The sequence below is a fragment of the Leptosomus discolor genome, chromosome 1, assembly GCF_034619465.1.
Source record: "Leptosomus discolor isolate bLepDis1 chromosome 1, bLepDis1.hap2, whole genome shotgun sequence".
Lineage (NCBI taxonomy): Eukaryota > Metazoa > Chordata > Aves > Leptosomiformes > Leptosomidae > Leptosomus > Leptosomus discolor.
The window spans coordinates 71954396-72098574 of record NC_141391.1 but is presented as its reverse complement, the minus strand read 5'-3'; the positions used below and the strand labels follow the sequence as shown (position 1 = coordinate 72098574).

The 144179-nt window shown below is 44.0% G+C and overlaps 1 protein-coding gene across 1 annotated transcript; it reads left to right on the top strand.

Moving 5' to 3' along the window:
- Positions 1–37027: 37027 nt before the first annotated feature.
- On the top strand, positions 37028–143174 carry NPAS2 (neuronal PAS domain protein 2). The gene is made up of 21 exons (XM_086482179.1): positions 37028–37356; positions 87652–87705; positions 92871–93019; positions 96246–96337; positions 99574–99663; positions 105716–105836; positions 106849–106962; positions 115984–116102; positions 118194–118276; positions 119179–119285; positions 120505–120652; positions 121149–121230; positions 121929–122070; positions 122798–122904; positions 123075–123167; positions 129104–129250; positions 137146–137340; positions 138576–138760; positions 139242–139334; positions 141593–141779; positions 142980–143174. The coding sequence occupies exons 1-21, from the start codon at positions 37028–37030 to the stop codon at positions 143172–143174; spliced, it is 2832 nt and encodes a 943-aa protein (XP_086338305.1).
- Positions 143175–144179: the final 1005 nt, after the last annotated feature.

Genomic DNA, 144179 nt, shown 5'->3' with positions numbered 1-144179 from the left:
CAGCTTCATTGCCCTTCTCTGGACACGCTCCAGCACCTCAATGTCTTTCTTGTAATGAAGGGCCAAAAACTGCAAGTGGTATTTGAGATGTGGCCTCACAAGTGCTGAATACAGGGGCACGATCACCTCCCTGCTCCTGCTGGCCACAATTTTTCTGATACAGGCCAGGATGCTGTTGGCCTTCTTGGCCACCTGGGCACACTGCTGGCTCATGTTCAGCTGGCTGTTGACCAACATCGTAGAATCATAGAATGTATTGGGTTGGACGGGACCTCTAAAGGTCATCTAGTCCAACCCCCTACAATAAGCAGGGACATCTCTAACTAGGTCAGGTTGCTCAGAGCCCCATCAAGCCTGACCTTGAGTGTCTTCAGGGATGGGGCTTCCACTACCTCTCTGGGCAACCTGTTCCAGTGATCTACCACCCTCATATTAAAGAGCTTTTTCCTAATGTCCAACCTAAATCTACCCTTTTCTAGCTTAAAACCATTACCCCTCATCCAATCGCTACAAACCCTTGTGAACAGTTCTTCCCTTGCCTTCTTATAGGCCCCTTTCAGGTATTGGAAGGCCGCTATAAGGTCTCCCTGGAGCCTTCTCTTCTCCAGGCTGAACAACCCCAAGTCTCTCAGCCTGTCCTCATAAGAGAGGTGCTCCAGTCCCCTGATCGTTTTCATGGCCCTCCTCTGGACACGGTACAATAGGTCCATGTCCTTCTTGTGTTGGGGGCTCCAGAGCTGGACGTGGTACTTCAGGTGAAATCTCACCAGAGCAGAGCAGAGCAGAGGGGCAAAATCACCTCTCTCGATCTGCTGACTACACTCCTTTTGTTGCAGCTCAGGATGCGATTGGCCTTCTGGGCTGCAATTGCACATTGGTGGTTCATGTCCAGCTTTTCATCCACCAGCACCCCCAGGTCCTTTTCCACCAGGCAACTTTCCAGCCACACTTTCCTCCAGCCTGTATTGTTGCATGCGGGTGTTGTGACCCAAGTGCAGGATGCAGCACAAGTGGGTCAACAGAGGGCATAAGTTGAAAAAAGAGAGATTCATATTGGATATAAGGAGAAGATTTTGCCCATGAGGACAGTCAGGCAGTGGAGCTGGTTGCTCCAAGAGGCTGTACTGTCTCCTTGCTTGGAAGTTTTCAAAGCAAAGCCCTCAGAAGCCTGGTCTGACGTTAGAGCTGGCCCTGCTTTGAGCAGGAAATTGGACTGGACACCTCCTGGTGTCCCTTTCAACCTGAATTGTCCTATTATTCCTGCAATAAAATCACAATTTGTTTCTGCTCTATTGACCTCCATAGAGACTATCACAGAATCACAGTATGTGACTATGCTGATCTACAACCAGTAAGGATCTGGTCTTAAGTTTGTAGATAACTGTCCCAGAATCAACAACAAAATGGGGTTGTGTTTTGCATGAATTATTAGGTGATGTGAAGACATCCTGAAAGGCCACTTCGTGATATATTTCTACCAATGATAAATCAATAAAATATGCTGTATATATCCTGAGGCAACAGAATGATTTGAAAGGATGTTATCTTTGGTCAGTGTTCTGTGTATATACAGAACTGACTATATCTTTGGTACTAAACTTGGTTGCTTGGCACAGAACCTTACTAATATCTTTTCTGTACAGCACATGTATGTGTGTGCTTTTAATTTCAAAGTTTATAAAAAAGTCAAAAGAGGAAGACTGAAATTCCACCCCGGGACATCATATTGATTACAACATGGTTTGTCACCGCAGTTTGAACTGATACCCCACACGGACACTCAACATTTGAGATGGTAGAGAAAAAGATAGCAGGAGTGACCTGTCATCCAAACCAGGCCCTCTTTCACAGATTCGCTATATCCTTGGGGAAAGAATGACTTGTTGTTATCTTGTTACCTGAAATAGCTCTTAACTCAAACCAGGTTAAGCTAAAAGGCAAATACAGTAATTTATTCATAGCATCCAAAACAGGCAATGCAGTTAGAGATGACTATAGAAGAGGCAATGGATGAAATGAAATAGGAAGATACATGGCTGTATCGAGTATATGTCCCTCAGCCACCAGACCCAGCAAGTTCAGCTGGGGCTCCAGGCATTGTGTGTGGCACCATCAGGTGGATCTGCTGGGAGGCCCCTGAGGGATCTCACTCGGGGTGCACAGCTTCTCTGGGGGAACCCCACCAGAGAACAGCTCCTAGCACCTGCCTTCCCCATCTTCAACTCAGATCACCTCTCTTTTATGATCAACTCACCTCTCTTTCACAATCACGTTAGCTTTCATGTTCAGGCTTCACTTTGAGCTCTTCCAGGGGTCCAGACAGGTTTCATCTGTCATCCTGAAGCTTACACTATTCCTTCCTTTACCAGGAGGCATTCTGGCCTCTCTCTTAAGTAAAATAACAGGTTCTTTTACCTTCTTAGATATGGAAATGTCTCTCTGTTGGCTGAGAATCACCTCCTGCATTTATCTTGCTAGTGAGCAACTCAGCTTCAGCAGAGTCTCCTTCCTTGGCTGGCCACTTGGCATTTCTCTGGCCCTTATACCCTAGAGCACTGTACCAGGAGCACAGGACAGAAACCTCCAGACCAGATAACTGCATACAGCTCACTCCAGGCTCTTGCCTGAGATCGGACACAAACAGTAGTTAATCTTGCTGGGATACTGACAGGTTTCTTTGTGTTAGGCTGGGATGACAAGTGATGCGGGGCTTGATTCTCTCACTAGGCTCTGCCAGTGCTGGGGAAGGGTGACAAGAATACATAAAGTCTCTCAGTTGAGAAAAGAACAACAAAGGCTTTTCTTGAGGTGGAATTCAGGTGGCTGTCTCATGCTATCAAGCAGCCAAGAGACAGCCAAAACACAAAGGCTGGCAGGCAAGTCCAAAACAGAGAAATACAGTAGGACTGAAAATAGAATTACTTGTTAAATAATTGAATAGTTCTATTAAATGAGGTAGAAAAAATGTTGTAAGCATTTATCTTTCACATTACCAAAGAAAATAGTTCTTATTTTCTGTTAGGGCACAAGGCAAATATCAGTGGAAGCACTATAACATACCACATACAACTTTAGTTACGATGCAAAGCCCAGTAAACATATTCCAGGAGTGCAGCACAGGCTGGGATCTACCTGGCTGGGAAGCAGCTCTGTGGAAAGGGGCCTGGGGTTCCTGCTGGACGACAAGCTCCATATGAGTGAACAGTGTGCTGCAGTGGCAAAGCAAGCCAATAGGATGCTGGGTTGCATCAACAAGGGCATCACTAACAGAGATAAAGAACCCATGATCCCACTCTACTCAGTGCTTGTCAGGCCCACCTGGAATACTCTGTTCGGTTTTGGTCCCCACTATACAAAAAAGATGTGGACAGGCTCGAGAGGGTCCAGAGAAGGGCCACAAAGGTGAGCAAAGGACTGGGAAGCCTGCAGTGTGAGGAAAGGCTGGGAGAGCTGAGTTTGTCCAGCCTTGAGAAAAGAAGGCTTAGGGGAGACCTTATCACTCTGTTAAAGGTTAGATACAAAGAAGATAGAGACTCCCTCTTTACAAGGAGTCACATGGAAAAGATGAGGGTAATGGGTACAAGTTAGTCCTTGGGAGATTCTGATTAGATACAAAAGGAAAATTTTTTACAAGAACCATCAGCCATTAGAATAACCTCCCCAGGGAAGTGGTGGATTCCCCAACACTGGACACTTTTAAGATACAGTTGGACAGGGGGCTGGACCATCTTGTCTAGAATGCGGTTTTCCCAAGAAAGCTTGGACCAGACTATCCTTGAGGTCCCTTCCAACCTGGTATTCTATGATTCTATGGAATTCAAAACAGTTATGCAACTCAAATGTGTGTACTTGAAATGCTTGCCTACACTGTGAGAACTACTTTTTCAGGCTAACTCTCTACCTCCTTTTGTCTTGGTTTCTTGTTGGAACTGGGCTGAAAATAAAGAGGCAGGCAGCCATCTTGCTAGATAACCTTAACTAATTAACACAGTGAACAGAGTAATTTTGCCTTGTTTTCTTCTCGGAATGAATCTGCAGCATCCCCATAAAAGCTCTGCATTGCTGAAACTAATCAGACCTCAAAAAGTTTGGCATCCATTAGTCCCTCTGAAGTCTCACAGAGAACCAGGCAAATATCATACAATAAATTTGGCAAAAGAATTCACTCATATACATCTGGTGCATGTCACATATCTCATCTTTTTTACAGGAACCAGCCTAAAACATTCTACTTTGTAAATGGGTGTGAGTATTCTGCTGTTAACAGTATTAAGGAGAGGTTTCTGTTTAAGCATGGCGTCATCATGCTTAACTTGGGATATCTCAAAGACCTAAGACAGAGGTAGGTGCTCAGAGGTTATTTTATAATCATTGACGAGACACTGGCACTCCCCCAGGGCAGTTGGTCTGACCTTGCACTAGACTCCACCGTGGGGATGAGATGAAGTGCCCTCTGCAGGTGCCTGCCTCTCTCCTTTGACTATAAAGGGAGTTTGGGTGACTAAGTCAAACTTAGATGTTTGACTTTCAGATGCCTGAGTTACAACAGATGTATCCTGCCTAGACAGGGTACGATTGGAGTGAAACATATAAAATATGTTGGAAGCTTAATAAAGTTCAATGCATTTCCAAATTTGGAGCTTAAAAAGCTGCAATGGTGTGTGTCTCCCTCCCCCGGCAGCAAATCATCTTGAGGTAATGCAACTCTTTCTTTTCCATGTTTACATACCTTGTCATTCTATATTCAGGGAGGAGCATGTTTGTTTTCTTCCATAGTTAGAAGAATTTATGAGAAATAAGCAGATTTTTCCTGGTAGCTGAAGTAAAACGGGCTTCTTGGAAATAAAATGCCTGACTGATGGCAAATTCACCTTCTCTCCAAGAATTTCAAGGATCGTGTTCTATTTTATATAGAGATTGCTTGGTCACTCAGGGAACAGTGAGTATATTCTTCACTGTACCATTGATATAAATATTAACTGTCACATCATACATTCTAAATGCTGATTGTAATGATAAGTAAATATTGCCTGAGGGGCATAGGGGAGGCCTTGGAATAGGATTAAATGTTCTAAGTAAAAAATTGAGACAAATATTAATAATCTTCAAATTAGTATTATTTTTGTACCTCTGGCAATACGTTATTCAGCTGTAGCTGAAGAAAATAGCAATTTCTTTTTATTAAACTACATGATTTTTAAATATGAGTGTTGCAAATCTTATTTGAAGAGTTCTCCAGAAGAAAAATTTTGTGCTGCTGTGGGGCATTTTTAAACTATGTCATTTTTAAGCCAGACAATAACATGGTTTTATAACAGGTCACATGAGCCTGGTTCAGCTGCGGGAGAAATGCAGATGTGCAGTAGATGTGCAGGCGCTGACCACGGGCATCTTTGGGCAGGAGTGAGGCTCAGCGTGTGGCAATGTGGGAGAGAAAGAAGCAAGGCAGTGCAGGGATAGAGAAAAGTAAAATTGTGCTTCTCACATCCCACCACCAGCACCCTCCCCACAACTGAAAGCTGCCCCTTCAATGTCTGTCTGAACATCTTGGCCTGCAAGGTCCTCTTCCCTGTTCAGGGATGACTGGCGCTTGCATCTCTTCCATGCTACATTAATACACAACCCCGTAGCTTTAACAAAGTATGTACTTGGTGGTCCCTAGAAATAACAGTAGAGTCACAGGAAAGAAGAATTATAAGCACTTCCAGGGCCTTAAATCCAGGCTTACAATCAAAGTTTGATGGAACAGAAGTTCTGTAACGACCAGTCAGAGAGGTAAGCATTCCCCACAACTCAGAAATCGTTAATTCAGCCAAGAGTAAAGTTAGCACTGTCTTCCTTCATTATCCCCTAATTTAATTGTCACAGATTAAAGCCTGGCAAATCTGGGCACAGATTCCTGTTGTCAGACTTCAAAGAGAGCTCCTGAAGTCTTCTGCCAGAATCAATGATCATTGCTATATCCTTTTCTCACGCAGCATCTGTATCTTCCCTAACGTTAATGAACATTATTTTTGCATGCTTCTGAGCAGACTAAAAAACACACTCTTGAATCACATTTCCCATGCGAGGGGAAAAATGAACACTTCTGCATTTGTTATTCTCCTCTAACAAGGATTAAACCACGATATGGATACTAATGAGCGACTTGCAGTTGCCCGCCTCTCACTTTAGTTCAGTCCTCAGGAATATTGAAGATGAAATTTCTCAGCTGAAATCACAACACACTGTATGGATTAAATGTTCAGACTTGTTCTTATAACAAATAATCAAGCTGTCGAGATTGCTTGCCATGCAGACTTGCAGACCTCTTGGGTCATTGTTGCTAAGGAGTAATTTTCTTTAAAGTAGACTCACTTGTCCGTTTTATGAAAAAGTAAAACAGAAATAGTAGGTTTCAAGGAACTTGGTGTGAATGTTACACGTCCATTTCGTATCAATTTGCCTCCTTTATGTGCTTTTTTCAATATGCGCCATAATTGCTAATTACGAAGAGAATCAGGCTCCAGAGCTGAATAAAGGTATGAAACACCTGGAAGAATTTCTGATGGAGCTGTAACTGATGATAACCTTCCTTATTGAAGTATGTCCATTTTTGTTCTCATAACTACACAATAGCGAAAAGTCAATTACTACTATATTATCATTGTCAAGCAGAGGTCACAGAGATGATTTTCCTGTGTGCATACACATGTGCAAATCAGTGTCAGGGAAGCACAAGATAAATTAATATCTTGACTCTTTACTGCCTTGTTGATATTCCCCTCAGTACTACAGCAAAGCTCATGCATCTTTGTTCCTTTTCCATCCACTACAACTTTATATATGGGGTGACACATTTACTACAATGCAAAATGCTCAAGGCTGGCTGTAGGCAGATGCTACAAACTAAGAGATGTGGTGCATTAGACATGATATTACATACTTCTTTCCAAACAACCAATTTCCAAACTAGCATTTGGCTAGTTGAAGGACCCAATCATTCAATATGAATGAACCAGAAAGATCCATTGGATGCGAGTGACCCATTTCTCACCATTCAGCTCACTAAGTGGGGAGAACAGATTGTAACAACTGATACAGAGAAGTATAACTGGTGCCTGCACCTGGGGAGGAATAACCCCATGCACCAGTACAGTTTGCGGGTCGACCTGCTGGAGAGCAGCTCTGCAAAGAAGGACCTGGGAGTTCTGGTAGGCAATAAGTTGACCATGAGCCAGCGATGTACCCTTTGTGGCCAAGAAGGCAAATGATGTCCTGGGGTGCATTAAGAAGAGTGGCCAGCAGGTCGAGGGAGGTTCACCTCCCCCTCTACTCTGCCCTGGTGAGGCCACACCTGGAGTGCTGTGTCCAGTTCTGGGCCCCCCAGTTCAAGAGGGACAGGGAACTACTGGAGAAAGTCTAGTGGAGGGCTGCAAAGAATACGAGGGGACTGGAGCATCTCTCTTATGAGGAAAGGCTGAGAGACCTGGGGCTCTTTAGCCTGGAGAAGACTGAGAGGGGACCTTATCAATGCTTATAAATATCTAAAGGGCGGGTGTCAGGAGGATGGGGCCAGGCTCTTTTCAGTGGTGCCCAGTGACAGGACAAGAGGCAACGGGCACAAACTGGAGCACAGGAAGTTCCGCTTGAACATGAGAAAAAACTTCTTTACTCTGAGGGTGGCAGAGCACTGGAACAGGCTGCCCAGAGAGGTTGTAGAATCTCCTTCTCTGGAAATATTCAAAACCTGCCTGGAAGTGATCCTGTGCAACCTGCTCTAGGCGAATCTGCTTTAGCAGCAAGGTTGGACTAGATGATCTCCAGAGGTCCCCTCCAGCTCCTACCATTCTGTGATTCTGTGTGCCAGTTGTCCTCATTAGATCACTGTCTTTTTTGAGCTCCAAACAAGAGACAACCAAATTTCACTCCTTCAGCAATTAGCCAACAGAAGCTAGGAAAACTGTCTAAAAACTTTTTAAATTTTCCAGGAGGACATCTATAGCAGCAACAGTGAAGCTGGAGGAAATTTGCCACCATGTTCCCATCAGAACAGAAATCTCTGGGCTTCTTTAAAGTCATCCTTTCTGCGAAAAATTGTGAAGACCACCAGATGAGACAGTCTGCTCCCTGGAGTCTGCCAGAGTAGGTTTGCCTTCGGAGCATGGTCAAAGGACAACTGAGGTCAGATATGGTGGGGAAGGCATCCCTGGCAACTCTCTGGGAGGGACAGTTCTGGTACAAGGGCGTGCCATTTCCCATCAGATCTTGCTGAAAGCTGGAAAGACCTCTGATATAAACAGTTTCAGGAGTTGCTTTTTTCTTGTTTCAAACCCTTTAGACCACTTCGGAAGAAAGGACTTGGGACCAAACTGTAATTCAGGTTTCATTTGCTCTTCCCAGAAGGGTTATCAACCTGCTGGTTTATGACTTTGTAACAACTTGTTTGCAAGGATGCTGTTAAAGTTCAGCCAACCCATGAGTTTGTCATAAACTTACAGAGGTGCTGACAGGGAGACAGGGCTGTTGGGGCAGAAGAATTCGGGTAGAGCCTGCCTTTAAAAGAGGAGACACCCTGGTTAATTCATCATTAACTCGAGGAGCCCAGTACTGCAGGCACTGGGAGTCTAGCATGATGCAAAAAGAGCAGCAAATATAAACACGCATATTTCAAAAGGGATTTAAAGCACATGTAGACAATGTGGATGTCTGCAGTGAAATGAGAAGTGTTCCTACACAAGGAATAGAAATCCTCAAAGTTTACCATGTAAGATAAACACCCGTGCCCTGGAGTTAAAAAGAATTTCCCTATGGTAGGTCTTTCCATAGCAGTCTATCATGTGGCTGCTTATACTTCTGAGGTTCAGTTTACCATTAGCACAATCCTCTATCATTTTTACATATGATCAAGCAATAATGTACAGATTTCACATGCTCCCTACAGGAATAATCATTAAGCTTAGCATTCATCTTTAGTTCTCATTCTTCCTCAGGTGTTGATGGTTCTGCAAGAAATAGATAAAAATAAATAACAAACTCATAATACAAATTAAAAATGCTTACAGCCAGACAGAGTATTTGGAAGTGGTAAAAAAGCTGGATAATGGAAAGAAAAGAAACCAATAGATCCTCCCCATGTCTCAGCTTCTAAGGTCCACCTAACAATTCTTACCCTGACCTACATTTTCTACAAGTAAATACAGTCACTTGCATTTTTTCACCAAAATAGACATATTCAGAGATGACAGGAAGCCTGAGTATGATTCATTTAGATAAGGCAGTCAGTCAAAGCCATGGGAAAACAGATATTCACTAGAATTACTCATAAAACTGCTTGATAAGGTGGGAAGCACAAATAACCTATCCCCAGTAACCTACAGCAGCTGAACAGGATTTCTGCCCTCAGATCAAAATTATCACAATTAAAACACTTGTTTGTAAGAAAAAAAAATGCCTTTTTAAAATGAGGAGACTCTAGAGAGAGGATTCTTTCCTTCTTTCTGAAGGGAAAAAATGCAAGAAAAATTACAGATCCTTTTTTTTTCTCAAAACTTTCGTGCTTTCCCACTGCAGTCTGTTGAGATTGTGTGAGACCAAGCAGCTGGTTACCTCAAAATCAGTATTCAGCCCTGTGGAAGAGTGCACTATAAGACCTGCCTCATTCCTTGCCTCAGTGCAGTTTATTAGCTAAGACTATTTTCAAACACAGGTATGAGCATTGCCCTTAGGGCTGAGTTGTGTTACAAGGTTCTTGGGGAAAAAAAAAAAAGCAACAAACAAAATAAATAAAAGGCTGGCACAGGAGGGAGGCATTGCATGGAGTGGCTCAGGAAAGGAACTCTGGGTGCTCCATGAGCTGTTTTCTCTCCATGGCTCCCTGGCTTTCTTCTCCAACCATCCACTTCATAGTTAACTGGCTCAGTTAACAGTTCAGACCAGTGTATGTATTTGTGGGGATGATTCCCCACCCACTGATACTGGGATGTGCCTGACGACACTTGGTGTCTGTTGGTTTATGCAGGTATAACAGGGAGGAAATGACCTAATGCCATGACAGGGAATGATTAAGCTTTAGATATCAGTGGAAACAGCAAGAAAATCATAAGCTCCAGCGTTGCTTAATTATGGACTCATTGGAAAGAGCAGAGGGCTCAGACCTTCATGATGCTGAAGGTCTCCTCTGAGAAACTGAGAGCCCTTGACTTCCACTGCTTGACTGCTCCCAGCTCATCAGCAGAGTGATCAGCGTAGCACTTGGCTGAGCTCTGAGCCATATTATGGGAACAGTCGCCAGGAAAAGTTTTTTGTTCCTGTGGCTATCCTAAGGCTGAGTATATTTTGCCAAGGGACAGAGAGGATTTATCTCTGGGTGATCAGAAATACTCATGTTGCACTATAGACTTCACTCACTGGGATTTATACATGCAATGATCACTGCTCAGGGACCAGAGGTTGTGCCAACACACAGAGCAAAGGCTCCCCTGGGCTGGCCTGGGACTGCCACATCTGCTCTTGCAAACACTCATGAGGAAGAGGCTGGCGTGGAGCAAAGGACAGCCTCAGCAAAGACTCATTGAGAATGGGGTGGAGGAGAAGAGGTGCATTTTGCTTTCCGTGCTGCATGTTCATGTGAGCTGACAGCAGGTAACAGTCTGCTCATCCTGCGATGGCTGGCTGGGGCAGAACATGTATAGCGCAGCACTTCACTGAAGTACTTGATGGCAGCTGCGCTCTGTCTTGCCAGTGAGGGCGTTTGCAATTAGGATTCTAGTGACATGATTTCAGTGTCGGGATCTGACCCGCCTCCTCCTTCAGTTAATAATGCAATGTCCGTTGAGTTCAGTGGCTGCAATATCAAACCTCTGATCATATTGTTACTACACAAAAAAATCTTTGCCCAGCATGTAACAACTTTCCTTTCTGGATAATCACTGCAGTTAGTAAGGAGATGAAAATCAGTTTCATAAACATTTCTCTCTGTATTAGTATTTTTTCTTTTTCTTTTCTTTTTTTTTTTTTTTTATAAGTACAAGTGGAATCTTCAGGTCATGGTGATCGTTGAAACAAAAAACTTCCTTGAAAAGCAAAGGTGCAGATTTACAGAATGAGTGTGGTTTGGCTTGTGGGCTAGTACAGTGCCTGCCAGACTTACATTGTATGAGGTTGAAAACCTGCCTTCAATGTCTTTTCCAGAGTCCTTTAGGCAATTTCTGTAAGTGGTTTTAGTTGTTATCTAGATCTGAGGCTCAACAAAGTCATGTGTCTCATGCCTAGGTGCTAGAAGGGGTGAGTCCTGCTCTCTGAGGACCGATTACCTCCTCTCTCCTACCCAGAACTGCCTACCGATTTGGGGGAGGGACCAACTAGAAGACTGTGAGGTGAAGGTGACATCCAAAGCTGGCTGCTAAAAGGTGGAGAAAGAGGGAATTCATGTCATTGAAAACATTTGCTCTCCTGTTCCCATGGCATGTCTTTGGAGAGATTTGCATTTGGAAGCTGAGTCAACTCAGTTGACTCAGAGCAGCCCGTAGGGCAGACTGAGAGCAGTCGTGAGCACCAGAGAGCTAGAATGGCCTTCTTTATTGGTAGAGTTCTTATCGACCCAGAAAGAGGAGCAATTTCTGCTGCAGCATAACCCGATGAGCTCACTGTGCCTCCTTAAATCTGTTTTTCTGGGTAAAGTCCTGTGGGAAGAGCATGTAAGTTCCACAGTCTCAGCTCTTCAGTTTTATTACAGCTAAGTCAAAATGCTGTGGTGCCAATTCTCTTCCATTTTTGCTAATTGTTAAAGGAAATATCTTAATTGTGTAGAAGAATGTGCAAGTGTAACATATGACTTATTATCAAGAACCCAATTTTTTTCTCCACTGTAAAACTCCATCTGTCCCATCATCTGGAGTTGGCTACTACTCCTCTAACACACAAATGCAGATCAAGAATAATAAGTTTCAAATATCCAGTGTATTAACCAAAGCAGGGACTGATTTTATTTAACAGAAAATATTGGAATAGCAGAGTCATTGCTGTGCTGTGGGTATTAATAAGGGTATTATGTAGGAGTTTCTGTTCCTGACATCAGGTAACTTAATCCCAAAATTTATGAAACTGTGGCCCATTCTTATGGGTTGTGTAAGGAACTAGGTCCACAGGACTTTTTACTGCCTTTGGAATGCAAATGGCTTGTTTTTTCCTATCCGCTGCTGATAACGAAAGGGTGTTAGCACGTAGGACTGCTCTAGCGTACATTGGCAGGAGCTGTTTTCAGCAGCTCAAGGTTTCTGACCTAATAAGCACCGTGACTTTATGGCACTTGGAAAGCACGCTTTGTGAAGAGGCAGCCTGTCCTCTGCTTGCTGGCAGGGCAACCCAGCTCTGCACAGCTCCTACCTCAGCGCTTCTTGCTTCACGCAGCTGGAGCATGGACCTGGCCCATATTCTGGTGCATTAAAGACCGTGTTGACTATCACTCTCAGTGATTTCTAAAGTTACATTTTTAGCAACATGAACTCATTTATTACACTCAGATTTTGATCAGTCATTAAGCGTTAGAATGACTTAGATAAGCAAAGGAGCAAAGTGTATGCTGGATAATTTAGGCTCTGACTCAGCAAATCTGTGTAACTTTGCTCATCTCTGTTCACGGTTAAGGCCTAAAGATAAGTACATGCTTAAATGCTGCACTGAACAGCTGTATTCTTAGTCATGCACGTTGTATGAATTAGGCCTTTGCTAAGGAAAGCAAAACTCATCATTGAAAACCTGGCCTCTCCTGTTCTTTCCAGTAGACTTGTACTGTGGTGACAAGTGTGAGATAGTCAGTAGCTTCTGCAGAAGACAAGCAGGGTGATAACAGTGGCCCTTGAAGATATACGAAACATTTCACTTGTTAATTTTTTGATGTAAACCTGTAGAATAAAGCAATGGTGTTAAATAAATGATTTCTAGATCTGATAACCTCCCATAGAATTCAGATAATTTTTTTTTAAAGAATATGATCGATAACTTCAGGGAAAAATTAATTCAAAATTGGTTTTATGATAATTTCTACTCACTTTATACAGAGAAGATTCAGCTCTGTGGTAACAAAGACAGCAATAGAGATCTCTGAGAAGACCTGAGGGATAATAACAGGGCTAAATGCAACTATGTATTATATAAATCTTAGATATTCAGAGGGACTTTACATGAGCAGAGTAAAATGTACTTTGATGCTCCAATAGCAAAAAATAAAATAAAATAAAAAATCCCCTTATTTTTATTAAGACTGCCACAAAAATCACCAGAATAGTGCCCCCTCAAGGGAATTCTGCTGGAGGAAGAGGCCAGGCTGAGATTTCCTGCCAAATCCTGCTGGTTAAAAGGGCTCCGCTCCCTTTCCCAGTTCCCCCCCAGCCTGAGGAATTTGACCGTGATTCTCCCACCAGAGTCAGCTGAGGCAAGAAAACCCATGTAGGTTATGAATTCTGCTGCCTTGAGCATTGAACACCCTTATGCTGCAAAGAAAACAAGCGTGAGTGTCAGATCCGGTCCCTGAACTGTTCCCAGTGCATGGAAGACATGACTGGGGCTACTTTAGGACAGGCATAGGTGAGGAGACAGGGGGAATCTCTTGTCTCTGGATCCTCCTAATGCCACCTTGCTCTCACAGGGCAGGTCTGGGCAGCAGTGCTGGGGGGCTTTGAGGGGCAGAAATTACAGATGTAGGTAGTCCAGTCAGCTATGTGTGTTCCTATGTAGAAAACTACACACAGAACAACAAGCTATCAGGACAGAAGTGATGTAGGTGGTATAAATATTTTTTCCTTGGAGACCAAATATAAAAGATAAAGATTCCAAAGCTGGCAAAGAGAAATGCACCCATTTTCCCTCAAATGAAGTGAGAATGCATTGCACACAAGGGGTGTGAATGCCCAGACAGATCTAAAGAGAAAAAAGTATGAGGTCCCAGCTACCATCAGGTAATTCACTTCAGGGTAATTGTGCTGCTCTTTGAGATGGTTCCTCCACCACTGGGAGCTACCCTGGTGACCAGACATCCTGACTGCGGTAGGGGTGCCCCACTTCCCATTTTGCACCAGTTTGTATCAAAAGATGTAGGAAGGACCTTCTAAGGAAGGAGAAGAGGAAAGAACCATCAGCTTCCATTAGGATCCAAACACAGCAGCGTCTGGCCCATTCACCAACTCCTTGCCCTGCTGAGCTGTAGGGCTTCCTGGCACAATCCTAGCCACCTGCTTGAATTTAAAAACATCAGAATCAAACTGTCTCAAGTTTAATGGCAATTATATTATTGCCACACAACGATATAGTGAGGATTTGCAGGGATAAAAGAAAGGCAAAGGTAACTCAGGAAGACTGTATAAATAACCGCCTGGGTGCAGTGAAACCATGAATGCAGGCGGTTCCTGCTGCACCATTGGCCAAGTCAGTTGCGGCTGCCCCCGGGTTAAGAGCAGCTGGGATCTGTAATCCAGTGTGACTCTCACAGTCTCTCCCTGCCGGGGTCAGCTGAGGACTGCGGCTGCTGGGGAATCACAGGAGGGATCACCAGGGTAATTCCTCCTTCCTCCTCTCCTTGTTTGCTCTGGCTGGCGGTGTGCAGAGCAGGGGCAGGCCTGCATTCCTGCATGCTTCCAGCTCTGCTCCATGGTGCATGTTTGGGGAACTTAACGCAGGAATCGGAAATGCAGAAGGAATGTAACTAAGATATGAGCTGTTGCAGAAGTCCTTGCCTAGGTGTGAAAATGGTGACCTGCCACAATTCCTTCCTTCTCCTGCTGAGAGCTTAGCGAGAGCAGGCTGTTCCCTCAGCTGAACTGACACCATTCAGCCAGGTTTGGGGCTGTTTGATCATGTACACTGGTGTCCTTAGGATGTGCCTAAAGACTGCTCTTTACTTGTGACTCAGAGGAAGAAGTATGCAATTGATGGACTATAATGTTCTTGTTATTAAATCTGGGTTATTTTTGATGGAGTGAAAAGCTTGCTATAAATTTGAGCAGAAAATGGATTTGATCAGTTTGTCCACACCACAAACACATGTATGTGGAAGTTCCCAAATGCAACAGCAACCTTACAGAGGGAAATACAAACGGCAAAGAAGCAGTGGATGAAAAAAAAAACCAAAATGCAGCTTCCTAATTTTAAGGTATGTTCAGTGCTAGCCTTAATATAAGAGTTGGCCATAGCAGGCTGGGGTTTTATCTCTTATTGAGAATAACTGGAGCACTGTAGCACCAAATCCCATCTTTCGCCCTAGAGGAACCAAGAAGCCCTTATAGGACAACCATAATAGAGAGGGCAAGTTTGCAGTTCAAAACCTGCCTCGACTCGTGTGATATGCTTTTACGTTTTCTTCTTTCTGCCAATACCGCTGTGCTGCACTGCGCAGAATGAAAGAGGTAATTTAATATGGCGTTAAGCCGTGCACTGCCTGAGGAGCCTGTAGGGATGGTTTCAGAGGGGTACTTCCGTGGCGGTGAGCCAAAATTAAGGCAAAGTGCTATGCTGCAACATGGATCCTGCCTGGTACCCTGCCTCCAGCTGCCCCTTGTAGGGTGAATCTGCTGGAATTGCGCAGGTGAGGAGGACGGAGCTTTCTCTGATGTGCCGGAATAAATTTTCAAGTGTTATTTTTCCCAGTCTGCCCTTTCTCCCTTCCAAAAGAAATCAGCAAGCACCAGGGCTGCAGCTTGCCGCAACTGTGCTCAGCTGTCAGGAGTGGTTTTCCTATGGGCTCAGGATTGCAGGCAGCATTTTCATTTTGAGAAAAACAGAGGTGTTTCAGTTTTAGAGAGACCTTGGCACTGGCTGCCCAGCTCGACCCTTTGTGGAGAGATGATCCTGCTCTATTTGGAGAGAGGAAAAGTACAAATGCTTCATCCATTTTGAGCCTGCTACATGCATTCCAGTTTTGGTTTCCCCCCCGCGGCTGTCCCAAGTCTCATCTTGGGTAGGTCTTTTTTTTTTTGCAAAAGGAAAAAGCATCAGGACTGACTGTCAAAACAAGGCAGAGTTTTGCCTGCAGGAAGATGAGTGATGTTTCTGCAACCCACAGTCTGAACGCTATGTGAAATGCCAGTTAAAATAGAATTGTTTCGTAAAATAAAGCACAAAGTTTTTCTAAAGCCTGATGTTATTTACAAACAAGTATTCCCTGAACAATAAACCTTGGACACACATAATTTGTAAAATGACAAAAAAGTCAAATGATCATATGAGCTTATTTTCTACAGTGGATTTTTGGCTTGCTCACTGTCCCGACTATTAAATAGCACCTCTGTGTTTCTGAATGTTATCAACAACTACTGTTTCCTTGACAAAAGCATAAGAGAGAAATAAATCTCATAAAGAGATTGCTAGGCAGCTGTTCGCCAATGGCTAAATGCTTGCAAGAGTCACACAGTATTATCTCTTTGCTCGTGCAGCTCAGCACTTGACTAGGAATCAGGGGATCTCAGCTCAGCTTCTCCAGACCACCTGGCTGCCTAGCAAATTTTGGTGCATTTACCAGCATTAGATCCCTCCCTAAATGAGTTATAAAACCCAAATCAGTGCAGAAAAAGACCCAGGACTCCTAACTGTTAATATATAAGTGCTTTACTACATAATAAATGAATACATTTTATTTGGTAGAAAACTCTGTTTGCCTGTCGCAGAAAGCTGCTATACAGTTTCTGCTGTTGCGAAGCAGATCTTCCCTCCTACTATCCAGTAAATGCATGGCAACAAGTATAATAGGGCATCGGGGGTTTTTTTTGGTAGCACCCAAGAAAAATGCGGGCAGAGCTTTGGCGATGCCAGCGGTCCAGCAGCCAGCTGAACTGGGCAGCAGCGCAAGCGTGAATGCACCTGTGCTGCCCAGCTGAGGTGTCACACAAATGCAGGGACACAACAGGGTGCTCAGCCCACCTCCGACAGCCTTGCTGACACCAGGGATGCTAACAGCAGATCAACCTCGCTGCGTGACACGGAGCAGAACCATGCCTGAAGGGGATGGCTAATCTTTGGGTAAGCTGGGCAGCCCCTCCAGCCACAGCTACAGTCCCACCGTCACCTCGCTCAGCGTCACTGCTGACTCGTGTGAGCTGAATGTGTTTGTCAAACCACAGCCGGAGATACTGCATGACAGGGGCTCACCTGGGGCTCGTCTTCTCCGTCGCTCCACACTGACCCAAGCCCGTGCCACTGCCGGTGGGGCTGTGCATCCCTGCCCCATCCCTCGCGCCAGCACCAGCACTCAGGCAGCTGTTGGGGACCCCACTGCAGAAGCACACCCCGCTCACTGTGCAGCCGCCCCCGTCACTGGTGAGGAGGCCCAGGGAGGGCACGTGGCCAGCGAAAGCAGGACGGTTGCAGCATGTTTGTGTGTGGTCATGAAACTGCCCCTGCTAAATGAGAGTGGCAGCTCTCATTATAAATCCAGCAATGATTGTGAGAGGCCTGGATCTACAGTGGTAGATGGGCATGGTCTGTCCGGGGATGGTGTGAACCCCCATCTCCAACAAATTTAAAGAGCAGACCATACAAACCTCTATTAAAAAGGATTAGGGTGGAGCTGACCCTGTCTTGCGACTAGAAGTGAGACTGGCTGTCTCTCCCAGCCATGCCTTCTATGCTGGGGTCCACCAAAATGTTCATATATACAGGCAGTAAAATCACTGTACAAACAGCTGCGGTGTGTTACTGTTCCCTTAAAAGCAGAGCTGTAAGAGAAGACTTAAACAAAGCAGATTTGGGTTAATCAAGTGAAGCTATGCCAGTCTCATGCTTGACATATGCATGCACTCAGGCATGACTCACCCTTCAAACAATGATTCATCATTAGTTTTTCTTGTGGGTTTGTATGTCTTTTGTCCATCCTTGTTACAGTCTCTTGCCATCATCTCACAAGTGCAGTGACGATTGCAACAACATTAAAATTAGACTTTTAACTGGGGCCTCCTCTGTGGCACGTGTGGTAAAGGGCAGAGAGGTCGCGTGCCTTTTGTTCTGATGAGAAACGGGGGAAGCAGGCCGTAGGTGATGATTTTGAATGGGGGGAAGGAGGGAAGGAAAGAGGCTGAAGCGACTGTGAAAGTGTTGAACCTGGAAGGACAGTGTTGCCAAGCAATGTGATCATACATTTGGTTACTGCATAAGGAACTGCAGCAGTTTGGTGAGCTCGAGAGGAGTGATTAAAAACCACACGACCCGCATAAAGGCATTCTACATTTTGCCCTATATTTTCTTTGCATTAGCACGAGTTTGAAGAGCCGAGTTGTGCAGCTGACCTCCAGCCCCATGGCCCAGCACAGCGCTCGGCAGGGATGACATAGGCTGTTTTCCCAGGACATTTTCCCAGGTCAGGTCAGGATGCTGCTTAGACCATGGGCTTGGCTTCTGCTTTTGGGGTCGGCAACTCTCTCGCCCGCAGGAGCAAAGGCTCTGCGGTCTTTGCTCGCCAGGACTGTCACCGTCACATGCCCTTGCCCACCTCTTTTAACTGTGTATGTATGTAAGTCATGCGCTCTGCACACACAGGGCTCAGATGCATGCTGGATAAGACAGCACTGGGTGGCTTGAAGTGCTTGGCTTGTTCTTTCCCCTGTACAACATGGTGTACAGCTCCTACGCAAGGGAGGAGCAAGACGCCTTCCAGGAAGCTGGCTAGAGGCTGTGCTGGGAACAAGCAGCTCTTCCAGGCCACCTTGTCACTTGAAAAAGAAACTAGCCTCTGCCAAATTGTTCGCTAATCCTCCACATGCCATTCAGCGGTAGTAAACAGAATAGACTACTACATCTTCTAATAGTGGAGATATTGAATAAAACTATTTTCTTTTTAGACAGATCCTGCCGTCCAGCGCTTTAACCATTTGTCCTTCGGGAAGGGAAATTTGGCCAGCAGAGTGAAGGTCTTCACATGAAAAGGAAGAAAATAAGAGTCTCTTCTTATTTCAAGCATCCAGGTCTGTTTGTGTAAGCAGAGGGTAAGAGTTTACAGTGGATTACAGGTCATCATTCGTAATGGCATTTGCTCTTAAACGGTTACCAGCTTTATTATCTGTACCCATTAAAAGCGGATTTGAAGGAAGGGATATTAACAGCAATGCCAGACTGTACATATGTTTTGTTTCATACTGTACAGTTCTGAAGAGAGAAATGAGCTCAGTAATAGTTTGTTTTAATTCAACTTCTACTTTTAATAATATTTTAAAACTATCTTACATGCCCTGTTTCCTTTTGTTCCACCTGCTTCCTTTTTCCACTTCATTTTCTTTTGCTCTCTATTACAGTTTATGCCTCTGCTTTTGTGTGTTGAGCTTGTAATGTATTTCTTTAACGTGTTTCTTCAGATTCCAGTACTTTCCCCCCTTAGAATCAGCCTGCTCTCATCTTTCTCTCCAAGGAAGTCTCTTCTTTCTGATTGTGGCTTTCTTTAGTTCCTTGTTCCCCATTTCTTTCCTATTTAATACATTGCTAAGAGTTTCTTTTTCTTCCCTTTGTTATATGTCTCTCTTAAGGTACTGCTCCTCTTCTTTTACCCATCTCCACTCGCTCCCTCATTTACCTGCTCTTTCAAATGCTCAGGGCTTTTCCCCTTTGTTCTCTGCTTTCCATCCCTTCCACTCTTCACCTCTCCTTGTTCTCTCCTCACCATAGTCTCTCCTTTCCCTCTTCTCACCCTCCTCTTGTCTCTTCGGCATTGCACACACTTTTCTGCCCGTTCCTCTACTTTTTTTTTAATTAATCTTTAGCATATCGTGCTGAAAGTGCCAGGAGGGATTGAAGAGCAGGAGGGGTAGAAGATGAAACGAGGCCATGGAGAAGAGAGACAGCAGAGGAGATCAGAGGCACAGGGCACTGGCAGTAGGGTCTCATCATACCCTGCACTCCCTGTGAACTGCCGCCTAGGAGAGCATTCCCATTTAGCCAACGCATAGAAGTAAAGGCTGAGCAATTACTGCAGGACCGAGCCAAGCGTGCCATGAAATTTAATTAAGGTCAGCAGCCTCTGGTGTCTGATGGGGCCTGAAGAGAGCCCTTTCACTGCCTATGCAAACTGGCCTGTCATTATTGGTGTCCCAGCGCAAACAGCCCATTAAAAGTCGCTGGAAATGCTCCTGTCCCCTCAGTGGCTTTCTGTCAGGCCTGGTGTGAATATTACAAATTAAGCAGAAACTTGCAACAAGATTCCCTGCAGACTCTTAATTAGCCTTCACGTGGTGGCATTTCTCATCTGCGGATCTGCTAGTTGTGGTGGACGTGCCCATGAGGGGGAATGCCAAAAACAGCCTTTCACAGGCATCCTCCGCTGGCGTGGGGGCACAGCTCATGGCGAGCGCGGGACCCCAAGCGCCATGCCGGCTGCGTGTTTTATGGCCACGCAGCAAGGTGCTGAAAGGATGACGGGCAGCCACAGGGCACCATCCCCACCTCCAAAATAACTTTGGTGCTGCCACCTGGGAGCAGATCCCACGGCAGGGACAGGAGCATCGTGGAGGACTGGGCTGCCCTGCACCTGCAGCATCCTTTCTTCACAGGGAGAGCTGTAGTTGCTGCTCCCTGAGCCATCGGTGCTGCCCGAGGGGCAGGATCCTCTCCCTCGGCTCCTTCTTTCCCGTGCCCACCACCCCCTTCCAGACCAGGTGGGCAGCCTGAAGCCAGTCCAGCTCAGCACACAGAACCACGGAGGCAAGCAAAGAGCAAGACAGGTTAGACAGCTGAAGAAGGAGGTTCTTCAGAGTCTTTTTGACTTATAGGATAAATATTTGTGTAATATTCATGTCATAGGACTAAATATTTGCTATAGGATTACATATTTCTGCGCAGCTTTAGTGACTTCACTAGCCTCCAGCGCCTGGGGCTGCTGGTAATGAGCTGAAGACACATACCAAACTGAATTATTATTGCTAACACGTTTAGATGCAGCCTCATACCTGATGAATGACACCTGCTGTGAAAAATGAGTGATGCTATTTTTGGAAAGTATTTATCTGGCATTTGGAGGGTAGCTTTAGACGTATGCAATTCAAATGCATTTCTTTGGGTAGGATAACGATCCTTACATTATCATATTCAATGAAAGTATGTCTACAAGTACGTGTTCTGTATGTGCTGTATGTGTGCAAAATGTGTATCCTAGATACCTAATGGCAATGGCAGATGCAAGCTGTAAATAAACTGATAAGTCAAATGTGTATTCCTGGGTCCAGATCACTAAGATCAGTAGGAGCTCATTCTGGATGGGAGTGCAAGATTGGATCAACTGTAGTAAAGACAAGCATTATTATTTCATTTTTGGAGATTAAAGCAAATTACAGATTTAAAGTTGGATGACATTTTGCACACCATTCGGAAAATCACGTTACAGATTTGCCAAGGCACTTCCAGCTTAAAACTGCCTTATGGAAAAGTTCTTGATATTTCTTTTGAAAACGGCAGGTACATTCCCTCTCTCCCTCCCTCCTTCTTCTACTGCCCTTGCTCCTTCTAATCATGCTCCACAAATAAAACAAAACAAACTGATAAAATATTTACAAAAAATATTTATGAACAATATTTACACCAGCAGGGTTTTTTGTTCAGGTTTTTTGTTCAGGTTTTTTTTTTCCACTTTTCCTGACTTGCAGGTGAAAGTGGGAATTATTAGGGGGCACAAGTGTGTTTGCACAGTTGTCTCGCTTGATCTCTATTGATACAGACATTACCTGGACAGTATTTAGACTAGGCTTGAAGTGGGATTATAAATGTGGCTTTTGCGATTTCTTTTCTCTTGAGACACCATCTTGTTCCCAGTAGCATCACTTGCACATTCAGAACAGACCAGCGAAAACTCCTTCCTCTCTTTCTCCCAGGAAAAAACAACAAACACTTCCAAACAGCCAAGTTTGGGTTGTCCCAAGGTTTCGTGACATGCACATGCGTCGCTGTTTCTAGAAATGCCAACGGCGCTGCCATCAGCAGTGTCCTGCTCAAAGACGGATCCAGGAAACAAATCAGACCTGCAGTTTTCAATAGGCACTGTCAGGACTGCAGGCTGGCAGGTCTATGAATTAGAGCTAGAGCAAAACCAAAGACTAGCCTGATTCCTAAACCTCCCTTTCATTTGTTTTCTGTCTTTGTCCTGGTGAGGCTCCGAAGCAGAGTATTTCCCAGGTAGGTACTTGGGCCCTAGGCTGCCTCCTAGGAACAGCTGGAGCTGTGACAAAGTCTGGGTAAAGCACTTGGGCTCCTCTGTTGCTCTGCCACAAGGCACATCGGAGCCCCCAACACTGGGGACAGGAGGGAGGGACCCATACCTCGCCTCAGGGCTGTATGAGAGTGTCTCCCTGCCCTTCTGACTAGAGCTGTCTGTTGGCTGCTGTCCTGAGAGCAGGCAGAGTCCCTTTGTCTGTGATGCAGCGTGCGGGTGCATGCTTAGATCACCTGCCTGAGCCCAGAGTGCTCACATCCTGATCAGAGCCCAAATTTCTATGCCTCACAAACCATGGGTTAATTCCCAGTATCTTACTTGGTAGCCTACTTCATATGAGTTAGAGTTGTTCATGGGCTGACATTCATCAACGTGCTTTCGAGATGCACATGATACTCTTGCAAATGTGGTTTCATTTTCTCCCTCCAAAAGACATCTAGGCTTTTATTCCCCGTTTTTTTCGTCATCATAGCTCAAGACAATCACTTTCCTCTTCTTAATTGCCGAACTGCCTATCAGCAAAGCAAAAATGATTTTACCCAATTTTATTTCACAATTTCTTCTTCTTAACTTCCAAACCAAATATCTTGCTTCACAAAACTATTTTTCATGATACCTCAATGGTGTATTGTGGGATCTCAGATTTCTCTAAACAGCTTTAGACGCTTAACACATATATTCTTTATATAGTGTAATTTTACTCCTCACAGTGGGAAGCAGCCATCATTCATAAAGTTCCTGTTTCCTCAGGAGATCAGCACTGACAAATGTTCTGCACAATTAAGCGTTTTAATTTAATTGTATATATGAGATTTTGAACCAGGAGCTTTTTCCAGACCGGGTCCTGCTTTGAAAAACTGTAAGAAAGGCAGTTGCTTCAGTAAGCTAATTTCTTTAAAATGGTTCATTTCCCCATCCCACTCAAAATTTATCGTATAATACAGCATGTCCCAAAAGGAAGCGTTCAGTGAAAAGCTGTGATTCAGTGGTAGATTGAACATATGCACAGAGCCAGGAGTCATGTGGGAAAAATAGAGCTTTTATACCAGCACCCAGAATTTGAGATCCCTAGTTTTTCTTCAGACATCATGAAGAATCTGTGTTTTACAGGAAGTTGAGTTGTCTGTAATTTATTCTGTGTTTATTGGCACTAATTTCTCATGCTCATCTATCAGTTTCCAGTCTTCCTCTCAGTAATCTGCATACATTTTTTCAGTCCATATTCCTGTTGACTGTTGAAATTATCTAAGTACTGCTCAGCAGATCTATTAAATACATTAAAAGTATTTACTGTAAAATTCACTTGAAATTCTTCTAGTTAATTTTCCCAGGTTGCACTAAGTAACGTGCGAATAATAAAGCAACAGAAATAGTGTATCTTCTCCTTATTTTATCACTGCATAGCACATTTGCCTACGAAATTGACCTAAAATAAGCAGACCTTCCTCAGCATATGAACCAAGACATGTCCACCCTCTATCTAAAATTGCAAGTTAATGACAATTAGGGTTGTGCATTTTATTATGGCTGTATTAAAACTTGCTATTAAATACGATATCCTGTGATGGCTGAAACTTGTTAAGGCTTTAAGTTAATGTGAATTATATACAATTTTTATCTAAACTAGTGGTTTGCAGTACCCATTCACAAATATTTCTCGTTTCCTCATTCCTCAGAAATGAAAACTGAAGATATCACTAGTAATGCTTGAGGGGGTTTTGTGAATGGGTAAGGATTTCATACCTTGGATCTCAGGTGAGAACTAAAACAAATGGAGAAAGAGACTCTAGTCATCCTCCATCTCACAGGTTTCACAGGAACCAATAATTCTTGTACTAAAAATGTCTGACTAAATCAAAGGACTTCATTGGGGGGAAAATCCATGATTAAATTTCCAAAGGTAATTTGTTTTCCCTAGATATTTTATATGTATTCGGGATGTCTTTCTACAATGAGCCCTTGTTCAGGTTCCTAGAGCTGATTCTCATACAAACCAATGTCTCTTCAAACATTTGCAACTATTATAAACAACATTTGTTCTGGCAGAGACAGACTACAACAGACATCTATAAAATTTGAAAAGTGGTGGAGAAGGTGAGTGGGGAATGATAGTTCACATTTTCACCGGATGCTAGAACAAGGGGGCATCTCTGAGAAACACGTTAAGAAAACGAAGGGAATGCCAATTTTACACAGAGCACATTAAAATTGTGAAGCTGCCACAGCAGTAGGCCCTGAATTTCTCATCCTGAAGAAATGCATGTCAAGGGTGTCCAAGATATGAACAAATTTCAAAAGGCTTTGAATTTGTGGAGGAGAGAGCCCAAAGGGGCACTACACAAAGTTGCTTGGATGCATTCTCCAGCGTACAAAGTGCCCAAACTGTTGTTCATTGCTGAAGTTGCAATGGCACAGAAGGGGAAGGATCACTCCTTTTTGGACTGTCTCCTGACTGTCTGCATTGAAAACTGGGTATAAGGTTGGAAGGACCTTGACTCTGGTAAAATTCAGCCCCCATGGTAAGTGTCAGTGACAATCAGCCCTCCTGTTTAAAGATGACTATTCCAGGATCATAATCTTTGGATGGTGCACTCAGGTATTTTTTCAGATATTTAATTTTAGTTCTCAGGAATTTGGAAGTTCGAACACATTTCATCTATATAAAGCATATTCTGGAGCAATTTATTCTGTTTTGAGACCTGTCACTTCAATGTTCAGTCATGACAATATGAGATATTCTGCACTGAAGTAATGCACACAAAACAGAAGGCCACACACCTGCCCAGATGAGCTTGACCTAATAAGCCTTGTAGAGAGGGATTTAGCTGATGATATGGATGCCTAAATTTAGTTGAATGCAATATAGATATCAGTATGTGAGCTAGGTATCTAAGCTTCCATTAGAGTCAATGAAAATTTAGTCAATAGGGAATGGACTTCAGAGAGATAATTCATACTGTTGTAAGATAAACTCCATCATTTGCTTAGCTGAACTATCCCTGGCTCCATGGACTCTAGTCTTTAGATCTCCAGTGACTATTGCAGAAACTTAGACACCAAGCTGGCATGTAGACACCTAAATTTGGATGAATATGAATGGGGAGCCATTCATAATCCCAGTTAAACTCTATAGATTTATAAACAATTAATCTATGCTGGATGGATTTGATATGTTCAGGAGTCTCAGATCTCCCACTCACCAGTCCATGGCTTTTCTTTCCACGAAAGGAATCATTGCTTCAGGAGAGCTCGGTGCTCTAAGATGTATACAGTTCATTATATTTCCTTCATAACATCGGCTAGGAGCTCACTAGCTGTTCTTGCAGAGAGAGGGACTGTGCCTGGGCATCAGGAATCCTGACTAGTAGTTGACAACCAAGTGAGTTCCCGAGGTGGCATGTAAGTCTTTTTTTTTATTACTTTTTAGAAAATTTTTTAAATAGTGGATACTGCCTTTCTGAAAGGAGATACACTATGGGTATGTCTATACAAACAGCTTGCAGTTTCCAGATGTATTGGAATTATTGCCTCAAAGACTCTAAAACTGATTAAAACTTGAGTCCCAGCATTGACATCTGCCTCTGGGGGGACATGGGTGCAGCACACAGGACTGGAGTGCTAATTTGTGGGGCTATTTGAATGGAGAACGTGGTCAGGACCCAAGGCTCAGACTGCAGCGCTTCCTTGCTGCGCTGTGTTCATATGATGTTCAGCCTTTGAAGCCAAGCTTGTGTAAACAAACCAATCCACCAGCGTGTGATAAGGCACATTATCACATACATGAGAACCGAAGACAAACTTGAGTACATCCATGAGGACATAGCCTAGCTGATTTTGATTATTAAAACAAAAAATAAACACAAAGCAGCACTGGCACATGTTACTCCCTGAGTACTATTAAAGGAACAGTTTTGCTCATTGTGTTCTGCCCCGTCACACAGGAGAGGTTTCTGAATGTACTATACCTCTTTAGCAGCCAAAGACCAAGAGAGATGGGCTTTATGCAATTTGGCTGTCCTACATTTATCTCTACCTGGCAACGACTTTGTCGTGCTGGCTGCATGCTGCACGTTCTGTACCTCATCCTCAGCATCACTCTCTCCGCATTTAGAGCTGAGAACATAACGGTGTCAGATCTTCTGCTCAAGATCTAGCTGAAGGGAGCTAACATTGTCTCATCCCTTTCCCCTAAACCACACAGAATCATCTTGCCTTTTGACTCAGCCTCAGGGTCCTTATCTTTAAGTCCCAGCACAATTTATCTTTCTTTTCCAATCCCTTGACAATTTGGAGAGCAGGAAGAGATGGGGGGGGGGGGGGGGGCAGCAATCTGAGACACGGGGAGGTGAAGAGACTTGCCAGAGGCAATAAGACAGCTCACTGAACTTTAGACTTACACCAAAGTCTCCAGGGGCTCAGCAAAGTGCTCATATCACTAAATCACACCAAATCCCTGCCAGTCTTAGCCCATACCTCCAACCAAACCCCTGTGCACCTCATCCTGACTTCTTGTCTTCTCCTTCTCCCAATGCCCCACACGACCGCCGATGGCCTCTTCACCGTCGCTTCACACCTTGCCAATATATAGTCAATACCCTTCTCTCTACTTGCCTTTCCAAAAGCTTTCTTCTCTACCAGGCAGGAAGAAATGGTTCCATGCCATCTTTCTATGTCCATTTTGTATTGTTGCAATTGTACAACACACTCAGATTCCTGTTTGAATAGCAAACTGTTACTCAGCTTCCGCTGTGAATAGTGGCTGCCTGGGGCAGGCGTGCTCACAGAAAAGATCCTTGCTTTCTATCTTTCTAAAAATAAATAATCAAAAAAGCACAAAAGTCAGATGCTCATCGTGCCCCAAAGAAATGTCTGCATCTCCATGGAAAACTTCCAAATATCTAACCCAAGATAGAGTGGTAGGGGTAAGAAATCTGCAGATCAAAGGTTTCAAAAATATGAAGTTCTGTGTGTGATGCAGACCAGAGCTGTTTGCTCTTCTCAGAAGGAGGGGAACAGGCCAGCACACTCCTGACAATACAGTGTTACCATCAGCTTTTGAAAGCTGAATGCCACTGCTGACTGTTGCAAGTAGAGCTAGAGCAGAGATTGTTTTAATTGAAATGAAGCTTTCAGACCATTTCACTCACTCTCATAAAGCGCATGGAGATACTTAGGCACAACCTCGCCTTGAGGTTGTCAGACTAATCTCGGGGTGGCAGCAGGGAGTATGGGCCACTGCTGCAGGAGGAACCGGTGTAAATACCTGTGGGTGGATGTCAGCTGGGGGCTTTGGTGGCTTGCTTGGTGGAGTCAAGTGGAAAACAGGTATCAGTTACCCTGGAAGGCTGAAGCTTAGGTCATCGCTGCTGGTTTTCTATAGCACCATACCAATGTTACTTAATCATACCAGCACAGATTAGATTAGATTTGTAAAACACAAAATAATATACCTAGCAAGGATTGCAACATGGAAAAGGAACTGGGTAATTACGATATTTACAGCAGTTCTCAAGTAATACAAACATCTGACTACATCTTTAAGGGCAAGGAGGATATTTTTAAATAAACATACTTCCTTCCTGCAAGTAATAGATTGCAATAGCAACTGGCAGAAGGATTCATCTGTTATTTTAGTTGTTTTCATGGTTTCATGGGTTTTAGCTCTAACAAAAATATTTGAAAGAAGGTAATACATTCTATTGCAGGGAAATTGTCAAAGGGTTTTCTTATATTACTCTGTTCTATCCTATCATACCTTTATTTTCACAAGTTCAGAACATTTTGAAACATTTCCTTTCGCTCATCGAGTTTTCTGTGGTTGATCCCCCTTCCCCCTCCAGCACGGCTATTTTTTCTGTACATAACTTAAATATAGCCCCTGCAGAAATCTTGGAAGTTACAATGAGTAAGAATACATTTTCTCCTTAGCAATATTCTAGCCGTTCTTTTCTTTCAATAGACCTAAATCTGTAGATAATTTAAGACAAATTTCTGTTATTTTGGGCTGGATTCAGCAGGGCTATTAAAAAAAAAAGGTAAGTGGAAAAAACTGTTCTTGAGCTCAAGTAACTGAAATGTGCTATGAATCTCCGAAGACCTTAAAGATACAAGAGCCATTGCACCGTGTTAGTGGTTATTAGGGAAGGAAAAGCAGGAACACCATCGAGCACCTGTACAGATTTAGTCTATGCCCACTTGGATTGCCTGTTGAACACTTTGTGCAGTCCTGGTCCTCACCTTAAAGGAAATATAGTGGAAAACATTCAAAGAAGAGCCACAGGGATGATCAACACCACAGAGCAGTTTCCATACTTCGGCTCTTCAGCTTGGAAAAGTGATGACTGAGAGGGGATACGGCACATGTCTATAAAACCACGAGTATCGTAAAGAGGGTCGGGAGGGACTGATTGTTCCCCTTCTCTTCCAACACAAGAATGAAAGGGTGCCAAATAAAGCTAACAGGTTTAAAATGAGCGAAACCAGATGGCTCTTCATAAAGTATACAGTTAAGCTGTGGGGTTCCCTGCAGGAAGATGTTGCCCGTGGTGGTTACATGGGCATGCAGGGAGCTCCTGAGCATAAACTGCTGACGGCTGAGAGAGCACTCCAGGGAAGCACATGCTTGTGCTATTCTTACTCACTTCCTCAGACTTCTTTTTCTGGCCACAGTTAGAGGCAGCATACTTTGGTCTGGCCCTGCATTGATGTTCTTATTTTCATATTCGCTTCCTTATAAAACTGAATCCCTTTCTTTGCCCCAGCTACATCCCCAAACTCAGGTAGGAATAGGGCTGTTACTGTGGATATGTCTGTTTGTAAGGAGGTGCTAATGTCAATGATTTACTGAAATACACACAGCAAATCTAATCAGCAAACTGCTTTGGCATTAAGAACAGGAAAAGATGATAAGAGTGTCAAGAACGAGGGAGTAATTCAGTTATTTTAGGGTCTTGCAACACCTGGCACTGCAACAACACAGCCTGTGAAACTCTTGTTTTTAAAAGAAAAAGTGCTTTTCCATGTGAAGTTACAGCCATCGCAATACAGTCAATGGACCGCTGTCATCTTTAATCCATCCTGGCAGAAATATGTTCTTGACCAATGTCAGCATTAAGAAGGCTGAGACTCATTCCTCGCCCAAATCATAAAGGTGCAGACTTCCCCTCAGAGACTTGCTTCCCACGCAGAGCCTATAAATAGCCCATTGGAAAATATTTTGCTGTATTTAGCAGTTTATTAAAAGCATTGTGTAAAATGAATTCTTCATTACTCCATGCTGTTCATCTGCATGTAATACCAATGGTAATTGATTTTCTGACGGTGCATGAACTGATAATGTAAAACCTCTGCAGAAGACTTAAAGGTGAAATCTATTTTCCCCACAGAAAGCCTATATAATCTGGTTTTATACAGGACAAGTACGTCTTAAAGGAACCGAAGGGGACTGCAGTTCCTGCATCCTAGTTACTACTCCAACCTGTGGCGAGGAGGTAGGTACCAGCCCAGCCTCCCTATGCCCTCTGCAAAGGTGGCAGCATCAGCCAAGCACCTGTTATTCAGTATTAAATCCCAAACACAGTTTTGCACCACCAGCTCCATTAGATACATATCCTTCCACTTAGGCCCTGTGTTTGCATCCACACACACCGCTGTGTTTTTGTCTCTGTGCCTGCTCCTTCCACTCCCTGCAAACCTCCCGGCCGGACGCTGCTCCTACTTCCAGTGGAGAGGAGAGGGAGGACATCAGCTGCCGCACCAGGCTCACGTCTATGTGCAACCTGTGCCACTATGTCAGGATCAGGCCCTGCAGGTTGAAACAACTCGCCGCCTTCTCTGCAAACACAGCTGAGGACAAATATTGCCTACAATATCTGCTGATGCTGGAACACTGCAATTACTTCTGAAATCTAACCTAATTACAGTTGCTGAGGAATTTCTCTTCATCCTCTCTGGATCTTTTACAATTCTCCCACATTCTCCTTTACGTCTCCTTTCTTTGAGTCAATATTTACCTTTTTAACACTTTCTCTTCCTCCGCTTCCTTCCCTCCTGCAATGCCTCTGCTAGCAGCCACCTCTGCGCACAGCCTGCCCTAATGACAGAGGCCAAGTACACCTTCCATGTTTTTACAGCCAAAGCTCCGACTTTGCAACAGCAACAGAACACCTCACCTGATTTTGCATTAGCAAAATTGTTTTCAAGGATTTTGTTTGTATTTCGGCACTCTGTCCCGAGGTGCTCACAATGAAATCAGAACTGCATTTGCATCAGTATGAGGCAGAGGAGCCGACAGCCACAAAAAAGGAAGAGCAGCCCATGAAGCAGCCTGTTTTCTTTGACAAGACGGAAAGGAAATAATCTAGCTGAAAGGAAAAATGATTTTTGAACTTTTTTATTTTAACTGTATGGCTACGGTCAAACTAAGAGTTTAAAACAGCAAAGTAAATTTCTTTTAAATGCGTGATTTAGCTCAGTAGGGTTTGGGTTTTTTTTTACCATTACCAGGAATTCAGCATGTGTTCGGACAGGGATGAGCACATTGCAGAACACTTCTAGTGCCTCATTGACACCTAGCGCCTTCTGACTGCTGCGGTTCAGGCAACACCAGTCAGAACATCGAAAGAGACAGTGAAGAGATGAACTTGATTTGGATTTTTTTTTTTTTAAAGTCAATATCAATGTCTTTTAAAAACACAACAATGAGGTGGCCAGATGCACTAAGAGGAAATTTTGTGTCCTGGATTTGTTCAGGAGGTCAGAACTGATGGTCCTAATATCTCTTCTCACATGTAGGGGTTGTGTAAGAGAAGATATGAAGAAAGATCCGAGCATGTAAACTACAAAATCTTCTAAGCTGATTTTTTTAAGTCAAGCAGCTAAATTTGGACTTAAACATTGTCTTGATATCAATAGTTGCTTACTGCTTTGAAAATCATAGATGGCAGAGCTGTGTATGGGAGGGCAGATCCACATAAACCCAAGTTTGAAGATTTTTTTATATTTCTTCTGTTATTTACTTAACTTTCACATTTACATTTTCCATATTTCCATTAGTAATAATAACATATTGAGTCTAAGGTAGGTGCAAGAGTAGAGTGCTGCGCAGAATAAAAGCAGGCTGAGAAGAATTTGAAAGAGCGAATGTGTGGTGGTAAGTAGTGTAACTCCAAGGCTGTGAGCAAGAACAGTACTCAGGAAAAAAGAGAGGAGGGAGCAACTACCAAAGAATTTGGAAAACTGTGAAGAATCCTGAAACTGAAGATGAACTCCAGGCCTAATCCAGCTCCTGCTGAAGTCAGCGGAGAGGGGGTCAGGATGCCCGTTGTAAGGAGAGAGGCAACGATTCACTTCGCCTTCCTGCTGCTCATCCAGAGCTTCTAGAAGAGGTAGGAGGTCTCTGTGAAACCTGCCAGGAATTAAAATATTTGTACAGGTCCATAGGGATTGTGTCTTGCCAAAAAAATACTACCAGAGTCCAACATTAATGCAGTTGTTTTTCTTAGTCAAGGTAAAGCCGAAGATACTGTGTTTGCCTTCAGACTTCTCCCAGCCATTCTTAATTCAGTCACGGCACTACAAGCCCTTATTATCTTCCATTTCACCAGCACTTCCAGAGAAAAATAGCAGATCCTTTACTCCTGGGTTTAAATTTGAACTTCATTTTCTTGAACAGCTCTCAAGGCTGAATAAGCTTCGTCTGCCTGATTTCAGACGAGAGCCTTTCTCCCAGGTACAGCCACGCCATAATTCCTTATTTGCACTAACCAGCAGAGTCCAAGTGAAACTGGACTTTGCCATGAGATGTATTCCTGTCCTGCTGCAAGTGAACGAAAGGTCTTGTATGGGCCAAGAGGTACACTGGCACAAAGGCCACTGTCAATCAGAGGATAAGTGGATCATCTCTTTCCCATATGAGAAGGAATTATTTCCACAGCCTTGAGCTTTGGCTCACCAGACTGACAGGCACACGCAGAGTACACTCCACGGCAATTGAGTCCATACGTACCGCTCATGCTGCAGAACTGCTTTTCTTCACAGGAAGGCTGTAAATGCTCAGCCACAAGACTGCCAGGCAGAAAGCTTTAGGGCTTTCTGGGCACCCAGCAGCAGCTTCAGCCCTTCCAGACATCAAGTCTATTCAATGTTTAGTCACTGATTTTTCAACCTATGCCTCCTACCTCCCCACTCTGTGCATTAACCACTTAAAGAAAACCTGCAAACAGTTTTTCGAATAAGCTGGAAAAGTAAACCCCTCAGGTAGGTTGTATACATGACTAAGTTCTTCCATGATAACCCTGGCAATGGATTAACTTTTGCATCAAAATAGATCAGACTAAGGTGAGTTCAAATCAGTGAATTGACTCTTCTCTTGCATAACCATGCAGAAAACCAGGGAGCTTGGTTTTCTGGCTGAACAGATCCTGAAGACCCATCAGACATACTGCTCCAGCGCTTGGGTCAGCATAAATAGGATGCATCTGAAGTCCGTTACCTTGTGGCATCTCTCTGCCTTTCCTTGATTCGGAGGCTGTGCTGCTGGTTGATAGGTATGCACTACCTCTCCCTCCCTCAGGAAGCTGTAAGCCACAGAACAAAAAATAATGCTGATCCTCTGAAGACCATTCCTCTCTGTAGAAATTCCTGCCAAACTTGGTTACAGAAGTGTGCTACCCAAGGAAGGAGCTCCCCACAGCTGTCCTCGTGTTCCCATGCTCACCCTGCCCAGCCAGCCCAGCTGGAAAACAGCGCAGAGCTTCCAGAAGCCATGGGTGGTGTGACTCCTTCAACTGACAAGGACCACCAGATCTATTTGCCACCTAATTGTCCCTGTTGCTCTCTCTTTCAGCATGAAAGGCAAGGAGACAAGTGGCCCAAGGTCTGTCCTGCCGCTTAATTAATATTAATCAAATTAATCCTTGTCTATCTTCTTACTCACTTGAAAGCTTCAGAGAATAATTTCGTATTCAGTGCAATTTGGTCAGCTCTTTGAGGGTCCTTCATTCTTTCCTGTCATGCCCCTTTCTGCCACGGTAGTATCCCCGACTTTTGCACCACTGCTGCTTAGAGGACGATTATTTGGGGGACCCCTTTTTGCTTCCGCACAAACACTAATCCAAATGTAGGCTTCACATTTAAATTAAGGGCTGCAAATTGCACCTTATTTCCCCGCAACATTTACTTGCATCTGTTAAAGGTTAAAAGCATCAATATTGCACAAGTAATGCCTAAGCTTCCAAGCTGTGGCGGCCAAGCTCTGGCTCTGGAGTGAAATGATGCCCAAGGTAGCTCCTTTGCTGAGAGTTACATCATGCAGCGGTGGTGGCACCACATAATCCGAATCCCTGGCAGCAAGAGAAAGCAAGCCGGTAGGGTTAAAGCTAGTATGTTCAGGCTGAACTTGCACCCAAGCCCACATCCCTCCCACGGGCTTGCCACAATGGAGCAGCGGGGGTCCCGGGCGAGCCGCTGTCCTCTTCCGCTCTTCCTCTTGGCCCTCCACCCTGGGAGGCACCTAGCTTGTGGTTCACGGCCCATTGACAACCCTGCTGCATCATTTCTGGGCTGCGAAGGTTGGCCAGCCTATTCTAGTTGAAACAAAAGGGATTGCAGCTTTGGATCACAGGCTCCTGGTGCCTGAAAAGTTGCTTGCTGCTATTTCATGATTATAAAATGATTTAATTTTTTTAAATTGAGTGCTGGGCTCCCACCCTAAAGTTCTTACATACAGCATCTAGCGTAACCCTTTGGTTAACTTCCAAACCAAATGTAGTATTGATAGTATTGGGTTATTTTCCACATGGCACTGAATGGAGAGAGAGGCTGCATGTTTTGAATGGCTGCTGTTTCACAACAGGACTCAGGTATGCGCTGGGAAAAGCCTGCCTCACCCTCAGCCAATCTGCTGTTTGTCGCCCTAATGAAAGTTTACACTGGTAACCTAGGGAATGAATTAAGAACAAATCTTAACCAGTCTCACTTCTTCACTTGTGCAATGAAGTCCTTAGAAATTCACAGGGGAAAATGTTAAAACATGGTAGAGATGTAATTTTGCGCATATGCCCCTGTGTCTCTCTGATTGCCTTTCTCAACGTGGTATTTTCCTCAAGGTACTTGGTTTCCCAGCTTTTGAAAGCATAGGGTTGTTTTTGGGGCAGGGTTTTGGTAGGTTTTCAAAAGAACTGGAATATCAAATCATGTGGTGCATGTAATCATGGGAAGTTCCTTTGCTCTAACCTTACAAGGCTCGAAGATTTTATGTTATACTTTATTGTGCAACACAAGAAAAATACCTCAGGAACAGAAATGTCTTTTATTCCACTCCCCATGTATCTGATGCTTTATTCCCTCAGGCACTACTTGTTTGCCAAAGGATTGTTTAACCACTGTTTGACAATTTCCAAATGGGAAAAAAATGCTGGGTTTCATCCAAAGGAAGGGAGGAGCTTTTCAAAGTTTTGTGTTTAATCTTGGTTAAAAGTAAACAACTTTACCCTTTCAACATTAGTCACGCCTGTTGTATAAAGTATGGTGTAAAAGTGCTCAGCAGAAGACCACAATGTTTTTCCATACTTTGTAATTATTAACGTTTGCATTCGGGATTGAATCGTATCAACTAACTGGCTGGATGTGGCGTACAGGGGGGGAATCGGGCAGCATGGTGGGGTAACTGGGTGAGCCGGGTGGTGGGGGTAGTGAGAGAAGCAGCACAGCTCCTCGCTGGAGCCAGGTAGCTGCGGGAACCTTCAGCCCACACGCTGCGCCCACACACACACCCCTCGAGTGGGCAGAGAGGTCTCTGCCGGCTGCTATTTTGCAAGGATTAACGTGTCTTTAAAAAGGAGGCAAAATGGACCGGGGGAGGTGGGGAAACAGCCGTCAGCCCACCGCACAAACCAGGCGCAGGTATGGCAGCGCAGGCAGGCCCTTCTGGTGGGGACAGAGCTCGCACCAGCTAAAGGGGCTTTTCCCTCCCCAGCAAATCCCTTTTCTGAACCAAAAATGCAACTCTCCCCAAAAGCAAACACTGTATCCCAGGGGGACGCCCCTTCTGCGGCTGGAAGAGGTGCCTTCTCCCGGTGTTTCTTTGGCACAGAGATGGGGGGGGGGGGGGGGGCGGGGGAGGTGTGGCCGGGTGGACACAGCAGTGCCAGCAAACCCGGCCGCAGAGGCGGGGGGGGGGGGGGCAATAGCAGGCGGGTCCCGGGAGGGGCGCGCAGGAGGCGCAGGGGGGATAACCGCGGGCTGAGCCCAAGCCGTGCCCCGGCTCCCCGGCCATTTCTGCCCTCCTTGGGGGAAGAAGGGCAACCCCAGACCCCGCTCCCTGCCGCCGTCAGAAGTCGGCAAGAATGCCCAGCGAGGCGAAAGCAAGGCTCCGAATCAACAGCTCCTCCCAGGCTCCGGCACAGTTCCTTATCTCTCAGTGGCCACTTTGCAGGAGAAGTATTAGGCAAAGAAAAAAAAAAAAAAAAAAAAAAAAGCAAAGTGGGGAATAAAAAGAATGACCTACTTTGCAAGAAAGAAAAAAAAAAAAAAAAAGAGCTTTCTGTCAAGGTTTTGCTCTAATTGCCGGTGCGGCGTTGCATAACCAAATCGGGAGCTCCTGCCTGCGCCCGGGAAGGCCGGGAACCTGCCCCGGGGCAGCGCGGTGCTGTGCCCCGCTCCGGCTCGGCTCCCGCGGCCGCCGCCGCCGCCGGGGGAGCGGGCACGGGCAGGGTGGAGGGTCACCCCCCGGGCCAGGGGTCGGGCGGGGAGGGCGTCCCCAGCCCACCGAGCGAGACCGAGCCCAGCCGGGGCGCCCCGGGAAGCGGCGGCCGGGCACCTGGGCAGCTCTGCCCGGCGGGGACGACGGGCTGAGTGGCGGGGGGCTCCCGAGGTCGGGCTATAGGGGCGGCCGCCGGTGCAGCGCGGGGATGTTGCTGGAGACACATGTAAACTCCGGCACGGCGGGGTTGCTCCAGGCGTTGTGAAACCATCCTTGATGCGGGGCTGGCTTTTTGGTTGAGGTTTTTATTTTTTTATTTTTTTTTTCCCTGCTTCCCCTTTCGTTCTCTTTCCAGCTTCTCCTTTTCTTGGATCCTCGCCTGTCTCCTCCCACAGAACGAGAGAGAGAGAGAGAGAGAGGGAAAAAAAAAAAGGTCACGTATGTTTGGAAAAATATGTAGGTCAGTGGAACATTCCCTGCACTTGTGCACAGGGAGCCGGGGCGGGAGAGCTCCACCGCAGCCCTCTCGCTACCCACCGCCCCAGCCCGGCCCTCCCGGAGCCTACGGCGGGGAGTGGGGAGGCGAGCGCCGGGTTCCCTTTCCCCCTCCCTGACCCATTTTGCGCACCGACCTCGGGTTTGGGCTCCCCCCCACCCCCGCCTCCGCTCCCTGCCAGGGAAAGCGAGCGAGCGGCGGAGGAAGCCGGCGCGGGAGACCCGCCGGGGACGCCGCCGCCAGCCGCCGGGGCCGCGGCTGCCCATGGGCGCGGGGCGCGGGGCGCGTCCCCCCAGCGCCGCGGGCTGAGGGCGCGGGGCGGCGGCCCGGCGGCGGGGGCAGGCGAGGGGAGGCGGCGGCGGCGGCAAGCGGCGAGCGGCGATGAAGGGCCGGCGGAGAGGATGCCCCTGCGTCGCCCGCGGGGCTCCAACTTCGCGGAGAACTCTCGGCCCCGCAGCCCCCGCGCCCGCCCTGCCTCTCCCGGCCGCGCGTCCAACTTAATGCCCCAGCGGGAGCCCCAGCCAGCAGCCCCCCCGGCCCCCGGCCTCCTCCCCCCCCCGCAGCAGCCCGGGCTCCCGGCGGCCTCCCGCTGCCGGCGGAGCCCCTGGCCCCGGCGCGCGTGGGTCCCGCGGCGCCCGGGGCGGCGGCAGCGCGGCATGCGGCGGCCCCGCGCACCATGAGACACGGCACCGGCACCGGCACCGGCACTGGTACCGGCAGCGCGGCGAGCAGCGTCCCCGGCTCCTCGTCGGCGAGGAAGAGTTTACCGGCTCCCGAGGCCGGCCTCCTGCGCGGCTGGAACAGCGGCGGCCGCTGCCGCAGCGGCACCGGCAGGCACCGGAAAAGCGGCGGCATCCAGCCCGGCGGCACAGGCACCGGCACCGGCGGCACCGGCACCGGCGGCGGCTCCCGCGCCCAGGTGGCCACCGCGGACAGCAGCAGCAGCAGCAGCGGCGGCGGCGGCTGGGGCTTCCCCGCCGCGCTCCCGCAGCACCGGCACCCCAGGTAACGCGCGGCCCTGCGGCCCCGGCCCTCCCTCCGCCCCGCGGGGCGCCCACCCGCGACACCCGCGCGGGGCGGGGGGGGGGCACCCGCCGGCAGCACCTACGCGGGACGCCCGCCCACGCGTGACCCCCCGCGGCGGCGGTGGGGGTCACCTCCCCTCCGTCCCACCCACGGCGGGGGTGGCGGACGTGCCCGGCGGTGCGGGGTGGCATCGCCTCCGCCGCCAGAAAGTTTCCGTGGGGACTGCGGCGTGTCTGTCCCGGCCGGGCTGGTGGGGTCCGGCCAGGCTGTCCCCTCCCTTTGGAAAAATAAGTTGCCCCCCAACCTATCCCCCATCCCCATCTTCATTTTGGTGTGGTTGGCAGTTTCCTGAGGTTGCGGGTTCATTTAGGCTAGACTGGAACAGGGTCTGCGTTGCGACCGGGCGGTGTTTGGTCAAGGAAAACTTCCATTAAAACCAGTGGGACTTTTGAATGGGCGAAGGCTCCCCGGTGGGAGCAGAGGTTGTGTTGTGGGCTGGGAGAGCCCCGCCGCTGCTGCAGCCCTCCGCCAGGCCCCTGCGTGTTTCTCTTCAGTGTGCAGAACAGGGCGAAACATTAAATCCACGGCGGAGCAGCAAGACAGGGCTTCTTTCGTGAAGAGTTGTGCGGTGGTGTTCCTCTGCGGTCACCAGCCTGGTTTGTCAATTAACAAGCACGCTCGTCCAGAAACTTTCCTCTGCACTCCTTAACTGTCTACAGGATGGCAGTTTGCTTTCACTCAAGTGACTCAGGAGTAATTGGCGGTTATAAGCATTACAGCCAGCAGAGGAACTTCAATCTTTTCACGGTGCTAAATCTCCAGAAGGGCTGTAGGGTTCCCTCGGACGGGCACAGCTAACCTGAGCGTTCAGCTCAACAAGTGGCTGCCTCTTGAAGTGGAAAATTATCCCGGTGTGAAATGGTAATTTGTATCCCACCGTGGGTTTAGTTTGTTTGGTCATACTAAATAATTAGTGTTCACAGTTTCCAGACCTAGCCAGCTCATCTGCTGATCCGTGTCTGATTCTGAGAGCTGTCAGCTGGTGGAGGGCCCAATCCTGCACACATTTCTGTAGATGAATATGGACACGGAGTTGCTCTGCAGGGGTGGCCTGGAAACAGGAGTATTTGCAGAAGTTGATTGCCAAGCTGTGCACTGTCTCACTGAACATGTGAAAATGAAGGTTTTCCAGAACCGGGTATCCAACACCAGGGTGATTCCCAAAGCTGGCAGCACATCTCTGCCCTGCTTCGAAGCCTGGAGACAGTAGGCTTGCCTAAAATTGCTTTCCCTCCCAAATAAAGGTGCCGCCCTGTATGCCTGCAGGATTGAACCCACAGACTGTGCTTTGCAGAATCACGATTATTGCCCCATTTTCTAGCCTAGAGCATGCGAGAGCACTTGAAGGAGTTGTTATTTTATCATAGGCAGCAATGTTGTCTACAGTTAAAATTATCCAGTGCTTTCCGGTACAATGCTCTGCTTTCAGGTGCTTATGCATTTGCTAAGCTGAAACATAGGCTGTCATTTTCCAGGTTGAGTATTTGCTGAAGACAGACTGTCTTTGGGAAGTTCCAGATGAAATGGTTCAGCTATTTCTGAGAACGTGGTTAGAGAGAAATGTATTCTTTGGCCACGTATGTGAGGAAGATGGTTTAGATATACATCATCCTGCATTAGGAGACCTTGATCTTGCCTTTTCTGTGAATCTGTGTTTTTTGGCTATGTTGAGAAACACTTTCATTGAGACTGTTGAATTCTTGTGGCTTTGTGTTTTGGAGCAGGAAAAAGATATTTGGCTTGGGATCAATCTTGTGATGGGGGCGTGCCTTACATTAAGCCTATGAAAAGCTTCCAGAATTTGTCTCCGTTATCATTTTGACACAATGCTCAGCTTGCACGCTCTCAGTGGAGGGCTGTTGAGGTCTTGACCATTGCACTCACTCACTGAAGGCGCCCTCAGCACGGAGCACGCTGAACACCCCAGTGTTACTAGGAGCTGAGCAACTGCATATCTTCCTGGGAAGAATGAGAGCACTCCAGTTAGTGGCTGAAGGGATGAGTGGACGTTCCCCCCAGTTATTCTTCCCAGATGTTACTGCTACGGTGAGCACCATAAGGAGGGAGCATTGAAAACTGTCTCAGCTGTGTCTTCAGTGGCAGGGTGTGCCTGCTGATATGGAGACAGGGTTCAAGGAGGAGGAAACTGCTTAGTTCACGTTCATGGTGACAAGAAGTGGTGGGACTAGAATGGAGAGGAAATATTGGTGATGGAGGCATGGGGAAAGTGAAGAGCAGAGACCTCGAATTAAGTCAAAGGACTTGATGGGGTTGTAGATGACAAAGGTTGGGAACAAGATGCAGGGAACTGTAGGCAGAGGTGGAGAACCTAGACCAAGAGAAGGAATGGCGGGCAGAAAAAGGTCATGAGAGGCTTGTGGTGGACAGGGGCAGGAGGTCTGAGCCTGCAAAAGCAGTGGTTTCCAATCCTTCAATGATGGGGTCATGGTACTACTGCTTTTTCGTCCTTTTCATCTTCCTCCTCACACTGCCCGTTGTGTTCTTCAGCCCCTGCCCCTGCTGCTTTGTGACTCCCCTGGTCCCCTCACAGAAATTGTTGCTGTCTGCTAGTCATGAGGAGCAACTATTGTTGCTCCAGTCGTGGACCTTGGACCTGGCGAGGAGCTTTCTCCATTGTAGATCCCAGGCTCTGGAGTTGCACTGAGCCCATGTGTTTGTTCTCCTCCTTATTCTGTACCCCTCATCAGGCAGCACCCCAAGGAGCAGGACCTGGCACCAGGGTCAGTCTCAGGCCTCCGCTGTGGTGTCTGCTTACCTTTTTCCAGCACTAGGTTTACCATGGAGAGAATAGTAACTTTGTATGCCCCAGTTAAGTCTCACACTAGATTTTTATACTGCAGACCTAAAGGACTCAACCCAGTTGGTGGGTGCTACAGTAGGCTAGGGCGGGTTTTCCACTTTTTAAACTGGAAGAAGATTTTATAGCTCAATATGTTAACAATACATCAAAATAGCGAAGCCCTGTGGAAAAAAATAGCATGTAATCATGTAATTGATGTTGTATCGTAATACATTCTTTTAAGGTACGAAAATTAAGATCAACAGCTGATGGTTTCAATTTGTAGCTCTGGCATTAAGGATAGGACATTTTGCACAGCGAATTTAATGATTTAAATAATCATTGCCTGTGTTCAGCAGTAGGTTTTGAGCAATCGGATAGCTTACATCACTATACAACTGATGGTTGGCAAATATCATACTGTTGAAAATGACACTCAAATACGTATTTTATGTGTAGTTAGTTGCTTTTCTTTCTAAGCTGAATTGAAGTAACTTCCATTTGTGTTTATAGTTTTGCTTTCAGACTCAGGGCAGATGCACTTGAGTTGCAGATTTTGTAGAGGGATCATTATCTGTATAAAAAAGTAATTTTCCTAGATTTGGCGTAGCTTTCTGTTGATCCTTGGTCTTACTAAAACTTGTTCTTGAAAAGCTAGGCTGAGGCCATGCAAATATCTGTATTTTAGCTACTTTAGTTCAATCAGAAATCGGCATCGGCTGATAGACTGACTTTTTCTTTAGAAGACTGATTACTGAGGTTTGAAAGGGAAACACTATGTAATAGTATTAAAGCAGAATGCATAGCTGGTAGTGGATTTGTTGATGTAGTGCTGCTTTTGGTATTTCATAGTTTTTTGGGAGGGTCTAAAGTCATTACTCTTTGTTGTGACCTGCTATGAGCCACACAGAATATATATATATACCAGTATATCACCAGCTGAATTCAGAAATATGAGTTACAGGACAGGAAAGTCAAGGGGGTGAGAAGGGATGTGGACTTGTAGGCTTGTGCTCTGAGTAAGCAGCTGAGAAACTGTGGACGTGATTCACTCTCCACTCCTTGCATTTACCTTGCGGTAGCTCCGGGATGTCATCAGATTAGATTGAGGGATGTTGAGGCATGGCTTTCTTGGCCTTGTACACGTAAATTCGATGTACATTTTGGGGATAGAGGGGTAAGTACTGGTTTTCTATGCTTCTCTTCCTGTGTTTTTCCCCCCTGAAGGCAAACCATGAAGCACAGCTCAGTCCAACCAAAATGTTGTGTTCAATTACACTTTGGTAAAGACATTTCTGTTCCTTTATCCAAGGACTATGGCAGAGAGCAGTGTTTCTTGCATGCTGCCAGCCACGTTTGGAAGGAATAGTCTAATGCACCCCCAACGCTAGTTTTAATCCTGCTTCAATCTGAAAATTCACCTGTGGCTTCAGAAAAATAAAACTCCCACTAAAGTTAGGTCAGTGGTGAGCTTGGACCTTTGTTATTAGGAAATAGTGTTGCCACATGCTTTGCCTGTTACTCTGTGAGTACCTGCCTGCTGTTCCTTGCCCTCTCCTTTGCCTGCAAGCTCCCTGAGGCAACACCATCTCTTTCTCCTGTGCCTGTACAGCAGGTAGCATGCCCAGAGCTCCAAGGTACACCAAAAATGTGAATGGTGGGAACAGGGAGGTTATCTCACCTTATGCTGCTTGAGCACAAGTCTGTGTAAAACAGCTGGTTTTTTGCTGGACTGATTGTGACAGAAGGTGGTTTTCAGCTGTTTTACCACTGTTCTTAGGGATCTGTGCATAAAATAGAAGATTTCTAGCCAAGCGAAATGATGATATGGGAAAAAAATCTAAAGGATGTGCATGTGCGTTTGACATCAGAATGGAAATTTGGAAGTTCAGGTATGAAACCTCTTTGTCATTTCAAAACATACAAGAAGTGCTAGCATGACAGAGCATCATCTGCTGGGACATTTAAGTCACCCTTTTGTTTTGAGTATCAAATGATGTTACATTCATGTCAGATGAATGTAATATGCATGTCAAGTTGAAAGTTAATAGAAGAAAGTGTATATATAATCATATATAAGTGTATGTATAATCATAGAAATTAATTGCTACACGTCACAGCAGATGCAGAAGCTTAAATAAAATCTTCCCTGGACAACTCAGAAAAAAATATCAGTGCAATGCTCAGATGTGAGTTTAAAAAAAAAAAAAAAAGGCAAATAGAACATTAGGGATTATTTTAAAAAGGGTAGAAATTAATTAAAAAGAATTCCATTATTTCACTGTAGAAGCGTATGGTGTGCCCACATCTTCAGTATCATGTGTTGTTGATCCCCCACCTCAAAGGTGTATCATGGTGAGGTAGGAGATTCAGAGGGAGGCAGCAAAGGTGATCAGAGGAACAGAGCGGCTCCTGCCTGAGGAGTGACAACACTGATAAAGCGATGCAATGGAAATCCGTAAAATGATGTGAAGCATGGAGAAGGCATACTGGGAATGACTGTTCACAGCGACAGCAGTGGAGGGCACCGGGTGAAGCAGGCGGTTGTGGGGATGGAAGCAAAAGGAGGTGGCTCTTCACATGGTGTGGCCAGGCTGTCGAGCTCCTCACCACAGGATGTGGATGCTGAGAGGTTACATCAGCTAATGAGGTGACTGGATGAGTTCATGGAAGAGAAATCCATCAAGGGCTATTAAATACAAAACCACTGCCTCTGGCTTAGGAAGTTTTGAGCTGCAAATTCTTGGGAGTTCGGTGAGTATCCTGAGGAAATATCACCGTTGGTTTGCCTTGTTCTTGTACTCGCCCCTTGCCACCCGTGTCCAGCCACAGCTGAGAGGGCATGCTGAGCCAGGTGGTCCCCCTGGCTGCGTCTGCTCTGCGAAATGAAGTGTACCAGCGTCCGGCCCCTCTAGGCTGCCAAAGCCATGGGGCTCCTGGTGATTTGCACCTTCACTGCTCAGGGCTGGCCCCATTATAGCACACCTGCTGTAGAAAGGGCTAGATTGAAGAAGCTAGTTGAAATGCTCCGAAGCAGAGACAGGACATGAGCTAAAACTTCAGCAGTGCTGCAAAAAGCAGGGTACAGTGCTCAAGCTCGCTCCCTGGTGTCCTATTATTGAGCTGTGCAGGCATGGCAAGGATAGACAGCCTTATCTTCTTGGGTTCAAGTAGGTTCAGAAAGCAATTATGTTCACGGAAGCGATCCCACCAAGAGGCATTGAATACGAAGATACAATGCCTGGCTGAAGAAGTCTCCGCTGGGAGACTGTAATATTGCTACACGCCTGCCCTGCTGACCCAGGCTTCCCAAGCCTTTGCTGCTGCTGGGGTTAGGGAGAGGATTCAAGGCAAGATGGTCATCTTCCCTGACCTGGTGTTGCTGTAGTTACAGTTTTCTTTTTCTGTACGAGACCAGGCTTTGAAATTCTGAACTGAGAATTTGAGGATGTGTTGGAAATTAATTTTCTTCAGCTATCCACTGCACTTAAGCAGCAGTTAAAACAATAATGTTATGTTCACTGCTGTTTACTAAACCAGACAATTTGCTTAATCATCTGAAAGGCACATTTTAAAGCCCTGGATTGTGCTTACCACGACTGTGCTAAACCAAAGACTGTGTATTGCTGTTCACTTAACCAACAGTCAAAGCATAATGTATTCAAATGCAGCTCACGCTGATGATATTTGCTAGCTTTTAGATGAGGTCTGTTGCTATTAAAACAACAGCAACAATCCCAGACTCAGCAATGTCTAAGTCCTTCAGTTTGTTTCTTAAAATTTCTAGATGCTAACTGATACAGAAACTCCAATGCAGCACTTAGTGGAGCTCACAACTGCCTAGCTGTATGTTTTTGGGCTACCTTATGTAATAAAATGGCAGGCCCTTACACTGCCTGCACGAGCGAGGTTGCATAAGCAGCCTGGGGAAACAACTGGAGCTCCAAGAGCCCTCCTGAACGCTGCACGTCTTGTTTGATCTCATTTAACATTATTTAATAAGCGATATTATCCTCCCCCCCTCCCCCCCGAGTTATAATGGAGCAGCGATAGTGATTTAATTTCATGCACAGACCTCACTTTTTAGAGAAGTCATCAAACTTTTCAGTCAATTGAGCAGTCTGATGTCCGGGTAGCCTTGAATTTTCTGTCGTCAGCATTCAATCCAGTTAAAAATAAAAACACATTAAAAACAAACCTTGAACAGGAAAATACTTGTTTTTCATTCTCAGTTCTAATTTGGTAACCGTTCTTAAAGTTCATCACTATGGTTTGTTCTGTCTTGGGATAAACAATTTATTATTCAAGCAGCTTTATTTTTTTTTTTTTCCTTTAAGAAAAGACAATACTGTTCAATCATTGGGAAGAAAACCAGCACAAGAAAATCATAATCAACTTTAACAGGCTTACAGATGGCAATGAATTTCTTTAAGCATAATTTTAGCCCTGCAAACAATAATAATTGACTTCAATTGTTTATTATCATTGTCATTGCTGAGCAGACCAGGCTCTTTTTCTCCTAATTCCCTCTGTTAGGTATGTCAAATTTTTAAGCTAGAGAGCAGTTTTAATAAGGCAGCTCCAACCTGTAATCTCTAAATCAACAGGTGGATGTAACTGTGCAAAACCTGAGAATTACTGGTTATCTGATTGAGTCAGCAGCTGAATGAATCCAACTTTGAGTGCTTCCTAGACTTACTGGTTTGGCTGGGATGCCTCTCAATACGTGATGGAGAACTGATGTGATATTTCCTGTATTATGGGTAAGAATGGTGTGCTTGCAAAATCTTGTCAATAATAAATGTTGTTACTGCATGCAACGTGATGAGGTGGAGAGGGGATATTTTTCTGCTGTCCTTAGCGCTCTTACAAAATATCTGCCTAGGTGTTTTTATTGGTAATTTTACAGATTTTACTTGTGGTATTTTGTCTGTTCCTGGTTTTGACATCTAAAACAGTAAAAGATTTTAAATTGGAGGCTTTGCATTAGACGTACCCACATTCCAGTTAGACTTCTAGTGAGGGTTCCTTAAATTTGTGATTTATAAAGGGGAAGACAGCTATATGATTTCTACATGGACCATTAAGGCCACTACTTACTTAGGCAGAATCTTCATCCTGTTCATCAGATGAGCATCGAGGTTTTTTAATTTGCTTTCTTTTTGGTTACCAAGTTGAGAAGAATATTTTGTTCTCCAATCTACTTATCTTATGCTTCCTTTTCAATATATTAATACAATATTTGGCAAAGATACTTTCACACAAACAGCCTAATCAAACAATAGTTCTGTGAACCAGATGGGTGCATTTCCAACAATTTCAGCAAGAGCAATGCTGATAGAAAATAAATAGGTCACTCATATTCACTGTTGCATTTGTATTTTTTTATAACAACTGAAGAATCTTGCTTGTGTTCTGGGCTGTCACTGGAGTCAATGGAAACTTTGCTGGAATAATTCCGGACCTTTAACTTGATTGTTTGCAAGGTGGCACGAGTCAGTTTTTTCATCTTTTTTTCTTTCTTCCCAGCACAAAGGACCGTATTATCAGCTGATGCACACTGATGTTACTCAGCTGGTTGCAGCAATTACATTTATACTGCCTGGCCCCTAATATCCATATTTCTTCTAAAATGCATCGTCTTTTTCAACGACAGAGTATCTTGCTATATCTTGCTGTTATTCAAGTATAAGACATGAAGCAGCACTTGGTGCCTATCCTGCTGTCCTCATTAAGGCAAAACTCCTACTGAAATCAAGGAGAGTTTGACTGACAAAGAATTACTGTCTTGAGTTTCTGAAAGGTCTAAACTTTCCCTGTCACTTTTTGGTTTTGAGGGGTTTTTGTTTGGTTTTTTTTTTGTGATTTTATTTTATTTTTTATCTCACCTTGTATTTTAGCCATTCCTTCTCCTTCTTTTATATTTATATTTTTGACTCTTTAGTTTCCTTCACCAGGATCTTTTTTATTTTTACTTCAGTCAGGCCTTAGGACCTCCTACTTCCCACCTTGCCCTCTCCTTTCTTCTCTCCTCTTACCGTCTCACTGTCTCTTTCAGTTATCCTTCTGTTATCCTCACCCTCACTGACTACAGCACTGTAAAAAGTTGATATACATCATGCATGTTTCCAGGAATTTCATTTAGCTTGTTTAAACTCCTTCTATGTACAGGCGTCTATATTCAGGTACTTGCCTTAGGAGGAAGCAGCAGTTTGTAAGATTGGTGATATAGACAGAGATTTATTTGCACAATATTCATGTCTGCAATCTTTCCTCCTCTTTTGGGTAGGATCTTAGAGTTTCTTTGAAGTATTCATGCAGCATTTCAGCAGTAAATTGAGTTTTGGACTGATAAAATAAATATTTGGCATAGTATTGCAGTCAGAAAAAAATACTTAAGGATTTTGAAGTCTGTGTAAAAGGGGTTATGTTGAGGGTGACAAAACTGGAGATCTCCAGAGAAATGGGTTTTATTCATAATTCTTCTACTGTGCAATGTTACAAGCTTAGACCACATGTATAGTGCTTTTTGTGCATCACTTCTCTGATCCATAAACTAGGGCAGCTTTACGGAGTGTTGTAGGCCATGATCACTTCTGGGTGCCATTCATAGCCAGGCATGAAGCGGGGGGCTCTGGGGTACTAAATAAGATGTTGGCAGAAAGAGGAGCCACAGTTGCAGCTTTTTTGGGTGTTGATCCATCTCAGTGGTTAGGCTACGTTAAGCAGTGCCTTGTCACCGCAGGCATTTTGCTTCCAGTGGTGCAACACCTGATGGCGTTGGAGCTTTCCCTGGACATCCTGGCTCCGTTGGTGACCTGCACAATGACTCTGTTCCCCACTGCTACCTCTTAATTATTTGCATTTTTCAGAGGGAAAGCATTTTGAAAGTGCCAAGTATTGTTATTTTCTTGCAAGTTTGACTGAAATTCAAGTTCTTTTCCAGAAGACTTAATTCGTGCTTTTGAAAGAAATAGTAGGTGTATGGCTTCTTAATGTATAGTGTAACATTTCAAACTGATATTATGAGTTTCTTAGCATCTGGATCCTTGCAGACATACTTCTTAAAGTAAAAGGCATAACGCTAAACTCGCTTATTCTCCCTTAAATAAGCAAACACATTTTCTGTTATTGTAATGGTTACAAATAAATTTTCACGGTGTCCAATTGCCTGTTACTTTGGCAAATCTAAAATGTATCAAAAACTACAGGCGCTATATAGAGACTAATTCCAGTTAAAAAGTAATTTCTTCTTCTTTAATGCAGTTTCTGGTTGATTTTCTCAAAACCCTCTCCTCCCAAAGAACAATTTAAACCACATCTGAACAATGGATTTATTGTTGACTGAATGAGAAATTTGATAAAGATAGCTTTTTGATTTCCATTAAAAATAGATTATTTTTCAGAGGACTGAAGGATGTAAGTTCAATTTTGAACTTTGAATTTCACACTTCATTTGCCTGATCTATAATATATATATTTTCAAAGTCCTAATTGGCATTAGACTTGGCATATTTCTCTGCATATTTTTTCTCAGTGTGAAAGTATTAGAGGGTCATTGCGCTGGTTAATGAAAGAGGACTGACAGTCTTTGTAAGTCATGAGAATTTAAATATTCTTCTATGCAAATTTTGCCTTTTAATGAAAAAAAGTCTTAAAAAATTTTCCGTAGAAGTGTTGAAAAATGCAGGTTACATTCATTCAAAAGCTAGATATCCAGTGGTGGGAGGTGATGACACATTTCAAATTTGCTACTGTATAATTAAGAGGGGATTCCAGTGTAGGAGATGTAAGCATAAAAAATGGGTACGGCTCTTCACAATGCTGCTAGTTTTGCAGCTGAATTCCTCAGTACTTTTCTTAGAGTGTATAATCAGTTACGCTTGTGCTGATTTAGTCAATTATTCTTGTGCACAAACAAACAAACACAAACAAAACCCGGCTAATTTCAGACTGTCTTTGAAACATCAGAACTAGAGATTTCACTTACAATGAAAGAAATATTATTTTCAAGCCTCTAGAATGATTTTTAAAAATGGCAATGATATATTTGGGAACTATCATACTTTTGGGTACCGGCAGCTGTGTATCCTTATGCAAAAGTGGATTTGGCTGAAAGACCAATTCGTAAACATTGTATCTGAAGATCACAGCAAGCTTTCATATTTGCAAGAGATAATGTAAAATGTGCAACGTTTTTTTCTTCACTTTAAGAAGTTTCATCTTAAACAGCTTGGTCTCCCAAATCTAATGAATAATGGTCAATGAACAAAAGTATCCATGGCTTCTTGAATCGCAGGGGCTGGAGACCATTCTGTCTGTGGAGAAGGAAAGGTCAGCCTGCTACGGTCACTCCAAAAACCCTCCTGCGCACTGCCGAACTGTGAAGCGGCTTGGAGGCGGGAGATGTCAATAAATAACTTGACTCCTGCACTCCGTGACTTCCCATCTCGTGGTCTAGGAGCTTCCAAGCAAGCAACAGATGGCTCCTAACTGCTTTGCTTGGAGAAACCAAGTGAGAGATGGGGAACCTCTCATTTCTCTGTTAGAAAAAAACCTCTCTTTTTCTCCCCCCCCCCCCTTTTTTCTAGACCTCCTCCGCCTTGATCTGCTGTTTGGGGAACTGAGGGGTGTAGTGGGGGAGGTAAGACTTATCTTTGATCTGATGGCTTCTTTCATTCTGGGCTGCTCTCCAGGAAAAACATTTCCCCCTTGGGGATGCAGCGTTTTTCGTGGCAGAGGATCTGCGAGCGAGAGCGCTGTGGAAGATCCTGAGCTCGCCTGACGTGTGCTTGACATTTTAGCACAGATTCAGCAGAGCAGCTTTATTCAGGTAAACACTTAGGCACATGCTTTTCATTACACATTTGCTCAGAATTTCATCCGAGTTTCTCTCCTGAATATGGAAAGACTTAAGCACATATTTAAGGGCTGAGTAGGTCCCCGGTCTGACTCATGAGTAGCGCAGTGAGGTTGGGTTGGATGGAAAGGGAGCAATCAGTGTGGTAGTGTGGCAGCTGGGAAGTGGGACGTACCATCTGAAAATCAGCATGCTACAAAGGGGCCTTGTTCTTCTGGGAGGCAGCTTTTTATCTGTATATGGCCCCAAGAAGAGGAGCTGGCCCCAAGAAGAGGAGCTGGCCCCCTTACCTGCCCATTCGTTCTCCCGTTTCTCTTGATTTTGAATTTCTCTGCGTAGGGCTTGGATGATCTGAAGTAGGTTTGTAATTAAAATTAGTTTGGTTGTTCTGCAACCTCATGTTTGGCAGTTTTAAGGTTTACCCATCTGGCACCCCAAAAACAGGATGGCATTCTTTTGCAGAATGCTTTGGGCGATCTGTATGTAAAGGCGGTGCTGTAGGCTAAGTCCTCTGAGGATTACTCAGACCGCATCAGCCACAGAAAGTTTCTGAAAATTATTAAGTATTTGTCAGCAGTGAACACGTACACAGACCTTTTGGCTCTTTCTAGCTACTTTATTCATGAAAAATGTTGCTTCACAGTTTTGCCTGCAAAACTTAAATTGATTCAGGCACTGATGTAACCTTTTTTGCTTATTTTGAGGATCTGAATTCTGAATCTAGATTAATGTCTTGCAACACAGAGAAGGGGAGAGAAACACTGCAGAGTGAGCTCAGAAATGCTTCTGTAGGAAGGTCATTTTGGTGAGCCAGGTCTTGTCTGCTGTTAAAGGTCTTTGCTGACAGTAATACATGTAAAGTGGTAACTCACTCTAGCTGGTAAGTATTGTATGCAGTTACTTTACTGGCAAGCCTAAACTGTTTCCCCAAACAGAATGAGCTATCACAGAAAAAAACATGCTTGGGGGGAGTATAGTAGAGTCAGCACAAAGATGTTTCCAACATAGGGTTCATTGAAGGTTTTTCCACATCCCTCAATGACAATGCCACTGAAAATTTGAAATACAGACTACACCTAAATAGAATATGGATAATGTGTTCCAAAACCTCAGCTGATGAATAGCCTTCATTGTGAGTTTCTTGCATTTTTAACCAGGATCATGGCTACAGTGGAGGTCACATGTTTGTCAGGGATTATAAGGTAGGAAGTGGCTTACTTCAGGCCAGCCTTTTTTTCTGCATTTGAATCTGTAGTTAATAACTTTTTGGATGTTTTTCCCTAGTCTTGTTTCCCAGCTAGTCTACAGGTTTCTTTTGGAGAAGTTTGTTTGATGTGAAGCTCCTCTGACGCTGCCGGAATGCAACACCTCTTGCAAGACAATTGTCTTAAAAAACAGAGCAATAATTGGGGAGTCATGAGACATTTCTGGCCTGAACTCAGGCAGCACTGCCCCCATAGCATGTACTTCCATTTTAGACTTCCATTGCCATATCAAATCTTACTCATTTTCGCTAAAGCCATAGTTGCAAGATGGCTTTAATTCAAGGAAGTCTCTGCTGCTACTGCAAAGGATGATCCTGCCTTACTCCCAATTCTGGACCCTTCTTCCTGTTATTTCCTTTGTCCTGGGCCAGTGGGCCAGAGCAGGAAGCTCATCTTGCTGAAATTTAATATTTTCTGTCTGTGGACAGGTTAATTTTCATCTGTTCTGTTCTCCTAAGCTGGTTCACTATGCAGCCACACAAATGGTGGGGGGAGTGTTAAAGGAAGAAAGCGGGATTTCCTTTGGAGCCAGTGTGGGTTTAAGCCACTTTACAGTGTCGACTGAACATTTTCCAGGACATATGAGTGTCCTGGAGAAGAAGTGGAGGAGAGTCTGTCCTGAGGGGAGCTGGTGAGTGAAGAAATGGAGGCAAGGCTGAGAGTGACTAAGGGAAGTTGTACAGGTCAGGCAAAGAAAAGTGAGCTGGGGAGAAAAATGGACCAGCAGGAAAGGGAACATGGAGAGTGGATGGAGTAGAAAACGATGACCAGCAGGAGGAAGAACTGGGACAGTGGATGAGGAGCAAGGGAGACAAGGACATTTGAGCTGCAATCCATGGCAGTGGGGAGAAAGGAGAGAGGAGTGATGGAGCAAGAGCCCCTACTATGAGCTTGGGTAAGGAGCGGGTGCTGTGGACAACTGGAAAAAGAGAGTGTCAGGGAGGGAGTGAGCATGGACTTGAGCCTGGGAGAGGGAGATCAGGGTGGCCACATGGGTGCAGCACAGTAGGGAGAAAGAGGTTGGAGGAGAAGCCAAGGAGGTCTTTGGGCTGAGCAAAGGCTGAAAGTGGGGTTGGAAAGCAGAGGATGACGTTCAAAGTTGCTTGGGAAGTACCTGGGACTTGGAAAGCCAGAAATGAAGATGAGAACATGCTCATCCTAAATTGTGGGGCTAGAGTGAGGAGTTTGAGGTGCAGAAGAAGCCATCAGGCTGGAGGTCAGGGGGACAGACAGGGGCTGCTTGCTCATATGGGCATCTGGGAGAGGACACCAGTGCTGGCAAACTTGGTGCTCCTCTGCTGCGTCAAAGCCCAGGAGGAGAGCATCTCATCCCTGCTTCTCACTGCTCCTGCTAGTCCCTACCTACAGCGGGACCCTATGACCACTCCAGCTGCCACAGCTTGTTAGCTGAAGTGACTGGAAGGCTGCTGATATTTTGGAAGTGTCAGAACAATGCCGAGTGATGAGGTTTTCCATTTTTTGAAAGACCTAGCAAAGTCACACACTGACAGAAACTGCATTAAATGCTAACTGCTATGGATGTGAAGTCGAGCACTCAAAAATTAGGAAATAGTATAATTAAGTCTGCCTGTGTAATTTTAATTTATTCACTTCCTGCATATTCATTATGATTCAGAACTTAATGATTTAATGATCACACTGTGATCAAATAATTTTTTTGGTTTGTTGTTGCTGGTCTTTTAAAGTCAGGTTAATTTGCTGGCAGTTCCCGATCAGTTCACTGAGTCACTGTGCAACTACTGGCATAAGCTGGGGAGGCAGGGGAAGGATGTGACCGCTTTTGTGCCATCAATGCTAGCTTGGCCTGGCCCAAACCAGTTCTGAAATGGCAACATTAGTCTCCACATAGGGTAGGGTAGGGTAACGACGTCAGTTTTATTAAACATTAGCAAATCCAGGCAGATTTTTAAATGGGTTGCAAAGAGCCCACACACCTGAAAAGCAAGGACTAACTTTTCTCAAGAACATACCATCTCTACTTCTTAACTCTTTTGGCTGAAATCAGGAATAATTATGATTCCAAGGCAGACACCAGACTGCAAACTTTCAGCCCAAGCAGTTTGATGATGGAAATGTTCTGTGTAACCATGAAAGATTCTCATAACTGGAAGAAGCAGGAGAGGTTTCCTGGCAGACGCTGTCCCCAGAAAAGGCAAGAGCTGAGGGAGGTCTGATGAGGCTAGCCCTGAATAAAATTCCTATTTCCTGAGGCCAAATATGTGAGTCTTAATGAAACCCTGAAGGCTTAAGAATTTCTCCTTGATCGTTCCGTGAAGTTGTAGGTGCCTTTACTGAGCGAAGCTTTTCTCTTAAAATTATTGTTTCTTTAACTTTGGGTCAGAGGAAAAAATGGAAAAATTAAGCTCATTTGTAGTCCTGACTACAAGTGGTCATGTACAAAAACAGGGCTAAGAAGTGGCATTTTATGCACAACACAGCCGAATCGTGAAGGGCAGTGCCAGAGTACCTACTGCTGCTAGGATAGTGGATACGATCAACAGCTGACACCGCCAACAGCACTGCCTAGTTCAATTATTTTAGCTGCTAACTGGCCCAAAAGATAATTTGGAAGAACAGGATGAGCACAACACACAGATATTTCTGGGTAGTGGCCGGTTTTCTTATATCCCCTATGCCACAGCAGGCAGGGGAGATGGTGCATGGTGTCTGGGTGAGCTTTCCAAGCTGGGGCACTTCCAGTGACTAACTATTGGGTTCAAATCTGCTTTGCACCAGGCAAGCAGTGACAAGCATGTTTAGGATAAGATTCTGACTCCTTTGAATGTCAATGTGACCAAAATTTTGCCTTTATGACGGAGAGGTTTGGGGCTGCGCTGAGGCCATTAGATGCTGTTTCCTGGTGCGCCATGTTCTGTTCACTGCTTTCGTCTACTTTGACTCAACACGCATCATTTTTTTGGCCTCTGTATCTGTTTTAAAAAGGGAGGCTTTGTGGTTCAGTTTGAGGTAAGTCGAAGGAGAAAAATGCATTTTGTTTAATTGCAAAGTATTTCCCTGGAAACTTTGTTTCTGCTAAGTTATACAGCTAAAAAGCTAGTTTAAGAGATTAAATTTGACGTAGAATTTGTATTTTGAAATGTACATAATTGAGAAGTAATAAATATTGAACTCACAATGCTACTTGTTTGTTTTCAGGTGTTTCTGCTCCTATGTTATCTGTTTTGGTACGGTTAAATCAGTCTTTCATGATTTTATATTAAATGTTCTAACTGGTTTAAATAGACTGATAAAGAATTTTTCTTACTAGTAGCTAAAGTAATTTTTAGATTACCTTAATGATATAATTTTCATTTTAAAGAACTATGCGCTATAGTTATATCTTAGAAAATATCAGTTGTTCAGAACTATATAAAGCTTCAACAGTTCTTCTTTCTGGTATGAATTATTTCAAGATTGTCAGTATGTAACGAAACTCTTGAGATCAAACAGACTTTCTAATTAGTTTTCTGATCTTCTAATTACATCTTTTAAAAGCAGATTGACAAGTATTAATGAAACTTTTTATGTATATTTATAATTTACTCTTTACAAAACCTTGTGCAAAAGGAATTTTATTCGGAAAAAAACTTTAAGAATCTTGCTGTAACAATGTTTCTTCTTGCTGGCTGAGCTAGAGCTGCATGTGCTGTTTTGTATTATATCTGTAATTCAACAAGGTATTAAAACTTGTGCTTAAGTTTGAAGTTATTTTTATTGTTGAAGTGACTTAATTACTCTCATGCATCAATGTCTTCAGGAGAGTAATAGGTCTTGTTTCTATCATATATTTTTACGCTCCAAGCCTATATGTATGCAAAATATCATCCTTCAGTTGTGAGCTGTTTTAAGAGCAAAGCTTTATGCATTTGTCTTCTGTGCAAGGCTGGAAAGCTCTGAAAAGTAGAATAATATGAACAGTAAGAATAAAAACCTTTGCAGTGTCCATACGTCACATCCTGTCAGATTGATGCATGAACTTGCTGGATTACAGGCTTCAATGAGAAAAAAGCAAAGCAAGCTGTAAATAAAAGTTTGACCTCATTTTCCATATAATTAAAATACTCAGTAGATTTAAAACTGATAGAAGGCAGTGGACTCTGCTAAAAGAGCAGGCAGAAATCGAAAGCAAATAGAAGTTACCTGTTAGATAGCTCTTCAGGAGATAGTCATTCTTACATTTATCCTGGTATATGGAGACCAAAAGCTCCCCCGTGGACTTTCGAGGGATACAGTTAACATCTGAAGTCCATCTATTATAGCTACAGTAAATACATTGTTGTCATGGTAATGCAATGATCAAAGTCTGAGGGAAAAACTCCGGCATTTCTGTGGTTCACAGTGTGAGATGAAGGGTAGACTTGACAAGAAATAAAATAGAATTGATAAGCATTTACTTTAAGTTGATATTGCAACCTTCCAGAAAGATGTTATGAATTTTAATTTAAAATGAAACAATTTCAATTTATCGATGTGATTTTGTATAGTTATTCTGATATTGTTAGTACTCAGAATAATGCTGTCATTGTTGCCTGGGAAAGGTGGCGGTTTTCTCCACCAACTCAATTTCTGTAATTTCAGGACAAAATTGACTCAAATTGACCCAGTTGGGCCCCTTGCGACACCGTGCAGGGAAGTCCCTGAGACCAGGTGGGAGGATTCACAGGCAGACCTACTGAGGGATGAAAGGTGAGGTTTCACAACAGACTACAGCTTATTTAAGTCCACTCTACCACTGAGTGCACTTAAAGGGTGGAGGGCCGGTCCCATTTGCACCCCTAGTCTGGCAAACGCCTGCTTGCCAGCCCCTGTCACCTGCTTCTAGCTGTGCACTTCTGCCAGTTGCCTTCTGCTATCCGACCTAGTGAGGCTTCTGCAGAAGTCCCTTCAGCTCTCTGCATCAGAAAAAAAAAAAAAGAAAAAATGGAAAATATGGCTATTTTTGCGGCAAATTATGGAACTGAACCAGCTCACAGAAGAAGCAGGGACCAGCAGTAATGATGAGCAGGGCAGGAAAAGCAGGAAGGGAGAAGGACCTCTGTTTGGTGGCCATGAGCCATTTGGCTGGCCCACTGTTTGTGTCCTTGAGTATTCAGGATGCAGAACCTGAACTGCTTGCTCACTAAGCAGGTGAAATGCATGTCCCCAAGGAAGTACAGGGTAGAAGGATGGCTTGAAACCTTACCTTCCTTTGCTACTTCAGTGCCTTACTAAGGGCTGTGCTTAGGGCCGTCTGTAAGATAGGAATACAAAGCCCCAGTCCCTTCTGCATTTAGGCAACAAATCTTTCCCTCTGGGTTGTGAATCGTACCCCAAGGTGGCCTGCTTCCCCTGTTATATTGCATGGGACAACTCATTTAGGCTTCTGATTTTGGCTCCAGCAAGAGTTGCTTGAACGTTAGGCCTGGCTGCACAGCATATTACCCGGCTCAGATCCCTTTTCAGAGGAATTGTCTCCTTTGCCAGCATGCTCACAGTGTGTTTCTAGCCCCAGTCTTATATTACTTGCTCACAGTGAATATCTCATTATTCCAAAGCTGTGTCCTTCACTTCAGTGGTGTAGCTTGATGGGGTATACACATGCATGCCCATAAATTTTGATGGATCAAGCTGTGCAAGCTTTAGTCCCAGTGAAAGGGGATGACTCACCTGATGAAGTGCTCACTAGTCAAAGCAAAAGCTGCACAAAGGAAAAATCTCAAGTGTTAAAATAATCTTTTGTCAACAGGGATGGATTCTGACCGCCTTAATCACAGTGACTGCATCTTACAAGTAGTCCAAATGAATGAACTGAAACTACTTGCAGAGTAATAAAGTAGCTCTCCTGGGAGAAAGGGTACTGAATTCCAGCTCTAGGTCATCAACCTTGTGTTAAAATCTCAATCGATTTAGTTGATGTCTCATGGTTAATGTTCCATGACAGCCCTTTAACACACAAGAAAACAGCTTAATCTGAGAGCGCCCTCCTGGCGTGTTATAAATTTCATCAGTATTGAAGGGACCACTGAAATTACAATTACGAAAAAGATGTGAAATGTCACACAACATGGTGATGGTCAAATGCTGAGCACTCTCCTAACTTATTTCTTGGACACTGGAGTAGGCGCACAGCTCATTGCCCAGCAGCCTGAGATAAAGCCATAAATATGGAGGGAAAGGCAAACACAAGAGAAAATTCAAAGGAAGAGGTGCACAACCAAAAAGGAGATTAATAAAGGAGAATTTCACTTCCAAAGTGCTTGGTTGTCTGAACAGAATTGACGGGAGTGTGGAAACCACAAGGGTGGTCTCCCTGCAGGATTAAGATTGCTTTCATTGTATTTTTTAAACATAAGCGGTACGAAAATTGAGTGCATGTGAGCCACCATATAAACACCGTGACTGCTAATCTGGAGCCCTCCCTGGATTTTTAAGAAAATCCTTGCAGAAAAAGACTGGTGACCTTAATGTTATTTTGTTCAATAGTTACTATGTCAGAAAACAATTTAACTTTGGAGACCTAAATGATAAGAAAATATGTATCTTGAGGATATTACTGCCTCATGCAGTTTTCAACCTAAACAAAGTAAATAGAAAAGTAGTTTTGTATGAGTAAGAACTTTATGATATGCCCCAAAGGAATTAAAACTCCAGGAAAAGAAATGGAAAAATCTAGAAAATGAAGAAAACCAAGTACTACGATTTAATAGCATGTTTAAAGCATATACTTATTTTAGAACATGTGCTCAACATCTTCCCTTTCTTGGCTTTTAGGATGTACAAGTAAGGACCAGATGATATATATTACTAAATCACAGCGCAATGGTCGATAAACGTATCTGCAAAACTTGCATTTTTCCTGGACTGCAGCCTGGATATTCAAAAAACATAATTAAAAGAGAACAAGGAAATGAAAGTATTAAATGCACTTTTTAACCTCCAAATAGACTGTAAATCAATTGTACATAAGTTTTCATCAGTCTTGAGGCAGCACTTAGCTGTATTGAATATCAGGCATCCAAAGGAAAGACCATCACTTCCGAGATGCACTCACTGTTCTCATTTGTAATTTATGCTGTAAAAATACAGCAGCAGAATGTTAATGCTCGTCAGTTAGGTTTGTAAAACTCAAGAAATACTGAAGTCAAAGGGACATGCTCAGTCTGACAGCCTGAAAATTTTTTAAGAATGAACTTGAAGTGATTTCGGAGACTCCTCTTACTCCTGAATCCCCACCTTGTGCTTTTGCAATTCTGCTCCTGAGCATTTAGTACATTATTTTTCTCGCTTGTGTCTGATAGAGCCATCCAAGCAGAGGGCAAGCTAAATGCCAGGCCACATGTCTGAAGGAATAATAAAATAAAGGGTCATCATATAAAGTGTTTTTTTTTAAAAAAAAGACAAAGATTTTCTTTTTTTCTTTTCCTTCAGATGATTGTCCTTGTACATTTTTGGAAGGGAAGAGAAGACTTGCTAGCCTAGGTTAAGAGGCTGAGGCCTGAAAGATTGGGAAGGGAGTTTGATTTGTTTAGGAAGGTGAGGAAGGGTGGATGTGAAAAGGTAGTAATGGAGTTTCCTGAGATCCTGGGGAACTAGAGAGAGGGAGTTAGCCTGAGCCGAGTCCTTTACTATCAGCTGGCATGTCTCAAGCATGAAGTATTTGAACAGTTTTGATAACTCTTAAAATTGGCATTACTCATGCCCTAAGAGTTCCTGTTGCTCTCCATTGACTACAAAGGCAATTTTGACAGTTACCTCTGCTGCCAGCATCCTGGTAGCAATTTACATCCACGTAAAGACGTGTAGTTAGGGTGAGATGAGTCATAACCCGGATGTATGAAAGTTAGACACTGTTACCTCTAATTTACTAGTTTGATAGTCGTTACAAGATCCAGTCCTTGCAACCTGCTTGGTCTGGGTATTGAGATAACAACAGTGATTTTTCTTGGGGAAATATGGATTCTTTGGTTGTGTTTAGTCTGTGTGGTTGATTGTGTGCATTTTGTGTGTGCCTGTCTGGCTATCTTTTGAACCTGCTGGCCAATTTGTTAAGTTTGAGAAAAAAGTAAAGGTCTTGAAACTACTGAGTTTCTTCAAGTTTTGTGACGATGCCTGTCCCTTCAGGCACCACAGTACGTATACGAGAGCTTTCTGACGGAAACCAGTAAGCCATCAGCTGGTATTAGTTTTACTGCTCCCAAAACTTCATTTATTATGTGCAAATGGTTCCTTTTGGATCTAGATTTGGTGAAGGATTAAGTGGCTCACATCTGCAGTGAGTTGTTCCACACCTGTAACAATGCTCTTAGTGTAAGATTTGGGAGTAAGGTGACATGGAGCTGCTTGCTGCTAGCGCTTGCTTATGGCCAGCCTCTGCCTACAGCCATCCATGACGTGGGTCCTGTCATGCCTAGAACACCATGGGTTTGTGCATTTGGTTTGAAAAAAAACATTTTAAAAAGAAAAAATCAGCAACCAGGCAAGAAAAGAAGTAGGAAACATTTGGAAATTAGGAAAGGTGGATAGGCTTAGGGCCACATACTGCTGATGAAGTATTACAGTAGTGGTTGCTTTGGAGAGGTTTTTGTGTGGTGACTGCACACTGCATCTCCTCTGGCCACAAAAAAAAGAAATCGCAGGCGGAAAAGACTACTAATAGGAAGTGCCATATTCTTTTTGTGGGTCTAATAGATTATGTGAAAAAGTGAATGCTCAGGGAAAGCCAGAATCACTCTGAACACTGCAATGTTTAAACCTGCTCTTGGCTAATTGTTGTTCTAGAGATGTACAAAAAAAAAAAAAAAGCTTGAAAAATGATGCTCTTTATTACATCAGTAGGATCCACTGATCTGGGGACTTACACACAGCCAGCTGGCTTCTCTTTGAACTTTCCGAGGCCAGCCTTGTCAGTGGCACATGAGCTGGGTGCAACAGGTAAAGAAACTGCCTGCTAAGCACCAAGATTTCCGCTCATGGAGCCGCCAATAAAAATCACGGGTTTTACCTAGAAGGTCTGAGGTCTTCCCCATCACGGATTTGTAATTTTTCTCCTCCTCCACTGCTTAACATTTTGGTTCCCCTCAGAGCAAGTGGGAGCTGGCTACTCCACTTGCCCTAGATGAGTCACTCCTCTAGATAAGCCTGACTGACTTCAAAACTCAAGTTACTCCGCATCGAGTGTACAACGTTGAGACAGAAAAAAACAGACTGCAAATGAGGAAATGCTCCTGCCAAATTCCAGTCCCTGTCACATAAAGCCATGCTATTTCATGTGTGAGGTGATGTGCTGTTTTGAACTGACTTCAGCTGATCATAAAACAAAAATGATGTTGTAATTGCCACATAAAGGCTCCTGACATAGCAGGGGAGAAGACTTCAATCTGTCGCAACCTGTTCTCTTTGAGGAAGAAAAGGTGACTGAGAAAGTGTTATTTGGCACAGAACAGTGAATCAGAAGCAGAAATATAGTCCTCTTTCATTTTTTTGGAAGCATTTACACTTGCTAATATGCCACTCGGTGCTCTTAAAAACTCAACTCTTCGTTCCTACCTGGCAGCAAACTGAGAATCTACTTTCCTAGAAACGTGCCAGAAAAATACAGCTTCTTCAGAACCAAAAGTTTCAGTCAAATGTGCAGAACAGCAGTTAAAACAGTGAATGTTTCACTGACCTGCGGGCAGGCTGCCCTCCATGTGGGACGTCCCGGACGGGGAATTCCTGCACAGCCCCAAAGCAGAAGGATTGCTTTTGAGTTTTCCCATCTCTACTCTTCTAAAAGTACCCAGCCCACTGCCAGAAAAGTAGTTAATGTGGCTGATGGGGCTCAAACAAGATATAAAGGTGGCTATTCAGGCCCTCGGACTTTGGTTATAGCACCTGCTTTATCTTCAGAGAGGCTGGGGAGGAGCGGGAAATGTCAGTGTAGGACTGACAGTGAACCTTCTTAGGAGCTTCCTGAAGCACAGCGTTACAGTCAGACAGCATCAGGCAGCTACCTTGCCACGAAGGATATGAGCTGGGGCTTTTTCAAAGGAATTCTCCAATGAGTCAAAAACTGAGTGACATTTATTTCATATTTTTGTAGAGAAGGAAAATAAAGGGGCTGTATAAAAAAGCTGAAAATCTCTTCTATATTCTAAGCATAGGCATAACCAGGAAACAGTATATCATCCTGGATCAGAAGAACTTGCAGGACATAGTAGTAAATTTAGCTCTGCATTCTCTGCTCTTCCTAATCCTGACCACAGGCCTACTCATAGCTATATGGCCCCCACCCAGCTGAGACTGTGATACCTCACCATGCACGTCTTACAGCACCCGTCAGTGAACATAACCCTCTGGACACAAATACTAATGGTAAGATGGGCCCAAGTCAATAAGGCATACCATGCTCAAAGCTACTCTCAGCCCTTTACTCCAAGTAGACCAACTTCTTCTGCTTGGCCTTGGGGTAAAGAAAATTAAAACTAGGATTAACATTCAAGTTATTGCTAGCCATCACAGGGGCAGGAGAATTCAGTTTATTGCTACAAGAGATCACTGGGATTTACTTTAATACTAGATGATGAGAGGAAAACCTAGGTTTATTGCAGATTGAAGCCCAGGTCTTGGAGCTGTAGGTGCAGAGGCTGACAGCCAGCTGTGGAGGAAAGGAGGAGATGGATATTGGGCAACTTTTACACAGTGTTTGCAATAAGAGATATGGTTAAATTTTAGATGTAGAAATACTGAATGAGGATAAATGTTCCTGGATTGCACAAGGACAGAAGGCTGGTATGAAGGGAGAGCTGACAGGAATAAATGCTCTAAGATGAATTTTGACCCCATGAGGGTTGCCGCAGGACACGTAAGGAAGCCTGGGGTTACACATGGAGTGGGGCTGAGTGGTAAGAGTTACAGGGATGGGCAGTTCAGTTTGCTGCTGGATCATCTGTAGGGGGAGAGGCAGAGTCAAACAGTTTAGATTTGGTTTTTTAATTGTTAGGAGTCTTCAGGTGATAAATAAAGGGAGGGTTAGGCTTATGATGGTGGTTACAACTAAAACCAGGCAGGACTGAGGTGTGCTGGTACAGCCAGCAGGGCCTGCTGGGCTACAGTGAGGGCTAGGGAGACCTCTGCTGAGAGGTAGCTGTTTTACTGAGTTTTACTGACTTCATTTTGTTTGGGGTTAGGGGAATGAGAATTTGAAGAGTTTAATTAATTTTTTGATTATGTAAAACCCAGAGTGGTAGGATGGCAGCAGGTTCCCCCAAGGTGCTTACAGAAGATTAGTTTTCATTTAGGGTTTAGGAGGGACTGCAGAAACTGAAGCACCCCAGATTTAGAGCCACAATTAAACCTCAGTCATTGGCTCATTATTCCCCAGGCCTTGTCCCAGCCCTACAGATCCAGTCAGGTATAAGACTCCTATCTCAGTTGTATCTCTAAACCTAACTTGCACATCAAAAGAAGTTCACATGCCCTTTCTCACAGTACAAATACCTACCTGCTCTTCAGCCCAAACACCAGCTGCCGTCATCCAGCCCTGCTGAACTTGCAGGATCTACCTGTTAACACTTCTGAAGCCACTGCTGCCCGTTACTCCATCCTTTAACCCTACCTCTAACACTAACCCTCATCCTTGCTATACTCTAGCAGCCCATATCTACTCCAGGGTTATTCACAAGCCATTTGTGCTCAGTCCAGCTCAGTGGGCCTGCAAAGCTTTCTAACGTTGCTCATAGTAATTCCCACCACAACATGGACACTTGTGCAGGATCCAAAACAACAAAGGGTTTGTCCCAGCACCTGTGATGTTCCAGCCAGAGCTGGTTTTTTTTTGTGGGATTGAGACAACAGCAGAAGATAGGCAAGAACCCCAAAAATCTTTGCTAATGAGCATGTGTCACATACAAATATAACAAAATATAGAAAGCTGCAAGCTGCTTGACTCCTCACATCACTGACTGATGCTCCTGCTTGCTTTGCTCATTCATTCAGATGGAACAAGTCACTGACCAGACACTGTTCTCTTCGAGCAGAGATGCAGTCTCAAGAAATGGTTCCTCTTTCTGCTTTCTTAATGTGGGCCTACTGCCTTTAATATAGTATTATTCCTAAGCTACCTGCATGCAAATCCTCGTTAGCTTCTACACATACACGACCGGTGCATGACAGGCCTTGACAGAACGTGCGTGTTTGGCAAGACCGTAAAGCCATACTTGTTTTCAGGTTACTTTGTCCTGGTTTTGTATCAAAGCTTTTCATATCAACAGCAGTTTCATTTCAGTAAGCTAATAATAGCCCTTGAAAAATCCTATGTATCAGCAAAAAGACTCTCCACAGCTGAAAATCTAATTTAAGAGTTTATGCTGCACAAGGGTGAGTGATGAGGAAGCCTTCATGTTGGCCCAGGCTAAAGCATAGCTTTGCGTTTGCATGGGGAGGCCTGCAGTGAGGTTTTGTGGTTGTCTGTAACTGGAATATCAGTTAAGTCCTGTGAGATCCAGTAATTAACTCAGCTCTTTGGGTCCAAACTCTAGTTCTATGCCAAGCCATTAAACCCCAGACTAACATAACCTAATAATAACCTAACATTATTCCCATCTAGCCCTACAGCTAGTCATGTTTTACTGTGCATATGCACTTCTGAGCTTTATAAACTTTGTTCTTCCCAGCAATAACACTTGCTTTTCATCCCCATCAGTCCTTAGCCCCAACCTCAGCTCCAGCCGTACCATTAACAGACCTGAGCAACTCAAGTCTCCAGAATAAATAAATATCAACCTAGACCAAATCACAGCCCTGCAGTCTGGAGGAGCCAGCCCGAACTCTTCAGATCCAGCTTTTCCAAAGCCAGACACTAGCCAATGCCGTTCCTAAACTTTTATTAGTGGCCACGCTGGACAGCCTGCGCTATGTTTGAGCCGTGAACCTCTAACACAGAATGATGTTCTGGGAAGCAACTCAGCAGCAGATATGAGGTTTGTTTATGGTATCAAACTTGTCCTTTGAAATGCCAGTAGAGCATGCATAGGCAAGATGCATTTTAGCTTGCCTTTTAACTATAACTCAAGAACAGGCCCTGAACATTTTGCTGTGTTATTTTCTCGCTTTCTTTATGCAGAAGTACAGCAGTATCTGCACATATGACTCCAGAAACGTTTGTGGATAAAGACATTTTTCCTTAATGCCTCATTGTGAAATGAACACCTCAGAAAACAGACGTATATGTCATGATATTGTTGGTATTTTGGCACTGCTTTTGAGAAAGTGGGAGTGCAGTTAGTTTAGTCAAGGTCATTAGAGCAGTTCCATTAAGATGATGCACATTTTCCTGGGCAAATAATTGTGGTACTATTTATCTCCAAGCTATGTTTTCACAATAGAGCAGAATCAATGTATCTGATTCCAGTTCACATACATTCATTTTACTTACCAGTGGAAACTGATATTACCAGTCTTTGATAAGCACTTAAATTAATTCCTTCCAGACTTTTCATTTAATGCTTTTCAGCCTGATGGAGTTAAATTAGCAGGACTAACTGCTTAAGAGTACCAAAAAAGAAAGTAAAACATTTTTAGGATTAGATATTTGAGACAGGTTTACACATTAGCATATTAAATCCATACAATACAGGTGTTAAAAAGGGCCGTTAAAATTACTCCCTAATTAGAAACAAACCTTTGATAAGAGCAGAGTGTGTGTATCTCAAGACATGGGCTCCCCTGTGGGTGGGAGAACTGCATTGCTATGCAGATGCGTGCTGTGCTTCCACTGTGTTTTTTAAGTAGCACCATGACATCACTTTTTTTTAGAGAAAGGAGTGCATTCTCAATGTAAGTAAGTGGAAATGTAAAAGTATTATTTTCCTCAGTTTAAGAGAAGTATTCAGAGCTGCCTTGCTGCTCTTGCTCAGCAGGACCATTTCCCTGCTTGAAACCTGGAATTGGGCACTCACAGACATGGTACTAGGAGGCCTCCAGTCACGCCAGGGAGGTCAGGTGTGAAGCAGCACCACTATATGCCTTTACCGTGGCTCTCTTACTGGAAATTATGGGTCTGATTGGCACCTCGGCATCTCCTACCAGAGCCACCTCTTAGAAGACCACTATTCCTCGCTGGTCTCCCAGAACTGGAAACCTGTGTGGGCAGTTGATGTTGTGCCCACATCACCTCATGAATCAGAGTATCAAGGGGATGATTACCCAATGTAGGGCAAGAAGCAACAGGTCATTTAGGAGTGTTTATTCTGGGAAGCACCTACACCAGTGGACACTGCCTGCAAGTAGCTTATGAGTTATGTGTAAATGAGACACTTCTAATACAAAATTCTGGAATATTTGTGTATCTTCCGAGTAGTTACTTTTTACTGAAAAAGTCAGAAAATCTGAATTATTCCAGTAAAGAGGAGATGTATTCCAGTTTTCCATAAAACCAGTGTCCCAAAGATTTCTTTGAAAGATAAGCAAAGTGTTTGTGGTTATTTTTAATCAAAATGTACAATTTTTCAGGTAGAAAATGCTATCACCTCTTTGACAGTCCTCGCCTTAATTCATATTTCATAAACATTTCACACTAACCTTTGTTTAAATGTGCAAGGCCTAGATACGTGAGGATCTAGAAACAGGTACTGAAACCTTCAATTAAAATTCATCTCTACTCTCTATTCCCTCCTCCTCTTTTTTTTTTTTTTTTTTTTTTTTTTTTTTTTTTTTTTTTTCCAATGCAAAGTAGGAAATACAAGATTGGAAAACTTGGGAAAGGCTTGACTTGCATGTATTTGAGAAATACCTTTCGTCAGAATGAGCAGAAAAATATGCAATGTTTAAAATAAATGCTGAAATTTCACCCTTCAAAATATTTTCCATACAGGAAAGTATTTCCAGTTAGGTTACTATGAAGTCACTGTGCTGTGTTAGCTGTATCATGCATATGGATGTTTATTTTCCAAATGTTTCTTCTAGGAATATGTGTTTGTGCTTATGATTTTGTGCATTATAGCCTTAAGTCTGCTTACATCATGTCTCTGAATCTTATGGAACCCTCGTTTTAATGGGTCAGTGATAGTGGTACTCTCGATTTCCATCTTTCTAGTTATCTACTTAGTTATTTTACTGCTTGGGAGATATGTCGACTAGCAAGAAATATCAAGAAGTACTTTGTGTGCATTACAGCTCTGTCTTTAATACTGGGCATTTTTTATGGTATTCAAAAAAGGAATTTTTTCCTTTTTCTCAGAGGTATGTCTGGCAGAAGTCTATAGGTGCTAACAAAATAAGGCATAATAGAGTTCTTATTCATAAAGTAAATAAAAACTAGTTCTGAAGTGAAAGCTGCGGATAGTTCCATTTTCCCCTACAGGGGAAAAAAGGGAAAATCTGTTACATTTCATATGTACAGACGTTTCCAGAAAATTGAAATCTGTGGTTAGGCTACACTTTTTTAACAGAGGTCAGATAGTGAAATAGCCTTGACTCAGGACTGCAGGTGTAAAGTTAAGCGTGGAATTAGGGAGCAAAATTTGTGAACGTAGTGTTGCTTCTGTCTTTCACTTGTTCACTCTTCCTTTTGCCGAGAACCAAAAATATGAGGGTAGGGAAGGTCAGAGGGGGGGAGATGGAGAAAGTGAGTCTCAGGGTTTCTTCAGTTTTCTCTGCTGCTCCAAAAAAAGCTTTTGCAATCCAAAGAGCACATACTAAAGCAAAGAGCCAGACCGCCAGTCACGCAAGCTCATTTCTCAGCACTAAAAGGTGCTGTCATAGGTGCGTGCTGTGTCTCTGCGTGATGTAACTGTCCCCATTTTAGCAACGCCAAAGCGAAAATTTCCAAATCAGAGCAAAGGCCAACTTGCCCATGTGTGTGCGAGGAGCCGGAAGGATGCATGTAAGACTGGACATTTTTGCCCAATTGTTCAAGGTAACATACCTTAAAAAAAAAAAAAAAAAAAAAGACATTTGCATTTGTGTGATTTGCATTAGGTCTTAATGCAATACTGTGTTCTCCTAAGCGTGCGTCTCTGCTATCCTACAGAAACAGAATGTACGTATTTGAGCTCTTTGTCATGTTCCCTCTTTTCTGACTTGTCTGTTGAGAGTCATTCTCCCTAATCTTCTGAAGCATGATGAATGCACGTCAGTGTTGCATTGCAGGCTAAAGTAAATTTAGGGGTAAAGGTAAAAGAATTGCTTCTGTGGAACCTTGTCCTGCAGGAACCCTAAATTTAAAAAAAGTATAAAACTCCGGAGGGGAAGTGGTATAATGTCAGACCACTTAATTTCCGTGTCCTTCTTGACCTTTTTGCTCTTCAGTTCTTTCTGTTAAGGAGCAAGTCATCACCCAGATTTGTTTCTTTCTGAGAAGAGTCACGTCTGTGTCTGTAGCTAAGGAGCATCCAGCTTGGCTCAGTCAGAGGATCTTAGAGTAATTTAGATGCTGATTGGTCTCTGGTGCATAGGACAGCTATTTCAAACAGGCTTTGATTTATACCAGAGACAGACATCCAGAAGGAGCCCAGGCCATTGCTGCTTCTGCCCTGGCTTCGTTCTCTGCCTATGCCCTTGGTGTCTGAGACAAGAGCTGCAGGCTGCTCTGAAATCCAAGAGCTTCCTTATTCGCGCTGCTGTGGCTGAGCCTTGCACTGGCAAGTAGGTCCAACACCTCCATAAGGTCCCCATCCCTGAATCACAAGCCTCAGAAAGCAGATCAGGCGGAGGGGGTCAATCTCTCACTGTGCTATGTTACTGTTTTCTATAGAATTTCACATTCTTCCAAAATGGGACAAAATACCTCATAATTTCCCAGCTCTCCTGAAGTTGCATATTCCAGTGATGCCATTTGCCACTCGCCTGACAGGAGAAAAGATAACAGGCAAGGGAAGCAGTGCTTAGATTAGCTATCGCAGCGACCAAGGTACTAAAGTTGCTTGTGCATGCTTAAGTAATGACAATGCTGAGGATAGTGGAGAAGAGTCCCCCAGGAACAGAACATGAACATTAATTATAGGGGGGAAAATATATTATTAACATCAGACCGCACACTACAGGAGATCCCAGTGTGACTATTAAAGGAAATTAATTACCACCTCTCTTTACCTTTCAGATCAACTCTTCTGTATAATGAGAATAATTCCTTCATTGTTATCACTAGTATTATCAGCTGTAAGAGAACAATTTTTCCTGGTGTTCCATTCACTGCTATTGTGCATCTACATGTTTTGAAAATAAACTCTTCCATGGATACATTGCATCCCCTTCAAGGGGAAGTCCCACAGACTAGGCTCAGGCTCTGTAAAACAGAGCGGTAGGCTAAAATACTCATTCCTCTGCACTGATAAGTGTGAAGTACCATCAAAGGCATTCAGTGTTGCAAAACCAGGACCAGACTTGAGGAGGTAGCAAGTCAGCACAGTGCAGGAGACCTCTCTTTCCCATAACTGCTCCTTTCATCACATCAGCCACATGCGGCCTTCGTATTGTGTTTGTACATTCTGGGATTGAGGATCTCTAGAAATAACTAACCTTTCAGAAATAGTTAGAGACTGATGCCTTTGAGGCCAAGTAAAAAAAAAATAAATTTAAAGCTTTTCAGCCTAAATTATTGTCCATGTACCCCACTCCCATAAAACAGAGCAGTTAAAAGCAAGGAGATACTCTTACTTTTTTTTAGACTACTCCTGCTTCACAACCTCCGTTTCCAGATCCCAGTGTATTTTCTGAATACATCTTGCATAAACTCCCATAAGAAATTTTTGCTGGTAAAGTCAGAATTTAGGTCAAAACTGGACTAAAAGAAAGCTCATTACAACTTTAACATCCGTAATCCACCCTGAGGAGAGAGATGAATGCAGCGAGCGGGCTATGGATGCATTGTTTCCATTGTACTCTTGATTAACTTATAATTCACAAGTGAAGGGAGTGTGAAGGAAACTACTGACTGATGGAAGGTCACCAATTCCAAGAGGAAATAAATGATATATAGGCATCCCATTCATTACTTTATTTGTATAACAGCATTTCGGATTCTTTCTCTCTAGGGTAAAGCCCATTTAAAATCTTTTAATAATTTTGCAAAGACAAGGCTGGAAAGCTTGTGTAATCTTAGTAACAAAAGAACCATATATAAAATCCACATCATCCCAGGGCAGCCAGTGACTTTTTCCTTGAAGAGGGTGCTAATTCCCCAAATTCTTCATGATTGTCCTTGGATACAGGCCAGTAATTACCATGATTCTTTCAACCCCACATGAAGATCTGCCATCACTCTATTATTTCTAGTATAATAACAATCCTAAGCTTTGCTGTAAGGTTCACCTTTGCATTTCAAGGAGCATCGGCTTCTCAGAAAATCCTGATTACAGCCATGGCTCTAATTAGTATCAGGTTCCCAAATTCTGGTTTCAAGGAATATGTAAATGCATGCATGAGCCCCTTTCCTTCATCCACCCTCAGTTTTTACAGGAGTAAAGTTATTAATGAACAAAAGCTATGCAGAGAAGATATTGCATCAGTTCTTCCCTTCCTTTTTAGAAAAGCAGATACCCCTCAAATATGCATCAAGCTCCTGAACGAGTATCTCCCTTTATCACATTAAAATGGAAGTAGGGTAACAGTAGCTGGTCTAAGTCTGGAAGAAGTAGCAAGAAAACAACATAATCCACTCGTAAAGACTGTAGGAAGTTTGACTAAAATAAGAATTAAAACCAGAAAATGGTCAGCAATAGAGACACCATGGCCAGACAGAGAAAAGCCCTGTGCATATATCCTTGTATTTACCTCTCCTGTCAAGTAATACCATAGCAATAGGGCAGTCAGACATGAATGAGATGCTCTCACACTTTATTTTCTTCTACAGTTTATTGCAGAAATAATAAACACTGTGCTGCACAGAGTCAGATTGACGCATGTGATCCTCTGCATTTTTGGTGGCTAATACAATTGCTTTGGAGCAGGTCAGTGCACAATCTCACTCTCAGTTACTTGGGACTCAGTTACGCAGACTAAGTGTACCATGAAAAATTTCATCACGTAACATGGCATCCAAAAGATTATGTATGTCTCTGCTGTGTATGCCTCAGAGAAAACCCATTTTATTGCACAGCTGCAAAAAGAAACACAGATCTTGGAGCAAAAAAGACTCGCAGTAACCGGTGTGGACTAGCATTTTCTGTCATGTAAACTGGCAGAACTGCAAAAATGCATGGGAGGGGACATCAGCCACACCTTTCTGAGTGGTTTTTTTTTTTATTTATTTTTTTTGGCAGTGGTAAATTTGAATTGAATTAAGCCTTAATGCTGAATTTTGTAATAATGCCTGTTTGGAAGGACTGAATTGCTAGATAAAGAAACAAGGGAAAGCTATGGCATGTCTAGAGAATCTTGAGGTGTGGAGGAATCCAGACACAATATTAAAATAAATTATTAAACTCTCCAGAGAGTTTCTTTGTTCAGCCTACTACGCGATTCTGACTGTCACACCTACAGCATGCAGCGTGGCTGGAACTGTGCAGAGTGGGCAGGCTCCTCATCCAAACCATGACTCCATATTAGCAGAAAACCTCTTTATAAAAGGGAAGCAGCTGCTGCACTTGGTCATTCCAGCTCCACTTTAGTGTCTCAGTGTATAGTGCTACATCGCAATTCCAGGTCAATTTTACAGAGCTTTAGCTCCACTCATTTAGAAGGACTTACTGTCGTTCCTTACCGATGTGAGTGAGAGCAGAGACTGGCCTCATTTCTCCATCCCAGCTGAAGAGCTGGAGGATGCCGGCAGGCTAATGGTATTTCCCCCAGTACCACACGTGGATGGGGTGATGCTGCGGGAGGAGGCGGTTCTCACCAGGGACATGAGCAGTTGGGAGGGCAGGTTGAATAGCTTCATGCAATCCAGAGAGGGACAAAATCCAAACTGAGCCCAAGATAATTGGTTTGATAGTTTAAGAAGAAGGAAACAGCAGATGTCTTTGAATGCATGATAAGAGCAACAGGTCAGAGACTTGGCTTGTGATGATTGGGTTTTGAAAGAGAAGGCGATGCAGCCTGTCTTCTGAAACTTGGCACAAAGCTTCAGTCTTTTTTTGAACATCTCTTCGGGATGACAACCTATGATCCTTCTTTTTTTTTTTTTTCTTTTTTTTTTTTTTTCGTCCTCTTCCTGTGGTTTCCACATGAGAGTGACTGCTTCGATCTGCAGTTTAGTTCCTCAGGAGTAGACTAGAGAAGGAAAACTGCTGCATCTGTCAAAAGAATAATACAGGGGAAAGGGTCAGAAAGCGTCTGTTTCCCAGGGAGCCTTCTTAATGTACCTCACCGTTGGCTCAAAGATAGATTGCAATCCGTGGCATAATCAGTGTAATTCCTAGCAGCACCTGGATTTTCTTACAAGGTTTCTCATCCAAGCTTTGCCCAGCCTGTTATTGCTTATCTGCGTGATTGCAAATCTTCCTAGCAGCCAGGGAATTGGAATGTGACACAAAATAGCTGAAAGCTAGCTATGAATTTAGGAGTTGTGCTAGCTGTTCTGAGATATATTATCTCTTTTTTTTTTCTGGGTAATAGGCAAGTTAGAACCTTTCAATATTTCAAAAAGAGAGCATCAGAAAATACCCCTGAGGACAAGCTGCCTAAGCTCTGATCCTGTATCTGAAGTCCAGTACCAATGTTTTTTCTCATGAAAAAAGTAATTCATTCAGCTAAAAGAGAGTGAGGTTGACTTTGAAAATTAAAATCAATGCTTTAATTCAATACACATACAATTACCATCTGTCGAATGGCATGTAATGCACTTTTACTGAAAAAAACAACAGCACAAAAGACCAGAAAGGAGGCTTTGACAAATGTTAGGATTCTCATAATGATTTTTTTGGTGTTTTTGAAAGCAAGACTGCAAAGTTAAGCACTGCAGATGATAGGGCATTATGCAGAGGGCGTAAAAGGACCGATGGTGTTTTTCAGAACACATATCACTGCTCCCTGTAATGCTCTGCTGTCACAAATATATGGTGATTAGCTATTTATCAGCGTGAAGGCACATCATAAAACATTCCACATATCATTGAATTTCTAATAATCTGTGTCACTGTGAAGATTAATACATTAAGTCTGTCCACATAACTTCATGAAATAGCTTCGTTTGCCAAGATTTGTGTTGGGTTTGGCAAACGGAGGATGAAACACTGATGAAATAGGAACATCTACTTTTGTTGACTGGTCTGTGAAATAACACACTTGTTTTTTCACTGTGAGTAACACTGTTTTGAGGTGGTAATAAGAATGCCCCTGGTAGCGTTGTCAGCATCTGAAATCTCACCTGCCTGCTCTACTACTACAGTCCTCTTTAGACTGTGTTTTGGGACATGACTTAGCTGTATTGGACCCCTGCAGATCTTTTTGCCATGTAAAGGCACACTAAAGACCAGCAATGCATATCAACGTCAATATTTTCAATTTTGGATGTGGAGAGGTCAGCACTCAAACCCATGTTTATGCATCTGACTAACTACCCTTTCGAGCATCTGCACATCCTTCAATTCAAGTGATTTGTCAGTGACTGTGTTTCCACTGATACTTCCCCAGAGCTCCACTGTGTCTAAGGATACATTGGATGTCATATTTGATCTAAAAGATAACCAGTGTAATTACTGTTTCTGAAAAAAAACACCAACAAAACAACAACAACAAAGAAACAAACCAACCTTAACGTTGCAAAAGGGGAATTGTTTCAAATTCAAATTTCAGAGAAGACCTCAGAAAATCCATCCACATATTCAGGCAGGTAAATATACTGCCATCACTAGCTTAGAAAAAAAAAAAAAGTTTGCAAATATTGCCCTGAGCCCACTCAGAAATACATGGTTTGAAATTAGATTAATGATGAATCCAAGAGAAATATAACCTTCTCAGGTTAGAGTGTGACTGATGACACCCATCCCCAGTTCAGGGGGGAAGATGGGACTTCATTTAGATTGATTTATTAATGTTTTTCCCAGAGTCAGTAAAATACTTGATAATTAATGGCACAGAAATCGGAGTTCAGCTGAAATCCTCCATAAATTAAAAGTATTTAATTTAATAGTAATTTAGAGGATTTTGCAAAGTGCCAGTGCAAGCTAACTGCATTTGCAGAGGAAGCAAGATTGAGAGAACTGTCTCCTGGACTGATGCAAGTAATGTATTTTTATAGCCACGTGGGTCAGAATTCAGTAGCAGTATTACTATCCTTCGTATTAATATTTCCATGAAGAGAGAGAGAGAAAATATATCAGGAAAAACATTCTCTCGCATTTCACTCCTTGCTCTTTAGCCAACTAAAAATTTACTGCATGCTTCACAGTATAGTTTAAGACTCCTCATTATTTCTCAGGATGATGTCAGGTTTAAGATAGCCTAGAACTAGATGGTGGCGCAACTGAAGCACAGCTGCAAGTGCGTTTTGGTTCATTCCAGTAAAATATTTCCAAGTGATAAAGAAATAAGAGCAAATCTAAGGAATGCCAGCCTTTTAATGGCTTTCTGTTCCAGCTTCCCTTGCCCAATGTCAGCTTAAACCCTTTCGGCCACCCAAGCAGTGGCAGCTAAACACCAGCTCCTCATGGCCAACGCGTACATCAGGCTTTGACTGGTGCAGCAGCACTCACGTGCTCCCAGATATCCAGCTCCAACCCGCACAAGATGTGTTATTTAAGGCAATGCAGAGCCTCTGACCTGGGCACTGGATCCAGTACAATGAAGGAGAGTGGGGATGGTGTGTGCTTGTGCAGGAGAAAGGCAGCGGGGTGCCGTGGCCCCTGGGGGTGCTTTCACTTGAGGGGAGAGGGTGCTGGCCCAGGGTGCCATGAGCAGGGAGGGAAGCAGGGCAGGGAGAGGCTGTTGCTACCTGAGGGACAGAAAGCCCATAACTGGCTTCCCAAAATGCTCATCTTAGCCTTTCGGCTTCCAGGGGTCAGACCAAAGTGCCTGTTTTTCTAGTAAGCAGGTCAGTTAGACATTAATGGAGCAACATCGAAAAGGGTGGGTGACATAGACAGACCCCAATGTGCACTGCAAAAGTGCTTATTAAAATTTCTGTTCAATTTTCCCAGAAATTTAGGGAATATGGAGCATTTCATTTAGCAAAGGCAGGTTCCAGTTTTTTGTGTGGCATGTCCTTGAGAATGTTGGTTAGAAACAACAAGGTGAGAATTTTCAAAGGAGAGAGCTAAAGGGCTGGGACTGAGATTTGGATGAGGATCTCCCTCTTTTTCTCATGCCTGTTTGAAAAAGTCCCTCTCTGCTTTGGGGGATTTGATAGACTCCCTGCTGCAGATTTTAGGAGGACTGGAACATGTTCAATCATGGTCAGAGAGGATAAAGTGTACTTAATTCTCTTCACTTTAGGTGGTTTACATTGGCACAGGCTGAAAGGTTTAGAGTTCTGAAGTTTACACATTCACAAAGTCTTGGTGTTCAGATTTAACATCATGTACTTTTTTCACTTGAAGTAGGAAACAATAGGAACCAGCAGAAGAGTTTTCTCAGGAGCTTGCCTTTTGAAGTATCTAAAGGAAGGAGGATGAGGGGGGAAAAAAACACCCACATGGAACCAAATATTTCTCTATTTAAAAGCAAAAATCCCCAGACCCAAATACCCCAAAATAGTGCGGCAGTAGGATGAAGTGTAAGTCGTTTAAAGTGAAGTGATGTGATATCAAATTTTATACTACCTTTGGCACAGTTTCTATAACTTAATGTCTTTCCTGCAGATATTAAAGTTGCTACAGTTTCTACAGCCACCCTTGAGACTGATTTAAACCCACTGGACAAGGAGCAGCAATAGCGTCTCCACAACCAAACATGCCAATCCATCCTGTGACAACAGCTTTTTTGCTGGGGTTCCCAAAACTGCCTTCAGGATCCCTCTTTTTTGTGTGGATTTTAGAAACAGGACACAGGACTTTCTCTTTTCTCCCCATCTCAACCCATAGCCCTGCAATTTACCTCTGCTTCACATGGGGCTATGAGCCAGAGGACCTGACCCGACCCCAACTCAGCTCCCTGCCAACTGCTTCTCTTTATTCTCTCCTCTTTCTTTTTTTCCTTTTTTTTTTTTTCCCTAAATTGAGCTGCCCTAAACAACCTGGTTTTGGTGACACTGGGTAAATATGTAAACTAGCAGACCTGGAGTGAGCTGCATTGATGCTTCACTACCTGTTTAAAGACAGATCAGCCACTACAAGAGCTGTAGTCACAGTATTGGCTACAGAATAGATGGGATGTAAAGAGCCTTGCTTTCTGCAGGATAGTTAATCCTGATTTTTTTTAGATTACCTGCAAAATTCATGGTGCATTGAGGGTTCAAGTCTAATTTTTCTATATGTGGTGGTATATGGCCATGGAGCTCTGAAATAAAAAGTGATTCAGTGTGAATAGATGTCTAAAATTATGTCAGTTTTTTTTCCCCTCCTAGTTTTTACCCCTAGTTTTTAATTATGAAGGATAGGTAACAGTGTGCAACAACTCAGGCTTTTTGGGACATAGATACATACTTTGTGTGTCTGTATGAATATTGGACGCAGACGGCAAATAAAATAGCAAGTCAGCTTGACATTCTGACAGCAAATTTTCTTGCAAGTGGAAAGGGAAAATGCACATTCAGAATGGAAAGCAGCACCCATCATAGCCAAAAGATGCTTTCCTACCAATATCATTTGGCACAGAAGAGATATATTATTTTGCAGTTCCAAGCGCGGGGTGAATCAGCACATTAGTATTTCACTGTGGTTTTCAGAGTGTCTTTATTCTTTCTTTTCAAAGTTAATATCTGGCAGAGGCATAATTTGATATTTCACTATGGGGCTTTTAATGACTTCTCTGTTTCTGAAATGCCGCAGCTGAGTGAATATGTTAAAATTTAAGTGTACTTTACACTCTGTGGACTGTATCCTGCATTTAGCCCATGTTCAAGAGGACATTAGCCTGAGACTTTTTGAAATCTCTGTTTCATTTTGGTCAATAGGGAGAGTTTAATGTACAATATGAAGTAGGAAGATGCTGGTGTATGAATAAAAAATATAAACAAAAGCAGTTACAGTTCTCTCTCATTCCCCTACTTCGTCAGTTTGAAGCTGTTTGTTTTTATGTTAATCAGCCCTGGGTCACTGGAATCTGCTATGGATAAAAAAAATCAAGTTTTTCAAGTTATTTCCTTGTGTAGGATCCCTAGGAGGATATCTGAATCCTGGAGCCAGATCAGTTTTAACTGATCCTAAATAACCAGATTCAGGATCAACTATATATTGAAATTAATTATTTCAGGCTCTGCATTTAAATTGAACGCACGGCTTAAGCTGTAAAATTTGTTATCTTAAGTGTTCTTCAGGATCCCCCTTTTCGAGTTGCACCCATCCAAAGGGATGCCTGGGATGGGGGCTGTTCCCGGAGCACCAAGGGAGAGCAAGGCTGGCTGCCTTGCAGTCTCCCCGTGCCATGTCACGCAAGACAGCGGTGTTGCACCACAAAAATAGAACATCTATCAATTACGGTTGAGGAGGCAAAAACCTCCCTGTAAAATTAAGGCAAAATCCCTTGCGAATGTTGAAGCCAATAGCAGAAAAGGGACACAAGGTGCAGTAAGAACTGATGACTTAGAGAATTTCCCCTGCGGGAAGGCGTTATTGCCCGTTAAAGCTGGACATCCACTGGAGAATGATTATGCAGGGATTTCTCCTGCTTCTGTACAGGCTTTGGGTTTGTTTTTTCTTCTTCATGTCTTATTTTTTTGTTGTGCTGACCCGTAAGAATTATCATTACCTGAAATAAATAAAAAAAGAGCAGGAAATGCAATACATTCAATACAGTAAAGGTTGGAATTTTTCATCTCTTAACATTTTGTTTTTCAAATCACTGTATTCCCAGTAGCACAGCAAAAATTATTTGCTTTAATGCAATTGCTAATAATGATGATATCAACACAAACCTCTGTTTGTTCGTATGTTGAGCTCATTGAATAAAGCAGCTTATCATTTATCTGTGTAGAAGCTTTTAATTAGTTTTCTGAATTTACTCCAGAGATTAATGGGCAGATAATGTTCAATATATGCTTTATTGGTTTAATTTCTTTATTGAGATATCTGAATTTGTATGCTCTTCCCTCTTTGATCTTTTACTCTCTCTCTGTGTTAGTAACTGTAAAATATTTGTCTGCAAAGAGATTCATACAAAAATTCCAATAGTCCATTGCATCTGGATGGTGCTGGGTCGTTTATAATGTAGGGCACAGCAGCAAATTCTACTCTGTCATCAGGGTTATAAACTGTACTCAGAAAAGACCATTTATACTGGTGTCACTTGCTGGCACCTTTCAAGATTTCCAGTAGCTGGTTGGGGAGATGCCTTTTCCTGCTTGCACACCAGATGAATAGTTTGTGAACTTAGGCATTTCTTTTTAATTGAGAATTGACAATTCTTTTGACCTTTCCCCCTAGCTGCCACCTTTTCCCCTGGCCCTGACCATCACTTACTGTTGGCCACCGCAGCATGGCTCCTGTGACCCCTCAGTCTCCTGCTCGCCTGTGGGACCACTCTGGTATGGCAGAGCAGCCCTGTGCAACTACCTGATCTCCTCCTCCTGGCAAGTCTCTGTGTTTTGTAGTGGGTTGCATCCTCTGCCTATTCACTGTCGTTGAAGTCCACATGGGGACCCACAGCAGGTGAAGCTCAGCCCTTGGGCTGTTCAGGAAAAGAAGAGCTTTAAATCTGTGCTTCCCAGGGAGCAGCGGTGTCACAGGCTTCCCTGATGGCAGCTGCCATCCTGGTGCAGGGACTGTGCCCTCTTGTTGCCAGGAAGGAAAGTCGAGCCCAAGCTGCTGAATTCATCTGTCCTTTCCTTCATTTCTTTCATCTTGGGAGAAGGTGAACCTTCAAAGTGCAGATGAAAGGGAATGGAAATCTCAAGTAAACAGTGCATCATTTTTATTAAAAATAGTGACCTTTGTAAATATAAAGTTCAACATTATGGTTTTGCTGGCCCAGTAGGAGAAGGATGAAAAATGCTCATTAATGGGATTTAAAAGCAGGAGTTCAGTTATATTAGCTACAAAAATATAATTATCATAATTAAGATTGCAAAGCACTAATGAAGCTCTTTAATAATTATCCTTTTTCCTTAGAGATTCATTTTGTAAAACCTGATTTGAATTTTACATCACACTGGAGAAACTTTATCATTTTAAAAATGGGAACCACTGGTAGCACGAAGAGGCTGAGAACAGCGGCACTTCGCACATCGGTGGGGATGTGCTGGCGCCGCAGCTGGAGCGTGGCGCAGCCTGAGATAGAAGGGGCTCAAGGGCATAAACATTTGAGATGGTGCAAAATGCAGGTGCAACCTTGGTCTAATGCTGTGGCTGAACTCTGGGCAGGTTTATGGACTCGGGCACAAAATTGGGGGACCACAACTGGAGAGCATTCATCCACAAAGCGCCACACAACCAGGCAGGTTGTGTGTCTCTGGCCTCACGATGTTTTTAGGCTTAGTGGTGCTCAGCCAAACCCTGAGCTGACTGCACCCTCCTGCCTTGATCTTGTCAGAAATGACCTTAAAACCCTGTAGGTTACATGGTTTCACCTGCAAGGGAGACAGCAAGCCGTACAACACAAAGTGTCTATATGGTCATAGGCTTGCAGGGTCCCTCCTGAGAAGAGAGAGACAGCAAGTTCTCAAAATTAAATGACAACAAATTGTCCGTTTAAAAATATCTCCCCAAAACAGCTTTTCATGATTCATCTCCCCAGATGATTAAATATTTAGTTCTGCTGACAGGGATATGATAGTTACTATAGAGCAGAAAATTTAGTGCAGTGTGTGAGTTATAAGCAGATATGTTATCAAGCTGTTAACACAAAAGTGATGGGATTACTGGTGTTGATATCTGTATTTATTTCTTTATATTGTATAGGGATTTTTTCCCCCTGTACAGCAGCAGATTTAGGCCACAGCTTTGCCTCTCGCATAGGGCAGGGAAGTTGTTGCTTCTTCCAGACTCTGCAGGGAAGGTCACGTTTCCCCCCACCTAAAACTAGAAGGAAATTTGGCTTCATGTTCAGTTTCTGCTTTCTTGCTGAAATCTCTGCAGAAACATGTGGCCTCTTATTTCAGCATCTTATGTACGGAGGGGACACCACCACAGCTGGTGTAAATCATGACAATTAATTCGACGGCATTGTCAAAAATTCAGAATTCCTCTCTGGAGTAAGTTTTTCTGCTGCTAGAAAAATTACTCCCAGGCCCAGAGCTTTTAGAAAAAGAGCAATTTAGTTCTTTGAGAGCCATCCATAAGTGGTTAACAAACAAACAAACAAACAAATAAATGAGTGAGGGGAATGAGACCAACCTGACAGCTCCTGGACATCTTGATTTATACTCCAGTGCCACTGTAGCCTGTTTAATTAGATGGAAAGGATTAAAAGGATCTTGTCAGGACTATTGCTGCCAGGAAAAAAAAAAAAATAGAGCGAGTTTGACAACAGTCCCATCAAAAAAGACTGATTTTCTGCTTGTGTTGGTGTTTCCCAGGTGGTTTGTGCCAAACAAAACAACAGTTCTTGAGTTTTTGACAAATAAATCTTTATAGTGTTATACTCACATATTCTGCTAGTTTGCCTGTACTGGCTGAGCATTTGACCGTCAGAAGATCATAGGTCAGATGTTATATTATTCTACTTATTTAAATATTTGCAGAAGCAAATAAACTTTAACAGATTCTTACAATTGAGAATACTTTATAACTGAAACCATTTTCAAGATTTCAGAGCTAATAATTGCAAAATAATCTCTACCTCCACATTTAGGTCTGGATTTTGCAAAGATACACATACATGAGGGACTACTTATAGCAGCATAGAGTTAAGCACATGTTAAAGTCTTTGTACATTCGGGACTTCTGATACTATGAGGATTAAAGTTTTATAAATACCTAAAACAGATTAAGAACATGAGATGTAGAGAGAGAGGAATAACAGGTTTTGCAGTCAAGGGCCATTCTCATGAGAGGCATTTTTCTTCTTTTTTTTTTTTTTTTTTGCTAATTCTATCATAAAGTGAATATTTTTTAAATTAACATCTAAAAGTGACATGACAGATGCCTGACATACAGACATACAATGTTAAGATGTGTATCTCACATTCTTTTCTCCTAGATGGCAGGTTTATAAAGCAGGAGGGATGTCAGTGTAGGGGAGACAGTGCACAAGCTATTTGTAGCACAGAAGAGCAAAAGCATAATAAAATAGATTTCAGGAACATATATAATAAAGGAACATTAATTCGGGGCGGGGGGGGCTGATATGCTTAGGATGTTCCCAGTGGTAGCCAGCCCAGTAGATCCAGAATCACAGGACAATTCAGGTTGGAAAGGACCTCAGGAGGTCTCCAGTCCAACCTCCTGCTCAAAGCAGGGCCAGCTCTGAGGTCAGACCAGGCTGCTCAGGGCTTTGCCCAGTCAGGTCTTGAAAGCCTCCAAGGGTGGGGATGGCACAGCCTCTCCAGGCAGCCTGCTCCACTGCCTGGCTGTCCACATGGAGAAAAGTTTCTCCTCTCTTCTTTCAACTTACACACATTATTTCTTACTGTCCCATCCTGCATGACCATGAGGAGTCCGACTCTGGCTCCTCATTGACCCCCTGCAAATGGGAGGACTGTTAGGTGTCCCCAAAGCTATCTCTTGTCCAGATCGAACCAGCCCAGCTCCCCAGCCCCTCATCATGAAGCAAGTGCTCCAGCCCCCACCACACTGGGGTCTCTCTGCTGAGCTCCCTCAAGTTAATCTATATCTTCTGTGCTGATGGGGGCCAAAAACCCAACACACTAACCTAGATGTGGTCTAACAAGTGCTGAGTCAAGGGGCATAATTCCCTACCTTGATTGGGCTGTGCTTCTGTCCATGCAGCCCAGGGTGCTGTTTGCTGTCCTCATCACCAAAGCATACCACCGGCTCATGCACAGCTTGCTGCTTGCTGCCTGCCAGGACTCCCAGCACCTTTCCTGCAGAGCTGCTCCCTGGTCACTCCATACCCAGCTTGTATCAGAGCCCAAGTCTCTTCATTCCCTGGTGCAGGACTTGGCAGTTGTCCCCACTGAATTTCATGAAGCTCCTGTCAGCCCTTTCCTCCAGCCTTTCTGTGTCTCCCCCATGACGACAGCCCTGCCTTTGAGCGTGAAGCCGACATGAATGACATCCACTGCTCTCTCCCCATCCACAGATCCTGTCATTTCATCATAGCAGGCAGTCAGATTACTCTTGGTAAATCCATGCTGACTATTTCTGATGACCTTCTACTTCATATGCCCAGAGATGTGCTCCAACAGGACTCGCTCCATGATTTCCCAGGAAAAAGTGAGGCTGACTGGCTTATTGCTCCCTGGATCACCCTTTTAGCTTTCTTTGAAGGCGACATTTGCCTTTCTCCAGCCATCAGGGACCTCCTCCATCTCCACGACCTCTCAAAGATGAGAGAGATCAGCCTAGCACGGACTCTGCCAACTCTCCCAGCACCCATGGAGACAGGTGTCAGGCCCCATCAAATTGTACGGCTCAAGTTCCCTCAAGCTCCCTCAACCTTTTACTACTCATGTAGCAGCAGAAGCTCTTCTTGTTGCCCTTGATGTGCCCAGCAAGTGTCAGCTTTAGGTGAGCTTTGGCTTTCCTGCCACCATCCCTACGCACCCAATAAAGTCAGTAGAGAAAGAGAATACCTCTGCTGGATGATTTACTGTCCCTTGCTGCTTTGCTGAAGCATAAGATTTGACAAATATTTGGCTGTGCACAAACTAGTAATAACCAAGCCTTTTGCTGCCCCGTGCCTCAGTTTCCTTGTTGAAATGCACCCGTTAACCCAAATGCACCAGCCAGGCTTTGCAAAAACCCTGCTTCTGCAAATGGCAGGTGTTGTCCTGCAGGGACGCAGGGGTCTGAGCCACCTCGTGCCCGCCGTGACAAACCCAGACGCTTCATCGCCGCGGCCCATTCAGAAGGCAAGAGAGCTGCCAGCAGACCATTGCAGTCACAGCCTCCGTTCATCACACGCAGCGATGTTACCAAACTGACCTACTTTCCCCGTCCGCCCACGGAAGGCTAATCCTGTTTAGCATTGCTGGAAGGGGACGGGCACGCGGAGAAGCGCTCCGAGTTATACAGATGGCAGTCTTTGCTGATTAATGTTAGTTTAATTTGTTTGCCTTTCTGTTTCCAGCCGTGCGAGGGGAGAGCAGAGCAGTGGTTGAACCCAGGGATTCACTTAGCCTGTTCACTGAAGTCTGAATGACTAAAGCCATTCAGTAATAATAATAATAATACTAAGGAAAATAATGAGCATGTATGTACTGATCTTCATCAGAGATCCTAAGTGCCACACAAACTTTACGCATTGCTCACAAACTAGAGATAAAGGACGCCTCTCACTTACCCTGGCCGTGCTCCAGCATGGCGCTGCTGACGTCAGCCATCTCACTCTTGACTTAAACCAATGTGAATTATACCACATCCAGGGAGGGTTCACAGGCAACTCATCCGAAAATTCAGCCAGCACTGGGGTAGAGGGGGGAAGCTGTCAAATAGCACACAGCAGTAGGAGCAGCATTTCTGACCTACAGAAAGAAATAGCTCTTCCCACTAAATGGGAATAATATAAAGAATAAACCCAGAATATGTTCTGAGCCTTTACTTCTCTTCGTGATAATCTCATAACACTCAGCTGCATTACCTGTGAGCATCTCCCTGCCATCCCCAGTTCAGAGTGTTAATTTGTGTCACATTCAGGTTATTTTTCAGACAGTTTCGTTGTCCACATTCAGATAATTTTGAAATGTCTGTTTTACTTTAAGCCCGTTATCATCTAAAGATTCATTGTACACATATGTATGAAAAATGGAGAAGCCCATGAGGTTCATGAAGTCCAATATTTTCTCAAAAAGTTTCCTTCTTTTCTTTTTTGGAAACCTCTAAACAACCTCTTCTCTAGTGGTAATCTACTAAATGCAGGAAGACTAAGCTGCACACTGTCAGGCAAAAATAGTCATAATTCTAAAGCTAGACATTTACCATGCTACTGGATTTTTCATTTGCTCATAAAAACAGTAATTCCTACAACAATCGTGGCATTACATGACCCGTGGTAACTGCAAACTGCCATTCTCCCACTGAAAAGTCATAGTTCCTTCTCAAATAACAATGTATATCATCAGGAAAGTGATCTTTTACTATCTTTTCTTAATTTTTCTTAGGGCTACTCTGTTTACATTTTGATAAATCAGTTTTGATTGCTATGGGTGGGGTCGTGCTGTATTTAATTATGAACTCCAGCATGTTCTTGTAACAGTTCATAGGTTTCCATCTGAAAGGTAAGGGTGGAGGGGCACAGTTCAGTTTGATGTGCCTGTGAATCTGACGATTTATTCTGATTTGTGTTTATACAAACCTTCCTGTGTGTGTTTGTGCCTTAGTTCTCATGGTGGGGTACCTGAGTGCTTAATCCATGTCAGAGAAACATGGAACAAGGCATTTAAAATAGTCAGATGGTCACTTCTTGCCTGTCACCCTGTGACGTTTCCTGATGCTTCCCATTTGCTAATCTTTCTCTTCGCCCCCCAGCAAGGCTTGGAAGTGAAATACTTTACTTGTTAGTGTGGTTTACTTCATTTCAGAGCTCTGCCTTATCTGAGAAGAAGGGGGTACAGCTGCTAACGCCAAGCAACAGCGGTGCTCCCTGGTGTGGGCAAGTACCCATCTAATCCACACTGCGGAGCACCCATGGGACAGTGCTGTTGTCCAACCACAGTGCCTATCAGACCTTGTCCATCAACCGTGGGCAGGGGACCTGGCAGTGGTGCCAGCATAGCAACATAGCCACACTGTCCCCTATGCTAGTGGGTGGCCAGAAATTGGCCCCCCTGGCTCATGCCCAGAGCCTGTACCTCTCTTCAGTGCCTTCTTCCTATGTATTGGATCCTACTCACTGTACACGGGATGCTGTGCAGGGATGGGTCTGGCCTTTAAATCCTGAACCACCGAACATACCCACATGCCTCCTTTGTAACACCGAGCTCTTTGCTAACAGCCCATTTCCCCCCCTTCAGAGAGGGAACTGGACACTAACTCCCTGTGGAGGCAGAGTCTTGCAGAAGTAACGCTCAGCAGAGATGGGCACTGGAGGCTGAGCGATGTGTCTGGAAGACACGGGAGCATGTCTACCCTCCACCCTGTTGCACTTTTTCTTCCCTCTTCACAAAGATAGCAGTTGTTGGGGAGGGTCTGCCCAGAGGCCAGAAGGTAGTTCAAGGTGTTTCTTCCCAGTGTCCCAATTTTCCATACAACACTTGCCCATCCCCTGTCTGTGAGAAGATTGTTCTCCAAGTGCAATATCATCATCTTTACTTAGGATGGTGGCATTGTACTAGCATCCTAAGTGGTCTGAGGGTGAGGGAGGGCTCAGGTATATCTGCAGTGGGTGGGAAGCAACACCAGGGTATGGTGGGCAGCACCCCTCTCCCCAGGGCTGAGCATGCCCTATACAGGACAAGTGGTTGAATACCCCAAGCAGGCCTGTGGGGTGGTGGAGGCAAACACCCCACCATGCTAGAGAATGAAGGGGAAGAAAAGCCCAGTCTTTCCCCGCAGCTGCCCAACACAGGGGCAGGGAGGTACAGGCACTGTGATTTCTCACCAGGCTTCCCCAGGCACATCCCAGGACCTCTAAAAGAAATTTACATCTCTGATTTAACTCAGCTGAGTTGAACAAATGTGATTAAAAATTCTTGTTAAATGTCAGGCTGATTTGTAGGAACTGAGATTAGCTGGACACGTGGCAACTTAGTGGGAAATCAACAGCTGATTACTTACGTTTGAGTGTCAGTCATTTTATAGCATGTCCTTATGAGCAGCAGGGCAGGAAGGAGTGAAACCAGTCTCACCCACACAGAAGAGTAGTAGTTTAACTCGCTAGAAAAACATGTTTCTAGCACAGGATAAGGTGATCAGTGCCAGATGAATTTTATAGTGCAAGCGCTGTGTCCACTGGGAATAGACTGTATCAAAATAAACATGTGCAACCTTTCTTCTGGAGAGTCCCTGGAGCGAGCTGGCACTCTGCCTGAATTACTTCTTTCCCAAGCAACTATTCATTGTATGAATGAATGTGGGGGGCATGTTTGTGCTGTAATTCTCCATCTGATAACCAAGCTAGGGGTACACAGTTAACAGTTTTAGCTAGTCTTTTGTTTCCAAAATGCCACTTTCCCTGCTTGCGGATATGCATCTTTCTGGGTATCTGTCCGAGTACCACCCTGATGGGAATATGTGAGCTTTCTCCTCCTTATTCCAGGTGGTTCCCATAATTTTGAGTGATAGAGTCTTCACTTCTTTTTGATAATGATGATATTAATGAAGCTCCAAATGTAACTGTCACTGTTAAATACTCCATTGGCAGGAGTTACATCATGTGGTGTTGTTACCCATAGATTTCCAAATTCTCTTTGGAAAGAGAGAGTAGATTTCCAGTTTGCTCTTTGGGACTCTCCCACCTGAGGGACTGGGAGGATAACCTAAAGCAAGCATATTGCACTAAGCACATATCTAAGCTCCGTGCCATGGGTTTCTCTTGCAGGTGTAAGCCAGCATCTGGTGTGGCTCAAGAGAGGGATGGCAGCACTGGTTTGCAGCAGTTGCATACTCTGCTGTATCTACTTTATTGAGAATAGTTTTAATTTCATGTGGTACATATGTACTGGCAAACACTGTCAGCAATGCTTACGATGCTCTGGAGGTTTTACTGTGTGAACAAACAAAAGCAAAATGACAATTAGATATTGTCTAACATTACCAACAGCACAGCAGGTCCAGAATTTCATGTCAGTCAGTGAGAAACCTTGTTTACTGGAAGCTGGCCATGAATTGCTTTACAGATCTAGCCAAATCCTTGGCAGAACGGACCAGTTAGACCTGTTGCTCTTTCATAAGGGTAGAGGCTTCCTGGCAGTGCAATTCCTTGACAGTTTATAGGATACAGCTGTAGGAAGCCCCTTTCCATTGGGTATGTTGTGCCCTTCCAAAACAGCCGGAGCTGCACAGCACTGATGCTGACTGCCCCATCCACCCCTATCCTTCCTCAGAGCCACCCAGAGCTCTTGTTCCGATATCCTTGCTTCCGACTGGGAATCTGTTACAACCAGAGGAGGCCTTGGTGCAGCAGAGGAAGACCTTCAAGGATTCAGAGAAAGTGACTTCTGCTGACACTGCCCCACTTTGCTTGTCATACCCTAGATTCAACAAGGGTGCACACAACAGAGCATTTTGAGCAAAGGTCTAGCAAAGAAAGGCAGCAAAATCCTAAATGCTAACCCTAATCATATTACTGATGCCTTCTTTATTCTTGAATAACATAGGTGAACATTTTCATTGCAGTAAGTGAGCAAATAACAACAAAAACCATGGAATTTTGTCACTACATTTTATCCTGAATTATTTGAAAACACATTTGTTGGGCTAGCAGTCTGATTCTGGACTGGGCAAGTAACCACTTAAAGTATTTGTAAAACACTGGTGAATAAAATTTAACTGGGTCTATAAATTTTCCAAATCTAAAATATGGATTGTGATATGGCTGACTTGGCTGGTTTGCAAGGCCAAATAAACACCTGAAAAAGCACTTAAAAACTACATGGTATTATTTGTTATTTTGTTCTGTATAATAGAATTCAGGAATTTAAATTTGACTGAAAAAGCCAGTCCCTCGGCCTTCATATTTCCTCTTTATGCTCTTCCATCAGTGAGCTGAATGCCATGAATTAGTAGCTTTACCCTCCAATCAGTGACCCGTGGCTTTAATTCCTCATTGCTCATATATTCGATAAAAAATAAGGGTAGTTTCATGTTCTTAGCTAACTGTTGAGTAATGAGCAGGTGGAATATTAGTGTAAGAGAACTAGTAGAAAGAGGGAATTTGTCCACTGTTCTTACTATCAATAAGTTTTCACTCCTGTTTTTTTCACAAAATGTTCTTTAAACAGGCAAATTTCTGTGTGACTCATATGTAGAAAATACCATGGGCTTAAATAATGCATAGCAATTAACTTCTCTCCTCCCCTCTCCAATTTTATTTGTGTCTTACATGTTGAGGACTCATTAAATGAGAAACATTGATTTTTGAAATCGAGTGTTATCATTGCCTGTCATTACACCGCTGCTTTGAAAATGACGCTTTGACAGTATCCAGGGTTTGTAGCAGCATCGGGCTGCCAGTTTGGAAAATATTTGTGTGGGATGCAGCAGCACGCGGCTTTCGTGCCTGGCATGGGCACAAGGTGCTGTGAGAGGCTGCAGCAGCACAGGGCTTCCTCCTCAGGCTGAAGTTGTTACAGCTCAAGCATCACTTTCTCGTAAGACCATGGACAAAAGGAGGCTGGGCAGTGAGCTGGTGACAAGTGTTTCTGAGGCTGGGCTGCTCTTGTATTTTTCCCTTTGCCTTCCCTACACAAATCTACTTGATTTACCAAATTTACCCTCTTTTACTCTGTGGCCTTATGAACTCATCTTGTGCTCAGCATACTTTCTCCTTACAGCTCCAACTGCTGGAGCAATTGGAATGTAAACCTGATGGCAGGTCACAACATTTTGGTGAAGATTAGCAAAAAGAGTGACCGGGATGGTGCAGTCCCCATGCTCGGTGCCAGCACCACCAGGCAGGCGGTCTGTCTGGGCTACAGGGAGGTTTTTTCACAGTGCAGCTTAGGCACTGGGATTTATGACGACACTTTCAATTTGGGGTGTAATTCAGCAGAGAGACTACTGTCTCTTTTGGCTTTGGGTCAGGGCCCATAGAGGAGGGCAAAGAGCCTCCCAGTAGGAAGCTCCACCTGAGAAGTCAGAGTGATGCTGGCTGTTGCACTGGGGATGGTTTTGGGGGGAACATGGGGGCACTGAAAATGCCTTTTTAATTTGCACAGACCCCAGGGTTCATCCAGCCTGCAAGTCTGTAGAGAGTAACCTCCATATGAAAAAATCCACCAAGAGTGGCTGTTTTTGTACTGTGCTGGCACACTATGTTGCGCCTGGGAGCCTTGATCCTTGGCTGGAGCCCCTAAGGCTAGCGTGACGCTCAGGAATAACATTATTCACAATGTATGTTTCCTAAAATCAAGGACTGTGGCATAAAGCACTGCTGACACATTTATCTGACCTGGATATCATCACTCTGTTATTAAAACGAAATAGAGCAACTCTGAGATTAACCTGCAAGTAGAGCTAACAAAATGACAATTCTTAATGATTCTCACATTCCTTCCACAGAAAAAACTGCTTAGACAATCTAATGGATGAAGATGAGAAAGACAGGGCAAAGAGGTGAGCACTTTTTCTTTTATAACTTTCTGTTTAACTTGTGATGAGCTTGATACTGTTTGCTGCTGCAGAAGCTGTTTTATCCATAATCAATTAATCAAAGAGAGAGAGAGTAAAATACAGCCAAACACAACTTGAAAAACTGCCATCTCACAGATTCCTAGTCTTGGATACCCTGTAAGAAGCCAGTAACGTAGCAATGTTTCCTGTGGCAAATGACGAAAAAGCCAAGGCATTGATTGTTTTCTTCACACTACTGCAGAACATGAGAACTGAAGAACCAGCAACATACTCCTGCCACTATAACACATCATCTAAGCTTTCCGAGTGTATAAAAATGTGAGGTTTTTTACCAAAAAAAAAAAAAAAGTTCTGCAAAAGAAAAAAGAACTAAAAAAGTGGTGTTTTTTCCCAATTATGATGGTCATTTATTCAGCAATGCCTGTCTCACAGTAATGAAAACACCCAGAATTTACCTTCAGAGCAGAGAAAGACCACAAGAAGTGCTGTGTAAGCCCTAAACTGGCACAAACCTTTATTCACATACATTCTGCACTCCATCATCAAGTCCTCGTTGACGGGAAACTGTTGTGAACACTTTGTGGGGAGCGAAAGGGTGCATGTCAACGCAAAAGACCTGTGGCAATAAAACTCTTAATAACTGTCAGATCTGACTGGCATCTGCAGAAAAGCTGTTTGGAAGCATTTGAGGGTTGGTGGTTTTTTTTTTTCTGGATGCGTTATCAATACCGCAGCCTTCAGTTTAATTGCTTTACAGGGAGCCGTGGGTTGCCCGCATTTTTCCCTTTGCTTCCCTCTAATGAGAGTATTTCCAGTCCAGGCACAACTAGTTGATCCAGTTTCATCTCTTTTGATTCCTTCTCTGCTTCTTTCCTCCCCGCAGCTTGTTCTCACCAATATAGGTCAGCGCAGGCTGCAACCGAGCTCAACCGTTCCCCTTTGCTCCCTCCTCTTAACATCTGCATGCCCAGGCTGGGAGCAAAGCGCTGACCTAACTGCCTCTCCTTAGGTCTGCGAGGGGTGATCCGCTGAGGCTGCCGCTCTTCACGGGGGGCTTCTTGCCCAGGAGAGGGCCGGGATGGGGTACGGCTTTGCGTGCAGCTCTGCCCAACCGTCTGGCAACGGGGCAGGCACCTGAGGCCAGGGGAAGAGGTGGATTCAGGGAAGGGATGCCTCCTGCCACCACGCCGCATCACAAAGGGATGGCTCTTTGGAGAGGGCATCGCACAGGGAGGGGTGTCACGCTTCCCCAGAGCCCTGGGACCAGGGAAGGAGGGAGCAGGGGAAGGGAGCCCACCTTGCATCACACTGCTTCACACGCTTACCACCTGATTGTCTTCCAGATATTTGTGTGCTAATTGTTGGTTTGTTTTTTTTAAAAAAAAAAAAAAAATGTTGCATTAAATGAATGCATATAGGACAAAAATACGGTAACACGTATCCTTGTTATCAGCGATTGCCATCGCCATCTGGTATGGTTTTCATGCCGTTTATTCCTGGAGGGAATTTTTGTCATACCCTGGGGCAGGCCTCTACCAATGTGGTTAAAAAACCCGATAACTTTGAAAATGAAAAAAAGGAAATTTCTTTAGATTGTAATTTAAGTACATTTTGCTTTTCAGAAAGAAATCTAATTTTTAAATTAAGTTTGAAATCATGAGAGGCTTCATGAAAGTCTGAAGTTACTACAGTATACTAAAACCATCCAGATTTATTTAAAAGCTACAGGTTTTCTTACAAAGCTTTAAAGAGAGTCCAACTTGAGAGAAGCCATTGGCTGAATATTTTGCTGTTGTGTCTTGAAAACTGAAGACTCTCATCTGTCCCGTGCTGCAGGGGAAACGCTTTCTTTGTTTTTTTCTGTTCAGTATAAGGACTGGGTCCCTCAGTGCTGAGAAATGTGAGAGGAGATAAAAAAGCCAAGAAAATTGTTCTCTTCCTTCATTTTCTGTGTTAAAAGTAGGTGCGACTGGAAATTTTGGATCTAACTCTTTGGGGATGGACCCAAGCCAGGAGCTGGGTTTCTCAGGTTAGAGACACACACACATACCATTTCCTATCATCTGCTGCAATTTATTAGGCACATACAGGTTGTACTATACAGGCATGAGAAGAGGAGAGGCACCTACACTCCCACCCCTGCTCCAAGTGTTTAGTATTTGGCCAGGATGTATAGCTCTTCCTACAGGACACTGGGTGTTTTGAGCCCCATTCTGCATCCTCAGACTGCCTAAGGCACTGCTTCACTCCAAAGGCCTGAGGACTAAATATGGTTACGATGGCAGCACACTTTGAGGTCTTCTGGCGATCAGAAACCATCGTTTCGTTTTCAATTCTTTAATGTTAGACAAGGCTTGCTTTGTTTTACAGATTTATTAGTTTTAAACAAAAAGCATGCTTTGTGCACTTTCTCTATCTGCTTTTCTTTTAGTTTGCTTTAATAGTAAATTATTCTAAAGTATTTTTTTTGCGATTCAATTGAATTCCAAATTGCAGACAAAACCAGCTTGAAGCGAACCAGTAAGTGGTTAATAAATAAGGACTATCACCTGTCATTTTCCACTCTAATAAAAAGTGAATTTAAGAATCTGAATGAAGGTATGTGGTAGGGTTACTTGCTTTGATGCATATATAGCATATCCCATTGGACAGCAAAAAGAAATATGAAATTTAGTGTAAAGCCACATTTCATTGTAAATCAGCAAGATGCGATACCTACTAGTCAGCAAGTATCAGTCTCTCTTTAAGAAAATAAGCAGCAAACATATAAGAGAATGAAAATGGCTATTTGGAACACATTTTAAATGGGTGGTTTTGATCGTTCTGAATTCAAGCTGTTCTGCGTTGCCTTTAGCTGTATTCACTAAAAATCCAGATTTTATTCATACTGTATCTCCTTCTTCCCCTTAGATATGCTGTAATTTTTTTTTTGAGTAGTGAGGAGGGAGGAGAACTGGGACGAGTAGTATGGAATAAAGACAGAGACTGTTTTGGCTTACTGTAAATGATAGGCCCTAGCAGTGATGTAAGCAAGGCTAGGGAATAATCTTCCAAGGGAAGTGATGAAAACTGCATTATTTAAGACATTTACAACTGGACTGAACAAAGCATTTACAATTGTGCAGCGATAGTTTAGATAACCTAATTGTGGTTTTTTTCTCATTTTTTTTTCCTTTTTAAGATTTTACTGTGATCATCTATCCAGATCTTTGTAGACTTATTTCCACTAGAGGAGTTTTTGTATTTCCTTTGTGAATAAAATGTCAAGTGTTAAAAATAGATTCTTTATATTTCTGTAAAGGCATCTTTTTTTTTTTTTTTTTAAAAAAAAAAGGCAGTACTTTCCCTATAGACAGTTTGTGTTTTGTTTTATTTTCAGGGCGATCAAGACCCTTTGAACTTAAAATGAACTGAGGATTGAATTATGAGGAAGTAAATTGTTGATGTTCCTAACGTCCCCTTGAACTGTACAGAAATAGGATAAGGCTGGAGCTTTTCGCATCTTGTTCTGACAGTCTTTTGCGCTGTAGTAAGAACAGGCTGAAATCAGTCAGGCAGTATCCACCCAATCTCTTGTGTTCAGAGCTGTAAAATAATCAAGTTTTGGCTTCTATCCAGTATATCTCCAAGTGTGTTCAGGGTTGAGAGCAAGACAAACAAAAATTACCCCTCTGTCAGTAGTAACATCCAGAAGCCTCTGCAGTGATTTCTCTGCTGAAAATATTTATTGCCATCCTGGTCCTTGGGGGGGATGTAGATGCTGGGCTAAATTTTGCTCTGATTTTCAGTAGTGTGCATCCAGAGCTGCTTATGAGGTACAGCAGAGTTAGCTGGGACTGAGAAACTCAGAGTGAGAACTGGCCTCTTGGCTTTTCTTTCTTGTCTACATGTAACCATATTTTTAGATCTTTACATAATGAACAAGGCAAATCTTGTCTGTTTGAGAACCTTTCAGAACAACAAACAAACCTTCTGGGTTATATTTATTCCTATTTTCACATGGCTGTAGAAATTTTGGTGATACCCTCCAAGCAGAATATTTGTTGGATTCATGGGAACAATTCAGAAAACACTTGGTCATGTATAGGTTGACATCTAATTAAAAAAAAAAAAATAGTTTGTATGCTAAAAAGGTTATCAACAGCCTTAATGACAGTATTATGATGGTGCCAAAACACCCCAGATTAAAGCAGGTCCTTTCGTCCTATGAGCTCTTCAAACAGAGCAGCAGAAGCAGGCTCTCTCCAAGGCATCTGCAAGCTGCAGAGACAAGACTGGTGAAGAAAGCTGCATACTCCCCATTTTACACCTTAAGAGTCAGGACACAGTGACCTTAAGTAATTTTCTCAGTGGCACACAGAAATTAGGGGCAAGTAGGGAACCCCTGCTAGCACTTCTGAGCCCCCAGGTCCATGGTGGGATGAGACATGCTGATGCCCTCCCTCCTGCTTGCCCTTGTCACCTTGGAAGGGAGACTGAACTAGATGGCATATGAACTAGATGGGAGCTGCAGCAACCTTTACTCAGGTCCCTGACCTTAATGACTGGAAGACAACAGCCTGATTCCTCTCTGTAAGCCAGCTTGGAGGTAGCCAGAGGACCGGTGACCAAAGTGAGCAGGTCCCACTAGGTGGACCCAGCTCCAGCTGAGCTGGAGGACCAGGGTCCCTGTCTCCTGTTAGGACTGCACAGATGGGTATGATCCATTTTTTTTACCAGTGCCCACTCTTCTCCCTTATGGACGATTTTGCTGTTGTCACAATATTCCTATTTCTTCTTGCTCTGAGTACCTTCTCAGAGGCTGCATGAACTTTCAAGGTCCTGTGCATGCCTAGGAGATGGACAGAGCTCCTTCACCTACAAGCTTAATGCTGACCTGATAAGCTCAACTTGAGTGTCTAGAGGTAGCAAGAGGGGCAAGCAGAGCCTCCATCTCCCCTCTGGACTCTAAAGGGGGAACAAAGACAGGAGCAGGAGGTAGGAACAGTTGCCTCCTACTTGTCTCTGCAGCTTTGCTGGAGGCCGGTGTCGATTTTCACGTACTGAGGCACAGAGCAAGCTAATTTCCATCTGTATACACTGCAAAGAGGAGGTACATGATGATTTTTCCTCTTGGTCTGCTCATCCTTTTTTTTACCTGTCTACAGGGCTTCACGTAACAAGTCTGAGAAGAAGAGGCGTGATCAGTTCAATGTTCTCATCAAAGAGCTCAGCTCCATGCTTCCAGGAAACACTCGAAAAATGGACAAAACTACTGTGCTGGAAAAAGTCATTGGCTTTCTGCAGAAACACAATGGTAAGATTTAGTGTGGCTCATCATGCTCTTGCCAGACGGTTACTACAATAACCTGTTTCCTTTAGTAATTATCAGAATGGCTCAAGGGATCTAAAAGTGCCAACATAAGGGTTTGGGTTTTTTTCTGTCTCATCGAAAAAAAAATCATTTGTAGGCGTTGTGCTGCCCAAATCCATCTCCTTGACTGCTCTTTAAATGAGGATGACTCTCAACCTGCTGGAGAAGGGGGTGAATGTCAGGAACCGAGGGAAGGTGGACAGCAGTGCCCTTCAGCACATGTGAAGAAGAGGGATGCTTTGAACAAGAGAGATTTGGGGCCAGAGGGAAGATTCCCTTCCTTGAAATCTGCAGTATTCTGAGCAGAATAATGAAGCATTCGCCCCAGCTTCACTGCAGAAAAATGCAGGGAAGCGATCTGTTCAGCCCCCTGCTCCTCAGTGGACTGTGTAGGACTCAATTTTCCACGGTGCACAGAAAACTCAGACCAGAAAAGGCCCCAGTTTTTGAAGTCTGTTTCAGCAATTTGCGTCCACAGATTGCTGACATGCTTCACCCGGTTTGCACAAGCAGAAGCTGCATCACATTTGCTCAACATGCAGTTGCAATAGTAAAGTTCAGCCTCAGAAAGCCAGGAGTTTATTTTTTACAATGCACACAGCAGTGACAGTGAAGTCCCTTAGGCAGGTGCCCTCACAGAGGGCAGAGGAGGTGTCTGACCCTGCTGATCTAGTCTGGTTGGTCTAATTCCGAGCCGGTGAGAGGAACATGCACTGTGGGCTCCCAGACTCATGGATATCTGCCAGTGGTGGCCAACTGAAATGCTTCTCCCTCATAACTCAGGGCACTGGTTTAAAATGGGGATCTCTTGCTCTTCCTCTGTGAGGAAGAGGCTTCAGTGGGTGACCGTGGGGAATGTCCCTGGTCCCACAAAGCAGAAAGAGCTCTCATGAGCTCATGCACTGCATCACCTGACTCGCCTTTGCTCATCCAGCACTTCCCACCCGCACTCCCTGGAGAGCTCTGGGTAAAACTGAAAAGACCATAAAAACTCTTATATCATGACTCCCAACATAATGGAGTCACAAATGTCAAACTTATTGAGGAAATAATTACAGTGGTTCTGTTGTTAGAGTGCAGTTTCTCCTTAAATGAATTTTTGCCACAGACAAGATGATTTCATACAGGAGGGCACAACTAGGACATCTCAATGTTTAATAATTGTATATACTATTAAAAAATTACAGTAATAACTTTTTTTTTTTTTTAGCTGCCCAAGGCAGAGTAAAGGAGGCTGTGAATATGCTCAATTATAAAGTCAAGCAAAGAACAATCACACGAGATTTGAATAAGTGTAGATAAGTGTAGCCGATAGCCCAAATCATTTACTCCAAAAGGCCCTTCATTTCTGGAAGACCAACTAGGTAAAAGAGAGCTAACAGTCACAAATCCTTCCACAGCAATTGGGTCAAACTGTGACTGGTTTTTGTGCACTTGCTAAAAAAAGCAAATGTTATCTATTTTTAAACTAGATTAGTAGTCACAGAATATAATATAAAGCATCAGCGTTTAAAAATGTTTATTATCTAAAGCGTACTTTGGATCTGGTTTATTCAATCATATTTCCCTTTAATTTAGTAGGCTAAAACAAGATTTTAGTCGTAATGGAGGAGGAGGTAAATTTTCAGTTGTTCTTCATAAACAGCCTCCTTCTTTATAATCCACAGAATTTCCCAAATCTCAAGTAATTCTTCTAACAGTCGCTGTTTCATGTATATCAGCTTTTCCAAGCTACAGATCTGCTGAAAGTATCCTATATTTTGAAACTGTATCATAAAAATCTGATGGGCTGATCTCTCTCTGTCCTTAGTCTAGTTTTGAAACCTCTGTGTAAGACCATGGGGGCTGTTGAGAGCTGCTGTGCTGTCGGTGACAACCCCCAGCAGTGCAGAAAGCGAGTCGAACGAGCTGGTAGAAGCTGACGGCTGCATCTCCACTAGTAAAGCCTGAACTTTGGCTTTGATTTCTTTTAGGTGACAATATGCGAAGGCACTGGTATAAATTTGCTGTCTTTAATATCATTTAGCCATTTGCATTTCTCTGGCCATGTCTGTGTGTTCCAGTTAGGGAGCGTTGGGTATGACATGCTCTGGAAGAGTTAATCAATAGGATGAATTAGCAGGCGGCATGGAAAGAAGAAGACAGGCTGTGCTCAGCATCCCCTCACTACTAGACCTGAATGAGGGAGCACTCTCAGACATGTGGAGTGAGCAGCGAACAAAAGCAGCTCACGTCTCTCTAAATTATAAGATCTGCCCCCATGACCCTGTCTGACTCAGGCAGAGATAATGTGAGTGGCTGTTTTTCGAAGGAAGAGGCTCATCACAGTGCAACCAGCTACCCCCAGTATGGTCCCGTTTCAGTGCAAAGCTGTGACTTGCTACCCTGCTGTAAGTTGTTACCCCTGCATCCCTCCACAGAAAGCCCTCAGGGAGTGAGCATCCTCAGGCCGCTGCAGGGCCAGGACTGGCCAACAGTGGGGCAAAACCCCCCTGGTGTCTCATGGGCTGATAGCACAGGAGACCTTCCCCTCTGGACAGGATTTGGGATGAGATGCTGGTGCTCTATTCCCTCTCCCGGGCTGCCCTGCACCATGGGACTGGCAGCAAGCACAGGAGAGAACGGGGCAACAGCACCAGTGCAAGGCTGCTGAAAACACTCATGTTTCGCTCACATTTTGGAGAACAGAGTAATAGCTCTGCTGTTGGGGTCACGGCCCTTTGGGGCTCCTCTGAAGTTTTCTTGCAGCTCCCTATTTGGCACGGAAGCTGTAGGCTAACCCCAAGCTCTCTGGCATCCTAATTTTGAAGGTGTAAATTGTAAATATCAATTTGACACGTGCTAATCCTTGCCTTGATTTTAATTTCACGTAAAGTGGTTTTATATTTTGACCACTACCCAAGTAATGCTGCTTGAGGCCAATGGCTACGTGACTACAGGCTTCCACTGGAGTCAGTTCAAGTTGAGCTGTGTAATAAATGAGGAAGACATTTCAGGATCAGGCCCAGTTTAGATAGTCGCTACTGTCTCTGTATGCAAAACACATGCTTGAAAACTGAGATTTTGTAATATAAAGGTGATTTCTGTCTTTTCATAGCAACTCATATATAGTCTTGCAAGATACAAGTTTCTTTGAATTTAAAAAAATTGAAATGTTTTATTTGTTTAGAAGTCTCAGCACAGACGGAGATTTCTGAAATTCAGCAGGACTGGAAGCCTTCATTTCTCAGCAACGAAGAATTTACCCAGCTGATGTTGGAGGTGAACATGCATATATACCTTTCCTAATTTTGTCTAGCAGTCATGGAAATGCCCATGCGTCTAGGATAAAACGTCTTCTGCAGTTCCAAAAGAGGAGATTTCAGGTACTGCTGTATTTGACCATCAAGCAGAGCTGTCACTGGGACAAGGGATTTGAGTCCTCACATGTTGCTTTTCACTCTTGATGGTGTCGTTGCACCGTGCTGCCACAGCCTGCAAAGCTGCAGACGGACTCCCAAGAACTGCAATCCAGGGGAGAGATTCAAATCACAGGTTACATTTTATTTTTACAAACAGAGGTGAGGAAGAGGGCACGTGGCAGATTTTCTCCTGTTCTTGGAAGGCGTCATTATTACCTAATATTTATGCAAGACTAGCACCTAAAAAGCAACAGTGTCACGTCCCTCTAGTGCTAGGTGCTGTACAAGCAGATAAAACCTGACAGCTCCTCTTGGTTTGATACAGTTAATACTTCCACTCTAATGATTTTCAAGGCCCTTATCAAACACTTTTTTATTCTAACAGGGAGCAGGGTTATTTTGCAATGATAGTTTTTAAATTACCTTGAAATTATACCATAGGTGCTTTTAACACTAGCTGGGATTCGAAGGGAGGTGACTCAATGGTGTTTATGTAGGTTTGAGATGAAATGCAAATGAGCTGCTAAAATGTATTTTTCCCTCTCAGTAACAGCTAGAATCTTCTTTAGCAAGGATCTTCTCCCATACTAAACATGTGGAGGTTGCATGGCCCCACAGTGTCCTTTGAGAACAAGCTTCTCCTCCTGTGTGGTGTGAATGTGGGGCATGATCCAGGCTCTGGTGGCAGGCAGGGGTGGATTCTGGGGAGCAGCTTGACCCACTAAGGGGTGGCATGAAGCCAGGGCATGGCAGGGCTGGCAGTCCCTCAGCTGTTGCAGTTTGTTGTTGTAAGGCTCCCCTGGTCCAGTGTTACGAGATGCTTTGCTCCCATTGCACTGACAACCACCCATTCCCATCTCAGTGCACAGGAACTTAACGTACATAACTCCTTCGGACTCCACTGAAGTATTTCCCTTGGATGGCAATAAATTGGGAGTTGTCTTGACTGGCTGGGCCTTTGTTGATTCTACTTGTATGCCACACAATTTTAGAGTAAAACTATTGCTTTTAGTTTCCCAGCTTATAAATCACCTTCTTGCTACTGTGATTTTCCATGCCCTTCAAGGTAACACTGGGTGTTGGGATGTCCCATTGAGCCAGGTGTTCATCATTCTCTGCTTTTTTGCCATTCTACTAATCTTATTTTATTAACATTTGGACAAGACTGCTTGAAGTTTTTCCTGTCCTGTTATTAAAAGATGGGAAGGGTTCTTTCAAGCTCTGATTCAAAAGTATCAGAGCATAATTGACTGCAATAATACATCAGCTTTCCTGAAAATGGCCTTTTCTTCCTCCATTGAAAAGACTGTCATTGAATTACATAATTGACTGCTAATTACATTGCTGTTGCAGTAGTGAAATCTTTGAAGAGGGATATGCCCTTTTAATGTTGGACGAACCAGTTGCGAGTAAATAAAAATAGAATTATTTATGCATACATTAACTTGATTTTACCACAAAATTCTGATGTGAGTCACTTGGTACAATTTGCATTGGATATGAAATAAAGGCTTGATTTTAAAAAAACAAACCCACAACAACCTTCACCATAGTAACATGCACAATCCAGCAGCCTTGTAAAACCACTGCTCTCTTCTACGGGTTAACAGCTATCATGCTTTGTTAGAAAACAGCTTGAAAGTACTACACTAAAGAAAAACGCATTCTCTGCACTGAGATTAACAAAATCAAACTAAGTATAGCAGCTGGAGGGTTTTCAGAGATGCTAAACACATGCTTTTCTACTGGGGTATAAGTTATCGACCTGCTTTTCAAAGGATTGCAGCACCAGCAGATTCCCATTGACTTAAATAGTTGTGGGTGCTCAGCATTCTCTGGAAAAAGGAACATATGTTTGTGTCTTTATTCAAGGCTTTGTGTTTTCCTTTTTTTTAAAAAAAAAAAAAAAAAAAAACAATTAGCATTTTCCAGTGTTCTCAGAATTCTTTCCCTTATTGAAGTCAGCAGGGGGGAAGGATGTTCTGCGGCTCACAGGATCAACTGCTAGTCTGGCTTGGAGTCATGCCTGGGTTTGCAGTAAGGTTTTGTAGCCGTGGCACCCTGATCAGGCTGGTGTTTGCAGTACACCTGTCTCCTGAACAGGTATTACCTCTGGAGTATAGTTGAAATCTGCTCTGATTGCAGTGCCTGTACTGCTCAAATACTGCAGGCAACACTGACTCCAGATCACCAGTCAACTGACAGGACCTAGACCTGCTCCACTCAAAGGCATTGGGAGCTTCACCAGTGACTCCTTAATTACAAGAAGAAGGTTTTAATATAGTCTCTGAGCACCTGATATTGAGTCTTAACTTTTGGGGGGGTTCTGCTCAGAGGAGATTGCTTTGGATCTGGAAGTCTACCTATATTTAACTTTGAACAACATTTAGCTCAAAATTTTGCAGCTCAGACTAAAGAAGACACTCATTTTGAAAGTGAAATTGCTCCTGTGTGGAGGATGGGGATAAGGCTGACATTCCCCTTCAGTCCTAAGAGTGGAGGGACTAAAGTGAGGAAGAAACTCTGTAGAAGGGTGAATTTCCTTTGGAATGAGTAATCGAATACCATGACCTTTAAAATAAATCACTCAATTAAAACACAGACTAAGGATTATTTGATCATTTGCATTGTTTTTACTTACATGAAAGCCCAGTGATATGCAACGTTACATTAATACAATCTGAGATTTATGGGATTTGCAGGGAAGTACCATTTTGAGACAGGACCGCATCCTTTCATCGTCCTTTGATATTTACACAGAGCTCAAATGTTCATTTTAATAACTTCCAAGGGATCCAGCCTTAGTCATTTTGCATTATTAAAATGTGTGATTAATTTAAAAACTGAGACATGAAATGTTCCTGTGAGCCCTTTGTTGCTTCAATAGTAGGTTTTACTAGACTACAAAGAGTGTTGTAAAAGCTAAATCAGACTGTAAAATCAGAGAATTACTGTTCTGCAACTTGAGATAACATTCCTACAACTTGATAACAATATGGTGCTGAAGTCAAACTGTTTTGATCCACACGCGATGAGATGCCCTGTTTACACCACTCGTTCCTATTAAAGCACTCTCCACTTGTCTGTTTTCCTTAGGCATTAGATGGCTTCATTATAGCAGTAACCACAGGTGGAAGCATCATCTATGTGTCTGACAGCATCACACCTCTTCTAGGGCATTTACCGGTGAGTAAAATTCTGGCATTGGCTTTTCTACTACACATCGTAGGATTGATGCATTTTTAGAAACAGGTGTAGAAGGGTGGCAGGGGGTGGTGTTTTCCTGAAAATGCAGTGAGGTGTTTTGTCCCTGTGTTATGCTGGCCGCTGCTGTTGATCAGCTCTGTTCTCTCTCCGTCTGATTCATACCCTTCAGGTTTTTGTTGCTATGAGGCACTTTGGCTTGAATGGAAAAAGCTCTGCGGGAATACTCTGGCCAGGGGAGGGACTGGGTGACCTGGCTGATCTTTTCCGTCTCTGATTTCTAAGCTAGCAAAGAATAGCACCAGTGCCACTGGCAGCACGGCGAGGAGCTTGTTAAGGGCCTTATTCTGCTCCCAGGGAGGTAAAGGACAAAAAACCCATTGAATTCAGTGTTAGCTGGGGGCTGCAGCCAAGCTGTCCCCACAGCTCAGCTGTGCTTTCCCAAGGGGAGCACACCCCGCTCCCAGGAGGTGCTGGTGGAGCCGATGCTTGGCGCTTGGGCCTGGCTCATACAGCTTGTTTTATCTGCGGGCTGCTGGGTCTTGCTGTGGGAGACACTCCTGCATGTGCTGGCTTGGGCTGGAGTAGCAGGGGAGAGGGACTGCTCCGAACCCTGCTCCTGTTGCTAAGGCTGCTCTTGGAGAAATGGAACAATAGTTAAGGATTAATCCTCACACTCATTTTTAGGAGCTTGGTCTCAAATAAATACATGCCCAGGAGAAAAAAAATCACTGCCAAATCATTATCGTACCACCCCCCCTGCCATGTTCTTAGGAAAATTACAATTCTTGTTCTCTCATTTACTTTTTCACCAAATACGTGTTATGTTTTCCACCCAGACAAATGTATTTACCACACGCTACCTTGCTGTAATATGAACAAAATTTTTTTTCTTCTGAGACGAAAGGAACTTGATGAAAGGTGGCAGCTCGTGGTAAATGAAAGAATATTGCTATGCAACAACAGATTGAACTGAATTTATCTATTTCAGTTTTCTTTAATCCTCAACAGTTGAGAAAACTAGTAGCTGACTATTTTCTGATATTTGCCTTCACTTCAAAAGCAGAAAGAGCCCTGTCCTGCATGCAGGCTGTTGGGTCTTCATACACTTACTGATTTCCATGCAACTTCCTGGTTTGGGGGTTTCAAGGTTTCATTGCTATCCCTTCCAAATACTTATTCTTAGTGGAGACTGCAGGAAAAGTGTTGCTTTTCAGGAAGACACATTTCAGACCCTGTGCCTAAAACCTTAAGCGCTGGCTGAACATGGATGGATTCAGGTTCGTAATTCCTGAGTTGAACCATCAGAGACTAAATTGGTTTTCCCTCTCAAAATCATGCCTCGTGTGACAATCTTGCACAGTATCAAGCCCAAAAGGAGGGCAAAGACTGGCATTATTTTTTATTCATACAGAAGCAGCACATAGCAGCCCAAGCCAGGGACCAGCCTGCCAGGGCTAGAGGTGGAGCAGGACTTTCCACAGACCTTCTCAGAGCTGATGGAGTGACAATGGTTAACAACTGCCCCACCAGCCCATGTGTGTGGAGTGACCGGGTGCATCCCAGAGACCCCAACCAAGCAAGCAATAAAGGCTTCCGCCTGCCCGAGGTTGGCAAATTGCTATGGCCATGGGCAGGGGCCCAGTTGAGAGTACGGTTAGGTGCACACCGCGCATTTTAGTCCCATGCTGCCCTTTCCATATGTCTTTCTAAGTTTTAAAACTCATCAGAGTGCTATCTGGAAAATCTATGTGGCTTATGTTGTTTACCTCCAGGATCTATTTGTAAGCTGTCCCTGTTTGAGGGACAAAATACCAATTCTTTCTCCTCTGTGACTGCAGGGAAAAAAAATACTCTGTAAATCTTCTGCTTTGAGCACTGAAAGGAAAGCAAAACTGGGCAGAATGCAGAGCAGGGCTCTCTGAGGACCCCTATCAAGAAATCTGATGTATTTTCTTTCATTAAAATCATGAAAGACTCTGGTGCTGAGAACAAATATATCCAATTCTCTTTAATACAGCTTCCCTAAGTTCCACGGAGCATTTCAAACACAAACTTCCTCTGTTGTATTTCTAAATAGTTTGTTATTACAAGATCTGTGGGCTACTCCTAGGGTCGATTGATGTAAAAAGAGGTTTAGCTCACATGGTAAGACTGACTGTAGTTGAAGTGAACTGAACTCCTGGAAATCTGGTCACAACTCAGAGCATTTGCCAGTCAGATGGTATACTATGACCCCAAGACTATGCAGTGTCTGGAGGAAGGTCCCCCCCTGTCCCTTCTTGCCTGCTTTGCTGAGTGAAACAGTTAAACCACAGGCAGAAGAGTGACTATTTCCAGCCTACAGGAGGAGATGCAGCTTTCTCATGGACATTGCTTGTCCACGGACTCAGGAGAGCAGTGTCAATCTCATCCAGCTTTAGTCCCATAGCCAAGCGGTTGCACTTGGTGCCTGCCCATGCAAAGCTCCTTAAGTATTGGCAGGGAGGTGGCTCTGCAAAGGCAGGAGGTTCCTGGCAGGGCTAAGCTTCTCCTGCGGGTTGCCTCTTTCGCCCCAGGGGCTCCCTGGTGACACTCAGGCCGTTAAAGTTAAACATCAGGGTGGAAAAATCCAGGACATAGCACCTTATAGTGTACAAAAGTTTTGCATGCTGTGGTGTTGTTACAGGGTAGCAATGGGCATCAGTGCAGGACGGACAGGCTGATATAGAGGCCAACTCCCAGCACATGAGAACAGAGCTATCTTGATTTTTTGGGTTGATGGGAAAGAAGCCTATCTCAATGGCACCCTTCCACCTTCCCATTCCTGTAGTGACCATGTTACTCAGTCCCCCTGCTTTTTTTTTTCCCCTGCAGCAGGAATGACTCATCATATTTCCTCCTTGCCCCCTCAAAGAGCAATGAAAAAGTGAAGGAGCTCCATTTTGGAGTACAAGTGTTTTGTTGAAACTGCACAGATATTTAAGCTATACATCAAATGATTGAAGAAGTTGGGGTGAATTTACTGTGTATTGTTTTTAGAATGGACCAGCATCCATGCATGCAAAGCTGTTGTTTCTTTGCCTCCTGTGGCTATCAGGGGTAAATATTCAGAAGTTTCTGTTAGCAGGATCCACAGGTTCCAAGGCACAGAGTAGATTCCAAGGCGCAGAGTAGATTCCAAGCTTAGCAGCATAAATATGCATTATCATAGTTCATCTAACCACTTTACCCACAGTCACTGTAATCGATCTTTTATCCACTTTGCCTGTCGCATTCAGCAATGCTTTGTGGCTGTGTCTGCCAGCAGGGCAGAACTGCCCATTGCAGAATAATTAGAATAATCAGACAAAGCTGCAAACTGTTTCCCTCCAACCGATACATTTTTTGTCTGTGGTGATCAAATCTTGTCCAGCTCTCTGGTCACCTTTTTGCCATGGTACCAGATGTCTGCTCTTTGTGTCTGGTGCAGCAGTAGCTCTGAATAGCTTGCCTGGCATTTCCTACAGCTCCAGCAAGACCATGGAATACTTGCTTCCTTCTCTCTATTTGACCTGTCAATATAGTCTTGATTGATATATTCAAGAATATTGTTGGAGTCTTGGTACGTACAAGATTCAGAAATTCTGTTCCGTGCGCTGCTTTACAGGTGTGCCTACCCCCTGCAGGAGGCAAGAGTTGTGAAACAGAGTAAGAAGTAGATACGTTATCATCTTTTTCAAAGCCATTTAAAAAAAAGTTGGTATTTCCTAACAGCAAAGATGCAAACCAAACGTTAAATTCTGAATATGGTACATGATGGCGAAAAATATAAATGCCAGGACTTGCAAATCAACAAATAGCTGGTGCTCAGGGCAGGAGGTTGCTCTGAGGGGTGTATGGAACAAAAGTCTCTTGCAACTTCAGCCATAGGTGTAGTCACAGTCCTCTGCAGCTATCACCTTAAACAGAAACGACACTGCAGAACTGATAACAGATTTTGAATCGGAGCTTGGTCACAGTGTGGAGATAAAAGGTGATACATGCTTAGGTCACTGAAGAAGCAGTAGTGAGTTTGAGGAGCGGTGACAGCTCACATCTAGTCCTCCTGCAGTTACTGTTGAGTGGATGGGAGATTAATTAACCTCCATGAGACTTTTGTGAAACTGGTGGATAAGTATCATTATCTACCATTTACAGGTAGAAAGGGAATGAGAAGGAAAAATTACTTTTCTGAGATTGTACCATAAGCGTTGAACAGGACTCACCACAGCAGTTTCCCATCAGGTGCTCTTGCTTCATATGCCTGAAATTACATAAGCAATGTCCTATAATTTGTAAAAATATAAATATAAATATAAATGTAAATATAAATATAAAATGTATATATATATATATGTGTGTGTGTCTATATATATAAAATATTTATACAGGATATAAATGTATGTATATGTATGTATTTGTACACATATATAGGTATATATGTCCCTGGATCTGCGACTGACGTGGCTCTCGGGGCCAGTGGCCCAGAGTGACTCCCAGCCACATTGCTCCCACTAGTTGGGGTTTGCCAGGGAGAGAACAAGCTCCAGTGATCCACAACAGGCCTGTGCATGGAGCTGGTGAGCAGTATAGGGAGCCAGGAATGCATTTTCCATATATATATATAAAAAAATCTCATACTGTATCAGTAGGATGCATATTAATAAGGTATACACTAAGTCATAAAAATTAAAATAATTTTCACGTATTCTTCACAAAAGAAACATTCAAGTAATAAGCACATGTAATAAATACTTAAAAGTGAAAAATCTAAAGTGATATATTATTGCATCAAGATAAGTGTATAAAATGTAGCACTCTGATTTTCAAACTATACTTGATGCATTTCACTGCTCTAAACATGAATTCCATCCAGAACAGCAGGCATGGGTAGAAAGCAGAGGGAAACCAAAGTGCAATCTTATGTAAATACATAAATAAATGATGATGATTAATAACTTGCCAGTCTCATACAGGGCTAACACGTTTTCAGCATGACTATACAGTCTGATAGCAGCTGCTCTGACGACACACGAAGCTGTGTCAGTGTGCCAGCTCAGCCTGAGGTAGTCTCAAGTGGGATGGATGTAAGTTAATGCCATTAGAGGGTCACTTTGTTTCAGGACTTCCTTTCAGATATGCTCTTCTAATGTTAGGTTACTCACTATGCTGAATACACTGAGACTTTCTTCGTGGCCACCCTGTGACGGTCTCTCTGTCTTCCCCACCCTGGGCCAGTCATGGCCTTTTGTGCAAATCCATCTCCTCTTTCCATTCCCAAATCTCAGTACCTAGATTTTGGGTGGATTTCAGGTTTGTGACAGCCGACCATGGGGCTGGAGACACCTGGGCATTCAGCCCATGCCTGGCCAGAGGGCTTGTGCCAGTGGCACCGTGAAGTCTCCCTCCCTGGGGACTAACTTGCTGCTGCAAAGCAGTGTCCAGAAAGGGAAGACCCCTTCTCCCTGATCCCACCTGCCAGGATGCAGGAAGGGGGGAGCTATGGCTGCCACCCCAAGGGCACTTCCCAGGAGCTGAGGGGATCCCCCCAGGGAGGGACTGGATCCGGGACTCACTTGGCTCTTGGGGCCAGTGGCCCAGGTATGACTCCCAGCCACACTGCTCCTGCTAGTCAGGGTTTGCCAGGGAGAGCAAGCTCCAACAATCTGCCACAGGCCGGTGCATGGAGCTGGCGAGCAGTATGGGGAGCCAGGCACCCGTTTTCCAGCTCACTCCCAGGTCTTGTCATTTAATCGTGTGGACATACCCGATGCATCTCATGGTCTCTGAGAAACGTTAGAGGAGCATCACTGAGTGCTAGGAATTAAGCTGAGAACTGGCCCACAAAGAAGCGGCCGCTCGGTTTGCCCAGCAGTTTCCCCCGTTTTAGGCTTTCTCAGGGGTCCCTGGAAACCAGTGGGAAAAGTCCTGTGGGATCAACTGCCACAGGCTTTGTATCCACATTGCTGCGCATCTCTGCAAGCATTGCTCGTCGTGATATTTCTATTTTCTCAAAGGTTCTTTTTCTTTGCAGTGTGATGTCTTGGATCAGAATTTGTTAAATTTCCTCCCAGAACAAGAACATTCAGAAATTTATAAGATGTTATCTTCTTGCATGCTTATGACGGATTCTGCCTCATCGGATTACCTGAAAAGTAAGTTTTATTTTATCTTCCTCAGTAAATGAAAAGCACAGGCAGGATAAAAATTTTCTCTCAGAAAGATTTTTTTATGTGATGTGCAATATAAAACTTAGGTTCTTAGCCTTTTAAAAAGATCTTGCCACCTGGAATGACCCTTGGTTCTATTTTTAAGTGAAGCTCATTGCCTTTGTTTTACTAGGTTAAGACTACTTGTAGTTATGTTAATTATTAAATATCATATCTTTTGAGACAGCTAAGGAAAATAGGTTAGCTGATGGAAACCGAGAGTTCGCCTGAGACAAATCACATCTTAATTGATATTTCAACCTGTTCAAGTAAGATGCTGTTCAGGGATATGCTAATGTCACATACCTTAGGTTTGCATTATGGTTGAAAAGTATCTGTAAAATCATTGCAATTCTTTTTCAAACTGAATTTTGTTTTTCTTAAAAATGCTTTTACTTGCCTCATCCTTATTCACTCTAGGAGGTAAGACATAGGAAACCAGAAAACACACGATAATGTAAGATGCACAGCTGCTTAATCTACTGTATGTACAAAACCTGCAGCTGATAGCTAATATGCCAAAGTTAATGTAATAGATATTTTGAGGTAATTAGGCATAGTTTTCCAACACAAGAACAGCTGTGAGTCGTGAAAAGCCTAAATAGAAAAAAAAAAAACTATAAATGAAGGATCCAATTCTCTCCTTCGCTACACTGATGCTATGGCAGTGTAACTCCTGTGATGAAGGTGGTCTAAGAGAAGGGCAAGTTAGTCTTGAAGGCTGTCCCTGAGCTGCAGGCAGACCTGTGCACAGTGCTGAACCACCTGCCTCCCTGCAAGGCGCTTCCTTGCAGAGGCTCTGATCCTGCAATGTATAGCACATCGGTGTATAGGACTCCGAGTGGTAACAAGCTGCTCTCGTGCTGTCAGTTGCAAGATTGGGGTTGGAAGACACCGTTGGTTGTGTTTAGCTTAAATAGCATATTTATTTCTTCTTCTTCTTCTTTTAACAATCCAGCTGACAATGAACTAGAGTTTTATTGTCATCTTCTGAGAGGAAGTTTGAACCCAAAGGAATTTCCAACATATGAATACATAAAATTTGTAGGAAATTTTCGGTCTTACAGCAATGGTAAGCTTTAATTGTTGTATAAATGTTACTTTAGCTGTGTAAAATAAAATATAAGTATTGCTCCATTGAACAAGACAAGCTTTTAACTGAAAGGACTACTTAACATTATGGGGTGAATTTTGCTTCATGCGGATCTCGCAGCTGATTTGCAATAGCTGGACAAATACCTGTGAAGAGTGAAATTGTGTTAGTTGCTTTTGTTACTGCCCTTCACCTGTTAGCAATGATCCTGGACTCTGGGTAAGTTTGCAAATAATGACAGATTCAGAGGAGGGTTTGTTTGCACTCGCTAATACTGCGTGCTAAGACTCTACCTATTAGCTGAATAATAAGCTTGCTGCCTTATCTGCTGGCTTACATTAAACACAAATTCTGTGCCAGAACTGATAATCTGCCAAATGCTCCCTCTCACCCTTCTCTGCAAAATTTTGGGGAAAGGCGGTAGCGCCAAGTAATTGAGTGTCTGCACTCACCGGCCCTTGCTGCAGTGAGGGCTCCCCTGCTGCTGGCATCCGAGTGGCTGAGGACACTTCCTCCCGCTTCCCTCTCCAGCTGCCATTTTACATTCCTCTCCATCACTGCAGAACCCAATACTCTCCAAAAAAAAAAAAAAAAGAAAAGGAAAGAAATACAGTCAGCAGTCTCTAATGCACCACAGACAGTCTAGGGAAACTGTCTTTCAAGGGATGAAGAGCAGATTTCCACCTCGCCTGTTCCCTAACAAACAGATTGCTGCACGGCCGTTAGTGTCAGAAATGAAATACTCTTTTATTACTTTCCCTTCTTTTGCCTGCCTAAGTTTGCTTTAGTTACTTGCCTGATTGAACTCCAGAGTGGCATTTCCAAAGTCACTGGTATTGTTCCAAATAGGTCATCCTCAGCAAAAAAAATTCCCCACCGTGCTTTCCAAAAACCGCATGCCACACTGTGAAAAAAATGTCCCTGTCCCCATTTAACTTTCTGCTCTTGCTCCACATGACTAGAATAGAAACCTACGTGCAGGATGGAGATATGTATTTCTTGTTTGGTGCCATCTGATTTGAGGCTTTATTTGTATAAAAAATGTAACTGCCTGTATGCTTTCTAGCTTGAATGAAGCAAAATGCGGCTGCCTGACAGACGCGCACACCAAGCTGTTCTGTTTTCTAGAGCAGAAACCGGATTTCAGGTGCTGACTCATAAGGATACATTTCTACCAGGGGAATTTCTGATCCATTTTCTTCAAGGATTTTCAGCCTTTTATTTTGGTGTGACCTTAATATTGGCCTCTTACCCATTAGGATTTCATATCCCAGCATTTGTATCAGGGGCTATTTCTCAGAAGAAAGATAAAACTTGCATTACAGATATCTTCCCTAGCTTAATGCATATAAACTAAATGGGAACATATTGATTTCAGAAGACACCAAATCATTTTCCAAAGACCCCAGCTTATAGCTTTCAAATATGACATGTGCTTTCTGCTTCCATTTTTTTTTTTACTTTGTGCCCCCTTTTTCTAAATCTTCCACTTTATTTTGTCTCTTCCACTTTCTTCCTATCTCTGCTGCAGTCTGACCCTCTGGTCGATAGGGAGGGGATGGCCCTTGCCCCCGCTCTGTGAGATGGTGCCTCCTGGCCCCTTTCCCATCTCCCCATCACAGCTTGCCCATCCTGATTTTAATTTCCCCAGTTCAGTGCAGAGCCTGCTGGAAATACTTGCTTCACCAGTGCTCTCCCTTGGCTGGGGATCACCTCCATGGCCACCTCTGCCCCTCACCCCCCCCTCGCCAGCCTAGCTCCTAATCCAGCCACAGAATCACCTCCCAGCAAAGGTGGAAGCAAGTGCACTGGTCTTGCGAGGTAGCAGCAGCAAACTCTGTTTTCTTGGGAGCTGATAACCTTGGGCCAAGGACAGAGCAAGCAGCCAGAGGAGGGTGCAAACCTCCGAAGCGGCTGTCGTTAGCTCCACCAGGCTTCTTGCATCAGCCGGCTGCACCCTGAACAAGGCATGGAGGACATCAGGTCAAGCAAGCACCATATGAACGCAGACACCCTTTGGGCAGCTTTCCAGCCCTGGGGCTGGGGACAAGCAGCTGTGCTTTGGCACGGGGACTTGTGGCATGGACACCTTTGAGCATCTGATGAGCGCAGCAGTGAGCTGGGTTCCTGCTTCTGCTTGGCTCCCCCACACCCCAGGACATCCCATTACCAGGCATGGTTCCCACCCCAGACCACACACTCCAGGGCTGTCACCTGCCAGACCTGCTAGTAATTGCTCTCTTCTTTCTCCCATTAAATAAATACCCATTCTTCAGCCAGCCCCCCTCCAGGTGTGAGGCCAAGTGGGTGAGAAAGACAGTGATGGGAAGCGTGGTGGGGGAGAAACATATCACTCACAGGGCAGTGCTCGTCCTACGTGCGTAGGATCGGCTGGCCCCAAATCCTGCATTTTGGAGGTGTTTTTGGAGGAAGGAGGCTAAGCTAAAGATAAGAAAAGAGTTAGCTGGGGGAGAAAGACAGAAATTGCAAATTAAGCTTAATTAGCAGGAGACATTCCTTATGAATGTATTCAGGAATGCTTTTCCCTGTAGCTTTTCACAGCAGTGGAAGTGTGAGCATGTTTTTACACATGGGAGACTGATACAGGATGTTCTTCTCTAAATACAAATCTCTGCCATTCCTTTTTAGCCACCTGATGCCAAATCCTACCTTTGTTTCCAACGGTTTGCTGAGCATGCCGAGTCTGCCCTGCCTGTGCGTTCCCGCTGCAGGGATGCCAGAGCCCCCGTGGCTGGGGAGGCTCTTTTATCCGGGGGCAGGCTGTGTCCCATCAGGATCCCATCAGGATACTTAACTATTCTCTTCCCATTAATGTAGGGTCGTGGCAGTGACAGTCCTAATGAATCTTTCACCTTTCCTTCTCACTTAATCTTGCTCATTGCTCATATAATGGTGGTGCTTTAGGGAAGTGGGTCCCAGTGACCTTGCCTTCCTCCCCCCTTCCTCCTACCTTCTCTGTTAATCACATTGTGCCTTATGGCTGAGAACAGCATATAGGGATGGGTTTGAATGGATTAATTTGAAGGACTGAGGCTTAGGAAGCCAGTTAGGGGCTTATCTGCTCTCCCTAACTTTAGTGGGAGCTCTGAGGCTTTAAAAGCCATTGCACTATAATACTGAGATGCCAAAGAGAATTTTTTTTTCTACTTAAGCAGAACAAACACCTGATAACTACCAAGGTGACTTGTCATCAGGATGGCTGTCAGTGAGCGAGATCACACACAACCCACATAGAACCTATGCTGCTCCCCCACAGGAGCAGTCACTGCCATCTTCCCCCATCCCAAAAGGAGCAGGGAGTTGCATGCGCAGCCCCCAGAAATTGCCCAGGAAAGTTCACATAGCTCACAGCATGTTTCAGTCTTTCAGAAGTTCACCATCCCTAGAGCTCCCGGGCTCAGCTATAGCTGGAGGCTAGAGGAGCTGCACAGCCCTGCGCCAGGGTTAGCAGGAGGGTCCACGCTTGGGCTGGTCCCAGGGATGGTGTATGGGAAGCTGTACTCTGTAACCCCTGCTGCAAGGACATTTCTGCAGCTGTACCTACACCAGGGATGTGACACGGGGCTGCCTGCACATGAGCAAACCCCCCCTCAAATTATCTATGCCCAAGTGAGAGCGGCTGACCAGCGAAACAGCAATGCGAGCTGTGAGGAGTGACTGCATGAGTCACTGGCTGTGCTAAATCAGATACAAGAGATTTGATTTTCCATTTGGGAGGATTATATAATCATCATTAATTAAGCTTCAATGAGAAAAGCAGGACTGTAACCTGACATGAAGACTCAGTACTCCCTTGAGAGGAGGGGAGGTGGCCCATGGGCCACTCAGAAGAGGAAGGTGGAGTTCCCTCTTTGCTTCTGTGAGAAATGCCTATTTGCTTTCAGAGCATAAAGGGTTTGGGTTTTTTATTTGCAAATAGGAACTCTTTCCAATATTTTTATATATTTCAGGTTCTGTTCCTGTAGTCCAGATTTTAACAAGAGCAACGAATATATGCAAACATCTGAGGGAGCCGAGTGCCATCACTGTACCTGTTGACCTGATAAGGGGCAGAGTCATGTCAGCGTCACCAATCAATAATGCAGTGGTTCCCATCCAGTTTTGCCTGAGGGCTGAGGGGGGAGGCAAGTAAAAAAGATAACCCTCCAAAAAATCCAAGGAAATGCTTGGCTCCCAGTATAAAACATCACATTAAGTGAAAAAAAAGTTGTACAAAGCTGCTTAATAGCTCACTCTGATAAGAAAAGATAAGGTGGGCTGGATTTATCCCTCCTGTGAAAATGGCTTGTATGTTTGTAAACAGAAAAGGATCTCTCATAATTATATAACCAAATATTGGCTTTAGTATCCTATTTCTGAGGTGACATATTTGCTTAAAAACTCCTGAAACGGACAAAGCCAGAGTCCTGCCTTTCAAAGAGTTCACCAATATAAAAATGACCACCAGCATCTTTAAAGCAGCAGGTCCGTCCTTTCATCCAAAATGCCTGAACTTTTCCTCTTGAAGGAGAAGGTAGCTGTTACATGAAGAGAGTTCCTAATCAAGTAATATAATTAAATATTACAATGGAATTTAAAATTGTGCTTTTTTGTTCCCAATTACATGGAAACTCAGGAAGTATCTGGTTACTGGATGCTAAAAACAGTAGATACTCTACTGCTAGCTGATATATCTCTCTGAGATAAGAATAACCATAAAGAAAATTATTACGCTGAGGAAAAACCAAAATTTTTTCACTCCCAGAACAATTAATTCAATCTGAATTCCTTTTTAAAAGAAATAAACAGATTTATACAGAAGATACATTGATCTTGAGCCTCCATAAGCATATGCAGAAACATCTGATAACAAGAATAACTCAAACTGAAATGAATGTTTTGATCAGAACTGACAGCTGCGTATTATTTTTTGCTATTAACAACACTGTAGAAGCTGCAGCCAGCAATATCTGCAGCGCTTGTGCTGGGCTCTCTGTGGGCACTTACGAAAAAAGGCACCATTCCTGTCCTAAAGAATTTACTCGGGGTTCATATCAACACAGGATGGAGAGGGGAGAAACAAGAGGAGGAAAGAGGGGGAAAGAGGAGAGAGTAGATCAAAGTAGACAAGTGATGTATGGACACTGTCACTGTTACTCATCCGAAGCTACTGAGTGCAGTCTGGGTTGCCACTAGCTCTTTAGATTTCTTCATTACATATATTAATTGCTGAATATTCTGTTTATCTGTGCTCTGAATTTATTTATATGCAACAATCTTGATTTTATTCTGGTCTGTTTGGCTTGTGTTTCTTGAAGTCACTGTTCAGTTTGTTTGACACTCACTAGGACTGGTTCTTTAAACATTAACATCTACTGACAAAATAGGAAGGAGGGATTTCTTCTTTCAAATGGCATAAATGAGAGGTTTGCTGTTATAGGAAGAATATGTTTTAAACATCCTAAGTTAAAATAAGATGACCGAGCAACTGACTGCTGTACTATTGTTAACTGAATAATGTGGCATCTGGGGTTTTTTAAACATGTTTTCACTCATTTCATGTGGCATGATTTATATCCCTAAGGATAAGAATCTTTTTGTCTATGGTAGTTAAGGGCTTGGTTCCTTATATACATTATTTATTTTTAACATCTTCTCCTTAGTGTCCTGGTCTTTTTTTTTTTTAAAAAAAAAAAAGCAAAACCAAACAACAACAACAACAACTGTATATAGGCAAATCAGTTTCTTTCTATCTTCTTACATGATATTTACAGGTAATTTAATACTTCTACAAAAGAATTTTCTGGTAGGTCTAGATTCTTAATTCATTAATTATTTATTAATATTAAAATTCATGCTAAGGAGCATCTGCTAACTGATATCTATGAGACAACTCTTTCACCTTTCTGATTATGTATTTAGCTTTGCCACACGACCTTCTAATTTCCTACTCAGGATATTTTGTCTAGATCATTTAACTGTGAAATACACATATCCTCTTTTACCTGAGCCCACCTGTTTAAAGCTAGCTGAACATCTTCATCAGGCACTTTCTGATAAAAGCACTCCAAGACCTGTATTTGACTTATAAATGTTAATATCATCATAGCCTCAGACTTCATCCTGTATTTTCCATTTCACTATTTACTACGGTGCTCTCAGAAAGTTCACTACTGAACTTTGCTACTTCAAGATGTTGTGTGTTTCTTTTAAAGAGACTTGGAGAATTATAAAGTATGATTTTTCAGAAGGCGTGCTTTAAAGATTACACCAGAATTTTTTTTTTTTTAATTCATGTAATGATCTCTTTTTTAAACTACACTTTAAAATTTATCAACAAAAAAGTTGAAATTTGCTGACCGGCTGCAAGAGCAGAGCAAAACAGGCCATGCAGACAGAGCTGTGGAAAGAACAGATACCAGCAAAATAAGTCAGGCAGCAAAGTAGTTCAGAAAAAAATGTGGGATTTTTTTCTTTCTGTTATTGTAGCTGTTATTTTCAGATCAAGATGTACATTTCAAGGTGGTGGCTACCTGCCTGTATCATCGAGGCTTTTAGTGCTTTGGGCTTTGTGATAGGCAGCTGAGTATGGAGATGGCACAGTAGCTGTTTGAAGACTAGATGACTTTCAAGCCAGACCAGCTCTGTCTCATCTCCTTGGGCTTATTCATTCACTGCCGCCAAGTTCAACATTGCCAAATGTTGTGATGGCATCACAAATTTACTACATAGCTGTTCTATATGATAACTACTACCTTTTTAGTATTGCATTTACCTCTTGGAAATATAATCCTATTTTGTAAATGCCACATTCAGGGTTGTATTCTGCTCTCTTCTGGGAATATGTCTCAGGCTCATGGCTATTTATGTCAAACAGCTGATGTAAAAAAGCCATCTGCTCTCTTTGGTGCAACTCGGTCTCCTCTCAGCCTCCTCTTCCTTCTGCAACTGGTGTCATTCGCAAGCCCATGGGTTCACTACCTACATTAATTTATCATACCTGTATTTTGGAGGTTGAACGTGCTTATCTTATTTTTATATCTTAGAGCTCAGGCTGCAAACATCTGCTACTGAACTTGACTATTACAGAGAGAAACAGCCACATTGACTTCAAATGTGAGAACATATTACATAGTAATCTTGGAAGTAACTTTTTACAATGCCCTTAATGTGGGTTTATAGCAATCCCATTCATTTTTAAATAGGACTGACTACAGAAATTGACAGACTTGCACACAATAATCTATCAGAGATGAACCAACAACTTACTCAGGCTTCTCTTTTTTCTTGTAGCTCCTAACTCCTTCTTCTTTTTTTCCACCTCTTGTATTAATAATCCCATAGAAGCCCTCATATATGCACATAACCCCAGGAGCAGAACAGGAATACGTATTCCTAGGAAGTCCCCAGAGCATGTGTGCTTTGCTGGTGAAAGAAGGAGAATTTTGCCCATATTTTTTATCTCAATATCCAGTCAGCCATGCCCTCCAGACTCAGCTGCAAGAGAGGGTTGTAATCTCTGTGGATGTTCACATCTGTGCTGCCTTCTCAGATAAGGAATCTTTCTCCCCTTTTTGGCACAATATGTATGTGCAGTGGCCTAAACCAGCTAATCACAGGTGTGAATTCTCCTCAGAGTACTTATTCTTCTGTCTCATACCCTGTTATCCTTGCTATCAGCTATGTTATCGTTATTCTAAGGCTTTTAATAGGTTTCAAAAGCGCATGTGATAAGTTGAGACTTCTTCCATCTCTGCAATTTATGCTAGTGAACTAGAGCCCAGTGCAGGAGCACCCAAGAATAAAAATTGCTAGTTATCTCCTCCCCAGATAGATACAAAGCTCTTTGTTTTCACAGGAATGGACATGTTTATCCTTGCTTTGTCCTGTGCAGAAGAGACAAAGTGTAGGAAACTTCATGAAGTTGGATATAGAGGCCTAATAGTAAGGAAAGATAGTTTCATGTTAGTGTTAATCCCTCTTACCATTAGATTAACTCATATTGGTGAACTCTGGCTGCTAGATGGGACCTTCTCTGCCCCCACGGGAGACTGGGCCAGCCCAGCTCCCACTGCACCTTAGCACACAGTTTTCTTTCGCTGCTGTGGGAGCAGAATTATCATCTCTAAGCAGCTCGAATTTGGGTGAAGAATTTGCATTATGTCATTCTAACATGGGACTGTGGGCTAGCTTAAGGCAACAGGTTCTTTTGGCAACACATCTCTATAGCAGGAGGTGCTAGTGGGCTCTCAAAGCAGTGCAAAAGCCATGCAATCATGAAAGACAGCGACGAAAAACCACACACAAAATCTGTAGCCACATTGCATCCAGTTTTTCCTTCTGCCCAGTGTTTCAGGAGACAGCAGGCCATCTGTAGACTCACCAGAAATGCCCATCTCTGGAAGCCAGTGCTGTACATGGGGTCCTCTTTGCTCTTCTTTAAAACAAGGAGAACTTGAACACGCTGCGGGTGGTTCTCCTTAGATGTAGAAGGGGAAGGCACACTTCAGCAGCCGAGAATCACAAGCAACCTCTTGCTAGCTCGACGAAGCCTCGCTGGCTGTGGGCCCTGGTGTTTTGCCACTGATGACTTGACGAACTCTCTTCAGCTACCTCCCTTGCCAACACTTTTTTTCACTGCCTCATGGAAGTTAGGGTGCTAGGCATGCTGCAGCATACATTTTTCTCTTGTGAGTGGTGAAAAAGAGCAATTGGATGCGTGGGGTTTCTTTCCAGAAAGCTGGCTTATGCTCTGTAATAAGGTTTGGCCTTATTTTTATCAGGATTAACCTATAAGATTCATACTTGAAGTTAAGCTCTGATGTCTTTCTGCCTAACATGACTGACTTGGATTTAAATATATGCATATCAGCTTTAAAAGCTTTTAGAGCACTTCTCTGAATAAAATTAGTATTAGTATGCTTCAAGTGTGCAAAATATTCAGGGAGAGCAAATCTTGTGTGAGGCATGACTCCGGGTCCCGTTTTTTTCCCTACCTAGTGCCTAACTCCACTTGCAATGGCTTTGACGAGGCTGTCCCAAGGGCTTACAGAACATCCCCGGGAAAGCAGATCTGCTTCGTTGCAACTGTTCGTTTGGCAACGCCTCAGTTTTTAAAGGTAAGTGTGTTCCCTGGATCCCATTCATTTCAGAAACACCTCAAAACACTTTCAGACAGGGTGGCACACAAAGTTCTTGGTTTTGCTAATTGAATGGATTACAGATATCACATTTCATGCATAAAAATCCAGTGAAGAGGATTATCGCTGCAAGCCAGGATCTGCGGAAGCAGTGTCACTTCTGGTCCCCTTGCATGGGAAATGGAAACCCTCCTTGCATTAGGAATTGCGAAGTCACTTTGAAATTGGGTTCTTCATTGCTACTTTTTGTTCCTGCAATGGGACAGTGTACAGATGACCACCAATGCTTTCGTTTATGCCCCCTGGTGGTTTTGGGTGCTAGTTTCCCTCCTCCCAAATCCTGGTAGTAAGACAGCTGCCTGTGGAAATAAGGATAGACCACCCAACCTTGTGCCTGGCACTGCAGTTCCCTAATTAACAAATGTGAGCTACTGCACCAGCTGTCCTGTCCTCAAAAGATTTTTTAGTCTAATCGAGACCTTGCCAGTATGAAATCACTGCTCCGTTGGCCTGGCTCCATTACTGCTCTGGGACTTGCAGGGCACTCTTGAGTGATCCATGGCCCTGGCAGGCAAGTAGAGTCCCTTCTGGGTAGGTGAGGACACTTCCCATAAATCTTAACCACAGTGGTCATATTAGCAGTAGAGGCTGGAGTTAAGGTTCTCCGGGAACCCTGAAAGCCAATTCCCTTGTCTTTGGGTAGATAACATTTCAAAATAAACAGGGAAACAAAATGAGCCACACGTGGCAATGAGCTGCCCAGTGCCAGGGGGGAAGCAGCTGCTGAGCAACCCAGAGGTGTCAGCTGCCACAAAATCTTAGACACCGATCTCTTGAGTTCACAGGGGTGATTCACTTAACACCTGCTCTTGACTTCCTCCTCTAAAATGAAGGTAAAAATATTTATCTGACTGGCTAAGGAAGGCAGACTCAGCACTTTGGTTGCACACAGCAATGTTTGCATGACGCACTTGGAATTTTAGGGTATGTTCTTGGCATCAGCATGGATTTTGGTGTAGTCTGGAAAGGGGGGGACAGAGGAATTTAAGGTATGCATGAAGCCTTTTGCCTCTGTACAGCCAGCAACTTTAATCAACTTTGTGAGCATTGATATGTATCAAAGAAACACTTGATGGCAGAGTGCCTCAGCTTGTCCTCTGGTCCCAAGAGAGTTTAAAAATTGGTGATCTGAAAGACTTCTCTCCACAAGAGGGACAGCAGAGAAGTGGCAATGGAGACAACGGGAGAGTGCCACTGAGCCCACGGCACAGGGGGACATAGCACCAGGGAGCAAAGGGGGAAGCAGCATTGGGGGCCAGTGGGCAGGCTGTCCTTATCAGCGGTGGTGGAGACCCTCCTGTAGGAGAGACATGGGGGACATGGTAACCCTGGATGCCACCAAATCCTGAGCACTGATGCTGGCAAGTGCCAGGCCAGGGGTCGCCAGGCTGACCCCAGGCAGCTCATGGAGCTGGAATTGCCCCTGCAAACCATCGGTGGGAGGGGAGAGGTTGGCAGAGGGGAGCTGTGAGCAGGCTGGGAGCCTGCTGTGGGGCACGCAGCCAGCCCCAGCCCACGCACATGTGTGCACCACGGTGCCATCCTTCCTCCCCTTCCCACCTCCACCCAATAACCAATCACCGCCGACTGCCTCCTCATCCTCATCCCTCTGGGGCAATGATGTCCTGCCTCACAGGACAAAGCCAGGTGGAACCTGCAAAGCCAAGTGGGCCAAGCACAGGCTGGACACTGGGAAGAGACATTGCTCCTCAGGGCCATAGGCAGCACAGTCATCACACCCTGGCCACTGCTTCAAAGCTATGAAAACTCTGGCACCCTGAGGAACAGTCTCAGCTCTTAAGTCTGTGTGCACCACAAGTTCTTTTCCCCAGCTCCTGCAAAAATGTTGGCATTGATAAATACAATAGATCAGTCTCTGGAATTGCCAGAAAATGTGTGAATCCTCTGTTTTTTCTTCTTATGCACTGTGTATTTATAGCTAACAAAAGGTTGATGAAGCAGAGGGGTGAAGCCACAACTCTCAGTAAGTCGGTTTTCTTCACCATACAGGAAATGTGCATTGTGGAAGAACCTCTAGAAGAATTCACATCAAGACATAGTCTGGAGTGGAAATTTTTATTCCTGGATCACAGGTTGGTGACAAGAAAAGCACTCCTGGTTGTGTTCAGTGCTTATCTGCTGCTGGTTTTGTAAGTGCAATTCTCTCAGTGTTACGTTTCACATCTAAATCACATGCACAGGAGGTCAACCACTGAAATTCCTACAAAAGATGATACTTACTATTTTACCCCGCATTTATTTTTATCAGTCTTTTAAAACAGAACTACTCTGTTTCTCAGGCCGAATTTGTGATTAGCTTGTTCTTGTTTCATTTAAAATTATCAATGGACCAAAGCCTGTCACATGACAAAATCATCTAATTATTATACAGCTCCGGAAATCATTCTTTCTAAATCGAGCCATAGATACTGGGTGTGCAATTCCCAGTGAGTTACAGAGGGAAAGTCTGTGCTGGCCTGAGGCAACCGTGCTGGCAAAGGTACAAAGCAACTGCCTCAAGCACGCCACGGACGAGCTCTGCAAGCATCCAGAGGGAAGCAGCACAGATGATCTCCTCTCCTACCCCCTAGTCCCAGCAGGTGATGGATTCTTATCACCTCGCCATGTGTCTCCCCTTGTGCAAGGACTGCAGGAGCCGCAGCAGAGCCCCTGACCAAAGAAAAGCCAGGGAATGGCTCCCTCACAGCAGGTTCTTGTGTGAAGATTCCTGAGAAGCTGACTTGCCTTCCACATTTTCCCTGGAAAGATGGGGTTGTCATGGCCTTGTCCTAAGGGGACGGTGCCCACTGGCACTGCCATGCCCAGCCGGGTATCCCAGGCACAAGGCAGGGGAAAGTCAGGAGCCAGTCCTCTGGGGTGGACAGCTGTACACCGATGAGCAAGAGCAGATCCGGGCTTTTTGTATGTCTATGTCAACGTGCAGAACTGCTTGTTTGGTGGTTTATGAATTCACTTATATTGTGCCTAACCGCAGAGCACCGCCGATTATAGGATACTTGCCTTTTGAAGTGCTGGGTACTTCTGGTTACGACTATTACCATATAGATGACCTAGAGCTGCTAGCAAGGTGCCATGAACACTGTAAGTATCGCACGGCCCAGGTTCCTGTGGAGTCACTGGGACATCTCCTTTCAGTGAAATGTAGTTTCAGTTAAAATTGGTTTAAACTTGGGAGGTGAGGTTTGACCCTTGCCTCACGCCTGTATGTCTTAGTGGAAGTGTAGCCGACTAGGGGCACTGAAGCTGATCGGCAGCTCAGCCAGACTTATTAAGCTCTGAAAAATACAGTTTTACCTTCTGTATCCCCAAAAGTAGTCAACAAGACCCACTGAGTGGATAAGGTTAGGCCCCCGCTCTATTAGTAAAGAATGTGCAGGAATAGTTCAAGCAATCTCAGAGGAGATACTATTTTGTAAAATTCTTGTGGATTATTTATGCTAATGTTGTTCACTGTGTATTTGGGACTACCTGTGATTATTTAAATATAGTTTATGAATATAGTCTATTAAGATTTAATTGAAAAAACTCTTTCACTAAGTAAAGAAAATGAGGCAACACTTTTCAAATATTTGCTTACAGAACTGGCTGGAACATCTCAGCTTACCACCTCTGGGTGGCCCAAAAATATTCTGTCAACATTACTTTTTATATGTTGACATTAAAATATAGAAAGGCTAAATATGTGCATGTTTGGGAACTCCTTGAAATCACTGTGGGGGGGAAAGCAGAGATTAATTTTGTCTGTGAATCTTTAAAACCTTTAATACACCCCAGTTTACTGCACTTCTTCTTCAGTCTGGGAATTTTCTTTCCATTTCAAATGATTTTTGTATTTGCACAATGTTATCTCCTATACTCACTTCATTCTGAATCTATCTGCGCACAATACTCATCTTTTCAAGCATTTTTATCCTGTACTTTTCTGCTATAGAACTTAAGATGATCACTCTTAGAAATTAATCCCAGATGCCTAATTAAGCAGTATGTGATCAGCACATAAACCAGGGTAAGATCTGTGTTTAAGTGGTAGCAGACATTAATGCATTAGTGTCCAAAGTTAAGGTTAATTGTACTGTGTAGGAATGTACCATTTGAAGTCTCAGAAAAAAAGATACCCGCTGATCTTAAAGATATTTTCTCTATCATAAGACTGACAGTACCACTCACTCGAGAGGTGCTTAGACTCCCGTCTGCCTTGGGAATCAATGGGGCTGTAGATACTTTTGTCACACTTTTCACATTTCATGTCCTTTTCACATCATAAATTGTGCTACAAGCTGTGTGTATTTTCTGCTGACAGTGATGCAGTTTGGCAAGGGGAAGTCGTGCTGCTATCGGTTTCTGACCAAAGGACAGCAGTGGATCTGGCTCCAGACCCATTACTATATCACCTACCACCAGTGGAACTCCAAGCCAGAGTTCATTGTGTGCACACACATGGTGGTAAGGTATGGAAAATCCTATCAACTGACGGGGACATAAAGGACAGTAAGATAAGGGCATCCTCATGACTGCCAAAATTTTCTCTCAGAAAAGTGATGTCTTTTATGCAACAGAAAGAAAACTGAACACTCTGAAGGATATATGTTCATTATAGAAAAATTATCAGATTAAACCTTAGTTAAGCTCTAATCCTCACATTGTGTTTTGAAGAGATGTGTGGGAGCTTTCCAGTGAAATCATGAAGTGTTTGCAGGCTGTGAACTTGACCTTTATAGATACTTCTTTAATGTATTTCTTGACTTCAAGAAGACAGGAACAGAGCAAAAACTGAAAATTAAAAGTCTCTCAAATGTTATTCAGTAGCATCTGACTTAAGTGATTTTTCAGCTGTTCGTTCAACCTGTAAAATGTCACAATAATTTGCTCTTCTATTTGCTTAAAGCACGTTTTATGATACATAACAGTACCATGTTGATACATACAATTATATTTTACATTCAGTTATGCAGATGTTCGGGTGGAGAGGAGACAGGAGATGGGCTTGGTAGAAGTGTCCTCCGAGGTTGTGTCCTCAGCACTAAAGGTACAAAGAGAAAAGTTTTTTTCATTAATATGTGTAGTAATCACAACTTGTTCCTATGTTAATATCACTGAAGACTCCAGCATTGTCTTTCTGGGTGGATTCCCTCAGCTTCAGAGTTCATCGCTCACTTGAATAATTTTAAAGTAAATTGGATAAGCTCATGAAAGGATAAACCTGGAGATCAGTAACAGCCACAAATTAAGTGGAACATGGGCAGGGGCAATGTGAGATATCTCCACCTTTCCTTGGCAGGGTACTACAGTTTAAAGATTCATTTGGACATGTTCTGGCAATCAGCCTTCTTGGCTACATCTCAGGGAGCTGCTGAGGGAAGAAAGAAAAGCTCCTCCTCGGTGCACGGCTGAGTGTCTCACAGAGGTTGCGGTTGCTGTCATATCCAATGGAACACAAAAGAAAGAGTCAGAAAAACATCTGAAGGCACAAAATTACTATGGCAGTAGCTTGCTATTTATTTCCATCTCAGCAATAGCTCTTTGTAAAATGCTTTAGTTAGATGCTATCTGGAAGGTACTGACACCTGTGCCCAGGTCTTCTGCTGGCCCACCTGGGATTGGTTCTGCTCAAGTCATTTTAGGCCAGCCAAAGAAGTGGGTGTGCAACCATTACTAGATGCATTTCAAAATGTTTTTACCCTGACAGATGCAATAGCTATTCCCTTTTTTGTTTGTCTGTTTTAGGACAGTGGCGCCAGCTTGGATCCTGAACAGCACTTTAATGCACTTGATATTGGTGCCTCAATCCTCAGCGCTAGTCGAACACCCTCAGTATCATCCAGGAGCTCACCAAAATCTTCCCACACACCCAAGTCGGACCCAGCATGTGAGTGGCTTTCCTGGATTACTGCATTACTTTTAATTTAGCCAGGTTACAGAACGTGTGCGTATATCCCACAGCTGCTAACTCAACAGTTATTTATGATGTATTGATAATATGTGTTTGTCACTGATAATGAAGTGCATAATCTGAAATGGTAACATACAAGAGGGAAGGTTCTAGTGCAACCACCTATACACTGGAAAATGAGTAGCGGGACAAGCTGTGAGACCTCTCAATCTGTTACAAGAATGAAGACTTCTGTCTTCAGCTTTGAGAGCATCAGTATGAGCAATACGACTAGACTTAGATGAGTAATAACAGCCTGTGGGTGATTCTCTTCTGGCCAAGATTCAGGATGCTCTAGCGTTGACTTGGACACACCTTACACACTCTTTCTGCTCCTTGGTCTGGAAGAAAAGCCAATAAGCTAACCTAAATTTACAGTTATTCAGCCCGTATGAAGGGAGTTCCAGCTGTTTTAGAACAGCTCTTGGGTCCTTTTGCTCTGTTCATTGGCGCACAGAATTGTAATCTGTCTCATTTACTTTTATCTTTGCCCAGGCCCTCCTTATCAGTTTAATTTTACTGCCACTGAAGTCAACAAGAACAGCCTTGACTCCTGCTGGAGTTTAGCCAGGCCATAATAATTTCTAGCTTGGTCTCATTGTTATTCCCCCTTCAAACGGGGATGATTTCAGCATGTGAGAACTCAGTGGTACTTTTCTTGCAGCTACACCAACAAAGCTGATTGCAGAGTCTAACACCCCCTTGCCAAGAACACCGAGCGCGCAGCAGGATTTATCCGTGCATAGACTCAGTCAACCTACTGCTCTTCAGGTAATTTTACAGAGTCGTCAAAACAGGCAGATGGTAAAAAGCACGTGCCACATACACAGCTTAGCAAATAAAAATGACTTGCACAAAACCCATGGCATTAGAAGAAACCTAAAATTTAAAGGGGCCAAACTTATAAATAAAATTTTGGTTTTGTTTTGTTTTGAACATAGGTTTCTTTGCCTTCTCAGCCTCCATGTGAGCTTCTCCCACAGCAGTTACTGCCTCAAGCAACTCTGCAAAATCAGCCTGCACCTCTGGCACAGGTTAGTGGGGGATTTGGAAGCAGAATAGGTCACTTGCCTATCTCCTGATATTTTCTCCTTTCATCTAGTAAATTAATAGCATCCAGATATTTTGGGGCTTTCAGGTTATCTCCTTAGTAGCTGGTATCTCCAAATTTACCAGCTCTCAAATGCTTAAAATATTGTGGGAAAGTAATCTGAATTGTACACTTGTGTGTTTAAACATGTAACTGCATACAGGTATTCAGAGCAGAAGCCCAGGTACATGTAGGTTCAGGTGCATACACACATCTATATCACAGGAGGACAAAAAACAGATGGAAAAAGAGTTTTCAACTTTGCTTCTACAAAATCAGGTCCCATCAAAATCAAGGTCACAATGAGAATAAAAAAAAACAAACTGAAAAACTAACAAAGACCCATTCCTCCTAAAAACACCTGTTTGTCTGTGCTGATGCAGAACTAACCAGCAGTAAGGGACATACCAGTTCAACAAAACCCATTTTGTAAGTGTGCCAGTAACAGGGAGGATGCTGATGGAGACAATTTCCTCAGTGAAATCTACTAACCCATATCTCAAAAGTGGGAGATGGCCCAAAAAGACACCTCAGTGTTTCATTTGTAGTGGATCTTCAAGAAACAAATTCGAGTACCATGTTCTCATCACATTGTTTCTCTCCTGTGGTCACGCTGTGGTGATACACCCCATCATCTGCTGATTTTAGAAACGACAGAGTAGTCCTGGACCTAGGCTGCTTCTACTGTTGGTATCCTGTACTCTGTACGCTGTCACAAGATCCCAGAATTTCTCATATAAAACACAGAAAGTCCTGAGGATCCCTGCTTTAAAACAACAAATTCTCATTTATCTTCTATGTTTAATATTCTTTCCACGACTCCACACCAGTGTGCAGTGAAGAAACAGCATATCAATTATCCGCTCTGAGCATTCATTTTCTTTTACAGATACTTCTCTCCGTTATTCATTAATGCACTTCCAAATATCATTTAGTTTATTTATTACAAACCCGCTTGTGTTTTGTTTGATTTTTTCTACCTCCCTTTCTTCTCCATCAAAGCTCTTTGTGAAAAGATGCTTTCTAGTTGTTTACCAAGAGCCTCGCTGCCTCACCCCTTCCCACTAAAACGCTCTTACTGGTGTGCCAGCTCCATTTCTTCTCCACCGAATTGCAGCACTGTCCAGTCGCACAGTCACTGGTTAAGCCTCTTTGGGCTGGCTAAATCTCGGTGAAAGGAAGAGGGCTGACTCAAGTCTGTCTACACAAGGAGCCCTCTTCTCAACTGGCAGCAGTCACAGCAATGCTCCTGGTGAAGCTCAAGATGGAGCTTCCCGTGATGAGGAGCAGGGAAATAGCACCAGGATGTTGCAGCTCAGGTTGCTTTGCTGAGTCTCATACCCCACAGTGATACTCCTGGGAAAGGTAGCAGTTCTCCACAGACTCGGGTGATTTTCATAAACTACTAATTGCTTTCTTCAATGGCTTACCTCCCACCTTAAAATAATAAACATGTCCTCCTACAGCAAGATAATCCATTATTTAAAAGACACGGCACTAAGACATGCAGCACTAAGCAAATGAGTGACGAAACCCAGGTGCTTCCCACCATGAACATTTCCTTGGTTTCCTACCTGACCATTTTGCAGCGTCTTAGCAACAGAATACAAGCTCACTGCTTTTAGAAATAGCACGGCCAGGTGCCCCACTGCCATCCCACGAGGAGGAGCTGCACAGGTTGCTCCCCACTGCCTTTCCGCCGCTTGCCCTCAGCTGAAGGTGACCGATGGCAGAAGCCAAAAGGCAGTGTGCCGAGCCTGGCCACGCAGGGCCCCAGCACTCTGACGGGCGTCCTTGCAGCTAACATTCGGTTACGGGGCAGCAGCGGAGGGGGGAGGGGGGGGGAAGGATATTTTAAGCGTCCACGACCGCATCTGCAGCGAGCAGCTAGCTCCCGCCTCAGGCGCCATCTGCTTGAACTTTGATTAGTTTTATTTCGAGCAAAGGCTGCGATGGTTTTGCCTCCGCCGAAATGTGGTTTTAGCTTCTGCCTTGCTTGTCTGAATGAACAGACAGCACAGTACTAGGTGTTGCCTGAATGTAAATGGTTTACTTTAAACCAAGTGCTCCCTATTAGAATATTTGTTTGTTTGCCTTCCTCATTGTAATAAATTAAAATCCCCTACCACACAGCGGATGTTGATGACTGAATAATAATTAGCACTAATAATCCGTTTGGGATTGCACAGGTGTTATTCACAAGACAGAAAGAATGAACAAGTTGTTCGGTGAGCTGCAAAACTAATGAAACCCAGTTTCCCAAGGGCCGTGCCTTGCAAGGCTGGTGCAGGGACCCAGCCTTTCCTGCGGGAGGAAGGGATGAGTGGATTCCTCTCTCCTTTGCTTAACTAAAGCTTTAATGAAATTACAGCAATCTGGTATTTTTGAGGCTCTCACAACTCTGTTGCATGTCTCTAACATCGGCCAGAAGGATTGAAAGTTGGAAGGTAGGCAGAAAAGAAAGGTTTAAAGGAAACTGAGCTAAAAATTAAATAGGGTCTCTTTTCTTTACCCAGCTACTTATTGTCACGAAACTTGTAGGACCAGAATGTGTTTGAGGTGTTCATCTTTTTGTTCATCACATCTGAAATGGGGGACCATCCTGACAAACACAGAGGCCTCCCCTGGCTGCAGCCCCCCAGCACCTAGAGAGAGGGAGTAGCCCAGGCACCCTGGGGTGGCACCCAGTGGAAACACCCCTCCTCAGGCACCATCCAGCTGGTCTCCTTCAGATGTCCATGCTGGCAGGGAGGAGTCACAGCCCAGAAGTGCCAGTCCCTCTCCCTGGCCTGTACAGCCTGTCTGGACCATCAGCACCCATGCATCGAGCCCATCTCTACTAGAACATCTGCCCACACGATCCCAAAAGCATCACTTCATATTTTTTTTTTAAGAAAACAGGCTAAAATTGCTGCTGAGTGGTTTTTTGTCTGTGTTAACAAACCTTGATTAAACTGGTGCCATTATGGATACATCACAGGTTTAGTCTTCCATGTTTGACTGTATCTGGAAAGCTGGCACTTTTCTGTGTATAATATGTGCTTTTCTGAGGATCTTACAGATGTTTGTAAATACCTAAGTGGACAGATAGCAACTTCATCTGATGCCAATGGCAGAGTTAAAGCTGTGCAGTGCTTTCTGTGGAACATTTCGAGTTAAGCTCTTCTAATTTATTATACAATTACAGATTTCTCCCCTAATTAGTAAAGTAGTTAATGATCTTGAGATAAATACTCTGTGGTGCGGGTCCATTGCTGTTAGTGTCTCATTGTACAAAAACAACAGAAGCTCTGTAATCACAGGGGTCGTGGCTAGAGTTATCACAAATTTGGGAGTTAGAGTGGGAAAGGGAAAAAAGCAAAAATAGAAAGTTCCTTGTCTTCTTCTGTAATGGCTCTCACTCTAGTAGACCAGCTAATTGTTGTTGTTAAGTATATTAATACAAAAAGCACATAAAAAAGAGAACAAAAATGCAACATTAGATGAATATGCTAAATATAAGACAGTGTTGAAAAAAATTAAGGAATAATAATTTAAAATCAAGAGGAATATATTTTTGCATGCATCTTCACAAAGCAAGTTCAAATTCAAAACTAAGGCCTGGATATGGATTTTGTTTCTTATTGAAGTATAAAATTATTATAAAATTATCTGTTTTAAAATTCCTTACTCTTTTTAAATGAAGAAAACCAGGTTCCTTTCCCAAAGTATCTTCACGGAGTTTGCACGTTAATGAAAAGGCTGCCATCAGCAAGCCAGGCAGTTAAAATGAAGCTTTTGGCTACAATTGGTTTTAATCCCTTTCTGATCAGGACCCTTTTAAAGACTTGAGTAGTCCTCACTAACAGACTTCATATAGAGAGAACTAAGTTGCAAGACAGCTTTTTAAAAAATCCTGTACAGACCCAGGTTAAAGCAGGACTTAGCTGCATCTCATGTAAGCAAGCAATAGCATCATTCCACTTCTAAAATCAAGGTACGAGGGACTCCTCAGAAACACGGAGTCAGGCTACAACAAGCAGCACCAGACGCCCCTTTAAGTCACTTGTCCTTGTTCCCAAACATCAGAGGTTTCCACTTATGCATTCCTTGGGTTAATACTTTATACATGGACTAGAAAAAGAGAGACCCCACTCTGACTGCTCCCCTTTAACACCAATTAGAAGTAACACCAACTTCCCTTCGGGAGCTTTGACACCGTTTTTCTGCTCTGGGGGAGGACCGGGTTGCGGATGACAGCGCTGCTGTTTGAAGGCAAAAGCGCTGTGAATCACGGTGCTGGAGGCCAAGTGCTCGCATTATCTCCTTGGGCAGAGAGCACAAGCTGCGAGCACTAGCAGGTGCCTTTGCCATCAAAGTGGGCTCGGAGGGCTTCTGCCAGCAGTAACTGCACGGACCACCTTAGCAGCCCTCCTTCCCCCTCAGCAAGGTCGGCCATGAAACTCCCCTCCACCTTGACACCGCTTTTTGAGCAGTGACCTCCCAGATTGTGCGAGGAAAGCCGCCCTCCACCTGGTAAATAGAAATTAACCCTCTGAAGGTCTGTCCTTTCTCCCCCAAAGGCCATTTACACAGAGATGTCAGATTTGCTGGAGGGAATGGGAAGGTATTTCACATTCAGCTACTTTAAGGCAAAGCACTTAGTTGATACAAATCTGACCTCTCACGTTTATATTTCTCTAAGTAGCCAGAAATCTAATTTACCTGTCAGTGTTGCTAGCACCAGCGCTAGCACTCCTTAATTCCCTTTTTATTACAGTTTTTTTTTTTCCTATTAAAAAGCCAGGAATGGTGTAAACAGGTGCACTTCCATGGAGCAGGAAGGCTCCAGCAGCGTGCATCAGTTCACCCACTCACACAGAGCCACTGGAGCAACCACAGGAACAGGGCACCATTTTCAAGTCACAGCAAAATTACTATTCTTCGTTTGCCTGGACACTCACAGCACCATGTGTTTTCAGAGAGGTCTTGGATGCCTTGATTACAGAAAAGCTTACAGATTTTTTGAAGTGTGGGTTGTTTTTTTTCCAAAGACTGTTTTTTACTTTTGGAATATGAGCTCATGCAAAGCAACTATTCCAAAGCCTATTTAAAGTAATAATTAACTTTGGTGGACTTCAAATCATACCCAAGAATGCCAAATAAAACTAGAAATTTATTGCTATGTTAGTCTCCTCCACACTTCTTGAATGATTCCACTTTGTGCCAGGTATTGCTGCTACTGGAGATTGCACTTTCTTCCTGACCCTGATTAGTGATCTCCATTTTATATTACTGTTTAGAATAGCCCTTACCCCACTGAGCTGATCTATTCATTTTACATCACATATAAAAATAACATAATGAATATTCCTTGTAGCTTGACTACTACTCAGCTGTAGAAATCTAGAAAATGTTTTATTGTGGTCAGCTGTTGCGTGATGCTATAGTAAGTCATCAGCAGAAAAAGCGATTGCAGAACTGCTGTTTTTCTGTGTGGAAAAAGGAAAATGTCAGTAAAACACGTCCGGAATATACAGTTATGCCATGCTAAGGGCTCCAAACTACAGGCTAATAAAAATAATGCACTCATTTGCCTTCCAATTAAGATGCTCTTGATATTTTAAAGTAGCATCCTCTCAAAAACAACCCTTCTGATAATTCCCTAATGGAACAGGGTCAGTTGTAAGCAGTTCATTCCGACTGAAATGATTTAATGTATGTGTGTAAAATTGAAAATAGACAAGACTTATCTCTGCCTAGCTGTTACCATATTACAAACTCGTCTTTTATTCCTTTGGCTGTGCTTTACAATCAAGAAACCAATAACTTCTTACAGAGCAATGTTCTGCTGAGGCCTGTTTGTATTATAATGACTGATTTTGCTGCCTTCTTTTTCAGTTCTCGGCACAGTTCAGCATGTTCCAGACCATCAAGGACCAGCTAGAGCAGCGGACCCGGATTCTGCAGGCCAACATCCGGTGGCAGCAGGAGGAGCTCCAGAAGATACAGGAGCAGCTCTGCCTGGTGCAGGACTCCAGCGTACAGGTGCGTGGCTGCTGGGAAGGGCAGAGCGAAGCATCCTCTCACATGTGGCTGTTGATAGGGTTGGCCGTTTAAAATTAGCTCCAGGGTCCAGGAAATCTGGACATGTGGAAACCAGATCACCTGAATGAGGATGTTGCCTTCTGAAAATTAAAGTTGCCTCTTCAGTAACTCATGTCAAGAAAGATTTAAGAGCTTTCTGGAAGAAGAAAAGGAAGAAATATCTCAGCCTTAGGAGGAGGAGAAGAATTTGGGTCATTTATAGTAGCGTTTTAATACTTTATCTACTGAGTCTTCAGACGGAGCAGCTGTAGTAGAAAAACGTTCAAGTTCAGACTTGCCAATGATTATGTCTCTTTAGTTCATTATCTTCTATCCAGTCACTACTTGCTTCATGTTGGCATCACTCGTGCTCAGTATCTTGTCCATCCAGCTCTTCCTTAGCCAACAGCCCTCCTTCAGGCAGTGCTCACTTCTTTTCATTTGCTCCCTGTTTTCCTGACCCTACCCCAGCCCAGATACAGAACACAAGAGATTAATTTCCTTCTCATGTTAAAACCCAAACCTCTGCTGATGTTCATTTGTTCACATCTGGGGGGTGTCTGAATTTGTTCTTCACTGGACCAGCTTAAGCCTTTAGGGTGAAGCCGACTGAGCCTGCTCTTGTTCTGCCTTTAATACCTCCTACACAGAGCTAGAATTCACTAAGTACGGTATCTGCTTTTAATTCACCAAGTACAGTATCTGCTTTGTACTACCCCTTATGTCTACTAAAGCTCAGAAATAATAGCAAGTACAGTTCAGTACCTCACAGGTTTCACTTAATGACAAATAGACAAATCATCATCCAGTTTTATGGAAGTTTTCTAAATGCGGGGCGATGACTGCTATGTTCCTCATAATTTAACTGTAAGTGCCAGGTTAAATGACCCTTGCTAGAAATGTTGCATTGGGGACCCACTGTGAATATTGTACTAACAAGACTTTTTAGAAGACAAGCTCTGTCACAGAAACAAATGTCTCAAAGAATATTTTAAGCACAGGATGAAAACCTGGGACCTGCTGAAGTCAGAGGGCATTTTGCTCCCAACATCCACAGAAATAGACTCTCACCCATCATCAGCATCTGTGAAACGCAGTTTCATATATTAAAACAAATTATAGAATCATAGAATCATTAGATTGGAAAAGACCTCTAAGATCATCAAGTGCAACTGTCAACCCAACACCACCATGCCCACTAAACCATGCCCCAAAGTGCCACATCTACACATTTTTTTAAACACCTCCAGGGACGGTGACTCCACCACTTCCCTGGGCAGCCTGTTCCAACATTTGACCACTCTTTCAGTAAAGAAATTTTTCCTAATGTCCAATCTAAACTTTCCTTGGTGCAACTTGAGGCCATTTCCTCTTGTCCTGTCACTTGTTACTTGGGAGAAGAGACCGACCCCCACCTCACTACAGCCTCCTTTCAGGTAGCTGTAGAGGGTGATAAGGTCTCCCCTCAGCCTCCTCTTCTCCAGACTAAACAACCCCAGTTCCCTCAGCCGCTCCTCACAAGACCTGTTCTCCGGACCCTTCACCAGCTTCGTTGCCCTTCTCTGGACACGCTCCAGCACCTCAATGTCTTTCTTGCAGTGAGGGGCCCAAAATCGCGCACAGTATTCGAGGTGCGGCCTCACCAGTGCCGAGTACAGGGGCGCGATCACCTCCCTGCTCCTGCTGGCCACACTATGTCTGACACAGGTCAGGATGCTGTTGGCCTTCTTGGCCACCTGGGCACACTGCTGGCTCATGTTCAGCCGGCTGTCGACCAGCACCCCCAGGTCCTATTCCACCGGGCAGCTTTCCAGCCACTCCTCCCCAAGCCTGTAGTGCTGCCAAGTGCGGGACCCGGCACTTGGCCTTGTTGAACCTCATAGCATTGGCCTTGGACCATCGATCCAGCCTGTCCAGATCCCTCTGCAGAGCCTTCCTACCCTTGAGCAGATCAACACTCCCACCCAATTTAGCGTCATCTGCAAACTTACTGAGGGAGCACTCTGTCCCCTCATTCAGATCATTGATAAAGATGTTAAACAAGACCGGTCCCAATACTGATCCCTGGAGGACACTGCTTGTGACCGGCCACCAGCTGGATTTAACTCCATTCACCACAACTCTCTGTGCTCGGCCGTCCAGCCAGTTTTTTACCCAGCTTAGAGTGCTCCTGCCTAGGCCATGAGCCGCCAGCTTTCCTAGGAGAATGCTGTGGGAGACGGTGTCACAGGCTTTACTAAAGTCCAGGTAGATGACATCCACAGCCTTCCCCTCATAGACTAGGCAGGTCACCTAGTCATAGAAGGAGATCAGGTTGGTTAAGCAGGATTTGCCCTTCATGGACCCATCCTGGCTGGGCCTGAGTCCCTGGTTGTTCTGCACCTGCCATGTGAGTGCCATCAAGATGAACCGCTCCCTGCTACTGAGGTCAGGCTGACGGGCCTGTATTTCCCCTGATCCTCCTTCCAGCCCTTCCTGCAGATGGGCATCACATTGACAAACCTCCAGTCATCTGGGACCTTCCCTGTTAACCAGGACTGCTGGTAAATGATGGAGAGTGGTTTGGCCAGCTCCTCCACCAGCTCCCTCAGTGCTCTCAGGTGGATCCCATCTGGCCCCATAGACTTGTGGATATCCAGGTGGCATAGCCAGTCATTAACTGCTTCCTTCTGGGTTACGGGGGGGTTATTCTGCTCTCTGTCCCTGTCTTCCAGCTCAGGGGACTGATTACCTTGAGGGTAACTGGTCTGACTATTAAAGACTGATGCAAAGAAGGCATTAAGTACCTCAGCCTTTTCCTCATCCTTGGTGGTAGCGTTCCCCTCACATGCAATAAAGGATGGAGATTCTCCTTGGTTCTTTTTGTTAGTAATGTATTTGTAAAAACATTCGTTGTTTTCTCTTATGACTGTGGCCAGATTGAGTTCTAGCTGGCCTTTTGCCTTCCTAATTTTCTCACTGCATCACCTAAGGATGTAGTCTTCTTGTGTTGTCAATTGGGATTGTATGTTTAGGCAATCAAGGGATCAGTGAAGCCAAATTGGAAACTTTGCCACCTAAGTTGCTGCATGTGCACTGCTGTAAGACAGCACAGCAATGGTGAGTCCCAAAACCAGGACTCTGTTTCTGGTGCCATATAAGCCTAAAGGAAGACCAGTTATCACTTCAATGCATTTCTTCTGTTGGTTCTCACTGATTTTGGTTAATGGCAAAGGAAAGTCTCTCTGTATTTAACTGGCCTTCAGTTTGGAATCATGTCATATGTCTGAAAGCTATTATTATGAATATCAAGAGATGTGATATTCTCACTTCCTCTCTTTTTAACTGGATGAAAACTATTACTCTCTCCTGGTGAAGTCTTCAATAACCACATACAGTCATTTTTTTCTTTTTTTTTTTTCATAATTCAGGCAAAAATAGAAGATCAGAGCACATTCTTACTTGCAGGAAATGGATTTTATTTTTACATAAGTGTCTCCCATATGCACTAGGGTGCATTTAATAACCCAATGACCGTGGGACAGATTCTCAGATATGCTCATAGGGAGCTCAAGCAGAGAGAAGAGGAGACCCAGTGGGTAAATGGTGGGTAGTTCTGTACTGCCTACCCCATAGCAATTTGTAGCCCTGAGTTATACCATTTGGGTGATCCTCTCTCCCATGAAGACTGTTCCAGGTTGGACCAAGTATTTTCAGAATAGCACAAGTTCTCTGGTGTCAGCACTGACCACTTCCCAGCTTACTGCAGATGGTGTCAGCACTCACAATTTTCCAGCTTACTGCAGATGCCGAACAGAGAGGCAGGGGGAATGGAGGGCATCTCGGGAATGCAGGAGCTGCATGTCTGCCTGAAGGGGCAATGCTGGATGGGGAGGATCATCCTCTGTAGTATGGGTGCCTTTCAGTCTCCTCAGAGCAATCAAACAAGGTGATGAGATGCAAGCGATTGCACTGACTCATGGCCAGGGCCTTTTCCTTCTCCCTCTTTCTCTAGGTTAAAAAATCCCAAACAACGAAAACAAAGAAATTACTGTGCTGTTGCAGGGATAAAGAGAGACCAGGAATTAGCTCTGTCTTATTTGGCTAGGGGCAACTTAAAAGAAAGCCTCACACTTTTGCATGCATGCATGGCTCACAAGCCACAAGGAGTAAACTGTTAAATCAGAAATCCAACCACGTGCTTTGCAGCACAAATTTCATCATTCAGGGAGCTGGATGTCTGCAGACATTGATCTATGTCTATCATCAGAGCTACAAAGCATAGCAGCAAACAGGCAAGCATTACTAGCAAGCACATTTCTGTTCTTTTTAATATTCTGTGTAGAAGAGCTGTAAGCATGGGGGAGTGCCGTAGGCTGACTGAAAGGGGGGAAGTGTTCTCTGGTTTTCCCTCGTTAGCTGATTTATTAGCATATCTTCCCCACTGGCTCACTCCCTTCCACACAGAAGGAGTGCACAGGTAGCTCTGGGGAGAATTAAGCCTGATTTCCATTTCCTTCAGAGATCTTCAAAACTGCAGTACTGCAGTCCACCAAGAAACACTTTTCCAACCGGAGAGATGTTGAGCACGTAGTCTGCATTAGAAACTATTTCCAAGAGCCTTGTGTGATGAAAGATGGAACTAGCAGGAGGGTTGTGGGCCCTGAACAAAAGTGTTCAAAACTCCATTAAATCCCTGTTACTGCTTTTCCTGACAAACAAAGTATGAAGGACAGGAGCAGCAAGAGTAACCTCAGAAGTCTGAAGGATGCTGTGTCTGCTCCAGATTTGAGCAGTCTAGCTAATGAATTGTGGATGGGGAGGAAGGTAGAAGGGCTGAGCCTGACCAGCCTGCAAGAACTACAAACGAGACCATCCCCAGCCACCCATCGTTTGCCAACCAGGCTCCCTTCGAAGTCAGTGAATCTCAGCTTCCCAGTGCTGTGCTTCTCATCTTTCCATATTTTACATAAAGAAAGAGTCTTCATTTCTGTAATGATGAGCCCGAAGGCTATAATCCCCTGATTATCCAAAGGACAGGTAGAGTCAAAGAGCCATTTTCCTCACAATGTCTTGACAATGTGACTCATCCATTAGCTGTAGGGACCATCTATCTCGGAATGAGGGGGCAGCAGTGTCAGAGGGTCCCTCCCCTCCCTCGCTGCTTTGCTGCGTATGTTAACAAGCTGGCCAATTAAAAAATATTTGGAAGATACTTCACTGACCTTGCAGTCCGCAAAATCAGCCATGAGACACGTCATTAGCAGCAATGCAGTTAGCAGGCTGCTAATTTATCTACTTGGATTTGCTCAGACTGGGAAAGATTTCATTCTTCATTAGGGGGTTTCTGTTGTTATTTAAAGCTGCCATATTTCAGTGTTTCAGGGGAATTCAGGCAGGACTATCACAAAAGAGACACATTACCAAAAAAAAAGCACCTTCAAGCTTTGTACAAATGAAGCACGTTCTTGCTTTTAGGCCTAACTAGCAGATAGAAATTCCACGCTTTGATCCTCTCTCTGGTTAACTTGTGTTTTGACGAGGCATCTTGAGCCTTCCAGTTCTGCAGGGGTATGGGTTAAAAGGCACCATCGCTTCCTGCCCTGACCTTGTTTTTTTCCAGGACATTGATGTTCAGACAGTAATAATGCTGCTTTGGCCATTATAATGCCACAGAGGGTCCCTAGGTATGAAACACTCAGAGCCCTCTCAGAGTACAAACACATGAACAAATGAAATTGGTTTACAGGGATAAACTTGATTGCAAATTTATAGCATGTTAGCTGCCAACCATTAACCGTGCACGTTCCAGTGGCACACTTTGGTAATTGCAAAGTAGGTTATTCTGCTTTCTTTCAAGGATAAGCTCCTTGGCCTTCGTCTGGAAGGAAGGCATGCACACAGGCAGGTCTCTGCAGAGTAAGTCATTCACTGCAAGTTCACACCCTGCCTGACACGCACATCAATAGATCTGGACTTTGCATTGGGTGAACTTAGTATTTCTCCAGCACTGTGCGCCACATACAGGAAGGACACTTAAATTAATCTTCCTAAAGGTCTTAATTTGCGGTGATCTGGCCAGTACCAGTGGGCTTACATTCCCCATCCCATTTTTGAAACACACCACTTGCTTTAGCTGTTCTGAGTATTACATCAAATTTTATATCAATGGCGACCAGTTTCATTGCTAGAGCTAATCAAGTGAGTTCATTTACTGAACATGTCCAAAGCTTAGCTTCTATATACAGAAAATAAACAAGAAAATGAATTTTCATCATTCCTGTCTTTGATTTATTCATAATAAGACCTATTTACTTGGCAGAACTTGCGAGACCATCTGTCTTTCTGATATGTAATGGCTCCAAACTCAGTGAGCAGTGTTTTTAAAAGGAAACACTCGGAGCTAGTTTCAGACCTGCTGCGAGCAGCCCCAACTCTGTTACTTGACCCATTTATTTCTATCAGACATCTTTGAGATGTGGCTAGCCTACAGCACCTGAAACAATCTGTTGCTTTAGGACCATTAACATGCTCACTAATTGCCCCCCTCCCTCAGCTGATTAATGTAAGCTTTGTCTGTACCTTTTTTCTCAGTAAAATCTTGGCACACAGAAATTCATTAAAAATTGATCATATTTAAATGGATGCTGTATTTTAAAAGCTAGATAAATAAGTACAAACATGATGGCCCAACCCATACTTATGCAAAGAAAAGCAATGCATTGTGCCCGTCCTTTGGAGAAAGGTATGGGGTTTTTCCAAGAAAAATTAGAGGGGACATGATAGTTTAGGGAATTGTTAATATAGCAATAAGCTGCAGAAAGGTGTACTAATTACTGGGTGTACCTCAGACATACTGCTAGGCATGAGACTGATGGATGAATAATGAAGAGAATAATTGTGATTCTGATTTCATTTAAATCCTAAGTAGCTCCACTTAAATTGATGGAGTTGCACACGTATAGCAGTGGTGTGGAATCAAAATCATATCCAAAAATGCCTTCAACTACATGGGATGCGTACCTCCGTACAGTCCTTGGTGGCAAGAGGCTAGGTTTGAAATATTGCAAAGATAGCTTGTAGCATTAATAATGCACAGTTTTAAAAGATGCCTTTTTCCTCTGTACAGCTATTATAAAAGAAATAGCCCTTAGAAAAGCAAAAATTCCCAAGCCCTACAACTTTTAAAGATGAAAGCCTCATCTTGCAGTGCAAGAATGGAGAGTATATCATTTACAGAAACACTAACAGAGGAGGTGCTAGCTCTTTTACACAAGTCAAATGCATGGCACAGTTAGGAAGAACACTGGGTGACAGTTACCTGATGGGAAATCAGATAAACGACAGTGACTGTTTACATATCTTGTCAATGATAAGAACACGGCCATTCAACAGAGAGAGCCCTGGCCTGACTGTGACCTCATTAAAAACATTCGACAACCCAACTGTATGAAAGGAGTAGAATTTCCAGAGACAAATTCAAAAGCAGCCCTGTCTGAAAGGAGGGCTGATTTTGTTGACAGGAGAAATGAAAAGACATGGAGTTACTCTCTTCTTTCTGGTCAGGATGCCCCAGAACACGGCGAATGTACAGGGAACTGCTCTTACAAGAGCTGTGCCTGCCCCACAGAGAGAGGACTTGTACCTTCAGAACACATTTCGCAAGTAATGAGTGCACTTGCAGAACAAGAAATCAAGAAACCAAAGACAGCAGAACTGTTAATGTAGGAAAGACAGGTGATTTCCAACTAACAGTAGATAGACAGTGAATCCAAAACCGTGATTATTTTAGAATATATCTTTGGATTTAAGTCTGTCACCTTCATTATCTAAGACAGCTGGGCTATGTAAATAAACCCTCCTCTCTTCTTTTCCAGATGTTCCTACAGCAGCCGACTGTGTCCCTGAGCTTTAGCAATGCTCAGCAGCCAGAGCCACAACAGCTACAGCAGAGGTCAGGGGCCATTTCTCAGCAGCAGCTCGTCCCCAGTCCTCAACTTCAAGGGCAAATTGCATCTTCGCAAACAGCGAACCAGCAAGCACTGAGAGAAGCAAGTGTAGTATCAAGCCAGGTAATCATTTCTTTGAATAGAGAAGCATTTCATAGAATTATAGAATCACAGAATGGTTTGGATTGGAAGGGACCTTAAAGATCACCTAGTTCCAACCCCTCTGCCCTGGGCAGGGACACCTTCCACTAGACCAGGTTGCTCAAAGCCCCATCCATTTATATGGAAAGAAGATACTGAGGTGTTATTAAGCAAGCAAGTAAAATCATGTCAGTCCTGTACGTGTACCTTTGGCTTTTCTTTCCTATTCTCCCATATAAGGGCAGCCTATATAAAGGGTCTCCCTACAGCATTTACTTTACCTTAAATCCCTTTTCTAAGACCTCAGCCAGGAGGGTTACCCGAGCAGCTGTGTCCACTTGAAAACTGAGCAGAGGGGCATGCAAAGGGTGCAGATGACTTGCTGTTCTTCAGTGGATCCTGAAAGAAACCTGACCGACCGCACTGGAAACTAGCAATAGTGGTGTCAGCCGTGTGACCTCTCAAAATAACCTTTACCCCTGCTTGCTCCCTGAATCCCCCTGGATGCTACCAACACAACGAGGCCTGTCTGCTGTGGTGGCATGCAGTTGGAAGAGATTTGTGTGGGACCCCTGGGTTGTGAGCCTTACAGATCCCTGCACAGGGAAATAAAAAGTTCAGGCTCAGTCAGCAGTAACATAGATTTGTGAAAGCTAGTAGGTTTGGCACGGGATTTTTTTTCCTTATTGTTGGTTTCTCGGCATTTCTATTGTTTGCTCTTCCCCCCCCCCCCCCCGTCCGCCACCTGTTGCACCTAAGCAGAAAACTTAGCTCCTACTTCTGCTGCCTGAGCGTGCAGCAAAGGTAGCTGCATCAGTACCTTCGGAGCCCTCAGCTGTAGATTTAACTCCCTACATACCCGTATTATAATGACTCCATTAAAAGAAAGAGCATATCCGTATTCTAAATAAGAAAAAAAAGAAAAGAAAAGAAACCACAATTTGTTCTTTAATAAGGTTTATTCCCGTAACGGGGCGCTTACGGCAGAGCTAATCACGCCAGACTGCGCCCCTGTCTCCGCGGGGTCTCGTTTGTCTCCTCTACGGCCCGACGGCGGGACCGAGCGCCCCGGGCCCGAGGGCTCCGCAGGCCGGCGGGGCACAGCGCGGGGCAGCGGCGGCAGCCCCGGGGGACGCCGGCCTGTCTCGTACCCTGACGGCACCCGGCGGGCCCTCGGGCCTTCTCTACCTCCGCTCTCTCTCCTCGCTCTCTTCCAGGGCCCGAAGGCGACGAGAACCTCCGAGCTGGCGGCGGGCGGCGGCCGCCCCCCCCGCGGCGCGCCCCCGCCCTTCGCCGCAGCCCCCGCCGGCGGCGGCGGCACCGCGGCGCCCCCTGCCGCCCTGCCGCGGGGCGGCACCCCCGGCCCGCCCGCCCCCGTCTGCAGCCACGACCAGCAGCTCAGGTACGGCCCGACCCCGCCCGGCCCGGCCCGGCCCAGGCCCCCCGCCCGGGGCTTTCGCCCCAGTCGCTGCTCTCGGTTTGAGTCCGGCGTGGGGGGTCGCGGCTGATGGCGCCGCCTCCGGCCTCCCAACCCCGGGGCGGTGGGGGGGATGTCTCCGCTATCCACTTTGGCATCCAGCTAGACACGTGAACCGAAAAATTTGCATTCCGATACAAAGAAAGCTCGAATACGGGAGCAAAAGAAATGTCACCCTCCCGAAATCCTAGCGCCCGGCCTCTCAGCGAGGCACCCACATGTGCTGCCCCGACCTCCACCTCGCAGCGCCCAGGGTGCGCCCGCCGCAGCCCGGAGCTGAGGCTGGATCTCCTCACGCTCGGCCTTGGGCCGCGCCTACGAAAGCATCCCCTTCGTTTTCAAAACGCGGGGTCTGTGTGGTCCTTCTGTTACAGCAGTGTCGCTTTTTCTCTTTCCCACGTGCCAGACTGTTGCTCAGCCAGCCCATCCAGCCCATGATGCCTGGGTCCTGCAATGCAAGACACCCTTCAGACCTCAGCATGGCGGGATCTCAGGCTAAGTATGTGCCTCGTCCAAGAGAAAACCATTAAGGTTGCTTTTGAGGGGAAATAGCCTTGTTTAGCAAAATGATGAAGTAATTATAAATACTGGGAACGTGTTATTGTGCCGAGCCTGCCTTCCAGTGTCAGGGTCAGCCTTACCCTGCCTGGTCACATCAGGAAGGATGACAGAGAGAAACACAATGTGCCAGTGGTGTTTTAACAAGCCAAGGCTGGGGGTGATTTTCTCCCTCAAGTGATTCTCGCTTCAGTGCTGGAACTTCTGACCCACCCAGGTAAATGTGAGAGAGAAAGTCAGCGCTGGCACAGTTGAAACAACCGGCACCAAGCCAGCCCCTGCTCTCTGGGCAGTGAGATGCTGGTGTAACGCCGCTGGAGCTATGCCTCACCCACACCAGCAGAACGGAAAGAACCAACAGGCCCCTGCACCCGAGCACTCGTGGAAAAGCTGCTGAACAAACCCCCTCAGGTGTTTTGTCTTCTTGAAATTTGGATGAAGGAAGCAGGAAGTCATAGAATCGTAGAATGGTTTGGGTTGGAAGGGACCTTAAAGACCACCTAGTTCCAACCCCCCTGCCATGGGCAGGGACACCTCCCACCAGACCAGGTTGCTCAAAGCCCCATCCAGCCTGGCCTGGAACACTGCCAGGGAGGGGGCAGCCACAGCTTCTCTGGGCAACCTGTGCCAGTGTCTCACACCCCTCACAGTGAAGAATTTCTTCCTTATATCTAATCTAAATTTCCCCTCTTTCAGTTTGAAACCATTACCCCTCATCCTATCACCACACTCCCTGATCCAGAGTCACTCCCCACTTTCCCTGCAGGCCCCCTTTAAGCACTGGAAGGCCCCTATAAGGCCTTCTCTTCTCCAGGCTGAACAACCCCAGCTCTCTCAGCCTGTCCTCACAGGGGAGGTGCTCCAGCCCCCTGATCATCTTCATGGCCTCCTCTGGACCCACTCAAGCAGCTCCACGTCTTTCTTCTGCTGGGGGCCCCAGAGCTGAACACAGCACTGCAGGTGGGGTCTCACCAGAGCAGAGTAGAGGGGGACAATCACCTCACTCAACCTGCTGGACACGCTGCTTTTGATGCAGCCCAGGATGTTACTGGCTTTCTGGGCATGCTTCTTTTTTTTTTCCTTAGCTGTTTTTTGTCACTATACTTAACTGTGAGCTGCTAAAAGAACAGGCAACTGTTACTCATAGGTTTACAGTGAATTACTTGTAAAATAATTACTTTAAAAGTAATTCTGTAAGCTACCTCAGGAATGCAGGTATTCAGTACTTCTTTTTTTAAACATCACTGTTGCTGTTTGAGTTAAATTTGCCAACTTGAAACACACAGCATTTTAGGTCTGTTTTTAAGCATCTAAAGAAAAGAGGCCTGGTTTGCAAAGATACATGTCCCAGTTCATGTAGACTTCCTGACTCACCAGACCCTTTTTTAGGAGCTCACATCCTAGTACAAGTACCCAAACTGTAGCAGTTCTGACTAACCCCTAATGCTGAACAGCTGTTGGGCAAACACACGCCACGCTATGATCTCATCGCCCATTACAGGATAAACAGAATTAGCCTGGGTTGGCAATAGCTCCGTTGTGGTTTTGCCCACAGCCTTCCACAAAACAACACATATTTAAGTTTCGCTGCGCAAAACCAGACTGGCAAGAGGAGCCGAGTATTTTGCTTCTGTCCCGTCCCTCACTCCGGAGGACTTTTAGAGGCTTCTTCTGTTCCTACAGCGTGGCTCACAGCGACGGGGGGACCGTACCTGGCGATATGTGCACGAGCAGCTTAAGCAGTAATCCACCCCAGCCGTCCTTCTGCAAGAGACTGCCGCCCCCCAGGCAGTCGCAGGGCAGCGCAGGCGGCACAACGGGAGGTGTATTTACTTCCCTCTCGCTGCGGCTCAGAGCTCAGCCTATTAACACAGAATCAAAGGCCGTTTGGTTTAATGAGCCGGGGACGTGAACGCTGTGGCTGAAGAGAAGGTGTGCATACATCAGAATCTTTCATGAATCTAAAACGTGATCTGGATTTTGAGGTGAGATGTATCCTGCCCTCCAAGTCCGGCTCATGCACAGAGTAAGGGAAAACAGCGCTGCCAGCGGTGCCGTCGTCCACATTAGCAGGTCCCGTGCACCGGAGACCTTTATTAGGAATTATTTACCAAGACTGGGGACTCCCATCCCTATCCTAAGAGAAGACCTTTGCTTCCAACAGCTTGTTCTTGACTGGTTTGCTTCTTTCTTCCACAGGTATTCTCAAACCCAACAAATGTTTCAAAGTTTGGAAGTGCAGACTTCCAGCAGCAGTTCTCCAATCGTACTGATGGGACAAGCAGTGTTAAACCAAGGGTTCGCCACTACGCCTCCTTCCCAGCCATCCTCTCTGCCACCTATGCAACTCCAGCACCAACAGCATCAGCAACAACGCTACCTGCAGGTAGGGTAGGACAAAGAGGATGATGTAGGACACGTACACGCAGAGCAATAAGGCGAATGGGCCGCACAAATGGGGCCCCAGGTGTCAGTGGGAGCGCGATCGAGGCAGAAATGGCCTTTTTAGAGATACTGGAATGTGCGAGACAGCGACACAGTGCCGTGTGCCCTTCCAGTGTAGCAAGGCAGCGTAAGAGCAGTCGAATATTTAAAAGGAAATTACTAATTCTGTACATGGGAAACAGAATCAGATTATCCTGGCTATATTTAAAAGTGTATTTCTAGACGGAGAAAATTGCTGCCTTAGGATTTATTCTGTACTCTTTATTCAGTAAAAAAATCACTTAGTTTACAAGTCAAAAGATGATTTTTAATTACCAGCATCGACATAAAATGAGATCTGGATCAGATATCTGGATCCCTTCAGTAAATTAACATATTTTCTCAACTCCACAAGGCAAAGAAGATAAACTGGAGCACATTGCCTGGAAGAACCAGGTGATTTGAAGATGTAAAAATACTTATTTTTTGACCTAATTCAACACATACTAAAGTAAAGGGGAAGGGGGGAAATGAGGTGTCTCTGTATTAACTCAAAAGGAGCTGAACTGAGCCTGTAAAACCTGATCACATATCCACTGGCATCACTGAAACAGTATCATCAACCTCAAATGATTAAATTCTTGTTATTGAAATGAAATCCTTATCACAGCTGAGAATTAATGAAAAAAAAAAAAACAATGGCAGATACCATTCCCAATAAAATCATCTGCAAAATTCGCATCGACTTCACCACTGCAAGGTCACACCCTACTGTAAACTCACAGAAAGGGCGGGCTAGAAGGGACAGCATGAGGTACGCTAGGATCCCCTGTTTAATTTCTATTTCATTTCTGTCATCCCTCATCTGTCATTTCTGACATGTTTGCCCACCCTGTTCCTAAAGAGGCTTTTCAGGATAACCTGCAAATCCTGGGCAGTGCATTCCTATTAGAAAACCTTTCTCAATGCCTAATTGTAACGTTCTCTGTTGCAATTTACGTCCATTCCTTGTAGCATTAGGTAAGCTAACCCCGTGCCAAACAGCCCCCAGAACTAAAAGCCAGCAAACTAGCAGTACTTTTAAGCACCCTGTACATTGAGGATGAGGAGCTTTAACGTGTGAAAGACTCGAACACCACGCTGAATTTTATTTTATCTGTAGGTGCAAACACCAAGTTCTTTGCACAATGAGCAACCCGATTCTTTGCTCCTGCCGTCTTACTCACCACAGCAAGGAAATATGGGGTATCATCAGACACAGCAGCAGCAGCAGCAGCAGCAGCAGCAACAACAACTAACATCAAGAAGAAGCAATAGCTTATCAGAATCGTCAAACTTACCACAGCCACTGCGATAAAGAGTCCCACCAGCACAATCAATGCACGATTAGCTTTAACCAAGGGGCACATGGGGCAGAAGAGAATGACTTTGTACTCACTGTTCTGGCTTTTGCACAAGCGTTTCTTTCGAAGCTCTACGACAGAAGTAAGCCGCGGAGCGCAGGCTGCTGCAGACGGCGCATTTACGGCATGTTGGATTCGGCGTGCGCCGTCTCGTGAGCACAGCATGTACTGTCAGAGCAAAATAAAAAAAAAAAAGGAACGCTATCCTGCGCGGCCTCCGTCAGCCAGGGGTGCACGGGAGGAACCGCTCCGTCCTGGCGTGTCACTCTGAAAGCTATCTGGCAATTCCAACAGACTCATGAGGTACTTGGCCTTCACTGTTCCAGTTCTTCTTTTGTGTATGAAAAGCACTGCGTCAAAGGTCTATTGAGGAGAGAACAAGAGATTATTTTTATTATGATTATTGTTATTATTTTGCACAACTGCACAGAGGACGAAACCTAGGCACTTTCTGTAAAGAGAAGTTCTTTTCCTTATTCTTGTGGCCAAATTAGCACATCCAATGGAGGAGAAAGCCCAGTCATTGGTGAAGATGGTCTACAGCTCATAACCCTTGATTTAGAATCTGGAAAGTATTATGCAGCTTACCCTAACTGTTCTTCATTACTAAACAACAACAACAAAAAACCCCACCCACGACCCACACTGGACTGTTTTCTAGATGAATTGTGATTGCAAAGGAGAACTCAAATTGTAAGCACAATCACGCAACTCTCCGATAGTACAACACGGATCCTTCTTCAGCCTAAACTCACCCCCACTGCAAGTCTCTGAGAAATATGCACTGTGTTTTGGCCCACTGACTCGGGATGCTGCAGACTATGACATATCTCTTTCATTATAACATTTAGGATTGAATTTTCCTTTGGGGGGAAAAAAAAAGAAATGCACTTTTCGCTTTTTTTGTATGTTTTCTGTTGATATGTTTCTAAGAAAGATTTTATGTAATTATTAAATGA

Bases quoted from the DNA above. Each gene is read 5' to 3' on its own strand.
- NPAS2 (XM_086482179.1), top strand. From the start codon at position 37,028: ATGAGACACGGCACCGGCACCGGCACCGGCACTGGTACCGGCAGCGCG. The intron at 118,277-119,178 runs GTTGGTGACAAG...GCCTAACCGCAG, and splicing joins TTTTTATTCCTGGATCACAG to AGCACCGCCGATTATAGGAT. The intron at 129,251-137,145 runs GTGCGTGGCTGC...CTTCTTTTCCAG, and splicing joins TGCAGGACTCCAGCGTACAG to ATGTTCCTACAGCAGCCGAC.